Raw genomic sequence first — 144179 nt, forward strand, 5'->3', positions numbered from 1 at the left:
AAGATTTAATGTCATCTAATCTTTAAGTCTTTTTTTAGTTTTCTAGATTGCTTTCTCATGGTTGGTTAACACCGTCATGAATTCGTTTTTTATGCCATGCCTTCCCCTGTTACTACTTCTCAGTCCTAGATTCCCTCTCACACAGAATTGTATTTACTCTTCAAGATTCAGCTCAAATTAATTAAACTCAAATGTAGTTACTTATCTTACCAGACGAATTTGTTCAAATTCTACATTCTTCATGTTTTCCTTGATTAGCTCAGCTAAATGTTAACCCTGATTTCCAGGGTTCAGTACAATGCTTGGCACATACACTTTACATACACTTTTCAGTTAAACCCTCTCTTAGTACTTACTTTACAATACAGGATAATACATTTCTGGTCTATCTCAAAGAGTGGCTTTGAGGTTGAAATGTTTGAGGCTAGTAATTTGCATTGTATATGTTTGGAAAGGTATCTGTAAACCATAATGCCCCATAGTATTATTTTTTTCAATTTTTGCTTTCCTTTGAGGCAACACATGGAACATATAACAACTTCCAAAGGCCTAAGGCCGTGGATATAATACCTGGGTACTCAGTGTCTATGAAGAGACTATTTTAATGCAAGCTGTTCTCAGATCCTCACTTCTCCCTGGTGGCTGTTCCTAAAAGTGATATGCCTGAAGATACGCCTCTGGGGTCAGAGTGTAAAGTTCTTTCCAGCCTTCCTTATCCAAATTGCCCCTCCCCTGCTTTACAAAAGAAAACCAGAATTCTTCCCCACCCCAGCTCTTAGGAGGAGATGGGGGAAAGCAAAAATCTCCAGGTTGGGGATGCCTTGGTGCTTAGTCTGTTGTCTGCCTTCAGCTCAGGTCATCATCCCATCCTTCTGGGATGGAGTCCCTTGTGGGGCTCCTTGCTCAGCCACGCTCAGCCTTGCTCAGCAGGGAGCCTGCTTCTCCTCTTGCCTATACTCTCTTTCTCTGACAAATAAATAAATAAAATCTTTTTTTTAAATAAATAAAATCTTAAAAATAAAAAATCTCCAGGATGCCAAAAATGGAACAATTGACTGGTGAATGAGAATGGTAACACATCCTTTAGAAGTCAGGTGGTTCTGTTACTTGCTTTCAGCAAAGTTGAAAGAGAACCTAATCAGAATCGTCAGGTGATAGATCATTAAAAGTATTTTTTGTTGTTGTTAGATCTTTATGTGATTTTTTTTTTTTGGCATATAATTTGGAAGGAGTTCAAAGAACCAATTGGCATTACTAAAAACTCTATTCATTTTCATCTACTTATTTATGCAAACAAATTTCCTCATGCATACATTCATAAAATCGAAAACTTGGAAGAGAATTGATGCTGAAGTTGTTCTCTTTCTAGTAATACTCATCCACTAATAAAATAACTAGTTGGGGGCATCTAGGTAGCTCAGTTGGTTAAAGGTCCAACTCTTGATCTCAGTTCAGGTCTTGATCTCAGGGTGATGAGTTCAAGTTCTGCCTTGCACTCCATGCTGAGTGTGGAGCCTACTTGAAAAACAAAAAGACTGGTTGGCACTAGCAGTTCCATCTCTGTAAGATGCATTTCCAACAGAATTTTACTTTTGTGTTTAATACTTACACAAGTGTTTAAAGATTTATTATTTTGGAGAGAGACAGAGAGAGGGGAAGTGTTCATGCAGGGCTGGGGAGGGGCAGAGGGAAAGGGAGAGAGAGAATCTCAAGCATATTCTCTGCTGAGCGCTCTTGGCCCTGCTTGGGGCTCAGTCTGAGGACCTGAGCCCTGGGGGATCATGACTTCAGCAGAAAACAAGAGTTAGAGGCTTAAGGGACAGAGCCACCCAGGCGCCCCACTTATATAAGTATTTAAAATATGTGTTTTGAGCAATTGAAAGAGTAAGACATCGAGTTTTCCTGTGATCACAGGAAATTAAAAAAACGACCCTTAAATTCCAATTCATTTTATTACAAAGAGATAGGAGACGATCAATAAAACAGTTCAAATGTAAAATCTATTGTTAAGATAAAATTCTGGAGGGGGTGTGGAATGTAAGCATGAGTTCCAGAAGATAAAGGAAGGATGGAAATTGCCTTAAAAAAACCCTGTATTTTAAAAAAAGTGGATATTGGTGGGTATAAAGTTCCTACCGCATTTAGAGTTCATTGGCTATCTTAAAAGTGTGACAATGGTAAAACCTTGATAACAAGCTGGAGAAAAATGTAGCTGTCTTTTTAAGCTGTACAAGGATGTACAGTTATTTGGAGGACTCATGAGCTAAAAAGTTTGAAGATTTTGAACCTAAGACGTGTTTGCTGAGAATGACTTAACCATTTCTTGGGGTATTCAAGCGAAGGTTGGACTGAAACCTGTGGCTCTAAGCTGTGTGTACGGATTTAGTCCCTTGCGTTGTATTCTTCATTTTTATTCCTTTTAACCGTCTCTCCTCGTAGACTCAAGCTCTCGGAAGACCAGGGACTTGTCGGATTCCTGGCTCATTGCCTGTCCACGGGGGACACTCCCCAAACATCCCCGGAATGAATGACTTTATCGTGAGAACTCGGAGGACTGCTAAAATCCCCGTCCAGCACCCAGGCTTTCGTTCTGCGTGTCCCGGCGGCGGCGAGGCTGGGGAAGGCGTGGGCAGGCCCTAAGGAAACTCTGAGCCCTCGGCGGGTCGGGGCGGGGGCCGGGCGGGGACACGGGTGGGGGCGCGCGCGCGGACTTCGCGGCCCGGGGGAGGTGCCAGCTCGCGCCGCCGCGCAGGCGCGCAACCGTCTCCGCGTGAGTGCGCGCAGTGGCGCGCCTGTCCCCGCGCGGGCTCCGTAGCGCGTGTGCAGGCTGACGCAGCTCGCGGGCCCTCCTCCTGCTCTGCGGCGGCGGCGGCGGAATTTTGGGCGTTTGGGAGGGGGCGAGGGAGCTAGAGTCAGGCGAGGGAGGCGGCGGCGGGGAGGAGGAGGAGGAGGTGGAGCAGGCGCCGCCATGGCCGCCGCTATCACCGACATGGCCGACCTGGAGGAGCTCTCTCGCCTGAGCCCTCTGCCCCCCGGCAGCCCGGGCCCGGCGGCGCGGGGCCGGGTTGAGCCCCCCGAGGAGGATGAGGACGAGGAGGAGGAGGAAGAGGAGGCCGAGGCCGAGGCGGTGGCAGCGCTGCTGCTGAACGGCGGCAGCGGTGGGGGCGGAGGCGGCGGCGGAGTGGGGGGCGGCGAGGCGGAGACGATGTCGGAGCCGAGCCCCGAGAGCGCCAGCCAGGCCGGGGAGGACGAGGACGAAGAAGAGGACGAGGAGGAGGAGGACGAGAGCAGCAGCAGCGGCGGGGGCGAGGAGGAGAGTAGCGCCGAGAGCCTGGTGGGCAGCAGCGGCGGGAGCAGCAGCGACGAGACGCGCTCGCTGAGCCCCGGCGCCGCCAGCAGCAGCAGCGGGGATGGGGACGGCAAGGAGGGCCTGGAGGAGCCCAAGGGACCGCGGGGCAGCCAGGGCGGCGGCGGGGGCGGCAGCAGCAGCAGCAGCGTCGTCTCTAGTGGCGGCGACGAGGGATACGGGACCGGGGGCGGCGGAAGCAGCGCGACCTCCGGGGGCCGGCGAGGCAGCTTGGAGATGTCGTCGGACGGGGAACCCCTGAGCCGCATGGACTCGGAGGACAGGTCAGTGCACGGAAGCGTTTCCCCTCCCCTCCTTCCTTTTACACTTGTGGGCCCCTCGGAGGGGGCCAGGGGGACTTTTCGCTGCGATCCCCGTGCTCCCCGAATCTGTGGCCCCTCCCCCAGGCTCTCAACTCGGCAATGTGTCGCGGTCGCCGCGCCCCTCTCGCTGCGGAGAGCCGCTTCCAACTCACAGCAGTTCCCCCCCAACTCTCCTCTCCCCGCCCTCTTTCCCCTCGGCTGGGCGCTCTCCGCGGACCTGCGGACTGCTCGAACTCAGAAACAGTCTGCAAAGTAGGCCCGGATTCCCTGGCGGGGCGTGGGGGGGGGCCTGATGGACACACCGCGGTACGCAAGGTCAGCTTCGTCCAGCCGTGTTCGCGAACACTTGTCACAACTGTAAGTGACAAGTGTGCTCCAACATGGCTGGTCTCGCCTGCATTGACCTGAACTTCCTTGTGCAGGGAGGAGACCCCCCAACTATCACTTTTCACTACTTGAGGAAAACACCAGACTTTTATACTTAATCAGGGCGTCTAAAAGTCCTCGTGGGTAATCATCCGGATACTCTCCAACGTGATTTTAGTAACTTCTGTTTTTTTTTGTTGTTGTTGTTGTGATCAAATCTGGGAGAAAGTTTAAAACACGTATAAATTACTGAAGAAAAGAATAATGAATTGATGTCCTTTAAAATAATTTTACGGGATTAAAGAATTGGAATCATAATAAAATAACAGCTTGGAAGGTACATCATGATAGCATGTGGTTTATGATCTTTATGTAATAAGGCTTTAGCATGAATGTCATGATTTTAGATGATAATATTTAAAGTCATGTATTGGAGAGATCTCTGAAGAAATTAGTAGCTTTTTTCTAAAGCTTGTTAGAAATAACGTGGATACTGACAAAAAAGGGCTTCATTCTTTCAAGACATTAAAATTTTATTGCATTAGTATGTTTCATTATTATCATTACTTCTGATTACTTTGGAAGACTTCGTATTTTAACTGATTGGTTTTTAATGTACTTTTTAAAACACAGAACCGCATCATGAATGTTATACTGCTTCTAGCATTTATTTTGATTGTCAATGTTTTGATGAACGGGTTTTTAGCCATCGATAATGACTTGGCTTTAAAAGTTTAAGCATGCTAAAGTTCTAGGAATTCTGATTGGTAACTTACAAAAGAAAACTTCGGTTTCTGTTTAATATAAGGAATACAAAGCTCTAAATATTATGAAAATACAGCATTGGATTTATTGTTTCATGTTTACTTTAATATTTAGTGAAGAAAATATCTTCAGTGGGATAAAATAGACTGTACAAACCCTAGAGAAATTGTGCAGAACTACATAGGCATGGCAGGAAGGAGAGTCTTCAAGACAATTAAAAGTTGATGGGAACCATACAATGAAGCATATGTTATTTACATTTTATTATATCCTCCTTCATGGGTACCAGTAGATATTTGAAAGTTGACATCAGTTTATACAGTTAGCATCTTCCACATTCTACATTTATCTAGCGCATGTGGGCATACAGACGCACGCTTAGCACTACACAATTTAAATGTCTATCCCATTCTCACAACTCTGGTACAAGATAGGAATTATTTTGACTTCATTTAACAGGTGAAGAAGCAAGTTGGGTGTCTTACTCAAAACTGTAAGTCTAGAATGGAAGTGGTGGTAGAGCTGGATCTGAACAAAGGTTTTCAAGCCCTCTGCTATTTCCACTTTACAAGAGTTAGAACACTTCACGTTAAATAAGCTGTAAGTGTCAGGAATTTTTTTTATTTTTTTAAGTTAATATCTATCTGCTACATCCCTTTAGGAGATGATGAACTATTGGGCAAGTAATAGTTCAGGAAGTGGAGTTTTGGCTTCATTTCATATTTATAAGAGTCATTGCAATATCTAATTTTTACATATTTCAGAGTAAGGAGTAAGATTATTAGTGCCACAAGTCCGGATAAGGTTAAAACCTGATAATCAAAAATACTTGTTTTTCTTAATGCTTAAACATTAGAGACTATATAAAATACTGTGTAATCATTTTGCTGTTTCAAAGTAATAGATTTATCACTTGTGTGAAAAAGCTTTACTAGTGGAACTGGATATGGTGATCTTAACAGTCTTCATTTTTAATTGCCCCTTTGTTGCCTTTAAGTTCTGTTTTTTTTTAAAGACTCCTTTTAAATTTGGAAAGGATTCATAGTTTTATGAACTGTCCTGCAGATTACACTAAACTGTGTGGATTTTATAAATTGATTTCATGGTAGGGGGGCTTTATTTTTGTGACTGATGGAGGGATAGCATGGTTTTAAAGTGCATTTAAAAAACTTGGGGCATTCCTATCAAATTGGTTTTATTAGAATTTACTGATTTTTTTAGAACGCCTATTCAGTTTTTCTCTTACTTTGAAAGTAGATCATACTTTTGAGTTAATGTACTTTAAAATTTGTTGGAATGTCTTAACTGTAAGTGCTTCTTTTTAAGAAACATTTAGATGTAAAAACTTAGATATTAAAGCTCATGATCCAAGGTGTCAATTTGCAAACATGTACTGGAAGTGTTGTGTGGTGAAAGGTGACTAATTTATAAAATGAATAAATGACACTTGGTACAAAAACATTGATTATTTTCCCCATGAGAAAGTTATTCAAAACCAGAGTAAGGGTTTTAGTGTGTTTATTTTGGTAAAGTTAGAAAACCTTGATGTTGATGTGTAATTTATTTTCTTTAGGGGAGTATTTAGCTATTTGAGACCATTATAAACTAGCTTTTTTTTTTTTTTTACTTCAAAAGTAAACTTAAGTACTTTTTTTTTTTTTTAAAGATTTTATTTATCTGACAGAGAGAGATCACACGTAGGCAGAGGCAGGCAGAGAGAGAGTGGGAAGCAGGCTCCCTGCTGAGCAGAGAGCAGGATGCCGGGCTCAACCTGAGGATCCTGAGATCGTGACCACAGCTGAAGACTGAGACTTAACCCACTGAGCTACCCAGGCACCCCAGCTTAAGTACTTTTTAAAAAATTACCACCTTTTAAAAAATAATTACCACTTTTTAAAGTTAATTTCAGAGACTAATTAAATTTTAAATAGAATTTTAGAATTTAAAATACTTCTGGAATTTTTTTTAGTTTACAAATTAGTTCTAGCTGTTGAATCAGACTATACATTGAAAGTATTACTTTTTCTGTATAAGTGAATTGATAATAACTTCTTTTGTGGTTGTCTCATACACACACACACACACACTCTCACACATATATTCTTTCTCCAGCATCTCCCCACCCCCACACAACTAGACTAGAAACCAAGACTTGTTTTGAAAAGCCAAGACCACTTTTAGCCACTTCTGTCAGCCTTTCTGGTTAAATTCGAATGTCAAGTGAAAAGTGCATGTGTAAGGATGTGGTGATAGGTAAAGGCTTATAGTATGAAACTTAATGATCAGGAAAGGCGACAGGCCCTTAGCATTTTGTGGATCAAAATTTGGAATTCCAGTCTTAGGAGTTGCAAACTGAGGTGTAACTGGCATTGCCCTGATGCTGGGACAACAGGTTTATGTTGCCCATTTTCTTAGTTGTACGATTGTGAAGATAAAATACGGAGGCTAAATTTCTAAATCCTATTGATACCAGAAGGCTGCTTGCTGAAGTTATCAGGATTTATTAAGGATCTTTATGGTTGAGGCAATACAATACTTTAATGTAAAGTAATTGTTGCTCATACTTCATGATGAACTTCTTTAAGTACTTACCTCTTTAACTCTGAAGCAGCTTAGGGAAAAGAGCTTTTAGTATTCTCAATTTTCATTGATGACTCCCAGTTAAGGAAGGCATGGCTGTGTGCCCAAAATAAAATCATGAAAAAACTACAGACTTCAGGATTGAATTTATGGAGAGATTCTAGGGAGTCATTTTACTTTTGAGAAAAATTAAGAAAAAAAAATTTTTTTTTTAAAAGATTTTATTTATTTGACAGAGAGAAATCACAAGTAGGCAGAGAGGCAGGCAGAGAGAGAGGGGAGGAAGCAGGCTCTCCCTGTGGAGCAGAGAGCCTGACGTGGGGCTCGATCCCAGAACCCTGGGATCATGACCTGAGCTGAAGGCAGAGGCTTTAAACCACTGAGCCACCCAGGTGCCCCAAAATTAAGAAAAATTTTAAGAAAAATTAAGACTACTATGTTGAGTCAATTAGAACATCCTGTGTATAAGCTGATTTGCTAACCAAACTCAGGTATTTACTGTGTGCTGGACTCTTCACTGAGTATTGTGGAAGATGGAAAGAAGCGGTGCTTCCCACTTCATCCATCTTGCATAGTGCTGTGAGGGTTTTAATTCTAAGGTGTAGGGTTTGCCCTAGTTCTAGGAAAAAACTGTTTTGACTCTAATGTTAACTCTAATGTAAACAAAGTCAAATTTCACGCTTTGCCAATTGTATTAGCTGTTTATTGCTGTGTAGTAAGTTTCTTTCAAATTCAGCAACTTTAAGGAACAGACATTTATTACCGCCAGAAGTTTCTGAGGGGCAGGAGTGGATAGGCCTTAGCTGGGTGGTTCTGGCTCAGGGTTTCATGAGGCTGCAGTGAAAAGGTTGGCCAGCACTGCATTCATCTGAAGACTTCACTGGGGCTAGAAGTGTGTTTCCAAGATGGCTCACTTTTTGTAGTTCTTGGCAGGACGCTTCAGTTACTCACCAAGTCAATTATCTGTTTGTGTGCCCTCATAACATAGCAGCTATTTCCCCTCAGAGCAAGTGATCTGAGAGAGCAAGGAAGAAGCCACAAAGACTTTTTTTTTTTTTTTTAAAGATTTTATTTATTTATTTGATAGAGATCACAGGTAGGCAGAGAGGCAGGCAGAGAGGGAGGGGGGGAAGCAGGCTCCCTGCTGAGCAGAGAGCCCACTGCAGGGCTCAATCCCAGGACCCTGGGATCATGACGTGAGCCAAAGGCAGAGGCTTTAACCCACTGAGCCACCCAGGCACCCCAACAGAGTCTTTTTATGACCTAAAATACTTGCTTATTTTTTATTCTTCCTATGTTTTCGTTTAGCAGATGAGTTTTTCCTAGTTTTTTGTTGTTGTTGTTCATACCCTGTTACACAGTAATTCCTTCATATTTTGTTCACTAAGACCACCTTTCAAAACCCATCAAAATGCCACAGTAAATCTTGGCTTTTAATTTCTTTTTCCTTTTAATTCCCATAGATGTGTTTTTTATCTTTTTCCTCCCTGCTTATGGCTCTATTCTGTAGGTGGTGGGATGTAGAATATCTCTGCATCTGTATACAGAGCATGTAATCTGAGTCCGTCTGAATTCAGATCTTTGTATTGCTGCCTGTATTATGATTTTAAGTTAAATGTTTGAGGCTTAGTTCTTTAACTGCTAAAAAGAGTTAGGTTTTACCATGAAGGGATTGTATTCTAAGTCCAGATGAATTCCTTTTAGAGTCCTATGAACTTTTCTGAAGAATCCACATTATTTGAATGCTTGCTTCATCCTTTTTGTTGTAAGGTAGTATTTTTGAGAGCAGGGACAGTTTACCTCTTTAGATCCAAACATGGTATCTTGGATATGGTGAGTACTTAATTAATTATTAGAATTAAATTGAAATAGCAACAATAGAATTTATATAGATAAAGGAGACTATAAACTGAGGGCCAGGAATTGGTGCCTTTGGTTGGATCATTGTATTTGGTATTGATAAGTTTAAAGTTATTAGGTCAGTGTACTCCAATAAAGCCTGTGAGATCTGATGCAAAATTTCATGTGATTTCTCTGAGAAGATGTCAGCAACTTCTGTCAGATTTTCAAGAGGTTGATTTAAGTTAAGAACTACAAATTTAGGTGTGCCTGGCTGGCTCAGGTGGTAGAGCTTATGACTTGATCTCGGGCTTATGAGTTCACGCCCTATGATGGGAGTAGCATTTACATAAAAAACAAGGGGCACCTGGGTGGCTCAGTCGGTTAAGTGTTTGACTCTTGACTCCCCGTTTCTGCCTAGGTTACGATCTCAGGGTTGTGGGATCCAGCTCTGTGTGGAGCTCTGCACTGAGTATGTAGTCTGCTTGAGATTTTCTCTCTTCCCTCTGCCCCTCCCCCTGCTCACGTGCACGTGCCCCCCTCAAATAAATAAATAGAATCTTAGAACAAGACTAAAACAATTTACCAATTTAGAGGCAATCCAGAGGTGCATAATAAATGTTGATTAAATGGTTGTGGACAAGTCTATCAAAAAAAAAAGGACATTTCTGAAATTGTGGATTTCTATAAAGGTATTTTTATAAATGAGTTTGAGTGTAGAAAATCTGAAATGGATAGTCACCACAGGGCTTTTTTTCCTAAATAATTGTTTGTTTTTAAAAAATGATTACTGGGGCGCCTGGGTGGCTCAGTGGGTTAAGCCATTGCCTTCGGCTCAGGTCATAATCTCAGGGTCCTGGGATTGAGCCCCGCGTTGGGCTCTCTTCCCAGCGGGGAGTCTTCGTCCCCTTCTCTCTCTGCCTGCCTCTCTGCCTGCTTGTGATCTCTCTCTGTCAAATAAATAAATAAAATCTTAAAAAAAATAAAATATGATTACTTATTTGACAGAAAGTGAGTGAGAGAGCAGGAGAAAGCACAAGCAAGGGAGCAGCAGAGGGAGAAAGAGAGGGAGAAGCAGGCTCCCCACTGAGCAGGGAGCCCAGTGCCAGGCTCAATCACAGGACCTTGGGATCAGGACCTGAGCTGAAAGCAGAGGGCAGACGCTTAACTGACTGAACCACCCAGGTGCCCCTCCTAAATCATTGTTAAGAAACATTTACTGTATAAAAATGCATAACATTTTACCAAGGTTAAGTGGAAGTTTTTGAAGTTAAGGAGGGAGAAAGTGTAGAGAGAGCGGTGGTTTAAGACTGTGATTGAGGGGCGCCTGGGTGCCTCAGTTGGTTAAGAGGCTGCCTTTGGCTCAGGTCATGATTCCAGGGTCCTGGGATGGAGCCCCGCATCAGGCTCCCTGCTCAGCAGAGAGCTTGCTTCTCTCTCTCCCTCTGCCTGCTGCTCTGTTTACTTGTGTTCTCTCTCTCTCTGTCAAATAAATAAATAAAATCTTAAAAAAAAAATGTGATTTGAGTCAGAATGTGTGGTTTGAGTTCTGGCTTTCACTTAAATGGGGGGTGACTATGGGACACTTATTTAGGTTATTTACAATCTTACTGTTCAGGTTTCCCATCTGTGAAAGGGGGACAGTAATAGTTAACTATCCTGTAAGAGTGTTATGGGGATTAAATGTAGAATATTTGGCACACAATCTATTTTATTAAAGATTTTATTTATTTGTTTATTTGTCGCGGGGTGGGGTGGGCACAAGCAGGCAGAGGGAGAAGCAGGCTCCCTGCCAAGCAAGGATGTGGGACTGATGCTGGGCTCCGTCCCAGGACCCTGGCATCAGGACCTGAGGCCTGAAGGGAGAGGCCTAACCGACTGAGCCACCCAGGTGATGGGAGGAGAAGTTTTCAGAAAGCCTAAATGAAACATAGGAAAAAAAGAGCCCAGGGTATTCAGACTTCCTGCCTAGGTCAGAGGATTCACATTAGAACTGGGAAATAAGAATGGCTAAAGTGGGATTTTTCATGCTAATAACGGATGTAGGCAGTTTTTCAGTGTATGTTTGTAGATAGATCAGTTTCTATTACCTCTCCCCACCTTCTCTTTGTAACTCCTAATCCCATTCAGGTTTTATCTCAAACATTTTCTTTAGGCAGACTATCCCTGATTTCTTTGTTAGGCACTATGCTAGCACTCCCAAATTCTTCAGTTGCCCTTGTTACAATTTGAGTGTTGTTTACTGTTTATCTCTACTGCTAGAGTTTATGCTTCCTGAGGATAGGAATCGGGTCTCTGATCTTTGTTCTATTCACCGCACCTGGCACAGTGCCTGATGCTTATTGTAGGTGTGTTTTTTTTTTAATATTTTATTTGTAAGTAATACCTCCACCCAGTGTGGGGCTCAAATTTAGAACCCCAGGATCAGGAGTTGTATGCCCTACCGACAGAGCCAGCCAGGCACCCCTTAGGTATTCTTAAATGTATTTTGAATGAATGATTAAACTTCTGTGTTACAGGAAAATGTGGCAAAGGTAGAGAGGAAATTTTGGGATCTGGGAGACCAATTAGGAAGTGGTAGGAATAGTACAGGTCTGAAATGAAGAGACTTGAACTAGAGAACAAATTAGGAAAAAAGTCATGCTTAGGAAACTAAAGAAAGGAAACTAAAGAAAAACTAATTTCCTGAGGGGCTTATAAGAAAAATATTATGTTATTATTTCTGAGTAAAATGTTTTTTTCTTGAGGATTTCATTGGAACAATAGCTTGCTTATTTTTCCAGCCACATCCATAACTAAAATAATTCAAGGACAAGTTAACCTGAACTTAGAAGGAATTATAATGTAACTTCTCAGAAGTTGTTTACGTACCTGTAAAATAGAATATCTTAGTGTGATTAAAGGAGATGGAATATGTAAAGGGCCTAGGGCTGTATTTAATTTGTAGAGTCATTTATGCTTCCATTTCTTATGCAGATGTGGAAAGAAAGCTTCCGGTGAGAATCAGTAATTGATATTACAGTACTAGTTTTACTAGAGACTGCTTGCAAATCATTTCATTTCTCTGAACTTCAGATTGATTCTTTTCCTTAAAAGTGAGGGTTTTAAACAATATAAAATAATTTGGAGTTCAAATGTGGTGATTCTGATGTAGATTGGCAAATGCTGTATTTTATCCTTTCGATAATTCAGAATATCCCAAGCCTGGCTTTGCTATATCCAGAATCTCAAAGATACTCTTTACATACTTTCTTCTGGGTTCAAAAATCACCATAACTTATGGTGTCGTGTTGAAATATCCATTTGTGTTTGCCTTTTTTAGGCTATAACATTTTTAAGAATTAAAATCTGGTTCTGTTTATTTTTATACTCCCATTACTTACCAGCTGTACTCAACTATTGCACTGCCTGTATTCAGAACTCAGTAATTGGTTGGATTAGACTGAATGAATGAACCTGATACATATTTCTTCTTTTTCACTGTCATGACTCTATGAAAACAGGAAGGAGAACCATTCTGTGCCTTATATCTTCCCCATTTTTTTTTTTTTAAGTTGGTTTACTTACTTAAGAATCTCTGCACCCAGTGTGGCACTCCAAACTCACAATCCCAAGATCAAAAGTCTCCTGCTCTTGTGACTGAGCCACCAGGCACCGCTTCTCCCATTTCTTTTTAACAGCGTTTGTAGAAACAGTATTTGAAGAAAGTTGTGATTTTTGAAAAATTTAAAAAGCAGACTTCCCCAACTGATATTTTGTTTCCCAACAAAAAAATAAATTTAGATACTATCTTAGGAGAAAACTCCTATTCTGTACTTTGTTTATGAATCTGAGCCTTTTGAGCTTACTGGAAGGATTTTATGAAGTTCAGTTCATTGCATCCTCACAAACAACTAATGAGGCGAGGAAGTGCAGACATTAGAGCATGCCCAGAGTTACAGAGGTCCTTGAGAATGTAGGCAGTCTAGGTGTGCTCGTAGCTACCATACTGCCTAGGTGATTCTTGTAACCAACTTTGACTGGGGAAGTTTAGTTAAAACACTATTAAGTCAGTGGCTAGTTTAATTTCAACTCTTTTGCAAAGTGTAACTTAGGAGCTTGAATTCATTTGCATATCTGGGCCTCATTTTCATTGGTAATTATAATATACATGGCCTAGATCCCTTTTAAGACTCTGAAGTTTAAAAGTTGATTTTTAAGTGTTGTAGTTACTCAGTCTCTAGGGGAATAGAGTGTCTTTATTGGCATTTTATTTAAGTTTAATGCTTTTCGAAGTCCCTGTCTTGCTTTCTGGTTTTCATTTATGTTTCAAATTTTTAGAAAGATGAAGTGTTACTAATTAGAGAAAATATAGAGACTTTAGAAGGGTATTTGTATTTCTCAGTAAATACATTTACTATATTATTGCTAAATTATAAAATTTTTGTCATTACTTTTTATAAATATTTGTAAGAGTACCGAGAGTGGATGAATCAGCAGTAGCTGGAGATTTTTTTAGTTCTTTATGTTCATGTTGGCAGTGATTTGAACATGTCTTTTGAGGTGTTGAGAACTCCTGTAGACATTTTTGCCAGAAATGTATGTACTGAAATCATCTGTTAAGTAATTTTTGTGATTTAATACTAACTTTAAAAAAAAAAAAACAAGTAAATGTGATTGCTTCTTACAAAATGGGTGTTAGTCTTCATAGCAGATTTTTTTACATATTGTCTTTACATACAAGCATTTCCCTAGAAATCTTTTTGAAGGTAAAAGACTAAAAAAGAAGGTAAAAGGTAACTCCTTATAATGTAATTACATTGAAATAGAATGTTTCTAGTATTACAGTCTTTGTGAAGGTAATTGCTTGCTGATCTGGTCTTAAACTGTGTGAGAAATGTGGGTGGAGTAATCTTAAAGAGCAATAGACTAGAAATGAGAAGCAAATTTAAAATGATGTGCACAGTGGTAATATAAGAATGTAGCCTACTTGTTTTCCATAGGCTATATTTCGTCATTGTTGCATAAAGTCCCTTTTGACCAATTTAGTGAATGCTGCTGGGTCTTGGGGAAAAAATCTTTTGTTTTTATTCAGAGAAATAATTGTAGGGATGGAGAGTAGTCTTTTTCTTGATTAGAAAAACCCATTTTAGCTTTTTAAATTACAGTGATAATAGCTTGTAATTACAGTAACAATAGTAATAATAATATCTTGGTTTTGGCTAATGATTTTTAGTGTGCCTCCAATTAATTTTTATGATTATCTCAGTATGACAAAGCCATGTATTTTACTTGCCTTAAAAATCCTGCTTAAATTTATCACTAAAAGTATGAGCATTTACTGTGTGCAAGGCTACACTACATAGGCTTAGGAGTTTACCCTAAATGAGAGACTTTTAGGTGATTCTAGTACAAATTACGCAGATCAGAAGGAACCAAAATAGGGCCTTACAGAAATGTGACTTGAGCATATGTAACGCATGTGATAGAACAAGCACTTATCTTTACTTTCTTTGTTCTTTTTTACTTCTTTTCCCCCTATTTTAAAAGGTTCTATTTATTTGTGTGTGAGAGAGCGAGCTGGTGCAGAAGCAAGGGGAGCCTGCAGTGGCAGAGGGAGAAGCAGGATGCCTGCTGAGCAAGGGTCAGATGCTGAAGATCCCAGGACCTTGGGATCATGAGGATCATGACCTGAGCCAAAGCAGGCGCTTAACTGACTGAGCCACACAGGCCTCCCTTTACTTATTTTTTCTGATTGCTTCTGAGTTTAAAGGTTTAAAAGCCCCCAGCACCATAGCTGTTTGGAAGGCAAAACCAGGTGACCTTACAGAAATCTGATGTTACCTAAATTCCTTTATCCCATTTATTTATTTATTTTTAAAAGATTTTATTTATTTATTTGTCAGAGAGAGAGCGAGCGAGAGCGAGCACAGGCAGACAGAGTGGAAGGCAGAGTCAGAGGGACAAGCAGGCTCCCTGCGGAGCAAGGAGCCCGATGCGGGACTCGATCCCAGGACGCTGGGATCATGACCTGAGCTGAAGGCAGTCTTCCAACCAACTGAGCCACCCAGGCGCCCTGAATTAAGTTTTTTATGAAGCTAATTGACTTGGAGGAATCTTTTTTGGTTGTTGTTGTTGAGAGAGAGAGAACCCACCGAGGCAGAAGGAGAGGGAGAGAATCTTAAGCAGGCTCTTTGCCCAGCTCAAAGCCAGATGCGGGACTCTATCTCACAATCCTGAGATCTTGACCTGAGCCAAAATCACGAGTGCGACGTTTAACCGACTGAGCCACCCAGGTGCCCCAGGAATCAAATTTAATATCTTGTTAGCAAAACTATCTACCTCAAAGAATCAAATTATATATAAACGTTAAATATCTTTTGTGTTGTGTGTATTTTAGATGTACAAAAGCAAAGAAACAACTTTTTGTATGGGCACACCAAGTGAAACTTATTTTGACATACGATAAGGGCTGCATTCCATCCAGTATTTCTCAAATCTGTGGTTTCTCATGTTTTGCCTTTGTTATAAATGTGGCAACTGAGTTGTTTGACGTTAGTGTTTTGAATTTGTATGACTTTGGGCAAGTCACGTAATTTCTATGTTTCAATCTCTTATCTGTTAAGTTGAGGATACTAATGTACCTGTCTCATGTGGTTGTTGTAAATATTAAATGAGTTAATACATGTCAAGCATTCTTCCACTTACTATGGCTGCATGACAGCCAACACCAACATTTAGTGATTAAAAACATTTTTATTTTGCTTACAAATCAGATCTGGGTAGGTTTAGATCTAAGGGCTGGGTAGGTTTAGATCACATCATCATCATACTTGGTATCAATTTAGAACAACGGCATAAAGGCTGGGAAGTGAAATCAGAAAACTCACTTACGCACTCACCTATTTGTCACATATGTGGTGCCTGGGCTGAGAAGACTGAAATATCTGGGACTCCCTGGCATCTCTCTCTAGCTCTGTGTACTTTTTTCAGGAGGTCTCTTGATCATGGTGGTTTCAGGGGAGCCAGATTTCTAAATGTGGTAGTTCTGGTCTCCCAAGCTGTGTGTCCCAAGAGTGAGTCAGGCTGAAGCTGTAGTATTGCCTTTTATGACCTCGCCTTGTAAGTCTTGAAGTATCACTTTTTAAAAATTTATTTTATTTTTTTTAAGATTTTATTTATTTATTTGACAGACAGAGATCACAAGTAGGCAGAGAAGCAGGCAGAGAGAGAGGAGGAAGGAGGTTCCCCGCCGAGCAGAGAGCCCGATGCGGGGCTCGATCCCAGGACTCTGGGATCATGACCTGAGCTGAAGGCAGAGGCTTTAACCATCTGAGCCACCCAGGCGCCCCTTGAAGTATCACTTTTGTAGTAGTCTCAGGTTTGTTCACGTTCAAGGGGAGGTAATAATGGCCCCTCAGCACCCTGATGCCATATTGTAAGAAAAGGATGTGGGAAAGTGTATATATGGTGTGGCCATCTTCGGGAAATATACTCAGTAAGTGTTAGCTGTTATAGTAAAGAATAGGAGCTCAGATTTAAATAAAATACCTTACTTTTGTGATGTAAATTTTGATTCAGTAAGTTCTATGATTTTTTTTTTTTAAGAGTCATAAAATGTAATGGCCAGACAGTTCATAATTTTCTTGAAGTGCCTGTTTCCTTTAACTTGCTTAGTTTAATGACTTTCAGTCCCATTGTCAATGTCTAGAATAAGGAGCAGGGCACAAAATTATAGTCCATTCCAACAAATGGAGTTGAGAAATAGTAGAATTTTACTCTTAAAGTTGTATATTATCCATATAATGTCAGGTATACAGCTTCACACTTTTCAAGAATACAGGTTTGTCCTAAATGGTTGCCACTCTTTTGAATTTTAGCCTTTAATAATTTTGATTATAAGCATGGGAGAAACATAGAGTAATCATTCTAGTAATGAGTAGCAATTTCATAGATGACAGGAACATAACCTGTTAGTCAAGTAACAGCTTACCTAGTTGGGTGATTAGATTACGGATCCCTGGTGTGTGGATATAAAGCTGTTTACCTACAGTTTGATAAATACCTTGAAAATTATGTATAGTATATGTATTTCTGTGTAAAGCTCTTACCAGTTAGAATTAAGCTAAGTTTATAATGCTTGCTGTGATCCTGTTAAATGTAAGTTACAAATCAGAATTTTTATTTCCTTTTATCTCATGCCATTTTCTTCAGTCCATATGCAAGACAGTGTTTCATTCTTTTTAAAGTAAAAATTATAGAATATTTGTTTTATAGCAAGATAGGAGCTTATAAACCTAAGACTTTCTAAAGATTGTATGGTTTTCATTGAAGAACAAAAATAAAACAGCCTTGATTCTTTAGAGATTAGGAAAGTTCCTTTGTGGAATCTCAATAACTTCCAAATATAGAAGGAAGTAGTTAGATGCCTTGATCATCCTGTTTTCCTACTATATTTTTATTATCATTTTTTAAGATTTTATTTTTAAGTAATCTCTACACCCAGTGTGGAGCTTGAATTCACAATCCCCAGATCAAGAGTTGCATGTTCCACTGACTGAGGCAGTCCGATACCCCTTCCTATTACATTCTTTAAGTTTATGGCACTTTTTTATCCTCTCTTTCACTTATTCTGTGTATGATACAGCTCCATGTTTTCTGTTTCTGTTGTTGTTTCTAACTTTTTTTTTTTTAAACATTTTATTTATTTATTTGACACAGAGAGAGAGAGATCACAAGTAGTCAGATGTAGGCAGAGAGAGAGGTGGAAGCAGGCTCCCTGCTGAGCAGAGAGTCTGATGTGGGGCTCCATCCCAGGACTCCGGGATCATGACCTGAGCCGAAGGCAGAGGCTTTAACCCACTGAGCCACCCAGGCGCCCCTGTTTCTAACTTTTTAATGTAAGAGTACTATCCATTTCATAGCTTGTAGTTTGACAGTTTTAGGACTATTGTTTAGAAAATAAACAATCTAAAAACAATTTACAGACTGAGTAGTGGATGAAATTTTTTTCCCCCAAATGATTTTTTTTTTTTTAAAGATTTTATTTATTTATTTGACAGAGAGGGATCACAAATAGGCAGAGAGGCAGGCAGAGCGAGAGGGGGAAGCAGGCTCCCTGCTGAGCAGAGAGCCTGATTCGGGGCTCGATCCCAGGACCCTGGGATCATGACCCGAGCCGAAGGCAGAGATTTAGCCCACTGTGCCACCCAGGTGCCCCCCCCCCATGAATTTTTTGTGTGGAACCCCAATGTCCAAGACATAGTGAAATGATATTTTATTAGTATTATTTTTTAGAAGTTCAAAAATTTTACATTAATTTATAAAGTAAGTCAGAACAGTAAAACTTAAGTGAATTTAAATTCAAAGTGCAGTTTAAAAATGAATGTTACAAGTTTGTCAGTTTTAGTATTTAAACAAAATTTTCCTCATTCTGTTTCCTTTTTTTTTTTAAAGATTTTATTTATTTATATGACAGAGAAAGATCACAAGTAGGCAAAGAGGCAGGCAGAGAGAGAGAGAGGAGGAAGCAGGCTCCCCGCCGAGCAGAGAGACTGATGCGGGATTCGATCCCAGGACCCTGAGATCATGACCTGAGCTGAAGGCAGTGGCTTAACCCACTGAGCCACCCAGGCGCCCCCCCCCCTTTTTTTTTTTTAAGATTTTATTTATTTGGCAGACAGAGATCACAAGTAGGCATAGAGGCAGGCAGGGGGGTGGGGGGTGGGAAGCAGGCTACCCGCTGAGCAGAGAGCCCCATGCGGGGCTCAATCTCAGGACGCTGGGATCATGACCGGAGCCGAAGGCAGAGGCTTTAACCCACTGAGCCACCCAGGAGCCCCTCCTTATTTTGTTTCTTTAATTCTTTTTTTTTTTTTTTTTGGCAGTCTCACCAAATGTTTTAAGCTTTTTTTTTTTTTTTAAGATTTCATTTATTTGTCAGAGAGAGTGAGCACAAGCAGCAGGTAGAGCAGGTTGAGGGAGAAGCAGACTCTCTCTGAGCAAGGAGCCTGATTCAGGACTCCATCCCAGGACCCTGGGATCATGACCTGAGCTTAACCCAGTTAGCCGACTGAGCCACCCAGGTGTCCTCAACAATTTTTTTTTTTTTTTTTTTTTAAAGATTTTGTTTATTTGAGAGAGAGAGAGGCAGAGATAGCCAGAGAGAGCACAGTGAGAGAAAGCATGAGCGAGGAGCCACACAGGTGCCCCTCTTTGTTTTATTTTGGCTGCTTAGTCTTGAAAATTTGATTTGCAGATATGGGCAACTTGTCTTTCAGTCTCCAGATACTGCACTTCGTTCTACTGATCAAGAACTATGAAAGGGGATTACTAGTAGGGAAATTCTGTTTGAAAAATATCATTACTTAATGATCTGAACTGTCTTTATATCAGAAATGCAAAAGTGACTGGAACCTCAAAGTTAAGCAGTAAAACTTTTTTTTTTTTTAAAGATTTTATTTATTTATTTGACAGAGATCACAAGTAGGCAGAGAGGCAGGCAGAGAGAGATGGGGGAAGCAGACTCCCCGCTGAGCAGAGAGCCTGATGTGGGGCTCTATCGTAGGACCCTGAGATCATGACCTGAGCCGAAAGGCAGAGGCTTAACCCACTGAGCCACCCAGGCACCCCAAGCAGTAAAACTCTTAGTATTGTTCTATGTCAGCCCTTTAATTTGTTATTAGTTCCCTAGGAGGGGAGAGCATGTAGCAAATAACTGAGTCTTCTTGGAAAGTGTTTAATTGGGTAAGGCGTAAGGGTGTGATTTGCAGATCTAATTTTATGTAAATGGATATGTGGAGGCCTAAATTAGATATGCAGTACAGATCTCCAACTTTCCTAATCAATCACATGTATATATAGGAAATTATGATATTTAAAGTTTTATGAGTGACAAGAGTAAATTATACTTGTATTCAAATTATACATCCATGTACCTTCAGGCCCCTGTTTTCAACCCTCCTTTCAAGTTAGACATTTCAGGGGCATTTGGTGTCTCATTTGGTTAAGTTCTGCCTTTGGCTCAGGTCTTAATCCTAAGGTCTTGGGATCAAACCTTTTATTGGTCTCCCTGCTCATTGGGCAGCCTGTTTCTCTCTCCCTCTGCCTGCTGTTCCCTGCTCATGCTCTCCCTGTCAAATAAATCTTAAAAAAAAAAAAAAGTTAGACATTTAAGTAACTTAGAAATTATGAGCAGGCAGAAGAAAAGAACCCAAAGATACCAAGGAAAATCCACAATATAAATGACTTTCCTCATAGGTAACTGAAAAGAAGACTCCTGATAAGGCTTCTACCCATTGGACCTCAGATTCAATTTCAAATTCAGCAGTTACACTCAGAATAAAATAAAAATATTCCATCTCAGGAACATAATCTTTCCAGTCTGTTTTAGAGAGTCATTTAAGCTTTGATCCAGAACAGTGGTTCTCAGACCTTTTGCTTTTAAAAATCCATTTGTTTTCTTAAATGTTGAGGAATATAACTTAGATCTCAGTAAAGTTATTAAAGTTACTGAAAAAATAAAAAACTTTTGTTTATGTGGGTTATATTTATCACTATTACAGGAACAGAAATTAAGACCAAGAACTTTAGAAACATTAATTTAAAAATGAACCAATTATATGTAACAAACAGTATTTTCTTTCTTTTTTAAGGAGATTCCCTGCCCGGTGTGGGGCTTGAACTCATTACCCTTAGATCAAGAGTTGCATGCTCTACCACCTGAGCCAGCCAGGCACCCCTAAACAGTATTTTCTTTCTTTTCTTTTTTTTTTTTTTTTTTAAAGATTTTATTTATTTATTTGACAGAGAGATCACAAGTCGGCGGAGATTCAGGCAGAGAGAGAGAGAGAGAGAAGCAGGCTCCCGCTGAGCAAAGAGCCCGATGCGGGGCTCGATCCCAGGACACTGAGATCATGACCTGAGCCGAAGGCAGCGGCTTAATCCACTGAGCCACCCAGGCGCCCCTCTTTCCTTTTTTTAAAAAAATATTTTATTTATTTATCTGACAGAGATTACGAGTAGGCAGAGAGGCAGGCAGAGAGAGAGGAGGAAGCAGGCTCCCCGCCTGAGCAGAGAGCCCGATGCGAGGCTCGATCCCAGGACCTTGGGATCATGACCTGAGCCGAAGATAGAGACTTAACCCACTGAGCCGCCCAGGCACCGCCTAAACAGTATTTTCTTACCATAGAATAACTTTTCCAGTTTACGAAAAATTGAAGAATGATGATTTATATCTAATGTCTTTAATACCTGGTGTAACAGCTAGTTTTCATATCAACTTCTGCATTCAGTCTGTTGCAATGAATTGTTTGGTTGAACTATTTGAAGGCTATCTGGCCTCATGCAGATATTTAGTTGGAAAAGGAAGGCTATTTTTAATAGGCTTTTAAGGTTAATTTTATGTCTATTTGAGAAAAGGGATAGTGTTTTTTTTTGTTTGTTTGTTTTGCAGTGTTTGCAATGTGGAATCTGAAACCAAATCAGTGAACTTATTCTGTTACATGAAGAGCCTGATCTGTCTTCCATGATGACAATATAACATCCATGTATTGCTTCCTCTTTTCTTGTATCTTGTCATTCAGCAAGCTTTACTTTTCAGTGTTGGCAGCCCTTTCAGCTGTGGTCATATCCACCACACAGATGTTTTGCTCGACAGTAATTTGAGTTCTCAAAGAAGGGTCTGTTATATGTATGAGTGACTTGGCCCTTGAATTCTCAGAGGAAGTCATTTTCATAAAATCTGTGTACTTTAGATGTTGGGGTAAAAACGTCTGGTGTGCCAGGTAGTTTCTTAACAAGAGGAAAAGAGCCCATGGAAAAGAGGGAAAAGGGAATGTTGTTAGGTTGAAAATGTCTCATGTCCTTCTCTAAATATTGCATTTGAATTTCTAACAGCATGTGCTTTTTGAAACTTAGGGATTATCTGTTGTCACAGGGTGTGCATGTATGTCTGTGAGTGTGTTTTTGTGTATGCTTTAGTTTATCATTTTCCAATGGGAGACACTTCCTTGCATAGTCTGATCGGTCTTACTTGGGTAATAATGGTAAAAGATCTTTTAGAATTTTACTACTTACACTGTGGTAGCAGGAGTATCAACAAGTACCTGCTTGTTAAAAATACAGTATCTCAGGTCCTACCCCCAAATCTACAAAATCAGTATCTGCATTTGCTAAGATGCCAGGTAATACATAGAATACTGAGAAACACTGCTTTAGAATTATTGTAATTACCTGAATAAGAGTGCTTTTTCTGGCTTTGGTTTTTGTCCAAATACTTTTGTTTTACAGAATCAATAGGTATTCATTGGGAAGGAGAACTGAATGAAAAATTTTAATGTATTTACTATCCTAGGAATATTACAGAATAAGTGGAAGGAATGTGCCCTTCTAGTTCAGATCATCTTTTTTTTTTTAATTTTTTATTTTTTATAAACATATATTTTTATACCCAGGGGTACAGGTTTGTGAATCACCAGGTTTACACACTTCACAGCACTCACCAAAGCACATACCCTCCCCAATGTCCATAATCCCACCCCCTTCTCCCAACCCCCCTCCCCCCAGCAACCCTCAGTTTGTTTTGTGAGATTAAGAGTCACTTATGGTTTGTCTCCCTCCCAATTCCATCTTGTTTCATTGATTCTTCTTCTACCCACTTAAGCCCCCATGTTGCATCACCACTTCCTCATATCAGGGAGATCATATGATAGTTGTCTTTCTCTGCTTGACTTATTTCGCTAAGCATGATACGCTCTAGTTCCATCCATGTTGTCGCAAATGGCAAGATTTCATTTCTTTTGATGGCTGCATAGTATTCCATTGTGTATATATACCACATCTTCTTGATCCATTCATCTGTTGATGGACATCTAGGTTCTTTCCATAGTTTGGCTATTGTGGACATTGCTGCTATAAACATTCGGGTGCACGTGCCCCTTTGGATCACTACGTTTGTATCTTTAGGGTAAATACCCAGTAGTGCAATTGCTGGGTCATAGGGCAGTTCTATTTTCAACATTTTGAGGAACCTCCATGCTGTTTTCCAGAGTGGCTGCACCAGCTTACATTCCCACCAGCAGTGTAGGAGGGTTCCCCTTTCTCCGCATCCTCGCCAGCATCTGTCATTTCCTGACTTGTTGATTTTAGCCATTCTGACTGGTGTGAGGTGATACCTCATTGTGGTTTTGATTTGTATTTCCCTGATGCCGAGTGATATGGAGCACTTTTTCATGTGTCTGTTGGCCATCTGGATGTCTTCTTTGCAGAAATGTCTGTTCATGTCCTCTGCCCATTTCTTGATTGGATTATTTGTTCTTTGGGTGTTGAGTTTGCTAAGTTCTTTATAGATTTTGGACACTAGTCCTTTATCTGATATGTCATTTGCAAATATCTTCTCCCATTCTGTCAGTTGTCTTTTGATTTTGTTAACTGTTTCCTTTGCTGTGCAAAAACTTTTTTTTTTTTAAAGATTTTATTTATTTATTTATTTATTTGACAGAGAGAAATCACAAGTAGATGGAGAGGCAGGCAGAGAAAGAGAGAGGGAAGCAGGCTCCCTGCCGAGCAGAGAGCCCAATGTGGGACTCGATCCCAGGACCCTGAGATCATGACCTGAGCCAAAGGCAGCGGCTTAACCCACTGAGCCACCCAGGAGCCCCTGCTGTGCAAAAACTTTTGATCTTGATGAAATCCCAATAGTTTATTTTTGCCTAGTTCAGATCATCTTGATATCTTACTGTTACAGGAAGGAGGAGAACATTTTTCTGTGACATCTGTGTCTAGCTCAGTATCCTGTCAAAATTGAAATTAACTGTACCTTATCTCCTGTGCTTTTCTGCCTCAGGACTGTTGCCTTTATCAGTCTTAGGAGTGGAGAGAACCGCTGATTCCAGCATGGGTCTGGGGCCAAAAGGGAGCCTGGAGGCTTAGGATTTGGGCACTTCCTAGAAGTTGGAGAAAACCTAAGAGGGACTATATGGCAGGACTCCATTTGGCTCTGCTACGGAATGGGAGACTCTGGGTATGCTGCACATGTGTGACGGTCTCTCTCTCTTTTTTTTTTTTTTTAAAGATTTTATTTATTTGTCAGAGAGAGAGAGGGAGAGAGAGCGAACACAGGCAGACAGAATGGCAGGCAGAGGCAGAGGGAGAAGCATACTCCCTGCCGAGCAAGGAGCCGGATGTGGGACTCGATCCCAGGACGCTGGGGTCATGATCTGTGCCGAAGGCAGCTGCTCAACCAACTGAGCCACCCAGGCCTCCCTGTGTGACAGTCTCTTGATCAAGTCTTCTAGGGCCTGGGACCTGTCTCTTACTTCCTCTGCCGTTGCATTTGCAGCTTAGTTGACATTGATGGACACAATTCATGCTCTTAACATCAGCATTATGCCATCTTTTTATGAGGATCTGTATCTACATGAAGTACTGTGTTTCAAGTGAAAGATACTGCACATAGACTAATTACCTAGTGCTTAGTGTTTGTGGATATTTGGACTTACAAGGTTCCCCTTCTATGGTAAAATTAATAAGCAAAAAAAAAAGTACACTAAGCACTTTCTTAAAATATATAAGACTGTAAGATAGTCTTATATTGCTAGTTGGATATATTAAGTAATATATAATATATATTATAGTAAGTGGAGTCTCTTGACCTTTACTTTATCTAATTTAAGGAGAAAATTGGTTTCATTTTCTTTTTTTCTTTTATTTTATTAAGATTTTGGTTGATAGAATGATTGATTTGACACACAGGGAGAGATCACACATAGGCAAAGAGGCAGGCAGAGAGAGAGGGAAGCAGGCTCCCTGATGAGCAGAGAGCCCGATGTAGGGCTCGATCCCAGGACACTGAGATCATGACCTGAGCCGATGGCAAGGCTTAATCTACTGAGCTACCTAGGCGCCCCAAAGATTTTTTTTTATTTATTTGAGAGAGAGCATGAGAGGGGGAAGGACAGAGGGAGAAGCAGACCCCTGCTGAACAGGGAGCCCTATTCGGGGCTTGATTCTGGAACTCCAGTGTCATGACCTGAGCTGAAGATAGTCGCTCTGGTTTCATTTTCAACTAATTTTGGACTTTTACTTAAAAGCAGTACAGGTATGCGATTAACAATTATTCAGAAGGTGTATATAGTGAAAGTTCTCTCCTACTGACCCTCCCTTCCCTCCTCCAAAAAAACATGGACAGTGTTTGTGTATCCTTTAAAAGAAGTTTTGCCTTTAGAAGATAGCTGTGTCTATATCTCCCTCCCTGATTTAGGTATGGAAATTAGAGCATTACTACCCTACATTTGTGTGTGTGTGTGTTTATACTTTGCTATACTTTAGAGATTATATCAGAAGAGGTCACAGATATTTATTTCTTTCCCTAAGATTGTTTATAAATTGAGTGGTTTGGTTGTTCACTTAAAACTATTAATATTTTATTTGCCTTTGGTTTACAGAAGTATTGAGTTTTATAGTCAAAATGTTTTAAAATACATGAAACAAACAGTAAGAAAAATATTAAGGGCCTCAGGAAAATTGAAATTTCTAAGGCTTGTGCTCGCTTCGGCAGCACATACACTGAAATCTCTACGGCTCAAATTAAAATACACATTTCAGTGTAGAAAAACTGACATACAGTTTTATGCAAAAAACAAAAAATATGAATAAATGTTCAGGTATTCAAGAGGTGATTTGCATTTGAGAGTTTAATAGAGATTATAAAGGGGAAATAAAAAACCCTAATCTCTACACCCAGTGTGGGGCTGAAATTTACAACCCTGAGATCAAGAGTCACATGCTCTACTGATTGAACCAGCCAGGTACCCCAAGATTACAGAGTTTTAAAATAAGTTTTAGAGTTTACATTTGGAATATATATATTGACTGGTAGGTAGCCAGATGAACTTATGTGAACATTCTTGAAAGTAAAATCTGAGATATTTTTCATGTCTGAAGCAACCTGCAGAAACATTTTTGGTAGTTACTTTATTTTATTTATTTTTTTTAAAGATTTTATTTATTTGAGAGAGAGAGTGTGCACATGAGGCAGGCGGGGGGAGCAGAGGGAGAAGCAGACTCCTTGCTAAGTAGGGAGCTGGATGCTGGGACTTGATCCTCCAGGGACTCCAGGATCATGACCTGAGCTGAAGGCAGTCATTTAACCAGCTGAGCCACCCAGGTGCCCTTGCTAGTTTTTTTTTAAATGGGTGCATAGGGTGTAGATACAAATCATTACTAAGCTTCCTTAATGAGGAGGTGGGGGGAAACAAAAGAGAAGCTTACTTAATAAGTTAAAATTTATTTTGACTTTTACATATCAGCAAATAAGTTTGGTTGTAGGTGAATGTTCTTATTTTTAGAAGGTGTATGCTGAAATAATTGTGGCTGAAGTATCATGTTGCAACCTGCAGATGATTGAGGGGGGAAAATACAGCAAATAGGACAAAATGAAAATTGTCAAGTTCAGATTTAGATATACTTTTCTGTGTCATTGAAATTTTCTGTAATAACTTTGGAGTAGGGAAGCATACCCCTTAAAAGTTAATAGAACTTTCATAATTTTTGTTACTTAAATTGTAAGTAGATACATAGCTTTTGATGGATTTTAACCTGCAAACATTCTTACTGTTGACCCTTCTGTGGTTGAAACTATTTTCCTATAGTTTCTGTATTGGGAAGATACTAAAATGAAAAAATTTTTCAATGAATTGCTTTTAATTAAACAAGTATGTTTATGCATTTATGTTAGAAAAAAGAATGAGCACAAGGGAAGGGGCAAAGGGAGAGAACCCCAAGCAGGCTCTGCATAGCATGGAGCCTGATGTGGGGTTTGCTCTCATAGCCCTGAGATCATGACATCTGAGCCAAGTTGGATGCTTAACCGACTGAGCCACCGGGACCTCTAAAGATTCCTTTTTTTAAGATTTTATTTACTTATTTGATGAGTCACATACTCTATTGACTGAGCCAGCGAGCTTCCCCTAAACTGATTGCTTTTAAAAGGGAGGCAAAAGTGTGTTACATTTTATTAAGATACGGAATTTTGGGCATTCAGAATTACTTCTATTACTCTATTTCTACTAATATGTGATTTTCTTTTAAAAAAAAAAAATGAGGGCCAGGCAAAGACATTTTATTTGGACTTCAGTAAAATCAGGGAAACTTCGCTTGGACCCAGTTTTCTCTCTTCTTCTCGTTTATTTATTTATTTATTTAAAAGATTTTATTTATTTGTCAGAGAGAGAGAGTACAAGCAGGGGGAATGGCAAGCAGAAGTAGGCTGAGGGAAAAGCAGGCTCCCTGCTGTTGATCAAGGAGCCTAGTGGGGGACTTGATCCCAGGAGTCTGGGATCATGACCTGAGTGGAAGGCGGATGCTTAACTGACCGAGCCGCCCAGGTGTCCCTGGTTTTTTTATTTAAAAGAGAAAATACAGCACAGTTTCCCAAACTTCTTTGAGATGGAGAGAGGTGGGCTGTGACAAGCAGTTGAATCCTCAGATTAGTGAATAGAGGAAAAGGTTTTGGATTAACAAGTGATTTACAGAACTGTAAAGATACTCTTGGTTCTCAGTTATTTATAGCTGGAAACTATTACTTGATTTGTACTTTATTGCCAACTAAATAATTTCAAATCAGTGTTGTTTTCTAATAGAAAATATGGTTAGTATGCTTTGTATGGAGCAGAATGTTAAGTAGTAATCTTAATCAAGTATTTATAAGATCATATTCATGTTAGTGAATTTCTAGGAATAACACAGCCTTTTTTCTTCTTTTGTAGCATAAGCAGTACTATAATGGATGTAGACAGCACAATATCCAGTGGGCGTTCAACTCCAGCAATGATGAATGGACAAGGAAGCACTACTTCTTCAAGCAAAAATATTGCCTATAATTGTTGTTGGGACCAGTGCCAGGCTTGCTTCAACTCTAGTCCAGATCTGGCAGATCACATCCGTTCCATACATGTAGATGGTCAGCGAGGAGGGGTTGGTTTTGTCATTTCTTTTTTTCACTCCCTGTTTTCATTAGTTTTATTAATTTATAATTGCTAGTTAGGCTTTTTTTCTCAAAGTAATTTTGGATTGTTTTTACACAGGCTTTATTTTTTCACAACTTTTTTCTTTTATTTCCCACATACTTGATGGAATCAAATAGAGAACATATGTGTTGGATTTTAATTTGCCTTTAGACAAAATTAGACTTTCTAAAATATAGTGGGAAGAAATTCTATTTTCTAAAATATAGTGGTAATATTAGACTTTCTAATATATAGTGGGAATATAATAAACGAATGCCACCTATTCCAAGTTACTGATGTTTTAAGTTGAGGACATTTAGGAGTTGGCACTGTCTAGGATTTCTTTTGTTAGAGTGGTCCTAAATGATCTCTGATGCTGAAATTAACTGGAGAGATTATTGGTACCAGGATTAATGTATACAGTTCTGTTAAATGACACCTTGCATTCGTATTTGTGAATGAGAACTGATCATCTTTTCCCAGGTTTTAACAGAGCTGACTTAGATAGAAATGATTAGTGAGAATTGACCTATTCCCTTTTAGGAATGCATTTAATTGTGTCCGTTTATATAATTTTTATTGGATAGTGAATTAAGAGCTAAGTAAATTAGGTAAGTGAAAGTATAATGGATCAAAGTATTATAATGTTCCTTAAAATTATTTTCAACTTTACTAGGTTTGTCTTGAATAGTTACCACACTTTTAAGTGCATTTTCCAGAAATTAATGCCACATTGTAAGTACAGATAAGCTTTAGGCCACATAATTTCCTATCAGCCTGCCACCACTATTGAGATAATACTGATATTAAAATGGTTAAGATCATTATGGTTTAAGAAAGTGGGTAACTATTTCCAAGGTTGCATTGATTGATCTTTTTTTAAAAAAACATGCAACCATATAAGCATGTCTTCAACATTTTAACAGGTGATATTTGTGCGTTGGAATTTCTTTTAAGAAATCTTTGCCTTTTTCACTATATGTTGTGTCAGCAGTCTTTTGACTACATGAATTTGATAAGTAAAGATTTGTCTTAGTAGATTTGATTTTGATGACAGATGGTATATTAATGAACTTTGCCCATCATATGGTATTTTCACTTTCTAACACAGCCCAGCTCAATGGTTAGGTTACTTTTCTAATAATCTTTTCCCTTCTCTCATATTTCAGATTTTTAGGTTGAACTGTCAACCAAGTTGGTTTCCTAGTTATTACAGAGTTGCCTTTTGTGAGTCAGTGCTTGATGTCACTTGGAATATATCAGTAAGATAGCCTTTTGAGCCATAGCATGATGCTTTTTTAGTTACTCGACTTAGCAACTATATATAGGATCATCAGAGTGTAGATTACTGGGCTTCTCTTAGTAGGTGTGGGAGAATTTCACATTTATAATTATTGGATCCTACATGTTGAGGAGTGGTGTACAGCCTTATGAGAAAGTTTTTTAGCCTTTTAAGGATCTGTAGAAAAAATAGAGGTGCAGACTTTATCATGTAATCACTGCAGGTGTATTTACTTAATTGATATCAAAGAGCTAGGCATGAAGTCTTGGTATTTCTATTAGTATAAACTTGCTGAAATGAATCTCCCCGCCCCCCATGTCATTTCTTGAATGCATATTCATAAAATTACTTTATTGTAAGATTGGCTAATTTTAGGATTAATGCTGTTTTGACCACAGAAAGGAGCCCTGATCCTTGAAGGACATTAATTGCTGAACTACAAATGTTAAAGAATCAGAGGAATGGAGAAAATATGTTGAAATCACTTTTTACATACCACTCACTGGTACATAGACTAAGCTTTCAGAATGAAAGTATGAATGAAACTTTGAAATCTATATACAACTATGTAACAGGAAATCTTGATCTGGTTTTGTGCTTAAAATAGAGTGGGTGTCAGTTGGGACTTTTTTTTTTTGAATGGCCTCTTTGAAGGGAACTTTAAAAGAGGCGTTAAGTACGTTCATATTGTTGTACAACCATTGTCACTATCCATTTCCAGAATTTTTTCAGTATCTCAAAACTGAAATCTGTACCCATTTAACAAGAGCTCCCTAATCCTTTCTTTCCCCAGCAACTAGTAACCACTATTCTACTTTCTGTCTTCATAACTTTGGCTGTTCTAGATATCTTATATATGTGTAATTCAGCTGATTTTCATGACACAATTTTAGTTTTTTAGATTTCTTATTTCTCTTCTTTCTACCCCAAGTGTTAAACTGTCTTGATGGAACAGAAACAAATGAGGAAAAAATTGGTACCTCTAGAGGATTTTATGCTTCTAATTATTAAGATGAGTTTTATTGGAGCAGTAAGTTAGCAAGATCTAAATACTATATTATTCCTGTTCTTTTTCTCATCCCATTCTAATTGTCACCCTGGGAAAATAAAACCATTAAGTAACAGCTTAGAAACTTCTTTCCCTCCCTTTAAGCTTTTTATGTTGCCATGTCACATGATTGTAATGATATTTGGAGGCTGAAATTGGATAGAGTTTAGCTTTTCCTGATCTTTTCATATATCAAAGTGAGTATATTCTATTTCAAAAGTTAAACTAACCCTTTAAATACCAAATTATGAATGTAACTTTTATTTATTTATTTTTTTAAGATTATTTATTTGGTGGTGGGGGCACGGGGAGCAGGAGAGAGAGTCTCAGACTCTGTGCTGAGCACAGAGCCCGACCAGGGCCTCAATCTCAAAACCCTGAGATCACTACCTGAGCCAAAACCAAGAGTCGGATACCTGACTTACTGAGCCCTTCAAGCACCCCAGATGTACCTTTTCATAAGAACACTTAAAGTGTGTGTGGGGGGAAGAACGCTTAAAAGTGTTTGTTCCTATTTAAAATACAAAAAGAAAGAAGCAAAGGAAAAAACACCCTTTTTTTCTTAGGTATAGTAGAATTGTGTTCTTGGGTCCATACTTCTATGCATGACTGGATTTCAAAGACTAGACTGAGCTATTTTACTAACCAGTATTCCTAATTCTAGTGTCCTCTTAATATCCACTGAAGTCTTGGTATGGGGGAAACTTCATCTTGTAGGATTTCAGTGGTTCATTAACATCCATTAGTGTTCTGTTCTTTCTGTTTTAACTGTTTCTCACTTTAAAAGAGTTGCCAGAAAGAAATCTGTTTGTTTCTTGATGCAGGAGTTATTTTACATGTGTCATTTGATTAAGTTCATGTTTGTATATGTTCTTGGGTATTTGAGGGCAGAGGGCCCAAGGGAGATTTGGGGGGAAGGGATGATATTCAAAGACTTGAATAAGGTCATTTACCTCTGTATGCTATGTAAAAATGACATTTGTAGACACTCATGGTTAAATTGGAATGTCCTAGGAAGTGAAATCATTAGGAGGTCACTTTGAGTTTTGATTGCCTATCTGGTATCTTCGAACAACATGAAATTGGTCATATATTTTGTAATAAAGGAGAAATACTTAATTCTTATAATTTGAGTGTTCTATTAAACATTATTGTCCTCGTTTTATTAAATATCTTTTAACGGAGAAAATTGAAAATGTTCATTTAGTGTAGCTAAAAATAATGGGATACAAAATTATAGCTGTCATTTTAGTTCTTGAAAGAGCAAACTGATTTGAGACAAAATAATTATATATAAAAATACCTTATTTCTCTTGTTTTTTTCACATCTTATAAAAGAGTAAGCTGGTTTTTTTTTTTCTCAGAAATATTAAAGTTTAAGGGATCCATGAAATCATCCAACCCCTTCCTGACTTTAGATGGTATATCTTGTGCTTTATATAAAATCTTCTGTATCATCTTACTGCAAAAGGAATCTAATTCCTTGGTAAACCATCCCCTTTCCCCACCCCTGCATATAAATTATATTGCCTTCTGGCTCTGATTTTAATTTACCTTACTACTAACTGAATTTTCCTTATGCATACTTGGATACAATGAAATGTGCCAGAATCTTTTTTACAGTAGATTTTACAATTAAAGAAGATTTTGTTGAATTCATTTGTACACTTCCAGGTGTGAAATGTTAGTGGCCAGAGAGGATTAAGGGCATGTATCTTTATACTGTCACACAAGCTGTCAAAGGTATAAGCCATGAGTAGTCAGAAAAATACTCTGGTACGTTGGGTTAAAGCAAGTGATGAAAGTGAAGGAGATTTATACTACCCTAGGTTCCCAGGTTTGTACCATTCTTTTTCATTTGGGGCATTTTGGAGGAGTTCCCTTAAGGTAAAATTGACCTATTCTGACAGTAAAGGAAGGTTTTCCACAGGACTTCTCAGCAGAAAGCCCAGACGTCTCTGTAACATTGAAATTTTAGACCTCTGTATCTTTGAGCTAGGTCATTATAAATTTGAAGATTCTTTGGTAGTCCAGGAATATTTTTTTATTAACTGTGTGGTGTTTCTTTTCTTTTCTTTCTTTTTTATTTAAGATAGTCTGGCAGAAAAATTTGGTGGCAGTTATTTTGAGAAAGGACTGCCAGTGTCTAATATAAACCCAATTTTTTCTGTTAAATAGTCCTTCTGAGAGAATATATAATATATAATCTTGCATTTTCATCGTATTTTGGAGTAGCAAATGTGTGCTCATAGTGTTGGATGAAAAAGGAAATAGAGGTTTAGTTAACTTTTCTTCTAACATTATATTGCTGCAAAGTGTGAAAGCTCTAAGTAGAATTCAGGTCATTTACTTTTGTGCTGTTTCTATTTTTTAAAAGATTTTACTTACATATTTAATTTTAGTATATGTGCTGCCGAAGCGAGCACTTACTTACATATTTAAGAGAGGGAGAGAGAGTGCACGGTGGGGTGGGGGGAGCAGAGGGAGAAGGAGAGAGAATCTCAAGCATACTCCATGCTGAGCACAGAGCCTGACACCCACTCTGCATCCCCACCCCCCCACCCCCGCCGCAGCTTAATCTCACCACCCTGAAATCATGACCTGAGCCAAAATCAAGAATCAGACGCTTAACCAGCTGATCCACCCAGGCTCCCCTATTTCTGTTGAGTCTAATAATAAACTTTATATAAGTCTATCATGAGAGACTACAGTATGAACATCTGTGCCTCAGCATTCTATTAATATAGCTAGATCTTAATTCATTTTAAGATGGTATAGAGGAACTATGACAGTTTTTTTTTTTTTTTTTTTTTTAAAGACTTTATTTATTTATCAGAGAGAGAGGGGGAGAGAGCGAGCACAGGCAGACAGAATGGCAGGCAGAGGCAGAGGGAGAAGCAGGCTCCCTGCCGAGCAAGGAGCCCGATGTGGGACTCGATCCCAGGACGCTGGGATCATGACCCGAGCCGAAGGCAGCTGCTTAACCAACTGAGCCACCCAGGTGTCCCGGAACTATGACAGTTTTTATTCTTGAATAATTTCTTTTACATTTGGTTTGGATTCCTGTGGCGTTTGGTTCGTTTTACAATGAGAAAGTTTCTAAAAATGGGGTATGAAAACATTTTTCAAATACTATGCATCTAAAAACTCTCAAGTTTGAAGAAAGACCCTTTTGTCAGATTTTTAAACTCTTTTTTACCAAAGTGTCTTACTAACATAGATTAGGGAAAGAAATTCAGCTTTTCAACAGTTTTGTGTTTTTTATGGACCCTTGGTGTGGAGTTCTGGTACCTCTTTAGTTGTGCAACTTTAGTGCTTCCTCTTCCCCTACCCCCACCCCCGGGAATTATTTTCCAAATATTTCACCGTATTATATTTAAGCATAGTTAGCTTTGGTCTCTTTACACTTACTTCATTTCCTGTAAAATTCATTAGGTTGAAGGTTATGGTTTTTCTTTGAATCTGAAGGTGTTGCTCTAACAATGTTAATAGACATTATTCCATCTAGAGTCTAGACCATACCTACTCATAGTGAAGGCTATTATCTAGTGGAAGTACAGTCTGCTATTGTCTCCATATTTATGTTTATTACTATGAACAGAAATTAGAAGTCACATTGTTGTTGCTCTCAAATGTAGTGGTTGGCTAATGTTAGGTAGGGGCAGTGTTTGAGTATTTACCTTAGTTGTTTGAGAGTAACTCAGCACAGAGGTTACTTAAGAGTTAAGACAGCAGAATTCTTCACTGTTATAAAAATTACTGCATAAATGATGTTAATTTTGTTACCAGGTACTTGCTTTAAGGCTTTTTTCTTATGTGGTATGACTTGTGAGAGAATTTTAAACCAACCTCAGATTCCTGTTTATTGCTTGAATTGAATATTTAAGACTTAGAATCTAGTAGTCTTGAGTCAGGAAATGGATAGATGGCCCTGGTCATCTGCATGTGATTATTAAACATTAATGAATTAATTTCCACAACATAAATACATGTAGTTTCAAGAAATTTTTTCTTTTTTTGACATATATTTAAAAAGTAGCTTTTAATTGTGGGAATTTCAGGAATCATTTTATAAACATACACTACGGTCAGGTATTTGAAGTATGAAGGAGGAAATGTTATGATTTCTGTATCTGTTCAACTGAAAGAAATTAGCCAGTCTCTACAGGAGTCAGGATATGTGATAACGGTCATGTCAAAGAGCAAAAGCATATTGCTTTGTTAGACCTATCTGTTATAAAAAAGGTTTTGGTTTTCAGTAAAAATTCAGTTATTTTAGACTGTTGATTTTTTAGGCTTAAAAAAAAGTTTAACTATTTGATGATTGTTTCTTCAGTTCTGTATGTAAATTTATTCTGTTCTACATGCAGTAAGTCTTCAAAGTGTCACTCTATTTATAATTGCTCTTACCTTAGAAAAGAGCAGAGCCTATTATTCTTTGAAGGTTATGATTATAGTGGATTCATACTTTTACTGATGTTGGGGGACAGTTTTCAGTGTTCATTTTGATGGAAATAAAATGTTAGAAAACGGATATCTCATTAATAGGAAGATGATAAAGATTAGATTGTTAGCTGTTAGATTAATACTTTCCAAACCTAGTTACACTCAGTTATATGAATCCAAGATTATGGATCTATCATGATAGAGCAGTTTATGCCCATTGCTTTGCAACTGAATTAATTTAACATTTTATATTAGATTTTGCTTCATAAGATAATTGGAAATAATTTTTAATGAATAGAGTGATGTAAAAATGAGTACTAGTATGGATGTAAGAATAAGGGATCAAGAGCAGAAAATTTAATTTGGTAATTACTCATTTTTTGAAGTTCATCTTCAAAAATTAATATTTGATTATTTTGATTTTATTGTTTCTTTATACTCTTATATTTTCCTGATGTTTGTAATTAATACATGCTTGTTCCCTCATGTAGTAAATATAAAAATAATGGTGTGTAGTCCTGATTCCTTAGGGATATATTGTTAATATTTTGTATATTTCCTTTTCAATGACACTTTGGAATTGGTTTGTCATTCCCCAATGAAGGAATTGCACGGCAGCCTTATGGGGAAAAAAGGGTTAAAACCATGCCCCTCATACTGGAAGTTCAGAAGTTTAACTAAGCATTTTGCTTATTTCATACATTAATAGCTTTTTTTGTCAGTTAAAGACTTGCAACGTGTTCATTTGAATTTACAAGGAATAAAACTGTTGAAATAAGTGATGAAAATTATTATGGCTCTTCTTTTAACAGGTATTTGTTTGCTTATGGAAAGGTTGTAAAGTATATAACACTCCGTCAACCAGTCAGAGTTGGTTACAGAGGCACATGCTGACGCACAGTGGAGACAAACCTTTTAAGGTAAGTAAGCATATGTAAGTTGCTTTAACTTTTAGTTAATGTATTTCTTAATAGGCATACTTTCGCCCTTCTTTTTTTTTTTTTTTTTAAGATTTTATTTATTTATTCGACAGAGAGATCACAAGTAGGCAGAGAGGCAGGCAGAGAGAGAGAGAGGAAGGGAAGCAAGGCTCCCGGCTGAGCAGAGAGCCCGACGCGGGACTCGATCCCAGGACCCTGCCTGAGATCATGACCCGAGCTAAAGGCAGCGACTTCACCCACTGAGCCACCCAGGCGCCCCTACTTTCGCCCTTCTTAAAATGTTTAAAAGAAACACTTGTGTAGACATTCCTGTGGATACATGGAATTTAAAAAATAGATGGAGATAAAAAGAATTTAATCCAATTCTTAAAATTTGGAGAACAACAAAAAAAAAAACCGAGTTTAGGGTCTTCAAAATACCTAGTGAGCATACCAGTTTGAATACCTGTCTTTATTTTATTTATTATTTTTTTTTAAGATTTTATTTATTTGACAGAGAGAAATCACAAGTAGATGGAGAGGCAGGCAGAGAGAGAGAGGGAAGCAGGCTCCCTGCTGAGCAGAGAGCCCGATGCGGGGCTCGATCCCAGGACCGTGAGATCATGACCTGAGCTGAAGGCAGAGGCTTAACCCACTGAGCCACCCAGGCGCCCCTGAATACCTGTCTTTAAAATTGATGGCTTTTAATATCTTGTGCTGTGTGTCTTCTCACTGCCATAGTTTTAGGCTTTTTATCGATTATTATACAAAAAAGTGAAATTGTACAACATTGAAGAGTTTGATTGTTTTCACTCACTTTTGAGGTCACATTACTGAGCTTTTTTGTAAATTACTGTGTCAAATAGATGTATTTTGAGAAATTGTATGAAGAGCTAGTGTCTATAAGAATCACTTTTCTGTTTATCTTCATTAAAAGCTAAAATCTTTTTTTATATCATAGAGGTAGAAGTTTGTGTTTAGAGAAGTTTAACAGTTGTTAAACTCATAATCTATTGGCATGCAACTATTGTGTCAGAAACTTCCCTTGGGTTTCATTAGAGAAGGAGGTAATTCTTGTGGAACTGCTTTTTAAAAATATTCCCCTTTTTTGGAAAGACAGTCTTTAACAAGTTAAAAAAAATAGTAGCTTACATTGAGAAATATTGCCCCCTTTTTTCTTGTTCCTTCTTCAAGTATGCATCACTATTGACTAGTCTAGTGAATTCTTCTAGTATTTCTTCATGAAAGTATAAGCAGGCAAATATGTAGTTTCATTCTCCTTTCTTAAACATAATCCAGGAAACTCTATACTGTCTATGCCTTATTTTTTAATTTTAATTTTAATTTTTTAGAAAGATTTTATTTATTTATTTGACAGACAGAGATCACAAGTAGGCAGAGAGGCTGGCAGAGAGAGAGGAAGGGAAGCAGGCTCCCTGCTGAGCAGAGAGCTCAATGCAGGGCTCCATCCCAGGGCAGGAGCGGAAGGCAGAGGCTTTAACCTATTGAACCACCCAGGCGTCCCTGCTTTATTTTTTAAAATATAAATATTTTTATATTTTTATAAAATATAAATGAGCTTTTTATTTTATTTTAAAGATTTTATTTATTTATTTGTGAGAGAGGGAGTAGAGGGAAAGGGAGAAGCAGACTCCCCGCTGAGCAGGCACTCAGATGCAGGGCTCAGTCCCGTGACCCCAGGATCATGACCTGAGCCAAAGGCAGAGCCACCAAGGTGCCCCTGAGCTTTTCATTTTAAAGCAGTTCTAGATTTACAGTATTATTACAAAGATTACAGAGCTCCCTTGTACCCTATACCAAGTTTCCCCACTGTTAATATCTTTATTGCATATATGTGTACCTTTTTTTTTTTTTAACTTATTTTATGCTAGAGAGCTTTCTATATTCATAGAGAATGTTCTTTCAGTTTATTTTCTAAACTGAACCTAGACGCTTGGGTTATTTCTAGTCTTTGGCTATTTTAAATAGTGTTGCAGTGATAAATCTTTGACTGTAATGCCATATCATTATTAGAGCATCTGCCTTTTCAGTAGCCTTGCTAAGAAGGTGTTGTCAAACTTCTGGAATTTTGCCAGTCTAATACATGAGAATTTCATCCTAATGGTAGTTTATTTGTTTTTCTTTCATTATGAGGAAATTTGGGGATCTTATGTTTAATAATTTGGGTTTCTTTTTCTTTTAAATCTCATTTCTTTTTAAGATTTCTTTCTCTTTGTTTTTTTATTTATATTTAGCAAGCTATGTGCCCAGTGTGGGCCTTGAACTCATGATACTGAGGTCAAGATTTGCATGCTCTACTGACTGAGCCAGCTGGGCATCCCTCTTTATTCTTTTTTAAATAAATGGTCTCACTGAGCTTTGTGTTGGCATGAGGATCTTAATGTAACTTTAACACCGTAGTCTTTCCTGTGGTCATACTTTAGCTCCTTGCCCTGGTAGGTACTAGAAGTGTATGATCTGGGACAGTTTTTATTTTTATTTATCTTTATTTATTTATTTATTTTTAAGATTTATTTATTTATCTATTTGATGGACAGAGATCACAAGTAGACAGAGAGGCAGGTAGAGAGGAGGAAGCACTGGGACAGTTTTTAAACTTCCCATCTAAGATGTAGCTGGTGAGAATTGTTACCTCATAGTGCTGTACAGTATGTATCCAGTAAATGTAAGCTTATTGTTGTGAAAGTAAGAATCATTTCCTTTCTCATTGTGTGTATTTTCATACATTTTTCTTTAGGGCAGCAAACCTTCTGGTTGATTATGATGTGCAGATTCATTTCAAAGCCTCTCAGATGCATTTTTCTCCCAAATCCTCCTTTTAGAAACTATAGATGATTGCCATTGGAGAAGGGGAAACATTTTCTTTAAAAGACAGAAGTTAAGGGAATGATTGAATGAGGCGTTGTTTTCTAAGTCATAGGAATCATTTTATTTATTGATTGATTTGCTTTAAAAAAAAAAAAGATCTTATTTATTTATTTATTTGTCAGAGAATGTCTAAAAGCAGGGGGGGCAGCAAGTAGAGGGAGAAGCAGGCTCCTCATGGAGCAAGGAGCCCAGTGTGGAACTCCATCACAGAACCCTGGCATCATGACCTGAGCTGGAGGCAGACACTTAACCAGCTAAGCCACCTGGGTGCCCCTCCTAATGGGATCTTTTGAAGAATAGTTTTTAATTTCAGTGAAATCTAATTTACCAACCTTTTTTTTTTAAATAGTTAGTGCTCTTTGTATTCTGTTGTAAGAAATTTTGGCCTACCCTTAGTAAATGAAGATGAGGGTTGGGCGCCTGGGTGGCTCAGTTGGTTAAGTGTCTGCCTTCAGCTCAGATCATGATCCAGGGTCCTGGGATTGAGTCTCATACCTGGCTTCCTGCTTAGTAGGGAGCCTGCTTCTCCCTGTCCCTCTGCCCCTCCCCTTGCTTGTACTTTCTCTCTCTTTTTCAAATAAGTAAAATCTTAAATAAAAGATGAGGGTCTTATAGAAGAGCTAGGAATTTTGTCTTACGGTTGTAGAGAAACCATTTCTAGGCTTATATTTAGATACAGTTTATGTACTATGAGGTTTACCAAGTGTACAATTCAGTAGTTTTTTAGTGTATTCATAGTGTCCTGCAACTGTCACCACTATTTACTTACAGAATTAGTGCTTTTGAGAGAAAGAAAAAGGCATAAAAGAAATGAATGGATGATTTAGGGAGTAGCATTTCTTTTTTCTTTAGAGATTTACTTATTTGAGAGAGAGCAATAGCGTGTGGGGAAGAGGGGCAGAGGAGAGAGGAGAGAGAGAGTCTCAAGCAGTCTCCCCACTGAACATGGAGTACTCCCCAGGGAGATCATGACCGGAGCCAAAATCAATATAAGTATTGGTGATTTTGATAAGTATTGCCTGACCTGAGCAGAAATTAAGATTCAGAGGCTTAACCGACTGAGTGACCCAGGTGCCCTTAATTAGTCTTTTCTTCTTTCTTTCTTTCTTTTTCTTCTTTTTTTTTTTTAAAGATTTTATTTATTCATTTCACAGAGAGAGACAGCGAGAGAGGGAGCACAAGCAGGGGGAGTGGGAGAGGGAGTAGCAGGCACTCCACTGAGCAGGGACCCTGATGGCAGGGCTCGATCCCAGGACCCTGATATCATGACCCGATCAGAAGGCAGATACTTAACCATTGAGCCACCCAGGTGTCCCTAATGAGTCCTTTCTTGATGGGTTTTTTGGGTCCAGTTTTCCCAATATAAAGAACAATGTACTCAATGAACATGTTTTTATAAACTGCTTTGGGGAGCTAATGGAAATTCCTAGAAGCTATTTCACTAGTTCAAAGAGTAGATGTACAGGCTTGCTTTTTGATAGGTATTATTAAATCCCTCTCCAGAAAACCTGGTGTTTCTCCAGGCTTCCTGAAGCTTGACAATAATTACTGACACTAATAATTGGCATTGTTTTATCTTTGCCCATTTGCCAAGCACATTTTTTTGATTACTAGCAAGATTTGAATATCTTTACGTGTTCTGGCTATTGGTATTTTTTTCTCTAAATTTATTATTTGGTTGATTTTCCCTTTCTTCTATTGGATTTTTTTTTTCCCCTGAATTATATAAACCTTAATATTAAGGGTACATATTTCCTGCATGTAATAGATATTTTGTCTGGCTTGTCATTTCTCATAAACTTTTGTTTGTTCTGCCATCAAGAAGTTTCTGTGTAGTGATATTACCATATATTTCTACATATATACATGTAGACATGTGCAGTGTAAACATAATGTAAATATATATATTTTATGAATATATTTATATATTTGCATTATTCTTTTTCCTGTATTTTTGTTTCTTAAAATATATTTATTTACTTATTTAGAGAGTACGAGCAGGAGGAGGGGCACAGGGAGAGGGAGAGAGAGAATCCCAAGCAGACCCCATACTGAGCATGGAGTTTGTTTTGGGGCTCCATCTCATGACCCTGGAATCATGACCTGAGCCGAAATGAAGTCAGATGCTAACTGACTGAACCACTCAGGCACCCCGATTTTGTTATTTTTAGAGTGGAAATCTTGTTAACATGCTTATCTTTTTTTTTTAAAGAATTTATTTATTTATTTGACAGAGAGAGATCACAAGTAGGCAGAGAGAGAGAGAGGAGGAAGCAGGCTCCCTGCTGAGCAGAGAGCCTGATGCGGGACTCGATCCCAGGACCCTGAGATCATGACCCGAGCCGAAGGCAGCGGCTTAACCCACTGAGCTACCCAGGCGCCCAACATGCTCATCTTTATTAAGTAGAGTAAATATCATTTTGCTGCTGTGATAGGAGTTAAATATTTCCCCCATTTTAACATGTTTTTCTTGACTTTTTGTGGTGTTATTTGAAAGGCAGAATTTTTATTTATTTATTTACTTATTTATTTTTAAAAGATTTTATTTATTTTTTTGACAGACAGAGATCACAGCTAGGCAGAGAGGCAGGCAGAGAGAGAGGAAGGGAAGCAGGCCCCTTGCTGAGCAGAGAGCCCAATGTGTGGGACTTGATCCCAGGACCCTGAGATCATGACCTGAGCTGAAGGCAGAGGCTTTAACCCACTGAGCCACTCAGGCGCCCTGAAAGGCAGAATTTTTAAACTTAATTTTGAAGTAATTTCAACTTCCAAAGATGGAAAACTCATATATTTTCTGTGTTACACACAAATGTATAAATTCCATGTACCCTAAACCCAATTCACTGATTATCATTTTGCTACATTTGCATTTGCTCGGATCCATCTATCCGTCCATTATTTGTCTCTCCATCTGTCTTCCTACCTCAATCTCTCCCTCTTTTTCCTTCCCTACCTACCTACACACACACACACATGTACACCCATTTTTGGGAAAACATTGGAGAGGAACAGAATCCCTAAGTACTTCAGTGTGAAATTCCTAAGAACAAGGATATTCATTTACATAACCTTAGCATCATTATCAAGACCCAGAAATTTAACACTGATGCTAGTAGCTATTGAAGTTGGCACTAAGTCCTAGTAATGTCCTTTTGTAGTAGTGTATTTTTGCTTAGAATCCAGTCGGGGATCGTGCTTTGCATTTAGTTTTCATGACTCCTTTAATCTTAATGTCACTTTAAAATTTTTTTTTTAACTTTTTAAAAAAATCCTTTATGTCACTGATAGTTTTGAAGAATATAAACCTTTTTTTTTTTTTTTTTAATTTTGTATATTCCCTATTTTGGGTTTGTTTGGTGTTTTTGTAATGATCACATTCAGTTTATGCATTTTGGAGAAAATAGAACAAAATTCTCACTGTATCACTTCAAGGAATACCTGATGAGAATTTGTTCCATCATAGATAATGTTAACCTAGATCACTTGATGAAGGTGGAATTTGCTTTCATATGTATCATATGAAAATAATTGATCATATTAGCTCATTATGAAATTTTAGATTCATAAAATCAGCATACTCCTAAAATGTAAATATAGCTTCTTTGCCAAGGGTTTTTGTTTTATCTTTGATAAAGTGCAAAGATTATTCCTAGATAAGATTTCCCCATCCCTATGTTTACTTTGTCAGGTATATATACCTCTGCTTTATATATACATTTAGGGCTTGTGGGAAGGGGAGTTGCTGCCATTTTGTTAAATGTAGTTAAACATTTAATTGTTAAGGATTTGGAAAACATTACATGTTTTGGGATGCATGGCTGGCTCAGTTGGTAGAAGGGGTAGGACTCTTGATCTTGGGGTTGTAAATTGGAACTCCACATTGGGTGTAGAGATTACTTAAAATCTTTAAGAGAGAAAAAATTACATGTGTTTACAGTAGTAGGGCATGAGAATATTTTAAACTATTCTTGGTCTTTTTTTTTTTTCCCTTTTCAGTTTTCATTCTTGTTAGTGTCTGAGCTTTGTGATAGCTAAGTCCTTTAACCCTACCATCCTTAGGAATACATATGTTACTTAACTGAGGAAAAGAAAAAGTAGTTATACCATGTCTTTGGTGATTGTTTTGATTTCCTTACTTTATTGCTAATGAGACATTGATTTGTCTTGGTAGATTTGTATATGTTAGAAATTACACAGTTGTGCTTTTTAGTAGGTAAGCTTATTAATATGTACTTTACTTTGCACACACATTTCTCCCCTACTCCAGTATTTCTCTTTACTTTGAACATAGTACAGTTATCTACTTGTCTTGGGTTAATTTATTTATTGTAACTTTTCCTCAGCAGTTAGTCTGTAGCTCAGCGTGATTGATTCCGTTCATGATACTGACATACTTGAATAACTTCTGTTGTGTTGGAGTAGTGCTTGAAAAACTCAGACTTTCAAGATTGATACATTAAATATATATATATATAGATATATATAAATATAGATATAAATAAAGATAGGCTTATCTTTTTAGGTGTTTTTGGAATCAAGATCCTGGCCTAAACTGTTGATAAAGAAAAAAGAGATTTTATCAAACCAGACTTAAGCTATGATATCCTTATAGTTGTACAAACAGGCTAATTCTGGTAATTTGTTATGTAGTGAATGATACTGTTATTGCATCATTCACTGTGATGGATGATGAAATAATTTCCTTCTCTTATTCCTTTATGACCTGTTTTGTAGTAGTAGTTGATGCTGGTAATTTTATTTATTTATTTATTTTTGTTTGTTTATTATAGTGCCTGAGGGGGCCCCCTTCCCCCACCAGCTCCGATGCTGATTATTTTTAAGTCATTTGCATTCCCCCACCCCTGCCCAACTTTTTGGGCTAAATTGACAAATAAAATCTTTTGATTCTCAACAGATCTTCTGTGTAGTAACACAAAGCTTTAAATACTCTTGGTGCTATCAGTCTTTAATTTGTCTTTGACATTTTGTATGTTTGTGTGTCTGTGTTATTTGAAGCTCTCCTATTCCCTAGCCTTGGCAGCCAGTGTTTATTAGAATGTTCCTGCTGACCAAACATGGTAATATTTGACTATAAATAAGAATAATAACTGCAGTGATCATCATGATTATAAAAGACAAAAACTGATTCCCTTTCTTCCCCCAAAAGAAAAACAAATTGGTGGCTAATAAATACTACCCTATCTTCTGTGAAGCTGATGTTTTCTGCTCTGTTTCAGTAGTAGTGCCTTCTAGATTTTCATATTACTTATGGGACTATCTGAATAAGACAATACTAGCAAAGATAGTCTCAGCATTATTATAGTCGAATACATTTGGGGAAAAAAAACCCCAAAAAACAAAACAGCGATTCCATGTTTCACATTTTAGAACAGCTACTTGATCACAACCGTAGCCAACATACATAGAGTATTTCAGTGGATTTGGGGGATAGATCATTTAAAACATTTGGTGTCCAGCAACCAGATTTTTCCCCTGTTGTTGAAATCAGAACCTCAGAGTGGTGGCTTGAATTCAGGGGTCATTGTATGTGTTGGTGAAAACATGAATATTGGAATATTAAAATCACACTCCACATCATGAGATCCTCATGTTGAGAGGGATGAAAGGCCATTTGAGGCAATAGCTCAAATGTCTCTACCTTGTTCTTTTTGATATATACCTAATGAGTGGAATATTCATTAAATAGTGCTTAAAATTATTTTCTCTTCTAGGGGAAAAGAATTTGTATTTAAGTGAAATGTGTGTAATTCTCTCTTTTTTTCTTTTTTTAATTAAGATTTTATTTATTTATTTGACAGAGAGATTACAAATAGAGAGGCAGGTGGGGGCAGGAGGAGGGGAGCAGGTTCCCTGCTGAGCAGAGAGCCTGATTTGGGGCTTGATCCCAGGACCCTGGGATCATGACCTGAACCGGAGGCAGAGGCTTAACCAACTGAGCCACACAGGCGCCCCTAAAACTGTTTTCTATTAGAATTCTCAATATTAATTTCCAGAACATTGAAGCATCACTGATTAAAATATACTTGTGATATTTACTCAGTTCTAGATGCTATCGGGGCTATTCGTTGAAGTATTAAAGGATTCTGGAATAAAATGAATCTCCTAGCCTACTGGGACTCTTACAATTAAGGGTATTCTGGGTGGAGTTATGTCACAGAGTCCTTCTGAATTTAAAACTGAGGCTTGGATCTGAACTGTCATCTCTGCCTTAATTGTGGTTAAATAGCTAGTCTAAAGTTTTAAATATGGAGTTTTTGTTTGAATAACTAATATTCAACTGGCAGTTCCAGGGCAAAGACTGTCTTAAGTTCTTGTAATCCTTAAATCATCTGACACAAGGGCCCAAAGGACTATATATATATATATATATATATATATATATATATATATATGTATATATATGTATGATTATTTATTTATTTATTTCACAGAGATCACAAGTAGCCAGAGAGGCACACAGAGAGGGGGAAGCAGGCTCCCCGCTGAGCAGAGAGCCCGATGTGGGGCTCGATCCCAGGACCCTGGGATCATGACTGGAGCTGAAGGCAGAAGCTTAACCCACTGAGCCACCCAGGCGCCCCCAATATATGTGTTTTAAATAGGTGTTAGGAAATACAGGGAATACCTTTTAAAATTGAAAAGTAAGAATAATAAATACCGTATAGTTCATTTAAAATTTTTCAGTGCTTCACTAAAATAATTGAAATAGATGAAAATTATTTACATAGTACATTTGACTTAACCCATTATATTATTATTTTTAACATCTTAGCAGTTTACAAAGTTAATGAAATTTTTTTTTTTACTTTTTTGGGTACTGAATCTTCAAAATTCAGTGTGTATTTTATTATTTTATATATTTTTAAAATTATTTTATATTTTAAAAATATTTTATTTATTTATTTTGAAAGAGAATATGCACAAGTGAGGGGTAGGGGCAGAGGAAGAGGAAGAAGAAGACTCCCCTACAGAGCAGGGAGTTGAACTCAGGGCCCCAGGATCATGACCTGAGCCAAAGGCGGACGCTTAACTGACAAGCCACCCAGGTGCCCCCATTGTATATTTGATACTTAAAAATCTTTACAGTTTGGAATAGCCACATTTCAAGTGCTCAACAAGTATATGTGTCCAGTGCCTAAAATTTATTGAACAGTGTAAAGCTAACCCATTAGGGTGATTTTACTTAAGTATTCTCCATTCAGATGTTAAACATTTCATATTTATTTAGATTTCACAAAATTTGCAATTGGAGAGATAGATTCACATACCAGGCTGTTCCTGATATACTTAAAAGTTTTTCAGTAGTGAAATTAAGAAACAGGTTCTGCTTGAAAATTAAAATGGAGGGGCTGGTCCTACTGTTGTAGTAAAAAAACATTTCTTTAAAAAAAATTAAATGGTTATTAAGGAAATACAAATAAAAACCGCAGTGACTTACTACTACTTCATACTCAATAGGATGATTTTAATAAAATAAACTGAAAATAACAAGTGTTGGCAAGGATGAGGAGCTAGCTGGATGGTTATATAACATTGTGAATGCACTAAAGGCCACTGAGTTACATGAATTTCACCTCAATTAATAAAATTTAAATAAAATTAAAGTTTTGTTTCTTGGTTACAGTAGTCTTAAAGTGTTAAGTGGCAGCATTTGGCTAGTGGCTTTTTTAGTGGATAGTGTTCTATTGGTAGTCTATAGGAGATGGAATTTTTTTTTTTAAATTTTATTTATTTATTTGACAGAGATCACAAGCAGGCAGAGAGGCAGGCAGAGAGAAAGGGGGGGCAGGCCCCCTGCTGAGCAGAGAGCCTGATGCGGGGCTCGATCCCAGGACCCCGAGATCATGCCCTGAGCCGAAGGCAGGGGCTTAACCCATGAGCCACCCAGGCGCCCCGGAGATGGAAATTTTTAAAGCACTGTTTCTTTCTTGGAACTCAAAATATACATAGTAAATTTTTAAATTCTGAGAATTCAGTAACCATTAGGTGCTAAACTTCTCATTTCAAAATCTGTGGCTGAACATTCTTGATGCAGGCTCTTTGAGGACCGTACTTTTTATAGGGTCATTGTAAGAATTAAATGAAATACTGATTTTAAAGCACTGGACGTGGCTGGTTGCTCCTTTTCAGGCTTCCCATAGCTTTCTGTCCCTTACCCCTGAATGAAGTTTTTTGAAGTTGTCATTTCATATGTCTACTGACCAGATGAAAGCTCTTTAAGGGTGGGAACTTAATTGTAAGTTATCCTTATACTTGCAGCATCTTACAGAACACATAGAATAGATGAATGAACTAAAACCCTGACTCATTCTGCCTCTTCGTGTGCCCCTTAGAATGGTTAAAGATTTTTATTAGTAATGCTGAGTACCATTAGAGCCCATAAAATGTCTCTTGTCTATCAAAATAAATAGAGTAATTATGAATGGCACTGTATAAGGATCTTGCTGCGAAATGTTTCAGCCAGCATCAGTTTTATCAGAATCTGTTAAGTGGTTTAGTTCTTCAGATATATTTAGAAATAGCTCTGATTCATAAGGTGCTTTCTGGATATATGTACACACACACACACACACACACACACACACACACACACGTATATTCTTGCCTTCAGAATGCATGGAGAAAGGTTGAATTGGGTAGATTCGAGGGACTCAGTTGGTTGAGCCTCTATCATTGGCTCAGGTTATGATCCCAGGGTCCTGGGTTTGAGTGTTGCATAGGGCTCCTTGTTCAGTGTGGAGCCTGTTCCTCCCTCCCTCCCTCCCTCTCTCTCTGACAAATAAATAAAATCATTAAAAAAACATAAACTTACTCTTAGGAAATTGATAAATTGAAAATCAGATTTTTCCTGGGAAGAATATCTCACTACTTTTGTCTTGTGTAGAGGAGGAAGAGCAGTAAACTGGAGAGTTGTGAGACTATAGAGTTTTCTTTTCCAGCCCTGGTACTGCCTGGTGTGTGTATTATTTTGGGCATTTATAAAAAGAAAGGATGTAGTAGTCTCTCATGATTCCTATCTGGAATAGTTCTGTAGTGTTATGGATTTACCTCTGAAAATACAGAGTACTCATTCATATTATACTTCTCCCCTACATGGCATTCCTGACATCCTTTTTTATTTTTATTTAGTGTGTTGTTGGTGGCTGCAATGCCAGCTTTGCTTCTCAGGGAGGGCTAGCTCGCCATGTACCCACACACTTCAGTCAGCAGAACTCCTCAAAAGTTTCTAGCCAGCCAAAGGCCAAAGAAGAATCTCCTTCTAAAGCTGGGATGAACAAAAGGAGAAAATTAAAGAACAAAAGAAGACGCTCATTACGTAAGTGTTTCACTAAAAATCCGTGTGTATATTAGATAGGTTTTGTTTATATCTTGGGCATTCATGCAATTTGAGTTTTACTGTTATTTAACTCTGCTTGTGTATTTTTGTTAACAGTAATAAACAGATAGGATCCCTTGAGTGTCAGTGTGAGAATTCAGTGTGATAGATGTTTTATTTTAGTGGTTAAGGGAGGGTAAGTGTTTGTGGCCTTAGAATATAAAATCTGTATAGAATTCCATTTTGAGAGCCCCTTTGATTCTGTTCTAAAATAAGAAAATTTAAAATATGGCAATGTTGGTATTTTAGGAAAATTTGAACATGTTAAAAGTAATAATGAAGTAAAGGTAATTGGTCTACTCCAAACTGATATGTGTGAATAGCAAACTATTTATAGCGTGTGTCTTAGGACTTAAGTCTCTCTCTTATGTGCTCAATTACCAGGTTATGAAGTGTATCCTCAATATTTAGGATAGAACACAAGATGATAATCTAGACTTGCCAAATGTGGGGAGTAGGAATTGACTTAGAACCTCCCAGAGCCTAGCACTAGCCCTGGTTCTTAATGTTAGCTGGCTAACTAAATATGTCCTAAATAAAGAACTATGATAGACTCCAGCTGTCATTGAAAGGGAGTCCACTTGAGGGATGAACTAGAAAGAAAAAAACAGATTGCGCCATATTCTCCTTTCTGTTGGAATTTGATTAGCGTATAGAAGAAACTCCAGACATTAATACAGATTAGGAGATATGTCTCTAAAATGTTAACATTTTTTTGTTACTACAGAGCTACAGTGGACAAATGAACAAATCATTGGTGACAAACTTCCAAACTCTTTTTTTTTTTTTTTAAGATTTTATTTATTTATTTGACAGAGATTACATGTAGGCAGAGAGGCAGGCAGAGAGAGAGGAGGAAGCAGGCTCCCTGCTGAGCAGAGAGCCCGATGCGGGGCTCTATCCCAGAACCCTGGGATTATGACCTGAGCCGAAGGCAGAGGCTTTAACCCACTGAGCCACCCAGGCACCCCCAAACTTCCAAACTCTTAAGTTTCTTGTTGAAATAAACATGTATTTTTCAAAGTTGGCTGTTGAATTTAGGTTATGGATCATTTTCCTTTCGCCTTCCATTGATAAAAACAGCAATGACATTTGTTTATTTTACTTGACTATTGCTTTGGGTAGCTGGTAATCACATACAGCAAATTGCTAAATATATATTACAGTATTTAAAACTGAGAATAACTTTTCTACCTATTCCACTTAATAGCCTCATTATTTTCTTCTCAGTGTATACATAGTAATCATTTAAACTTACTGACTTTTTCACAACATTTGCTTGGTAATATCTATACAATTTGCTAGTTTTCTTAAAAAGAATGGTTCAGTTAAATATCTAATCTTCACTTAGAAATGGAGGGACCGATGGCTTACAAGTCTATAGCCTCTTTTGAGAATGTTTTTTCAATATTAATAAAACGGGCTATGTGGTAGGGAGAGTTGTGGAGAGGAAGGTCTTGCGGTGGGTGAAAAAAAACTTTGTTTCCTGTTTTTTTTTTAAATTTATTTTTTAATTTTTAAATTTTTTATAAACATATAATATATTTTTATCCCCATGGGTACAGGTCTGTGAATCGCCAGGTTTACACACTTCACAGCACTCACCATAGCACATACCCTCCCCAGTGTCCATAACCCCACCCCCCTTCTTGCAACCCCCTTCCCACCAGCAGCCCTCAGTTTGTTTTATGGAGGAGAATGAGGATGATCCTGAATGTATGAACTTTAAAAGATCCAAGGTCTTTCACTGTGAGCAGCCACTATTAAGTCCTGTGATTTTAATGGCAGAGCTGCTGCCATTGTAGCCCATTCCTTCCTTAAAAATACACAAGTCTATAGCAGTGTACTAAAATCACTTTGATAGTACCTTCTTCCTGTAATTCAGAGAGGTCATTTTCACTGAACTGGGTGAAAAATGCATTAACGAATAGAACTGTAGCTTAAGTCATTTTCTGTTTGGTAGAATTTTTAAAATTTATTTTAAAGCTTTTCTCTTTTGACATACTTGAAAGTAAAGTGGAAAGAATAATACAATAAATACTTGTATATCTTTCATTTAGAAAATATGCCATATCTGGTTTATCTTCCTACATATATACCTTTTTTTGGTCCTGATTCCAACATACAAGATTGCGTCTCCTATGATTAATACCGTTCTTGGGGAGTTACCCATAATACCATACCAAAAGGTTAAAAAGAAATAAAGTAATATGTATAATCTTGAGCCAGTCTCTGTTTTTGTGGTCTCCAAAGGTTTTTGATTGTATAGCTCATCAGTTAAAAAAAAGTACTTGAGCACACAGTCCCAACATCTGTGCTTATATAGTGCACACAGGTAATGCTACTGATACACATTATAAGGCAGTTACCAAGAAGGGTATATTGAAAAACACTGAGATGAAAAACAAAAGTAGTGAGATAGTATTTTCTTCCCTCACCCTAATGGATCATGACACAGACGTGCTTTGGAGACTGTTGTTCTAGTTACTCTGTTTTCTATAAGTGCTTATGCTGCTCGGGAAAAAGCGTATTTGGAGAACATGGACGGAGTAAATAGAGTATACTTTTTTCCCCCCAGTAGGCACAAATCTGGTAGGAAGGGGGTTTGTTTTTCCTTATGATTTTTTTTCTTCCCCATAAATGTCAAATATTTTTTTTTTTTCTGATTTACCGTTGCATTCCTTGTCTGTGGGTTCTGCTAGTTTATTACTTGCTGTTTTGCTTACTACTTTTGAAGAAAAGTCCAGTGAAAAAATAACTATTTACTGAGTATGCCATCTGGTGAAAACAGTTCCCACCAAAGCGCTGGTGGATTTGTGTAGATGTTCTGAGAACTCCATGATTAGTAGAGGCAAATGCACTTTACACAGTAGTAAATCAGAGTACTGTGATAAATCAGCATATATGTAGTTCAGAAAATACTGTACTAGGAAATCAGGCCATTTCATTTATTGTCAATAAAATTTAATTCTTAATTACAGATGATCTTGAAAATTTTCATGTATTAGTAAGCTCCACAGTTGTAAAATAAGAAAATTTTCATTTTCCCTATTTTGAGCAACATTCTTTTTAAAAACATTTTTAGTTTTTAAAGATTTTATTTATTTATTTGACAGACAGAGATCATAAGTAGGCAGAGAGGCAGACGGAGAGAGAAGGGGAGGCAGGCTTCCTGCTGAGCAGGGAGCCCAATGAGGGGCTCCATCCCAGGACCCTGAGTTCATGACCTGAGCCAAAGGCAGAGGCTTAACCCACTGAGCCACCCAGGTGCCCCTTGAGCAACATTCTTATTAGGAATAAAAGTGGCACAATTTATAATACTTGTGGGATGAAAATAGAAATTTAAAAAATGTTCTTACCAAATTAAATCTTTAATGTATAGTTTTGTTGTGGTTAACACTAAGAGATTGCTTACTCCAGGTTTGTGAGCTTATTATTTTATTTTATTATTAAAAAAACATTTTATTTATTTACTTGACACAGAGAGAGAGACATTGAGAGAGGAAATACAAGCAGAGGTAGTGAGAGAGGGAGAAGCAGGCCTTCTGTTGAGCAGGGAGCCTGATGCAGGGCACAATCCCAGGACCCTGGGATCATGACCTGAGCTGAAGGCGGACACTTAATGGCTAAGCCACCCAGGCACCCCTTGAGCTTATTTTAAAAAGTAGTATAAGGTTATTAATATAAACTACTTTGAGATTTAAAGCATTTTTTTATATGCATTTGTTTTACTTAATCATAGTCTATAGCTGTTGTGTCTCCATTTCACAAGGAAGTAGGCTAAGCAGATTGTAAGCAGTTTGCCTGAAGTCACACAGTTAGTAACTGGTGGAGCTGGGAGTTAGGATTTTGGCAGAATCGTTGGCACTGAAAACTATATTTATAATTTCCCTGGATTGTTGTTAGAATAATTTTTTTTCTTTAAATATTCATTTATTTATTTGAGAGAGATGAAGGGAGAGCGAATCCCAAACAGACTCCCTGCTAAGTGTGGAGCTGATGTGGGGCTTGATCTTAGGACACTGAGATCAGGACCTGAGCCAAAACTGAGTCGGACACTCAGCCATCTGTACCATCTAGGCGCCCCAGAAGAGTTACTTATAATCAAGAAAATACTTGTCCAAAACTCCAAAATAACATTACAGGTTTGCCAAGTTTGGGGAACAAAATTTTTTTTTAATCTCTATACCCAACATGGGGTTCAAACTCACAGCCCTGATATCAAGAGCCCTATGCTCCTCCAACTGAGGCAGTCAAGTGCCACAGGTTTGGAACATTTTTGATTTTGTGTTAATACAGAATATTCATGACGTGTATTTTAGATGCTTGGCTGTGATGCATTGGATCTCAGTATAGTGATAGATGAGGAACTCATCAGATTGTTGAAAATACAGGACTGGTGCTCAAGAGAGGCACTGAAGTAAAACCTAAAATTGTTTGGAAAAGATAGTAACCGCAGTGTGGAATCATGGGGCCTAATGTTAGAACTTCACACACCAATGGGCATAGTTAATCCACATTCACTCATTAGTTGGACGTCTGCTTTTGTGTATGATGCTTGTCAACCAGACCCCAGGTTCCGAAAGCAAAATGAATTTTTTTATTTAAGCACCAGATAGATATTTATGTTAATTGTTTCAGTCCTTCTTACTTACTACATATTTTCGTGGCAAATGGATTATTTGGCTGCTTGGCATATTGTTATATTTTTCTAAATATTCTTTATATTTTTGTATTGACTTTTAGCACGACCACATGATTTCTTCGATGCACAAACACTGGATGCGATAAGACATCGAGCCATATGCTTTAACCTCTCAGCTCACATAGAAAGTTTAGGGAAGGGACACAGTGTTGTTTTTCATAGTACTGTAAGTATTTGTTACTGTTTTTTAAAATTATTTATGTAGGTTTGCAAGAACATGTATTTTGACTTTCACAACCATTTCTGAACTGCTCAAAATCTAATAATTATATTTTAACAAAATCATAAAAAGTTCTGCTTTATCAGTATTTTGAAAATTACATGTATTGTTGGTTATAAAGCAAATTTAGTTAACTCTTAAGCAACATGGGTTTGAACTGCAGGCGTCCACTTAACAGATTTTTAAAAATAAATATATTAAAGTAATGTAAATGTATTTTATTCCATATGATTTTCTTAATTTTTTTCCTGGTTTATTGTAAGAATATAGTATATAACAATTTGTATATAATACATAGTATATAATACATATAATGTATAAAATATATGTTAATTATATTATCAGTAAGGCTTCTGATCAGCGGTAGACTGTTGTAAAGTTTTTGGGAGTCAAAAGTTAAATGTGGGTTTTTGATAGTGTGGGTGGTTGGCAGTCCTAACCTCTGCATTGTTCAAGAGTCAACTGTATTTCCCACAATTCAAGATTTTTTTTTTTTTAAGATTATTTATTTATTTGACACAAAGAGAAAGATCACAAGTAAGCAGAGACACAGGCAGAGAGAGAGGAGGAAGGGAAGCAGGCTCCCCGCTGAGTAGAGAGCCCGTCGCGGGGCTCCATCCCAGGACCCTGGGATCATGACCTGAGTCGAAGGCAGAGGCTTTAACCCACTGAGCCACCCAGGCGCCCCGCCACAATTCAACATTTTGATGGTTAAATGGAATATTTTGGCCTTTAATTTGAGCTATTTAGGAGTATTGGGGCAACATTTGGGCTTCTCGGCATTTGAAGATCAGGCTCTAACCTCAAACTAGCTGTCTTTTCTGGTTTCATTTCTAAAATTAGAATATTAGACTCTTTAGCTCATAGCCATAAGTGCTTCCCTGCTCCTCCCTCACCTGCCAAAACACTTCTAAACTTGGAATTAAACAGAAGTAAGATAATGGCCATCAAATTAAAGATTTGTGAAGGAGCGAGTTTTTAATTTGTTTATTTTGCTGATACGTGCCAAGTTTCTGTCATTGTGCCTTGACACATAGTAGGCAGTCTGTATATTTATTTGAATGACAGTGTTCTGTAAATGAAAGGTGTCAAATTTGAAAAACAATAAATACTTTATTTTTGGTTAGCAAAGAGGTAACAAAGAGTTGTTCTTTATTCCCATGCCTCTTGCCATTTTATTATCTAGTCATCCTTAAATTGAAGTATTTTGGTGTAGGTAAGTTAGTAGAGGTAAATTTTAGAACAGACCTTGGTGATTTGAATCCCTAGAGAAAGGGATTGTTTAATTTTGACTGTTGAAATATAAAATATACTAAATTTAGGTTTAATATTTTTATATCAATCAGAATCACAGAATTAAATACAAAAGATCAGTTATTATTATTGGTGCAAAAACATGGTTTTATTATAGCAGGGACAGGATCTGTGGGCAGAAAGAGCTGCGTAAAAAATCAGTATTGACATCAGTTTCCCTACTGGTTTGAATATTTATTTTTCCATCTCCTATAACATTGAGGTTCTGTTGCTTTGCATTTTCACTTTTTCTTCTATTTATACTTCCAGTGAAAAATTTCCAATTTTGGTTATAATTGCCAGAATTAAGGACAAGAAATATAAAGATTAGAAAGCAAGGGAACCTTTTCTGAGTTTGCATTTGAGGAAAAGTATACCATATTTATTCTCTTTTAAAGAACATTGGATTAAGAAAAATCAACATTGGAAATATAGTTATCTAAATAAGAATGAAAGGGTTGAAAGGAAAATTAGAGTTTGAGAAGACAAAGTTAAAATGGCTCTGTTGGGAATTCTAATGGGATTCAGCAAGATCAAGGGCTTGTTCAGCAGTAATGGTTCAAGTCCTCCTTTGCTGTTGTTTTTGTTTTGTTTTAAAGATTTTATTTATTTATTTGAGAAAGGGAGAGAGAGAGTACAAGTGGGCAGAGAGGGAGAGGGAGAAACACATTCCTTGCTGAACAGGGAGTGGGACACAGGCCTCCATCCCAGAACCCTGAAGGCAGATGCTTAACCATCCAAACCCCCAGGTGCCCCTGAAATCCTCTGAAATTTGATAACATAGGTTTATAATTGTTCTTTTCTTCAAAGGTCTGTAAGATTGGTCACCAGACCCAAAGTGTGGCATTAGTACTCACTCGTTCATTCACTTAAATATTGAGCACCTACTGTGTACTTATGAGATACAACAGTGAACAAAACCATTAATGAATGATGAGACACGATAAACAAGATGAAATAGTAAAATTGTAAAAACTTACAGGAAGTAGGGGTATGAGCCATTCAGTTATTAGGGGGATGAACATCATTGGTAGAGGGAAAAATTAAATATAAATTGAAAAGTAAGAATATCCCAAGTATGTTTGAAAGTATGCCAAGTACGCAAGAAGGCAGAGAGTCGGAGTTAAGTCAGATAATAGGGGGAGAATCTTGTTGGACTAAGACTTTGGTTTTTATTCTTTGTGATGGGAAACTGTTGAAGTTTGAGTAGCCATGGTCTGATGTAATTTTTTTCATAATTTTTACTGAGGTGTAATAAATATAAATGCACCCATTTAAAGTATAGTTTTATATGAGCTTTGACAATTCATCTATGAATCCACCACTGCTGCCACAGTTAAGATCTAGAACATTCCCATTACTCAGAAGTTTTCTAGTGTCAACTCATTGATCTCTTCCCTCTTGGGTGGGTTTTAATGTGCTTGGGTTTCTGTCTTGAAGACAGAGTGTAGGTCAGGATGGGGAAAAGAGGATCAGTCTTTTTTTAGTATCTGAGGTGAGAAAAGGCCAGAATAGTTACAGTGGAGATGCTAAGAATTGTTAGATTCTAAATATCTTTTCAAAGTACTACTGACCAGAATTATGGGTGGATCATATGTCAGTTTGATAATGAAAGTAAAGGATGACTCCAGTGTTTTTGGCCTGGGCAATTGGGCAAAAGAATGGAGTTGCCATTTATAGAAAATTTGAAGAGTAGATTGGGGGAGAGGGAAGTGTCAAGATGTTACTTTTTCACACATTCAATAGAGAATCCATTGCATCTTTTACTTAGATTGATTTAAGAGTTTGAGCCCAGAGGAGAGGTGTGGCTACATATACAAATAATACATTTTCAGCATATTAGTGGTATTTAAAGGAATCAGACTAGATATGATCATCTAGGAATTAAATACAAGTAGAGAAGAAGTGTAAAGAGTGAGGTTTGGGGCTTATCACCGATTTTATTATTTATTTATTTATTAAAGATTTTATTTATTTAACAGAGAGAGAGATCACAAGTAGGCAGAGAGGCAGGCAGAGAGAGAGGAGGAAGCAGGCTCCCCGCTGAGCAGAGAGCCCGATGTGGGGCTCGATCCCAGAACCCTGAGATCATGACCTGAGCCGAAGGCAGAGGCTTAACCCACTGAGCCACCCAGGTGCCCCAACAAGGAAGGTTTTGATGGAAGTGGTATATGTTACACAGAATCACTTCTTTTAGTAGGCAGACTATGCACTGATAACTGTACATTAAGTTTCCTTGAAACCAAATAAGCAATTATAGGAAATAACCATACAGTTTGCAGAAAAATATGTTGTGAGGTACATACTGTGCAGTTGACCTCATTTGTCTTACTTTAATTGAAACGTTTTCTTTCGAGCCTTCTCCAGAAGAGGTCAGCAGAATCCTAGTTACCAGTCAGTTGGCTTGCTGTGGTTGGTTGGTTTGCATTGTTTTCAGGTCTTATTTTTTTGTTAGAGGTATTTTGTTTCAGCATCTTCAGATCTGTTGTTGGGTTCTTAAGTTAATCTCATTGTTCCAGGTCTAGAATTAGAGTACTTAACTATTGGTTTGAAATAATGAGAATAGAAGGTATTTTTATTTTTGTATAAAGTGCTATTTTTGCTTAGTTCTTAATACATTTTGAGGTGTGTGGCTGTTTGCAGCTTAGATTAGATAATGAGATTTAGATTATGAAAACAGTAAGATGCTAATTTTGTTAACATAGAAGTTACAAGAGTTATAAAATACAATTTCGGTCAGTTATTTAAGCATTTCCTTGAATTTTCAGAATCTCTTAATGAATAACAAGTATGTTGCCCTTTCTACGTTTTATGTAGGTCTTTTTATTCAGGTTGATCCACTATTTAACTTTGATCTGTAGACGCAGATTGGCTCACGTTTCATTTAAAATAACACAAGCCAACCAGCAAACAGAAACATGCAAGCAAACAACAAATATCTTAGTCATAAATTAAAGACTTTTCCTATCTCAGCTGTTATTTTTTCTTTACTTTTCTATTTGTTCTTTAAAAATATTTCAACCAATAATAAATTTTTCGTTGGCAATCTAGCTAATGTTCAGACTTTAATAGATAGTAAAGTAAATAGCATTTTCAGGCCCTTAATAAAGTTAACATTGTGTTAGTATTTGCAATGCAAAACTTCCTCAACTCCTTTTTTCTCTTTTTCTTTTGTGAAAGTACATTATCAAAGGTGAAGGGTCTCAAAGCAGGTCAGAACAAAATACTGTAGTAATATCTGGTCTAGGATATGAACTTAGAAAAATCTTAATTAGAATCAGAAGTGCTTTTTTTATTGATATATTAAAACAATGTTCTACAAATCATTTTTATGATCTCTTTTATATCATTACTAGGTAATAGCTAAGAGAAAAGAGGATTCTGGAAAGATAAAACTTTTGCTTCATTGGATGCCTGAAGACATGTAAGTATTTGGAATACTATGTATAATGAATAGACTCTCTTATTTTTATTAACCTCTTTTTTTTTTTTTTTTTAAAGATTTTATTTATTTATTTGACAGAGAGAAATCACAAGTAGTTGGAGAGGCAGGCAGAGAGAGAGAGAGGGAAGCAGGCTCCCTGCTGCGCAGAGAGCCCAATGCGGGACTCGATCCCAGGTCCCTGAGATCATGACCTGAGCCGAAGGCAGCGGCTTAACCCACTGAGCCACCCAGGCGCCCCTTTATTAACCTCTTATACTAAAAAATTTGGATTTGAATATTATAAAAGTACAGAAATTAAACTGCAAAACATTTTGACTTGTCCGTATTAAAAAAATAATCTGTGAAATCTCTTACAGTACCTGCGTCAAGGTATAACTTTACAACTAGCTTTTTTACTATTTTTAATAAAAGTTGTTATAGCAGTTTTTAGTCATTTTTAGGATGTAATCATTTTTAGCATTTTTCAGTGACCCTTAGGTATTATGCAAGCAGCCTTAATTGTGGTTTTGTTTGAATCATTTATTTAAAAAATTTCTGAGTAATTTCTAGCACACAATGATATTTTATAGAAAAATCACTTGGCTAGTTTTCTAGCAGCACTGTGTTTTTCTGACCCAGGTGCTCCTTAATTAGACTTTTCTTTCCCTCTCTCCCTTTCTTCTTCTTTCTCTTACTCCTCTTTTCTTTTCTTTTCTTTCCTTCCTTCCTTCCTTCCTTCCTTCCTTCCTTTCTTTCTTTCTTTCTTTCTTTCTTTCTTTCTCTTTCTGATTTTATTTATTTAACAGAGAACACAAGGAGGGGGAGGGGCAGAGGGCAAGAGAGAAGGAGGCTCCCTACTGAGCAGAGAGCCTGATGGTGGGGCTCCATCCCAGGGTCCTGAGATCATGACCTGAGCTGAAGACAGACGCTTAACCAACTGAGCCACCCAGGCGCCCCTTAATTAGACATTTCATACTTAATTTTCCTTTTATCTTTTCATTAATTTTTTTTCTTGTTAGAAAAGGTAATGAAAGTGTATCTTAGAAATTTTGGATAAAATAAAAATTTCCAAGAATAGAATAATTTTTTAAATTAACATATAATGTATTATTAGCCCCGGGGTATAGGTCTGTGACTCACCAGGTTTACACAGTTCACAGCATTCACCATAGCACATATCTTCCCCAATGTCCATAACCCCACCACCCTCTCCCTAGCCGCCCCCAGCCCTCAGTTTGTTTTGTGAGATTAAGAGTCTCTCATGGTTTGTCTCCCTCCCGATCCCATCTTGTTTCATTTATTCTTTTCCTACCCCCGTAACCCCCCACGTTGCATCTCCACTTCCTCATATCTGGGAGATCGTATGATAGTTGTCTTTCTCTGATTGACTTATTTCACTAAGCGTGATACCTTCTAGTTCCATCCACATTGTCGCAAATGGCAAGATTTCATTTTTTTGGATGGCTGCATAGTAAGGATAGAATAAATTTAAGAGGATGGAATCTCATGGTGTGTACTTGGTTTTTCATAAATCTTTAGTATGTGGTTAACATTCGTCTTTGTTATTAAATATTTTTCTATAATGTTTCTCATTCTAAGGAGATGTTAATGTGCTGTGAATTAGGAGTTTTTTTTTTTTAAGATTTTATTTATTTGTTTGACAGATCACAAGTAGGCAGAGAAGCAGGCAGAAGGGGGGGGGATGCTTACTGTTTCTTTAATCATTTTTCTTTTTTTTTTTTTAAGATTTTATTTATTTATTTGACAGAGAGAGATCACAAGTAGGCAGAGAGGCAGGCAGAGAGAGAGAGGAGGAAGCAGACTCCCTGCTGAGCAGAGAGTCCGATGCGGGACTCGATCTCAGGACCCTGAGATCATGACCTGAGCCGAAGGCAGCGGCCCAACCCACTGATCCACCCAGGCACCCAATCATTTTTCTTAATGTTATGTTAGTCACCATACGTACATCATTGGTTTTTGATGTAGTGTTCCAAGATTCATTGTTTGCATATAATCCAGTGCTTTATGCAGTCTGTGCCCTCCTTAATACCCATTGCCCTCTTTTTTTTTTTTTTTTAAAGAGGAGGGAGAGAGACTGGGGTTAGGAGGAGGAGCAGAGGGAGAGAGAGAATGGAGCCCATCGTGGGGCTTGATCTCACAAAACTGAGATCATGACCTGAGCCGAAATCAAGAGTCAGATGAATTAAGAGTTCTTAAATAGATTTTGGAGTTTACAATACATGCTAGCATATTGGTAAAGAAATCTGGCTTTTAAAAAAATCCTGTGCCTAGGGGTGCCTGGGTGGCTCAGTGGGTTGGGTCTCTGCCTTCGGCTCAGGTCGCTCAGGTCGCTCAGGTCGCTCAGGTCGGCTCAGGTCGGCTCAGGTCATGATCGCATCGGGCTCTCTGCTCAGCGGGGAGCCTGCTTTCTCCTCTCTCTCTGCCTGCCTCTCTGCCTACTTGTGATCTCTCTGTCTAATAAATAAATAAAAATCTTAAAAAAAAAAAAATCCTGTGCCTATTAACTGCCATTAATGTAGAACATATTTTCCACCACCTTCCCCTGGCTCCATCCAGGTTTTGTGGAAATGCTACTATAAAATATTTTTGAAATGGCTTTGTAAAATTTATTTAATGGGCTCTTTTTTAGCTGAAACATTGAAAGTTGTCCATTCTTCTCCACTATTAAAAGCTATTAAAATCAGTACACAAACTGCAAAATGTTACAGTTTTTGATACTCATTGCCTTTCTGAAAGTTTGTGCCAATTATTTGCACATTATTTGTGCCAATTATTTACATTAGAGAACTTATTTCTCTGGCTTACTATTAATACGTCAATTATTATCCTTTTACATTTTGTATTTCTATAATTACATGTAAGATCATTTTTAAACTTTTTAATCTTTGGTGAATTGTTGGTTTGTGTCCTTTGTCTCCCCTGTTCCTTTTCCCCCAGTAAATATTTACCTGTTTCATACTGATTTGTAAGAGCTCTTTTTATATTAAGGTTATAAACATAGTTGAAGATAAATTGGAATATATGTGTATTCTTAGTATTCTGGAAATTGATCAGTCCAAGTATCTGAATGCTTTTATTTGAACTTCCTGGTAGGATTAGATTTCTTTGAATTCAGGATTTGATCACATGCGCATTTTTTTCCATGGGGTTTATCTAGTGGAGTGTTTACTTATTTAGTCATTAAAAAACTTGGTGTCACCATGAGGAATATAGTCAATAATAGTGTAATGTGATACGGTAACAGAGTAATGTCTAAAATTGTTGAATTACTATGTTTTGGAAGTCACCTGTACCTCAGTAAAAAAAAAACAACTCATTGTCAAAATGTCATCAAGTCAAGCTCAAATATGAATTTAGTTAGTAAATTAAAAGACTGTTTTATAATGCATGATTCTGAGTTTGATGTGGCTTTGCCACCAAAAATTCCTAACTCATTCTCAAATTCACGCCTGAAATTTCACTGCCACTTTTTAGCTGAGACTCTGCATCCTTGCTGTTCCTTGGCTCCTGAAAAGCTTGTTAACCTAGGTGACTCAGTCACACTTGCAGAAAAGTCTGGGTAGTGTAAGGTTATACGAAGAGTACGCTGAGCCTCTCTCTTCGGCTCAGGTCATGGTCTCAGCGTCCTGGGATGGAGCCCCGTATTGGACTTTCTGCTCAGCAGGGAGCCTGCTTCCTCCTTTCTCTCTGCCTGCCTCTCTGCCTACTTGTGATCTCTCTCTCTGTGTCAAATAAATAAATAAAATCTTAAAAAAAAAAAAAGGGAAACCCCTGGTTTCCCGGGGTGGAGGGAAGAATAAGCTTTAAGATTAATGTTATTTCATTTATGCTTGTTTTTTTAATTCGTAGTCTGCCTGATGTGTGGGTGAATGAAAGTGAACGACATCAGTTAAAAACTAAAGTAGTTCATTTATCAAAGCTACCCAAAGATACTGCCTTGCTTTTGGATCCAAACATATACAGGTAATTTATTTCTTGATTTGATGTTTTACTTTTGAATTGTAATCTTAAATCTCTCTAAATTTTGGATATAAGGTTAAGACTTATTTTTAAGCACTAAATTTCAGTACCAAGCATAGTTTGCTTTCTGGAGCTTTGTATATGGAAATTCCATTATATAAACATTTATAAATTTTAGGATCCAGAAAGATAATATTTTGGTAAAGTTTATATGCCAGTTTAATTCCAGATTTATCTTACGTAGCTTAGATTGTAATATATATAGTATTTCAAAAATAAGTGCCTCTTATTTAAGTATGTAATTCTTTTTATGATACCAATCTTTTGTGGGTCTGGGAATATATTCCATGTGGCCTAAAATACCATAAATGGTTGAATTTTTAAACTTATACTCCACCCAAACTTTTTAGGAGAACAGTTTAAATATTGTTGTGTTTGTTTTTAAGAGGTAGCTCAGTGTTCACATTGCTAATAATTTTCTGATCTGACCTTTGTTTTAGTGTGCTGTGCTTATGAAGGTATAGGGGGGGAAGGAGAAGAGACCAACATTTCTGACTATGTGCTGAGTCACTTTGCTAGGTGCTTTACATACACTTCATCCTCACAGCAGCCTGTGAAGTAGGTGTTACTATCTCTGTTTTACAGATTGGAAAACTGAGGCAAGAGTTTAAATAGCTTGCCCAAGGTTACACAGATAGTATGTGACTGAACTCTCCTTACTGCCTCCATCCAAATGACATATACTAGGGTAATTCAGAAAGTGGTGAAAATGCTTAAGAAGCACTCTTCATGTGCAAACTTGTGTGTTTTTAAAATCACTTTTAATTTGATATGTATTTTGCATAGAAATAGGTTGAATAAATAGCATATAATAATTGATCATACCAAATGTGAATTTTAGTTATCATAAGGAGACTGTGTCCTATGCCAAATTCTGAAGCAGTTAAACACTTTGAAGGTTCTGTTTATTCTATGACTCAATTTTTTGGAATGTAATTCAGTATAATAAGATTTCTTATAATTGGAGATACCTTTGGAGAATGAAATTCTAACATAATGGGCCTTGCCATGTGGAAACACTGAGATCTAGAGTTTTCCCTACTCCCACCAAATTTATTTTAAACATCTGATGAAGGTGCTAATAATAAGTACCATCAAAACTTGTTTTTTTGTGGGACGCCTCAGTTGGTTAAGCAGCTGCCTTCGGCTCAGGTCATGATCCCAGTGTCCTGGGATCGAGTCTCACATCGGGCTCCTAGGTTGGCAGGAAGCCTGCTTCTCCCTCTACCTCTGCTGCCACTCTGTCTGCCTGTGCTCACTCTCTCTGACAAATAAATAAATAAAATCTTTAAAAAAAGAAAAAACAAAATTGTTTTTTTGTGATGAACTGTGTTAGAGATTAGCGTAATAAATAGTGAAATTACCTTAAAGGAGAAGACTGAAGGAAATCCACTACCAAAAATATGGGAAAGTCACGATTTACCTTTCTCTTTATAAGAAAAATAATTGAATATTCTTTATTTACTGGTACTTAATTTAGGGTTTATTTCTGCTTACTCTTTGAAGGGAGTAATTAAAATTAGCATTCTAAAAGAGTGATATTTTGGGAAAGCCACCCTGCTATTAGAACTGGTTGTAAACATCCCTTATGCAGAGGGTTGGCAAAGGGGCATGAATCTTAATTACAAGATTCAGACTAACTTCTGTGTTTCTGCCCTATGTTCTACTTGCCCCTCTCTAAGGGTCTTCCTTTTTCACAGATCAGCTTATTTTTGTAATTCTTGTGTATACTGTAAGCAAATTAGATATTTTAGTGAATATTTTTAGGGACCTAAAAAATTCAGGTGCAGAACTACTGTCCAAAAGAGCATAGGAAGTGCATTTCATGTTTTCAAAAGTGTACATCTGCAGTTCTTATTGATTTCATTTTTGGGTAATGAACATGTTTTTAAGACATATTAAATGCATCTGTGGAGTTATTTTTCTTTAACTGTATTTTACCCCCCACCCCTACCTGTTCTTACATTTAATTTTGAGTCTAAACCTTTATGCTTCTCCTGTTCTGGAAATTAGCATTAAGTCTTTCCTAAAGTGGTACAGATTAATAGAACTGGCTACATCTGCTGTGATGTAACATGTGAGCAAGGGCTGGATATTTACTTAAGATTTAAGCATCAGTTTTAAAGTTCTCTTTGGTTAACATGCATGTGTTAAGCATGAGAATCTCTTTTAGAATCAGATTACTTAAAAAAAATTTATTAAAAAGCTGTATTATGTAACCGAGTTTGCAATTATTAAAGTATGAAGGCTTTGGAAATAAATTTTAATGATCAATGATTATCACATTGCCTATATCTTATTTAATGTTTTTAATGTCTCTTTTGAAATACTTAATGTGTTCTTGATTCAGTCGAATAAAATAATATTCTTTTTTCTCTTTTTCTAGAACAATGCCGCAGAAGAGGTTGAAGAGGTAAAAAATAAATAAATACATAAAAAGCAAACAAGCGGGGACACCTGCAGTCTTAGTCACTGACAATGGGTTTAGTAAAAGTTGCACATTAGAGTCAACCCCTTTCCTTTTTTTTTTCTTAAATCCAGTATTTAGAATAATATTTATGCTTAGTGTAAACATTCTGTGAATGAAGTAGGCTCTTCTGTGGAATATATTAATATATTACTGTATATCCACATTTTCATGGAATGGTACTGTGGGAGACTGAGCAAACACTCTTCTGGCAACTTAGTGGAACAGCTTCTTAAAGGCTTTGCATGCTTGCTGCTTTAAGCTGCTTTTTCCCCCCTTTTAGCGATTACAGTAGTTTATATTGGAAAGAAAACAATTACAACATGTGCCCTTAAAAATACCAAAAGCACTGTAAGGATGTTTGTCTTGACAGTGTCTATTGATTTGAAGTCATATTAGGAAATATTTTGACAATGAAAATTATCAAGAGATAATTTACCTTTCGATTATGATAAATAGATGTGATTGGTTGCCATTTGTGTTCTTTTGCAGAACTCTGATAAGAAAAGTGTTCAATTTGTATTTAAGCAAACAGTGAACGACATTTGCAATCAACTAAAAATTCGTCTATCGAATTAGGGCTGAAAATTTCTGTTAAAGAGTGTTGCAGTATGTCTGGTGGCTCCCTTTTCAGGACTAGGGTTTTCTCATGGAGTACAGTATGTTAATATTTACCTTATATAACTAATCTGTTAACGGTTTTTGAAAAACCTCTATTTCCAATTATTTGAATAATCCTCATATTTTCATTTTAACCTATATAAGCCTCTAATTTTTTTTTTTTTGAGGAAAGCATTTGGTTTATGAGTTGTTTTTTCTTAACATAAGAAAAAAAAATTTTTTTTTTTAAAGTATTTCAAACTGAATCCTTTATGCACCAAAGTTGGTTTTGAAAGGAAAATAAAATCACTTTCTTGCTTGGTAAGCAAGAAGCCATATGGATTTTTTTTAACTTACAGAAATGGAAATATGTGTAACTTGTTAGTATTGTATCAAACAAATGTTGCATAGAGATAATAGAACATTGCTTGTAAATAATTCAGCAGATTTGTAATATATTTTTATATTATGAAATGTACTGTAGATGTTTTTCTAGAGGCATGAAAGTTAAATGTATATATTATGGGTAGAAATAATATTGAAGGATATTGTAATTCACTAGTGCTGCCAGAGGAATTGTTAATAAAGCACCTTCTTTAACAATAAATGTCTTTGCAGACTTAAGGGACTATGTACTACTGTTAATATCTATAAGAACAAAACACATTGAACATCCTTCCAGAAAGTCTTTTGAGGGAGGACCTATACCCATAATAGAATTATGGCACTCATTTCTGACAGTGACCGTGAAATCAATTATTTCCTTACTGTTGGAAGGACATATTGTAAAGTATATGTGGTTTTATGCAGTCAAACTGCAGAAAATACTCCTGATTGAGGAGTTTTCACTTTACTACAGTGATATAAAAACCAGCAGTTTTTACACTAAATTTTTTAAAGAAAAGAATAGACAAAAATATAGAATTAAGCCTTTGGTTCCAAAATGGGAAAGGTTCCATGATACATAAATCATTTCTCATTTACTTTAAAAAAATTTTAAAAATAATAAAAATTATGGGAGACTTTATTCGTTAACAGTGGGGTAAAGAGCTATATACATGAAATGAGTCATATAAAATTAAATGAAGTGCAAATAAAAGCACTGCTACTATAAGACGTTCTGGAATGGTTGTTTAATAAGGGTATTATCCGTTTGATCTGTAGCAAATGTGATTTTATTTTTGAAGAGAAAAGCAGTGTGTTTTACTTTTTTTTTTGTTTTCTTTTGCTTAAGCACTTCATCATTTGCTTTATTCTGTATCTACGAAGTAATCTGCAATCTTCTTTGTTATTTTAAAATTTTGATTTGTTATAAAATTGCCAAATAGAAGTGTTTCAGATATATAGTTTGTACCTGTATTTTTTATTTTATTGCCTCATGTTCTTGTAAGTCATTCTTAATTGACCGATGATTGTAGACCTTGCCTGAGTATTTTTTCTAATAAAACAAAAGCAAATCACATTTAGCTTCAAAATTGTAACAATTCAATTAAATTTTAAAACGACATCTGAAATATACATCTCATATTTTCTTGAAGGGCACAACAAATAAGTTTTTTCATTGTTTGGAAATATTTAGATGTCAAAACCAAATTTCATGGTTATGGATTAGCTAGCCTCTGAGTACTTAATTATTCATGGTACTTTGCTGCTTCTTTGACTTTGGTCCGATACTTATCTATACTAAAACACCAAAAGGAATATGGAATTAAAATGAAATAGTTTTATAACTTGTATATATACATGTATACACATGCAATTAAGATTGGGAAAGAAGTGTGAACATTTTAACCAAAAATAGTTTATTTAGTGATGTTTACCATTTATATTGTTTCTCCTAACCCCCATATCTGACATATTTGGAATATGGCACCTGAAATTATCAGAATCCATTGTATGGTTCAGCAGCAGGCAAACTGGCACCCACAGGCGTGTATCCGTTCATGTATGTATTGTCTGTGACTGGTTTCTCCCTGTAGTGGCAGAGTCGAGGAGTGAGAACGTAAGGCCTTTAAAGCCAAAATACTTAATCTCTGACCTTTTAAGGAAAAATTTGCCAGTTCCTGATATAGTCGATAAAATTTTGGAAAATAAACATAGGCCACACAAATTAATCTACATTTTAATCTGATAGTATTAATTTTGGTACCAAACCAGTACAGTAACTTTTCAGTAAATATTGTTATATATTAGGTACCTGCAACAAATGGTGTTTTTTAAAAAAAATTATACATTGAAATTCTTAATAGTTACCAACATTTCACCATTTGTGTTTTTGTCTCCTTAGGACTAAATGAAAATTGTAAATCAGATTATGTTTAAGCCATAAGGCACACCTGCTCTATATAAAAGAATTTTGGAAGTGGAAAATATTGTAAAATTTTAAGTTCTTTATTTTTCTAATAAACTTTTTCCTACATAAATTTTCCCTAAAGTGGACACACATGAATTCTGAATTTCAGATGGAAGGAAATTAAGTTGAAGAGTAATTACATATTTTAAGATTTGTTTTACTCTGATTGAAAGCATTGATAATTATGTCAGTAAATCTTTGACTGTAAAACTTCTTTCCCTTTCACACCTTAATAAAATGTTTTAAATACATAAGTATTCTTAAAAGGATAGAATTTGCTAGTTATTTAAAAAATCTTTTATTGTTTGTTATTTGAATTCTTGTTTTAATAATATATGATTAACAGAAATGTTAGATACTCTGAAAAAATTTAAAATGGGAAAATATGGTTGAAGTCTATAAAATAGTTGGTGGGGGCTTTCTATATACTTATTATTATTTTAAGTCTTTTTAATATGTCTGGGTAGTTCTCTAAAAGGCAAACACAAATTCTCAGTTTAGGTAGCTTTCAGTATGATAAACTGTTATTTATCTGTCAAACAGGGCCTAGGGTTACAGACCTACAAGGAGATGCTAATAAACATAACAGTCTTTCTTAAGAAAGGTAGTTAAATCCTGTATGTCATTTGAATGTTTCGGAGTTTTGTTTTAAGACTTAGGCAATCTCTATACCCTGGGGCTTGAACTCAATCCTGAGATCAAAGTTGCATGTTGCACTCATCAAGCTAGTGAGGCACCCTGAATGTTTTGGGTTTTTGGGGAACCGTAATGGATTAAATTTTGAAAATGAAAAATACTCTTCTAGAAAATGTAGACTATTTCTTAGAAGGATAAAGTTTCTTAGAAAATTTCATGCATACTTTTCTTTTTTTAATTTAATTCTTAGAGAATGTGACATCGTGGAGGACTTTATAATTCCAGCACTACAGCTTTATATTTTTTTAAAAAAAGAGTTATTTATTTATTTATTTGTTGGGGGTTGGGGAGGGGTAGGGAGCAGGAGGGAGAGTCTGAAATAGACTCTGCTGAACGCAGAACCAGATGCGGGGCTCAATCTCCTGACCCTCATCACCACCCAGATCACATCTTGAGTCGAAACCGAGTCAGACGCCTAACCAACTGTACCAATCAGGCGCCCCAGTAGTTTTAATATAAATAAGGGTCTGCAGCATTCTTTTTTTAACTTTTAGGTTAGAGTATTTTGTCATTTCTAATGGTTATGAACCTCAAGAGCCTTAAAAATGTAATGAAATGCTGTATTTTTATTTTTAATTAAAAAAGACTTAAAATATTGACATAGTCCAATTTATTTTCTGAATCAGGTTTGGATGGTATATAATACATGGTTCTATTACTCTGAAAATTAAAAAGGAGTTGTACGTGGCTACAGCAGGAGTTACAAAGCACATTTTCCCCCCCCCTCGGTCAGTATTATTTTCACTATACCAAACTGCTTTTTGCAATGTGTGAGAGGAAATAAATGTACATTGTAATACCACTGTTAAGTTGTTTTCAGTGTTTCTGCCACAGCCAGTCCCTAGCATGATACATGGCATGAAATAGTCTGTAAGACAGTCTGTTTGTTGAAAGGGTGTTACAGGTGAGTACTTGTTGCAGGAACATATTTTGGAGAATTATGTCCATAAAACACTAATAGGATAGAACAACCTGGCTTAAACCACTCTGTGATAATATTTATGTACCTTTATTTATGAGCCTATAAAGGGAGATACACTTCAGTTTGTCTGAACATTCTCAATATAAAGGATTATTGATGTTACTATATTTTTACATATTCAGTTGTAATGTAACCATTTGGGGTTTATTTTTATTAATAGGCTCAAATTTAGTTTTCCATTTTTTATAATACCTCAATTTATGATATGAATAACATTTTTTTTCATTTAAGCCAACATATAGTAGATACTTAGTTTCAGATGTTATGTTCAATAATTTATCAGTTGCATATAACACTCACTGCTTTGATTTAAATTTTTAAGTAATAACACTACTTTGAAGGAGTTACCCAGTATTTGATTTCTTTATTTAAATGTTTTGTCATGGTCCCAGAACATTGCCCCCCAAAGAACCTGTTTTCCTTTTCAGTATTTATATGCTTCTGCTAAAGAAAAATCTACGTGTTACAAATCTTAGGAATTTACTAAGAAATTGCCAAGGACTTACGTCTTCCTATTAAAACCATTTCAGGAATTTATTTATGCATAATGCACCTTGCGTAAGATTATTAAATTTGGGGCCTTTTTCTGTTTAGTAAAACAGTTTTCTTAGAGACTGTGTAGCAAGGGAATAATAATAGATTGTAAAATGTGGGCATTTACTCTTTGATAGCTAGGCCCAGTGTAAGTAGTTTAGTATAAACATCATCGAGCATTGCAGAAGAAAAGGTGTAGGTCAGAAGATTCCTAGGGTAGGTCTTTGAATTTCGTAAATTAAGGAAACCTAACAGGTTTCTTCTTAGTACTTGAATATTTTCTTAATACCTGCTTAATAGCTTTAAAAGAGTGTAGCAAATGTAATAAATGTCATTCTTTATAGAAGTTAAGAAAGCTTATTTAAGGGGCGCCTGGGTGGCCCAGTGGGTTAAAACCTCTGCCTTCGGCTCAGGTCATGATCCCAGGTCCTGGGATCGAGCCCCGCATCTCGCATCGGGCTCTCTGCTCAGCAGGGAGCCTGCTTCCTCTCTCTGCCTGCCTCTCTGCCTACTTGTGTCTGTCTAAATAAATAAAAAAGATCTTTAAAAAAAAAAACTTATTTAAGTTTCTGTGTATCTCCCTGTATGTTCTTCCCTAAATCAACCAAAATACCTAGTTTTCTATTTAAATGCCATTCATTTTCTATTTATTTATTTATTTTTTATATATTTTTTATTTTTTTTAAATTTTATTTATTTGTCAGAGAGAGGGAGAGAGAGCGAGCACAGGCAGACAGAATGGCAGGCAGAGGTAGAGGGAGAAGCAGGCTCCCTGCCGAGCAAGGAGCCCGATGTGGGACTCGATCCCAGGACACTGGGATCATGACCTGAGCCGAAGGCAGCTGCTTAACCAACTGAGCCACCCAGGCATCCCTCATTTTCTATTTAAATGCCATTTTCTATTTAAATGCCAATCAGCACTTCATTCAAACTTTGTCTTCAACATCGGTAGTATTTAAAAAATACTAATTTTAGTTTCTCTCATTAAAATTATTGCCGAAATGAAGAAATTAATATGTAGGAAATAGCGATAAAAGTGAAAATCCTCACTTTCAACTGACCACACATTTTTGGTCTCCAGATAAATCTTTTGTTGAGTCCTTCCCTGACTATTTCTGTGCTTGCTTCTTAAATTGTTAAACATTCAGTTAGGATTTGGCTTTTACTCAAGACCTCTGTTCTTTATTCTTTTTTATGGCCAGGTACGATGTGCCATAAATTATCTAGTCATTCCTACTGGTTGACATTGAAATTGTTTACAGATTTGGTGTCATATAATAAATACAGTAGCATCCTTGAAAATATAGTTGGAGCGATTTCTGTAGTGTAGTCTCCTGGGAGAGATGATTAGCTGACTTAAAGAGTTAGTGAGTTGGGTCTTTTTTTTTTAAGTTTTGGGTTGCCAAAGTTTTGGTGTGCTGTAAACATAAACTATCAACTGAATGTGTTTTTCCCTGCACTGTACCAGTACTTAAATATCAACCTTTAAATTTTAATCAGTCGAAGTGGAAAAGTGGGTTATGAGAATTGCCCGGGTTGATTCTCAGTTCAATTGAAAACTAGCTTTGTGGTTTGGGGAAGTTGAACTTTTGTCTTTTTTTTTTTTTTTTAAAGATTATTTGACAGAGACAGCAAGAGAGGGAACACAGCAGGGGGAGTGGGAGAGGGAGAAGCAGGCTTCTCGCCAAGCAGGGAACCTCATGTGGGACTCCATCCCAGGACCCTGGGATCATGACCCAGGCCAAAGGCAGAAGCTTAATGACTGAGCCACCCAGGTGCCCCATGATTTTTCATTTGTAAAATGGCATGCTATGGTTACTTAGTTGATACAAGTTGTATAGTCCTTGTTTTGATCATGGTTTGAAAGAGTACAGTCTTAATCTTTGTTTTCTTACTCCTTTTTCAAAAAAAGATTTAATTATTTTAGAGCATGTGAGCGAGTGGGGGGAGGGGCAGAAAGTGGGGGTGGGGGGATATAAGCTGACTCCCTGCTGAGTGCAGAGCCCAACGTGGGTTTCCATCCCATGCCCCTGAGATCTTGACCTGAGCCAAAATCAAGTCAGAGGCTTAACTGACTCAGCCACCCAGGTACCCCTGGATCTTCTAATCCCTTTAAACTCATTCTAGACTGGTCTTTTATCATTGGAAGAAATCTCATGTAAGTTCCTTCATCTTTCTGATTATTCTTGGGGTATAAGAAGCTCTCCAATCACATGTAATCACAAAAATAATCTCATTTTCATCTTGACTTCAGTATTTTATTTCTGAGTCAGTTTTAATGGTACAATTAGATGAGTTTTGACAGATGCACATAACCATGAAATCAACAATTACACAACATTTCCGTTGGCCTCCCAAAGTTTCCTCATGCTTGTCTGTATTGCGTCCTCCGCCCCCCAGGCCAGCCAAACACTGAGCTATAGTCTCTTAATGTAGATGGGTTTCCATTTTCTAAAAATTTTTTTTTTTAAAGATTTTATTTATTTATTTGGCAGAGAGAAATCACAAGTAGTTGGAGAGGCAGGCAGAGAGAGAGAGAGAGGGAAGCAGGCTCCCTGCTGAGCAGAGAGCCCCATGCGGGACTCAATCCCAGGACCCTGAGATCATGACCTGAGCCGAAGGCAGCGGCTTAACCCACTGAGCCACCCAGGCGCCCCCATTTTCTAAAATTTAAATGAATCATATAGAGTGTACTCTATGGTGTTTGGCTTTCACGTAGCATGATGATTTTGAAATGAAACAACAAATATGCTAAATATTTACATTTCCTACTTATCTAGTGATCACATTTTATCTGTTTTCTATTTATATATTAAGTAGGTAGTGGGAGCACAAAATTACCTGAACTCTTCTGACTTCAGGTTATTATTCCAGATCATCACTTCAGATTTATTAAGTATGAAAGACTTCTGGGATGTGATTAGGCAGTGTTTAAAGAAACCTTTAAGGCAGTTTTTTAAAAAGCAGTTATCTGTTTAATTGTAACTTATTATCAGTTTTTAAGATAGTTGTGTGGCCTAAGATGGAAGTCTTTGGGTGTTTATACTGAAGATGTTAGAGCAAGTATTTCTACCAAAGAAATTTGTTGTGCCGTACTAGGGATGTCCTGAAGTTAACTGTTAGTGTTTGAATTTAATAAACTATTAATGAAACACAGAATCTTAGCGCCTCTGCGAAGTTCAAGGGTCTCTGCCCTGGATGCTAGGGGTTCGGCGATGAACAAAATAAATATTCTTGATCTCATGGAACTTAAAAGTGTGTGGATGGGAGATGACAGACAATATGTAAATGAGTAATATGTACAGAGGGTTGAGGTGGTATAAGTTCTATGGAAGAAAAGAAAATGGAGGGAAGGATAGAATTTGTCATGCACGTTAAGTAGGGTAGCTCATAAGGCCTTACTGAAAGGTTATACTTGAGCAAAGCCTTGTAGGAGCTTTAGTGGGAAGTCATGTAATATCTGGGGAATAAGCATTCCTGGCACAGAGAACAGCAAGTATAAAAACCCTCGAGGCAAGATCATTTATTCAAATGTACATTTCGCTTACATTGCTTAGCATGACTCCAGGCATTGGTGATGCTGTGTTTAACAAGACATTAAAAAACATTAAAAAGTAATTTTACGTTGGAAGGATTTGAGCAGAGAAAAGTGATGTTCTGAATTGTTTTTAAAGAGTCATTCTAATGACTGAAGAATTGACTATAAGGGAGCAAAGGCAGAGGCTGGATGAGCATTTAAAAGACTGTAAGTATAATCTGGAACCAGAATGTGTGGTGGTAACAAGTTGGAACTTGGAAATTCATTGGAGGTAGATTTGCTGAGAGTTCAGATGTGGTATGAGAGTTAAGAATGAGTCCAGGTTATTTTGGCACGATACTGGTTAAAATAGAACTGCTAGCCTCAGTAGTTATGGGAACGACTGCAAGATGGACAGGAGAGAGCTGAATTAAGCTTTGAATGGTTTATATTGGGATGCTTATTAGACAGCCAAGGTGGAGCTATCATGAGTTAGGGGAATTTATTTTTTCCTTAAAAAAAAAAAAAAGGATTTTATTTATTTATGAGAGTGTGTGTGCAGGGGGAGGAGCAGAGGAAGAGGGACAAGGAGACTCAGTGCTGAGGGTCGAGCCCAAAACAGGGCTTGATCTCTGGACCCTGGCATCATGATCTGAGCTGAAACCAAGAGTCCTAAGCTTGACCACCTGAGTCACCCAGGCGCCCCAATTTAGAGGAATTTATAGTAGAATTGATTTAAGGTAGAAGACCAGTGAATACAATTTACATACTTTCTTTGAAAATCTAGGTGAGGTTGTTAAATTTCACCTCCAGTGAAGAGTTTATAAATTCCTTGAGAGTTGGCTTGAGCAAGAGCAGGACCTGGGTACTTTCCAAACAAGCAGCAAGCTGCATTAATTCAACCTAAGACCTCGTTAGAAACAGATACTTGATATGCTTAACAGCTGCCAAATGATGGTAAACAATGATCAATGGTTCAAGTTGATTGTGATAAAAAATTTAGGTATAGTAAGAACTGCTTATCCTTACATCCCGTGTACCAAAGGGATGTACCAAAGGTAACCCAAACCCAATTAAATCACTTATTTTTAACGAACATGGAAATAAATACTTCATTTCATTTATTTCATTTCATTTCATTTTTTAAGATTTTATTTATTTGAGAGACCAGGAGAGAGAGCATGAGTGGGAGTGGGCAGAGGGAGAAGGAAAAGCAGACTCCCCCCTGAGCAGGGAGCCCAACTCTGGGCTCCATCCCAGGACCCTGGGATCATACCTTAGCTGAAGGCAGACACTTTACTGACTGAGCCACCGAGGCGCCCCTATTTTATTTTAAAGATTGATTTATTTTAGAGAGAGAGAGAGAAGCAGTCTCCTTGCCACGTGTGGAGCTGGACTTGGGGCTGAATCTTACTGCCCTGAAATTGTGACCTGAGCTGAAATTGAGCTGGAGGCTCAGCTGGCAGAGCCATGCAAGCACCCTGGGAACATCTCAGGTTTTATTTTGTATTTCAGCCAGAAATTTTTTAGAATTGAAATTTAGTTGATACTACAATGTTACATTAGTTTCAGGTATACAACCTAATAATTCAACAGTTCTGTACATTATAAAATGCTCTATTGTCTAAGCTGTGCTTTTCATCCCTGTGACTTTTTCTTAGACATATTTCACTTAGTGTAATATTAAGTCGATCCATCTTGCAAAGGACAAGATTTCTTTTTTATGGCTGAGTAATATTCCATTATTATTACATATAGTGTGTGTATATATATATGAGATACATGTACGTATACACACCATAGCTTCATTGATCTACTGATGGACAATTAGGTTGCCTCCATATCTTAGTTATTATAAATAATTCTACAAGAATTATTTGAATTATTATTTGAATTACCTTGGGTTAAATGCCTAGCGTGGGGATGTACTGGGTCATAGGGTAGTTCTTTTCTTAATTTTTTGAGGAACTTCCATGCCGTTTTCCAGAGTGGCTGCACTGTCCCACCAGCAGTGCACAAGTGTTCCCCTTTCTCTACATCTTCACCAACGCTTGTTAATGTTTTGTCTTTTTGATACTAGCCATTGTGACTGATGTGAGCTGATAGCTCATTGTGGTTTTGATATGCGTTTCCCTGGTAATTAGTGATACATGAGCACCTTTTCACGTGTCTGCTAGTCATCTGTGTATCTTTGGGAAAATTTCTATTCAGATCGTCTGCCATTTTTTTTTTTTTAAAGATTTTATTTATTTATCAGAGAGAGAGGGGGGCAGAGAGCAAGCACAGGCAGACAGAATGGCAGGCAGAGGCAGAGGGAGAAGCAGGCTCCCTGCCGAGCAAGGAGCCCAATGTGGGACTCAATCCCAGGACGCTGGGATCATGACCTGAGCCGAAGGCAGCTGCTTAACCAACTGAGCCACCCAGGCGTCCCTGCCATTTTTTTTTTTTAAAGATTTTATTTATTTATTTATTTGACAGACAGAGATCACAAGTAGGCAGAGAGGCAGGCAGAGGTAGAGGAAAGGAAGCAGGCTCAAGAGAGCCCGATGCGGGGCTCGATCCCAGGACCCCGAGATCACAACCGGAGCTGAAGGCAGAGGCTTTAACCCACTGAGCCACCCAGGTGCCCCCATCTGCCATTTTTTAATTGGATAATTATTTTTTTAGTTTTGTGAGTTCTTTATATATTTTGGGTATTAATTCCTTATTGGATATATCATTTGCAATTAAGTGAATTCTCTAAATCTTTTCCTTAATATGGGTTAAGTGGGCATTAATACTACCATTTGGAATAATGGGAATATTGAACATTTATCAAACACCAAGTGCCAGACTCTCTTCTAAATATTTCAGATATACTGACTCATTTAATCCTTAAAATAACTCTGCGAAGTTGGTATCACTCCATTTTATGGTGCGGGAAACAAGTGCAGAGAGGTTAAATGGTATTTTTAAAATCACATAAATAGTAAATATTTGGAGAAATTTCTTGAAGAATTTGTGAATGGTATCCCAGAGGAAGTGACTTTCAAACTGGACATAGGATTTGCCAGAGGAAATGTCGTGTTCAAAGAAGACAGAAAACTTAGTACAGTCGTGTAAATACTTAATATCCAACACCTACTTAAAGTACTTTGAGCAGAAATGAATATTTTCTGTTTACACTTCAAGGACTGGAGAGTATGAAGAGAACGGCAGTAACAATTTCTGTGCGGTGTGAGGTGCCATGTTGGAGCTAGGCCTGGGGTACTGTGGAGGCCCAGCGAGCATTTGGCTAGTCCTGGAGCATGAGGGCAGGCAGCAGTCAGGTACCTTTTAGAGCTGATGACCAAGTTAGGCTGGGAATGGAGGGGGAGATGGAGTGGTTTAACCTGGGAGGATCTCCATGTGCCACAGCGAGGAACTGCCTGGGGTCAGGGGTCGGGGCTGGTGGTAGTGGTGGGTGGGTGGGTGGGTGGGGTAGGGAGGACCCCATGCTGAAGATCTTATCTCCATGCACCACAGGCTGGGCTCTCTGAAAGACTGATGGGAGAAATTTAAGGTTACAGAAAGGGAACTGTTGGTCAGATTTGTTTTGGCCACCATGCCTCCTAGTAGATAAGCTGGGCCTGGTGGAGTGGCGATGGGAAGACTTGGCCAGAGTTTATTACTGGGAAAGTTAATATCAGGTTTTAGTCAAATTCACTATCCAGTTCCAACTTGTTTTGGAGTGAGGTGAGGGAGTAGGACAAGTGTCCTTTTAAGGGTGCCTGGGTGACTCAGTCAGTTAAGCATCTGTCTTCAGTTCAGGTCATGATCTGGGACTGAGCCCCGTGTCGGGCTCCCTGCTGAATCTGCTTCTCTTTCCCCGCTGCCCCCTCTCTCTCATAAACTCGAGCTCTGTCTCTCTTGCTGTCACTCACACTCTATCAAATAAATAAAATGTTAAAAAACAAAGCAAGTGTCCTTTTTACTCTGTGATGATCTGTACCAATGCATGTTTTCTTTTGAAATGGGATGTAGAAATGTAATGGAGTAATACAGAATACAGTCCATTACTTATTTTATCTTTTTGAGAAATAAAACACCAAAAATGCCCTTAAAGTCCTTAGAAGTGGTCTTGCCTTATGGTGCCTGGGTGGCTCAGTCTGTTGGTGTTCAACTATTGATTTTTTTTTTTTAAAGATTTTATTTATTTATTTGACAGAGATCACAAGTAGGCAGAGAGGCAGGCAGAGGGAGAGAGAGGAGGAAGCAGGCTCCCCGCTGAGCAGAGAGCCCGATGTGGGGCTCGATCCCAGAACCCTGGGATCATGACCTGAGCTGAAGGCAGAGGCTTTAACCCACTGAGCCACCTAGGCGCCCCTCAACTATTGATTTTGGCTCAAGTCATGATCCCAGGGTTGTGAAATCAAGTCCCGTGTCAGGATTTGCACTCAGTGGGGAGTCTGCTTGAGATTCTCTCCCTCTCTCCCTCTGCCCCACTCCTGCCCTAGTGCATGCTCTCACTCTCTTTCTCAAATAAATAAATAAATCTTTTAAAAATAAGTGGCCTTGGGGCACCTGGGTGGCTCAGTGGGTTAAAGCCTCTGCCTTTGGCTCAGTTCATGATCCCAGGGTCCTGGAATCAAGCCCCGAATCAGGCTCTGCTCAGCAGGGTGCCTGCTTCCTCCTCTCTCTCTCTCTCAGATCTCTGCCTACTTGTGATCTCTGTCTGTCAAATAAATAAATAAAATCTTAAAAAAAAAAAGTGGTCTTGCCTTTATGATATGTCATATTCAAACCAGCAGACAAGTCCCATCTGGATAGATTTCCAAATAGGGAAAAATATAACCTCATTACCATGAAACTGAGCCAAAAATTATTTGTTTTTTGTGTTCAGCATTAAGGCTTATTTTGTGACATTGTGCAAATCCCTTAGGAATTTAGCAACATAGGGAATATTTCCTAAAATAGAGAATAATATTTAGTATGGAAAAGGTAGTTGACATTTATAGTTATAAGGAAATTTGAATGTGAAATGGAAATTCAAAGCAAATTTAGTTAATATCAGATAGTTAAAATTTTATCCTTTTTGCTAGAAAAAAAGGGAAAAAGAAAATGCAGAAGTGAATCATAGCAACAGAGATGTGTGTAGTGTGCATTTCCTGTGGGTGGGAATATGGGCCAGTGGGTCAGCCCAGGTGCCATACTATGAAGATTGAAGGTTGAGATACTTTGAAGATGCTCTTCTAGGATCGTTTCATCCATTCCGTGGAGAAAACAGAAAACAAATAGTTTGTTCTTTACATTTTTATTTCACTTCTTGTTTTGTTTTTTACTTTATTTAATTTTTTTTTTTTTTTTGAGAGAGAGAGCACGTGTGGGTGTGTGCATACAAGCAGGGGAGCAGGCAGAGGGAGAGGGCGAAAGGAATATTAAGTGGTCTCCATGCCGTCTTGAGCCCGACTCAGAGCTCAATCTCATCACCTGGAGATCACGACCTGAGCTGAAATCAAGAGTCGGACGCCTAACTGACTGAGCCACCCAGGTGCCCCTTCCCCTCTTGTTTTAAAGATTTCATACTATTATGATGAAGCAAGGTATTATTTAAAAAACTAGGGTGGCTCAGTCAGTTAAGCATCTGCCTTCGGCTCAGGTCATGATCCAAGGGCCCTGGGATGGAGCCCTGCACTGGACTCCCGGCTCAGTGGGGAGACTGCTTCTTCCTCCACATCTGCTTCCCAGTGCCCCTGCTTTGCACCCTTTCTTCTCTCTCTGACAAATAAATACATAAAATCTTCAAAAAAAAAAAAGATAATAAATGTAAGATACAGGGGATTTTTAAAAAAGATTTTATTTATTTATTTGTGAGAGAGCACAAGCAGGGGGAGTGGCAGGTAGAGGGAGAAGCAGGCTCCCCTCCAAGCAAGAAGCCTGATGCGGGACTGACGTGGGACTCGATCCCAGGAACATGGGATCATGAGCTGAGCAGAAGGCAGACGCTTAATCGACTGAGTCACCCAGGCGCCCCAAGATATAGGGAAGTAAGGTACAGCTGGGGAGATGTCCGCAAAATGCATGCTCTGGAATTGTATATATTTACTTAAGATTAGCTATAGACTTTTAGCTTTAAGCTAATTATGAAGCTAGTGTAAAGAGAAAGTTACAAGATGCATAGTGTTTATACTCAGTCATTAAGCATTAGAATTGACTGGACAGAGAGTGAGACAAATTTGCATACCTTCATATTTAATACTGACAATTAGCATATAAAATACAGGCTTCACTATTTTTGTTTTATAGATGAGTTACTAAGGTAACTTTCCCAGTACTATACAGCCAGCAAGTTGCTGAGCCTGATTCAAAACCCAGAGACCTTAGTACTACGTCTTTTTTAAAGTGTGTGTGGCAGAGGAAGAGAGAGAATCCTAAGCAGGCTCCACACCCAACACTGAGCGCCATCTCATGACCTTGAGGTCATGACCTGAGCCGAAATTGGGAGTCAGATGCTTAAGTGACAGAGTCACTCTGGTGCCCAACTACTGTGCCTTTTTGATAAGAGGTTAATAAGTTGAAAGTATTTGTCAAGGCTGTGTTAAAAGCTTTAGGTCAGCATCTCAGAAAGAAAACAATTAGTGTCAAGGATTTTTTTTTTTTCTGATGGGCTCTCTGGTATTTTATGGAATTCCTTGTTACCTTCAGAAGATTTCTTTCTTTTTTATTTATTTGACAGAGTGTGCACAAGCAGGGGGAGCCGCAAAGGGAGCGGGAGAAGGAGGCTCCCTGCAGGTCTCTATGCGGGACTCCATCCCAAGACCCGACCCAAGTCGAAGACAGATGGTTACCGACTGAGCCACCTAGCTGCCCCGGGTCAAGGAAGTCTTAACCAAGTTTTCTTGATCATTTCCTTGCCTGCTTCCAAACTATTTGCACTTCTTAACACAAATCTGATTGCCTAGGGATTGAAATTACTTAATATTTTTTTGAAATCACTTCTAATTTATGACACATAAAGTAAATATGACAAAAAAAAAAAAAGGGCAGCAGTGGAAGTATTTATCTTCACTTATTTCTTCTCTAATGTTCTTCCTCTTTGCAGATCTGAGTTTCTGACCAATATTTCCTTCTCTCTGAAGAGCTTTTCTTTTTTAAATATTTTATTAATTTTTAAATAGTCTCCACACCTAACATGGGGCTTGAACTCATGACCCAGAGATCAAAAGTCAGATGCTCTATTGACTGAGCCAGCCAGGTGCCCATGAACAACTTCTTTGAATATTTCTTGCAAGACAGGTTACTGGCTACAAATTCCATTCTTGTTTGCCTGAGAAAGCATTTCTCCTTTACTTTTTTTTTTAATTGAAGTGTCATTGACTATAATATCATATTAATATCAGGTATGTAACACAGTGTTCAACACACACACACACACACACACACACACACATTATGAAGTGATCACTGTGATAAATCAAGCCACCATATGTCACCACACAAAATTGTTACCGTATTGTTAACCATGTTCTCTATGCTGGACATTGCACCCCTGTCACTTATTTTATAACTAGACATTTGCAATTTTTAATCCCCTCCATTTTGCCCCTCTTCCCACCCCATCTGCCTTGTGGCAACCGGATTGTTCTCTGTATCTATGAGTCTGTTTCTGTTCATTTATTTTGTTTTTTAGATTTCACATATAAAGTGAAATCATATGGTATTTATCTCTCTCCTTCACTTTTGAAGGATAATTTCACAGGATACAGAATTTTAGCCTTTTTTTTTCTCTCAACACTTTATAATTTTTTTTTCTTTCAACACTTTAAATATTTCATTCCACTTTCCTTAATTGTGTGGTTTCTGAGAAGATGTCTGATGTTATTCTTATCCATGCTGCTCTATAGAGATGGTATTTTTTTGCCTCTGGCTTCTTTCCACAATTTCTCTTTATCTTTGATTTTCTGCAATTTGAATATGATGTGCCTAGTTGTAGATTTTTTTGGCATTTTATCTTGCTAGTTCTTTGAGCTTCCTGTACCTGTGGTTTGCTGTGTGACATTAATTTTAGGAAATTCTCTGTCTCTATGCTTTAAATATTTCTTCTCTTCATTTCTCTCTCTCCTTGGCTTCCCATTGCACATAGCTATCCCACTGTCCTTGGATATTCTGTTCCCTTTTTCTTTTCTTTTCTTTTTTCCCTTGCTTTTCTAGTTTTGGAAGTTGTTACTGATAGATCCCCAATCTCACAGATGCTTTCCGCAACTGTGTCCAGTCTACTCATGAGCCAATCAAAGTCATTCTGCCTTTCTTTCACAGTATTTTTGAAATCTCGCATTTCTTTTTGATTCTGTTAATTTCTGTCTCCACTTACCCATCTGTCCTTGAGTGCTGCCTACTTATTTTCATTAGTATTTTAGTACTTCTCTTACCATATTCATTTAAAATTTCTCAGTCTGATAATTCCAACAGGCTTGCTCGTCTGAGGCTGGTTCTGATGCTTGCTCTTTCTCTTTACAATGTGCTTTTTGCCTTTTAGCCCCCACGTAATTGCTGAAAGCTGGACGTGATGTGTCCGGTACAAAGAACTGTGTTATTTGGCATGAGCACAGTAGTGGTGAGGTAGGCAGAGAGGGAAGTGTGTTACAGTCCAGCCGTTGGTGGACTGTGACCTTCACCAGTGTCTCATGTGTCTCCCTCCTCAGATGGCTAGAGGAGACTAGAGTTGGATATTGACCTTATCCCACCTGGAAGACGTCTCCCAGATAAGTTAGTCTCTCATTAAACTGTGTACGTTTAGGCTCTGGTAAAACAGTTTCCCTTGAAGAATGCATTGGGTGTTTTTCAAAATGTCTACTTTCCCCCTCTTCTGGCAAAAGCAGGAGAGGACTTTTTTCTGTCTTCACTCTGAGAATCTTAGAAATCCTGGAGGTAAATGTTAGAAAACTGTAGGAGGACCTTCCCTAAGAAATGGGTCCCCTTGAGTTTTTAACCTCTCAGACTTGTCCACACTGAGCCTTAGCAGTTTGCCAATTATGGTTTAGGTTTTTCTAACCCAGTGCTAGCTCCCATGGCAGTTTCTGCTCCAGTGAAGTTTTATCCACCCGTCTGTCTCTCCAGTTTTGGGAGCAGTGGCTTGCCCTGTGATCTCAATTCTCTGATGGACCTAAGAAGAGCTGCTGATTTATAATTCAGCTTTTCACTTGTTAGGACAGAGTGATGACTTCCAAACTCCTTCCATGCCTGAATAGAAACCAGCAGTTCACACTGCTAGAAATAAATAGTAACCTGCTGTTGATTTATGTCCATGGCTCTGGCGTCATTACTGTAAATGAGAATAAGTATATACAAGGGTCAGGGATGTGTTTTCAGATTGCATACTATGTAATTTATATCAACTTACATTAAGTATTCTCATGCAAAATTACAGTACAGTATTCTCATTTTTTCTTCTACAATCTATTATTCAAAGCAGAGCAACTCAAGGAAAAAAGAAGGAATCACATGAGCAACAAGGATGGCTCAAATCAGGATTGAGAAAGTCCAGTTGTTCAGTACTTCCTGAATTCCTACTCTGTGCAGTGTTCTGGAGATGCAGGAGTGAATAGAACAAAAGGCCTGCCCTCGTGGAACTTAATGTTCTCTGGAGAAGTAAGGGATCAGACAATATTTGAGGTCGATGATGAGGGCCATGAAGAGAAGTGAAGCAGCATGAGGAACTAAAAAGCTAGGTGCTGCTTTAGTGAGCAGAGTCAAGGAAGTTCTCTTTGTGGTGGTGATGTTTGAGCAGAGAGGCCTGGCTAACATGGGATGTGTGGGAGAAGCGTGTTCTGGGCAGAGGCTGTAGTTTCCCAGGCCTGAGGTAGGAGTGGGCTCAGCCTGCTGCATGAAGAGAAAGCCAGCCAGTGTGGCTGGAACACAGCAGGTGAAGGGAGACCAGAGACATGTCAAACTTTGTTCTGTAAAAAGTGCCTGGGTGCTTTCAGGTGTCTATCCTAGCTGCCAGTCTTTGACACTGTAGCAGGAAAGCCCCCAGAGGTGTTACATAGGCAAATGGGCATGCCTGTGTTCCAGAAAAGCCTTTTTTTTTTTTTTTTTTTAAATAAATAAAAACATGCCATGGGCCAGATTTTACATGTTGGCCCTAGTTTGCTAACTGGTAATTAAGGGTCTTAGAGGCCATTAGAGAGAGTGCTCTGAGTTTTATTCTAAATATGACCAGAGTCACTGGAGGGTGTTGAGCAGGTGAATAAAGTGATAGGACTAACCTTAAAAGGATTACTAGTTACTTCTCAGAGAACAGAGTGTATTGTTCACACATGGAAGCAGGGAAAGCTGTTGGGGGTTCTATGTGAGTCAAGGGAAGAAATAGTGGCTTCACCTGAGGTAGAAGAGAGATTGGCAAGATGGGGTATGAGGTGAGTGTGTGTGTGTGTGTGTGTGTGTGTGTGTGTCTGTAGCGGGTGACTCTGAAGGGTATTTGAGCAGTTGAGTTAAGCTTTGGGGAAGAGTTAACAAGCATGAGATTTGGTAGAGAAATTGAGTTTGGTTAAATGTGAGATGCTATTAGACATGTCAGTGCCAGAAGTGAATAGGCAGTTGGGTGTATTCCATTCTTCTCTCTTCCAGGAGGATAAGTGAAGGTGTGAAAATTATCTGGAAGAGTGAATGGAATAAGGAAATGTGATAGAAATACTAGACAGCACTGAAATAACATGAGGTTTATTGTCCTAACTTTCAAGTGAGAACAGATATCACTACTGTGTATATTTTCCCCCAGCCCTGTTGAGCTCTGTGGGTGCACGTGTGGAATTAGGGGAGGGTTGGTTTTAACTAGAGCTTGATTTTATTAGGCAGGTAGAATGGAGGAAAAGATTCCTTGGAAAATATGTGGTCTATGGAATGCAATTTGGGTGGGGAGTGAAAAATCAAGGGATCATAGGTTCTGGTGGACTCATTGTCTCTAGTGGGAATGAACTAGAAAAGCAGGAGTTTAGTTGGAGTGGAATGCTTGAGATTAAGACTTTGCTCACAATACATTAATTGCTATGTTAAATATCCGGCAGATCGCTCTGAGAGTGGGTGATCAAGGTGGGAGTGAGGATGTGATCACTGGATATAAGGAAGTTGAGTCACTGAGAGGCTAGCGTGTGCCACTAATCCCTTACATGCATTTTGGAATCTGAATGATCATTGGAGCAGTAGTGGAGATCAAGACTATGCTTAGAGGAAAGTGCAGACTCTAGTGAAGGTGATTGATGGGGAGTGAGCTGAGATAGTTGTAACTGCTAATTCCCATCAGCTTTGTGACTTTGCACCATCAGGTAGCCCCTTGATGTCTGTCTCTTTCTCTTTGTAGTGATGGGTCTGCGAACTGCATGATTAAAGGCTGGGAAGGGAAAAATAGAAGTTTCTTCCTAGTATAGTGATTATCACTGAGGATAACTCACTTCATGTCTGAGTTTAATGAATCCATCAATCCAGAATGTTTTTCAGTGACACAGTCACAAAGTTGTCAACCAAGTCAGAAGGCCAAAATCATAAATGCTCGTTATTAACTGACTGACTTTTGTATCTTGTGTTACAGTTGTCTGTATTTTTCAGTTTCTACCATAATGTTTTATATTTTAAAAGATGTTCAATAAATTGTTATTAAATGAATGGAAAAGACTTCCTAAAATTAACTTTTTAAGAAACAATTTTTCACCCTTTATGTAATTATAACATGATGAAAATAGAAAATGGTGGTTATAATTCTGTATATTTTGCTTAAAGTGTATGGCATTTACTAATTTTTAAAAAAGATTTTATTTATTTATTGGAAAGTGGGAGAGCAAGTACATGTGGTGGGAAGGGCAAAGAGAGAGAACCTTAAAGCAAACTCCTCTGCTAATTGTAGACCCTGAGGTGGGGCTCAAACTCACGACCCATGGGATGATGAGTTTGACCTGAGCCAAACCAAGAGTTGGACACTTAACCAACTGGACACCCAGGTACCCATTGTTGTTGTTGTTGTTGTTGTTTTAACATGTGAATGACTCTAAAGGGTATACATTCTTTCTGTTAATAAGAATTTTGTAATCTGTAGTACTGAATAGCCAGTGTATGTTATAGGTAACACACACGGTTTTTGTTTTTTAGAGAAAGAGACCATGAGTGGGGCAGAAGGGATAGAGAGAGAGGGAGAGAAAATCTTAAGCAGCCTCCACACTTGGCATGGAACCCAACTCAGGGCTCAATCTTGTAGCCTTCAGATCATGGCCTGAGCCAAAATCAAGAGTCAGATGCTTAACTGACTGAGCCATGCAGGTGCCCCAGCTAAGGTATGTTTAAAATAAGAAATTATCAGGCTTATTCAAACTCAATTAGGTCAGAAGGAAGCAGGAAAATGATTCATTTCTGATTAAGTTTGCAATCTGATCTTATCTCAAGGATTTCATATTTCATAGTAGGTATTTTATTAACAAGGATTTCATAACAGGTGTTTCTTGTTTTCCTTTAAGTAGCTCATAAAAAGTGATCTGTAAAGGAGTACTCTTAAATTGTGATGCTCACTTTTCATTAAAAATGTAGAGGTATCTCGGGGCGCCTGGGTGGCTCAGTGGGTTAAGCCGCTGCCTTCGGCTCAGGTCATGATCTCAGAGTCCTGGGATCGAGTCCTGCATCGGGTTCTCTGCTCAGCGGAGAGCCTGCTTCCCTCTCTCTCTCTCTCTCTGCCTGCCTCTCCATCTACTTGTGATTTCTCTCTGTCAAATAAATAAATAAAATCTTTAAAAAAAAAAATGTAGAGGTATCTCCTAGGAATAAATCTAACCAAAGAGGCAAAGAACCTATACTCAGAAAACTATAGAACACTCATGAAAGAAACTGAGGAAGACACAAAGAAATGGAAAAATGTTCCATGCCCATAATTGGGAAAATAAATATTGTTAAAATGTCTATACTAACTAGAGCAATCTACACATTTAATGCAATCCCTATCAAAATCCCATCCTTTTTTTTTTTCAAAGAAATGGAACAAATAATCCTAAAATTTATATGGAACCAGAAAAGACCTCAAATAGCCAGAGGAATGTTGAAAAAAAACCAAAGCTGGTGGCATCACAATTCCAGACTTCAAGCTCTATTACAAAGACTTCAAGCTCTATACAAAGCTGTCATCATCAAGACAGTATGGTACTGGCACAAAAACAGACACATAGATCCATGGAACAGAATAGAGAGCCCAGAAATAGACCCTCAACTCTATGGTCAACTAATCTTCGACAAAGCAGGAAAGAATGCCCAGTGGAAAAAAGACAGTCGCTTCAACAAATCGTGTTGGGACAATTGGACACCCACGTGCAGAAGAATGAAACTGGACCATTTCCACACACCACACACAAAAATAGACTCAAAATGGTTGAAAGACCTAGATGTGAGGCATGAATCCATCAAAGTTGTTGAGGAGAACCCAGGCACCGACCTCTTTGACCTCAATTGCAGCAACTTCTTCCTAGACACATTGCCAAAGCAAGGGAAGCAAAGGCAAAAATGAACTGTTGGGACTTCATCAAGATCCAAAGCTTTTGCACAGCAAAGGAAATAGTCAACAAAACCAAAAGACAACTGACAGAATGGGAGAAGATATTTACAAATGACATATCAGATAAAGGGCTAGTATCCAAAATCTATAAAGAACTTATCAAACTCAACACCCAAAGAACGAATAATCCAGTCAAGAAATGGGCAGGAGCCATGAAAAGACATTTTGGCAAAGGCATCCAAATGGCCAACAGACACATGAAAAAGTGCTCCACATCACTCAGCATCAGGGAAATACAAATAAAAACCACAATGAGATATCACCTCACACCAGTCAGAATGGCTGAAATTAACAAGTCAGAAAATGACACGTGTTAGGGAGGATGCAGAGAAAGGGGAACACTTTCACACTGTTGGTGGGAATGCAAGCTGGTGTAGCCACTCTGGAAAACAGCATGGAGTTTCCTCAGAAAGTTGAAAATAGAGCTACCCTACAACCGAGCAATTGCACTACTGGGTATTTACCCTAAAGATACAAACGTGGTGATCCAAAGGGGCACATGCACCCCAATGGTTATAGCAGCAATGTCCACAATAGCCAAACTATGGAAACAACCTAGATGTCCATCAACAGATGAATGGATAAAGAAGATATGGTATATGTATACAATGGAATATATTTGTAGCCATCAAAAGAAATGAAATCTTGCCATTTGTAACAATATGGATGAAACTAGAGGGTATTACGCTAAGTGAAATAAGTCAACCAGAGAAACATAATTATCATATGATCTCCCTGATACGAGAAATTTGAGAGGCAAAGTGGGGGGTTGGATGTAGGGAAGGAAAAAATGAAACACAATGGGATGAGGAGGGAGACAAACCATAAGAGACTCATCTCACAAAACAAACTGAGGGTTGCCAGGGGGAGTGGGGTATGGAGAGAGTGGTGAGGTTATGGACATTGGAGGAGGGTATGTGCTATGGTTAGAGCTGTGAAGTGTGTAAGCCGGATGATCCACAGACCTGTACCCCTGGGGCAAATAATACATTGTATGTTAATTAAAAAAAAACTATAAAGCTCATTAGGACAACTAGGGGAAATAGAACACAATTAGATAATAGTGTTGCATTAATATTAAATGATTTTCAGATGTCTGAAATCTGCTTCAACATGTGTCAAGATGGTCTGGAGGCAGACACAGATGGAATAAGTTTGGTCACATATTGATATATCCTAAAACTGAGGGTTGGGTGTCACACATTCATTATCCTTCTATGTGTACTCTTAAGTATGCTTGAAATTTTACACAATTTTAAAAAAATGAAACCCAAAAAAGAAACAAATTACTCTGATATTGGATGGGAAAGGACATTCTACACATTAACAAGAAAAAGTCCCTAATTTAAAAAAAAAATTGAGATTTGATAAAAAATCTGCATAAAAATAACGAAAGTTAGACAAACACTGCCTGCAACATACAAGAGAAAAGGATGACTATTCTTACATGAATGAATAATAAATGGGGTGTCTGGGTGGCTCATTTGATTAAGCATCTGCTTTCAGCTCAGATCATGAGTCTGGGGATCCTGGGATCAAGTCCCATACTGGGTTCCGTGCTCAGCAGGGAGCCTCCTTCTCCCTTTCCCTCTGACCCTACTTCCTACCCGCACTCCCAACCCCTGTAAAATCTTTTTTAAAAATAAAAGGAATGAATAATAAAATAATAAATAAATAAACCAATAAAATAATAAATAATAAAACCAACCAAATAATAATAAAACCAATCAACAAGCACAATAATATACCAGGCTTTATTGGAGTAAAATAAATATAAATTAAAACAATGAGCTGCCCTTTATACTTAATTATTTTTATTTTAATGATACTATTCAGGATTAGAAGGGCACTTTAAAAACAATGCCACAGGGGCTCCTGGGTGGCTCAGTTGGTTAAAGCATCTGCCTTCGGCTCAGGTCATGATCCCAGAGTCCTGGGATCAAGCCCCGCATCAGGCTCTCTGCTCAGCCGGGAGCCTGCTTCCTCCTCTCTCTTTGTCTGCCTCTCTGCCTACTTGTGATCTCTCTCTGTCAAATAAATAAATAAAATCTTTAAAAAAAAAAAAAGGTTAAAAAACAAAACAACAACAACAAAAAAAACAATGCCACATACCATTTCTAGAATGCAAATAACAAAAGACACCAGAACGAAAAAAAAAATGTGTCTACTCTTTGAGAAAATAATTCCCATTGTAGGATTTTAATTTAGGGAATAACCAAATACACACTCAAATTTTTCAGTTCAAGAATGTTTATGAAAGCATTATTTATACTGGTGAGACACTGAAAACTAGAACACTCAACAACAGGTGACCTGCTAACTGAACTACAGGATGCATTTCCAATGGGGTATTGCATCAGTACTAGGAGTCCAGTGATGTGAAGATGCTCAACATAGCCAGGATCATTTGTTAACCTAATATGAAAAAAAAAAAAATCTTTGTACACAGGAACTCATTCGGTTAAGCGCCTGCCTTCAGTTCAGGTATTGATGAAAACATCCTCCTATATTGATACCTAATATATTAACAAAACATTATTAGGGGGATCCTGGTTGGCTCAGTCTGAGTCGGGATTTTGGCTGTCATGATCTCAGGATTCTTAGATCAAGCCCTGTGTTGGACTCCACGCTGAGCATGAAGCCTGATTAAGATTCTCTCTCCCTCTCTCTGTCCCTCCCCCCACTTACATTCATACTCTCTTAAAAATTTTTAATTTAATTTTAAAGACGTTATTAAATTATAATTTTTTGCCTACTTATCTGCGTTTTATGTTACTTTCATATTGAGAAAATTTTCAAGGAAATTATTTCATACTTTGGAAAATGTCCTTTTTGGCTAAGAATTACTTTTTTTTTTTTTTAAATATTTAATTTATTTATTTGTCAGAGAGAAGGAGAGCGAGAGAGAGCACACAAGCAGGCAGAGAGGCAGGCAGAGGCGGAGAGAGAAGCAGGCTCCCTGCCGAGCAAGGAGCCCATGCGGGACTCGATCCCAGGACTCTGGGATCATGACCCGAGCCGAAGGCAGCGGCTCAACCCACTGAGCCACGCAGGTGTCCCTTGGCTAGGAATTACTTTAAAAAGAAATAGAAGTGAATGCTACTGAAAGTGAAGTCACCATTTTTCCTTGTATGTTATCCAGTTGCTACTTTAAGTAAAAATTTAACTATTTGTAGTGTTAGAGTTTTTTGAAATGCAGATCTGTTTTCTTTCCCCAAAGCAAGGCCTACACAATCTAAATCCAGATTCGATACATATTTCTTCTTTATGAATTAGGTAAGCATGTAAACCAAAAAGGGAATCTTCCTTCACACATGATATACTGTTTCCTGCGGGATCCAACAGTCTGGCTGAGTCTTGTCCCTGAAACAATAATTGATTTAGGACCAAAACCTTCCTCTTCGATATTCTGTATATATGACTGCAAACAAGAGGTTTCTTCAATTTTCCAAATATTATCCTAAATTTTCTTCTTACTTCTCTCTGGCTGTACATGGGTGGAAAACACAAGCTATTCCTACGTCTCCTCTTAATCATGGCAATGGAACATTTCTCAGCTAGTTGTATGGCACTTAGTAAAAATTAGTTCAGATAGTTTTCATTAGAAAAAGAGTGAAAATCTTCAACCACCAAATCAATGTAGTTTGCACAAACTGTGACTGTAAATGAAAGTTGTTTAAGCCAAGTAGGCAAGTAAAATTTGTCAAAAACATTAGCTTTACCAAAGCCAGCTACAGTCCAGTGTTAATTTCACAGATAAATTGTTTCCACACTTGATCACTAATGCCCTTAATGGATTCTTAGGAGATTTATAAATTTTAAAAGAACTCTGGCAACTAGAAACAAAGTCTAACATTATCACAGCACCAGAATTCACTTAACAAATATTTCTTGAGCATTTGCTATGGGTCACACTATCAGGAGAAAGAGTACTTGTAGATAAAGGATTTTTTTTTTTCCTAGCTGCCTTCTAAATATAAACTCAATATACCTCTATATACTCTAGGCCTTCACCTCTTTCTGGATTCATATTTTTATGGGAATAAATAGAAACCTCTACATTTTTTATTTATCTGTATTACTAACATAATGTATTATTTGCTTCAGGGTACAAGTCTGAGATTCATCAGTCTTACACAATTCACAGCACTCATACCCTCCCCATAGCACATACCTTCCCCAATGTCCATCACCCAACCACCCCATCCCTCACACCCCTCCCCTCCAGCAACCCTCAGTCTGTTTCCTGAAATTAAGAGTCTCTTAGGGTTTGTCTCCCTCTCGGGTTTCATCTTGTTTCATTTTTCCTCTCTTGCCCTATGATCCTCTGTCTTGTTTCTCAAATTCCACATATCAGTGAAATCTTATGATAATTGTCTTTCTCTGATTGACTTATTTCACTTAGCTTAATACCCTCTAGTTCCATCCATGTCATTGCAAATGGTAATATTTCATTTTTATGGCTGCATAATATTCCATTACATATATATACACACCACATCTTCTTTATCCATTCATCTATTGATGGACATCTAGGTTGTTTCCATAGTTAGGCTATTGTGGACATTGCTGCTCTAAACATTGGAGTTCATGTGCCCCTTCAGATCACTACATTTGTATCTTTAGGGTAAATACCTAGTAGTGCAATTGCTGGGTCGTAGGGTAGCTGTTTTCAACTTTCTGAAAAGCCTCCATACTGTTTTCCAGAGTGGCTGCACCAGTTTGCATTCCCACCAACAGTGTGAAAGTGTTCCCCTTTCTCTGCATCCTCCTCAACACATGTCATTTCCTGACTTGTTAATTTTAGCCATTCTGACTGGTGTGAGGTGGTATCTCACTGTGGTTTTGTTTTGTATTTCCCTGATGCTGAGTGATGTGGAGCACTTTTTCATGTGTCTTTTGGCCATTTGGATGCCTTTGCCAAAATGTCTTTTCATGTCTCCTGCCCATTTCTTGACTGGATTATTCGTTCTTTGGGTGTTGAGTTTGATAAGTTCTTTATAGATTTTGGATACTAGCCCTTTATCTGATATGTCATTTGTAAATATCTTCTCCCATTCTGTCAGTTGTCTTTTGGTTTTGTTGACTATTTCCTTTGCTGTGCAAAAGCTTTGGATCTTGATGAAGTCCCAACAGTTCATTTTTGCCTTTGCTTCCCTTGCTTTGGCAATGTGTCTAGGAAGAAGTTGCTGCAATTGAGGTCAAAGAGGTCGGTGCCTGGGTTCTCCTCAACAACTTTGATGGATTCATGCCTCACATCTAGGTCTTTCAACCATTTTGAGTCTATTTTTGTGTGTGGTGTGTGGAAATGGTCCAGTTTCATTCTTCTGCACGTGGGTGTCCAATTGTCCCAACACGATTTGTTGAAGCGACTGTCTTTTTTCCACTGGGCATTCTTTCCTGCTTTGTCGAAGATTAGTTGACCATAGAGTTGAGGGTCTATTTCTGGGCTCTCTATTCTGTTCCATGGATCTATGTGTCTGTTTTTGTGCCAGTACCATACTGTCTTGATGATGATAGCTTTGTAATCGAGCTTGAAATCTGGAATTGGGATGCCACCAACTTTGGTTTTCCTTTTCAACATTCCTTTGGCTATTTGAGATCCCCATATAAATTTTAGGATTATTTGTTCCATTTCTTTGAAAAAAAAAAAGAAGGATGGGATTTTGATAGGGATTGCATTAAATGTGTAGATTGCTTTAGGTAGCATAGACATTTTTATAATATTTGTTTGCCAATCCAAGAACATGGAACATTTTTACATTTCTTTGTGTCTTCCTCAATTTCTTTCATGATTACTTTATAGTTTTCTGAGTACAGATTCTTTGCCTCTTTGGTTAGGTTTATTCCTAGGTATCTTATGGTTTTGGGTGCAATTGTAAATGGGATCGACTCCTTAATTTCTCTTTCTTCTCTCTTGTTTTTGGTATATAGAAATGCAACTGATTTCTGTGCATTGATTTTATATCCTGACACTTTACTGAATTCCTTTACAAGTTCTAGCAAATTTGGAGTGGAGTCTTTTAGGTTTTCCACATAAAGTATCATATCTGCAAAGAGTGATAGTTTGACTTCTTTTTTGCCGATTTGGATGCCTTTAATTTCTTTTTGTTGTCTGATTGCTGAGGCTAGAAATTCTAGTACTTTGTTGAATAGCAGTGGTGATAGTAGACAGCCCTGCCATGTTCCTGACCTTCACGAAAAAGCTCTCAATTTGTCTCCATTGAGAATTATATTCGCTGTGGTTTTTCATAGATGGCTTTGATGATATTGTGGTATATTCTCTCTATCCCTACACTTTGAAGAGTTTTGATCAAGAAAGGATGCTGTACTTTGTCAAATGCTTTTCAGCATCTATTGAGAGTATCATATGGTTCTTGTTCTTTCTTTTATTAATGTATTATATCACATTGATTGATTTGTGGATGTTGAACCAATCTTGCAGCCCTCGAAATAAGTTCCACTTGGTCGTGGTGAATAATCCTTTTAATGTACTGTTGGATCCTACTGGCTAGTATTTTGGTGAGAATTTTTGCATTTGTGTTCATCAAGGATATTGGTCTGTAATTTTTTTTTTTTTTTTGATGGGGTCTTTGACTGTTTTTTGGATCAAGGTAATGCTGGCCTCATAAAATGAGTTTGGAAGTTTTGATTCTATTTCTCTTTTTGGAACAGTTTCAGGAGAATAGGAATTCCTCTTTAAATGTTTGATAGAATTCCCCTGGGAAGCTGTCTGGCCCTGGGCTTTTGTTTTGGGAGGTTTTTGATGACTGCTTCAATCTCCTTCCTGGTTATGGGTCTGTCTAGGTTTTCTATTTCTTCCTGGTTCAGTTGTGGTAGTTTATATGTCTCTAGGAATATATCCATTTTTTCCAGATTGTCAAACTTGCTGGCGTATAGTTGCTCATAATATGTTCTTATAATTGTTTGTATTTCTTTGGTGTTGGTTGTAATCGCTCCTCTTTCATTCATGATTTTATTTCTTTGGGTCCTTTCTCTTTTCTTTTTTATAAGTCTGGCAAGGGGCTTATCAATATTATTAATTCTTTCAAAGCTCCTAGTTTCATTGATTTGTTCTATTGTTTTTTTAGTTTCTATTTCATTGATTTCTTCTCTGATCTTTATTATTTCTCTTCTCCCTCTGGGTGTAGGCTTTCTTTTTCCAGCTCCTTTAGGTGTAGGGTTAGGTTGTGCGCTTGAGACCTTTCTTGTTTCTTGAGAAAGGCTTGGATCACTATATATTTTCCTCTCAGGACTGTCTTTGCTGTGTCCCACAGATTTTGAACCATTGTGTTTTCATTATCATTTGTTTCCATGAATTTTTTCAATTCTTTTTCAATTTCCTGGTTGACCGATTCATTCTTTAGAAGGATGCTCTTCGATCTCCATGTATTTGGGTTCGTTCCAAATTTCCTCTTGTGTTGAGTTCTAGCTTCAGAGCACTGTGGTCTGAAAATATGCAGGGAATGATCCCAATCTTTTGATACTGGTTGAGACCTGATTTATGACCCAGGATGTGATGTATTCTAGAGAATGTTCTGTGTGCACTAGAGAAGAACGTGTATTCTGTGGCTTTGGGATGGAAAGTTCTGAATATATCTGTGATGTCCTTCTGGTCCAGTGTGTCATTTAAGGCCTTTATTTCCTTGCTGATCTTTTGCTTGGATGATCTGTCCATTTCAGTGAGGGGATGTTAAAGTCCCCTACTATTATTGTATTATCATTGATGTGTTTCTTTGATTTTGTTATTAATTGGTTTTATATAGTTGGCTGCTCCCATGTTAGGGGCATAAATATTTAAAATTGTTAGATCTTCTTGTTGGACAGACCCTTTGAGTATGATATAGTGTCCTTCCTTATCTCTTATCACAGTCTTTGGCTTAAAATCTAATTGATCTGATAGAAGGATTGCCATCCCAGTTTTCTTTTGATGGCCATTAGCAAGGTAAATTGTTTTCTACCCCCTCACTTTTTTTTTTAAAAGAGTTTATTTATTTATTTGACTTACAGAGATCACAAGTAGGCAGAGAGTCAGACAAAGAGAGAGGAAAGGAAGCAGGCTTCCTGCCGAGCAGAGAGCCTGACGCAGGGCTTGATGCCAGGACCCTGAGATCATGACCTGAGCCAGAGGCAGAGGCCTTAACCCACTGAGCCACCCAGGTGCCCCCACCCCCTCACTTTAAATCTGGAGATGTCTTTGGGTCTAAAATGAGTTTCTTGTAGACAGCATATTGATGGGTTTTGTTTTTTTTTTTATCTATTCTGATATCTTGTATCTTTTGATTGGGGCATTTAGCCCATTTACATTCAGGGTAACTATTGAAAGATATGAATTTGGGGCCATTGTTATGGCTGTATGGTGACTATTAATGTATTGTCTCTTTTCCTTTCTGGTCTACTACTTTTAGGCTCTCTTTGCTTAAAGGACCCCTTTCAATATTTCCTATAGGGCTGGTTTGGTGTTTGCAAATTCTTTTAGTTTTTGTTTGTCCCAGAAGCTTTTTATCTCTTCTTCTATTTTCAATGATAGCCTAGTTGGATATAGTACTCTTGGCTGCATGTTTTTCTCATTTAGTGCTCTGAATATATCATGCCAGTTATTTCTGGCCTGCCAGGTCTCTGTGGATATGTCTGCCAGTCCAATATTTTTACCATTTTGTGTTACTTCTTTGCCGAGCTGCTTTCAGATTTTCTCCTTGTCACTAAGACTTGTAAGTTTTACTATTAGATGATGGAGTGTGGACCTATTCTTATTGATTTTGAGGGGGATTCTCTGTGCCTCCTGGATTTTGATGCTTGTTCCCTTGGCCATATTAGGAAAATTCTGTACTCTAATTCACTCCAATATACCTTCTGCCCCCCTCTCTCTTTCTTCTCTTGCTGGAATCCCAATTATTCTAATATTGTTTCATCTATGGTATCACTTATGTCTCGAATTCTCCCCTGGTGGTCCAGTAGTTGTTTGTCTCTCTTTTGCTCCCCTTCTTTATTCTCCATCATTTGGTCTTCTATATCACTAATTCTCTCTTCTGCCTTATTTATCCTAGCAGTAAGAGCCTTCATTTTTTATTGTCCCTCATTAATAGATTTTTTGATTTCAGCTTGGTTAGATTTTAGTTCTTTTCTTTCTCCAGAAGGGGCTTTTATATCTCCCAAAAAGGCTTTTATTTCTCAGACAGAATTTCTCTAATATCTTCCATGTCTTTTTCAAGCCCAGCTAGCACCTTGAGAAATGTCATTCTGAAGCCAAATCTGATATATTACCAATGTCTGTGTTGATTAGGTTCCCTAGCCCTCGGTATAGCCTCTAGTTTTTTTTTTTTTTTTTTTTTTTTTTTTTTTGTGGTGAGTTTTTCCACCTTGTCATTTTATCCAGATAAGAATATATGAACAAGGGACGCCTGGGTGGCTCAGTTGGTTGGACGACTGCCTTCAGCTCAGGTCATGATCCTGGAGTCCCGGGATCGAGTCCCGCATCGGACTCCCAGCTCCATGGGGAGTCTGCTTCTCCCTCTGACCTTCTCCTTGTTCATGCTATCTCTCACTGTCTCTCTCTCAAGTAAATAAATAAAATCTTAAAAAAAAAAAAAAAAAGAATATATGAACAAGAGAATAAAATACTAAAAGGGTGGCAAAGACTACACAAAAATGTAAGCTAACCAAATCAGAAGAGACCCCAAATCAGGGGGAGAAGAAGAGAGGTAAAAAAATTAAAGAAAAAAAAATATATTTTAAAGTTTATATATATATATAAATATTAGACTAGTGAATACAACAGAACCACCCACTTGATTTAGGGTGTATTTTTCTTCTCTTAGAAGAAACTATCTCCCAAAATTTTAAAGAAAGAAAAACTTATATATATATACAAAAATAAGGGTAAACACAATGAAATGATGGAATATGACTGTAAAGATGAAAATTAAAACAAATTCTAAAATGGAATTGGTAAGATAAGTTGGTTGGAAAAGAAAGAAAAAAAAAGTGAAGAGAATTTGCTCAAGCTGGAGGCTAAAACAAAGCCTTGTGCTAGATATAGGGTATATTTTGATCTTTAAGAAGAAATTGTACCCCCAAATTTTTTAGAAGTAAAAAACCTATATATACACAAAAAATAAAGTTAGATACAATGAAGGATAAAATATGACTATAATAATGAAGGTTTAAAAAGATTTTTTAAAAGAAGGGTATTATTAAAATAAACTAGTTTACAAACATTAAAAGGGGAAAGAGGAAAATTAGAAAAAAATCAGAATAAGAAAAAAAAGTAAAAAAAATTAACTAACTTTGCAAGACTAAAGAATCATGGGGAGGAAGCCATGAAATCTATGGTTGCTTTGCTTTCCCCTCCTCTGGAATCCTCTGCTCTCCTTGATCAGTGACCTTTGTCTTGGCCGGATGTTCTTGCTGATTTTCTAGGGGAAGGGCCTGTTGCAGTGATTTTCAATTGTCTTTGCCTAAGGTGGAATTGGACCACCATTGCCAGGGGCCAGGATAAGTAATCTGCTCGAGTTCGCTCTAGGGAGGTTTTGTTCCCTGAACACTTTCTGTAGAGCTCTGGAGGATGGAAAGGAAAATAGCGGCCTCCCAGTCTCCAACCTGGAGGAGCTGAGAGCTTGTGGCCCCACTCCTCAGTGTCCTCTTGGAGAAAAGCAGTTAATCCCTCCGTCTCCCCGGTTTCTGGCCATGCTCTGAGCTTACCTAGCCTGTGACCGAGCATTTCTGTCTCTGGAGCACAGCCCTGATTGGAGTCTCCAAACCCAGCAGATTCCTGCTGCATTGCTCTTCTGGCAGAGGAAGGTGAGTCTCCCCAGATCTGCCACTTGTGGGGTCCCTGCTCGAAGAGCAGTGGTATGACTGTGCCGTGGATACAGTTTAAGGTAAAGGAGTGAGGCTCTATCTCCTTGGGTCTGTTTCTGTAGTCAGTTTACCTGAGAGCTCTGCCACACTCAGACACCTCCAATCTTTCAGTGACCCCATGGGACCTGTGACCACACTGTCCCCATGAGGGCTCCACCCTTCCTTAGCCTCTGGAGTGATGTCCCTCAGTGGAGCAGACTTCTAAAAGTTCAGAGTTTGTGCTCTGTTGCTCCACCACTTGCTAGGAGCCGGCCCCTCCCTCCATGGTCTATCTTCCCGTTGCTTCAGATTCACTTCTCTGCCTGTCCTACCTTTCAGAAAGTCGTCAATTTTCTGTTTCTAGAATTGCTGCTCTTCTTCTGTTCAATCTCCTGCTGGGTTTGTAGGTGTTTGGAATGGTTTGATAACTATATAGCTGACGTCCTGTGACCTGATGTCCTCTCAGTCTGCTACTCCTCCACCATCTTGACTCTTCTCCCTTTATAGCTGTTTTTAAAACAAGGACTCAACCGAGGAGCAAGCAGTGCATTTACTGGTTATGTCTCCTTGTTTTTATTTATATTTATTTATTTATTTATTTATTTTTAAAAGATTTTATTTTTATTTATTTGACAGAGAGAGAAAATCACAAGTAGGCAGAGAGGCAGGCAGAGAGAGGGGGAAGCAGGCTCCCTGCTGAGCAGAGAGCTGGATGCGGGGCTCGATTCCAGGACCCTGAGATCATGACCTGATATGAAGACAGAGGCTTAACCCACTGAGCCACCCAGGTGCCCTATTTATTTATTTTTGAAGATTTATTTATTTATTTGAGAGAGAGAGAGTGCACACAAACAGAGGGAGTAACAGAGGGAGAGGGAGCGAATATCCCAAATAGACTCTGCCCCAGCACAGAACCTGACTCTGGGCTTGATCCTGCGACACCTAAATTATGATCTAAGCTGAAATGAAGAGTTAGGTGCATATCTGACTGAGCCACCCAGGTGCCCTTTGTTATATCTCTTTAAATCTCCTTTAGGCTAGCCAGTATAGTTTAGCTTAATTATTATTATTTTGTCCTTCACAACACTGACAGTTTTTGAAGTGTCCAGGTCACTTATTTTACAGAATATCCCTCAATTTAGATTTGTTCAACAGCTTTCTTGAGATTCAGCTGGAACGTTTGCCTACAGCAATATATGCAGTAATACTTTCATGATGTTTTGGCCATTCAGTGTGATACACAAAAGGGCACATGATAGTGGTTTGTCCAGTTATTACTGAAGTTTAATCATCTGGCAATCTGTTGTCTGCTGTGTCTCAGTAAATTCTGTTTTCCACTAGTCTTTCATCCAGAGGTTTTAATATCCATTCATAATTATGGCCCGAGTCAGTTCTGACTGTGGTAGTTATAAAATGATAGTACTCAATATTCATCATCTTTATATATTTATTTGTTGACATTCTTCTGTCCTCTCTCTTCCCTTTCTTGTTTGACATGTCCCCATTTAGTGAGCACTTCATTTTTGGCACAAGGAGTTGTTCAAAATTCAGCTTACACTTTCTTTATTCACTTCATACTTTCCCTGAACATTTTCCCAGGGAGTCCTAGTTCCTTTTAAGGGACAGAGTATTTAGAAACCAAGATCTAGGCCTGGGTGTAGAATATTTCCATCATCCTGAGAAGTTTTCTTGTGTCTCATTCAAGTCTAGTCCCTTACCCTCACCTCAGTCCCAACCAAATTCTTCTTACCTTTCTGTCACCATAGATTAGGTCGAATTCTTCCCCAAGGTTTCATATAATTGAAATCATGTTGTATGTTCTCTTTTGTGTCCACCTTCTTTTGCTCAGCCTGTTAATATTTTGCCCTTGTGTATTGTTTATAGTGTTCCATTGCATGGATATACCAGTGGTATAACCCTTGGATTGCTTCCATTTTTTGGCTACTATGAATAAAACTGCCATGGACATTAGTGTCAAAGTCCTGTGAGGACATAGCTTTTCATTTCTCTAGGGTAAATACAACGTGTGGAATTACTGGGTCATATGGTTAGTGTAAATATGTTCAATTTTGTAAAAAGAAGAAATAGCCAAACTGTTCTCCAAAGTGGTTGCACCATGTCTACCATAAGTGAAAGAAAGTTTGGATGTTCCATATCTTCATCAACACTTGTTATTGTTGGCATTTTTAATTTAACTATTCTAAATGGTGTCTGGTGTGTAGTGTTGTGTGAAATATGCTTTTATTTTGTATTTCTCTGATGACTAATGATGTGGAGCATCTTTTCATATATGTATTGGCATTTGTATATTTCTTTGAAGTTTGTGTACATATCTTTTGCTTATTTTTAAATTAACTTTTTTGGCTCTTTCTTAATTATTGTATTGTAAGAGTTTACTATATAACCTGGATATACTTTCTTTTTGTTCTCATAGATGTATATATACGTAATACAGTTTGCTTTTTAACTTTAAATAATATCTCTTGAAAAATAGAAGTTCTTCATTTTTTGAAGTCCAAAGTATTCGGATTGGTTTTTGCTTTTGTTTTGTTTTGTTTTGATGGTTTGTGTTTTGTGTCCTAGCCAAAAATATTTTTGCCTACCTCAGGTTAATAAAGATTTTCTCATATATTTTCTTCTACAGTTTTATAGTTTTAGCTTTTACATTTAGTTCTATGTGCCACTTCAAGTTAAATTTTGTTTATGGCATGAAGTCAGTACATTTATTCTATTTAATACCCAGTTGTTCCAGCACCATTTGTTGCAAACACTATTTCCTCCCATTGGATTACCTACCCTTTGTCAAATATCAGTTGATCATGTATGAGTGAATCTATTACTGTACTCTTTATTCTATTCCATTGATCTCCATGTTTATCCCCATCTCAATACCTCATATTCTTGATCACAGTAATCTTATTTTTTTTAAGGATTTCACTTATTTATTTTTGTGAAAAAAAGAGAGAGAGAGAGAGTATGGGGGGAGGGGCAGAGAGAGAAGCAGGCTCCTGCTGATCAGGGGGACCAAGGCAGGACTTGATCCAAGGACCTTGGGATCATGACCTAAGCTGAAGGCAGACACTTAACTGACTGAGCCATCTAGGTGCCCTGATCATCGTAACTTTAAATTAAATTCTGAAATCAGGTGGTGGAAGTCTTCCAACTTTGTTCCTCTTTTTCAAGATTGTTTTCGGCTGGTTTTCTTTTTTCTTTTTTCCTTTGTGTGTGTGTGTTTGTGTGTGTGGAGTTTTTTGTTTGTTTGTTTGTTTTTGCTTTTCCATCTACATTTTAGAATCAGCTTGTTAGTTTCTACAAATAGACTTGCTAAGATTTTGATTGGTTTGATTGGGACTGTCTTGAAAGTATAGATCAGTTTGAGGAAAATGACAGTTAACAATATTAGCTTCCAACTGGTGCATATAAGGAACTCTCCTTTTTGTTTTAGGTGTTTTTAAAATTTGTTTTGTTTCTATTTTATGGTTTTCTTTGGCTAAGTTATGTAAATATTTAAATTTATCATTAAGTATTTCATATTTTTGGTACTAATGTAAATGATGTTTTTAAAAGATTACTATTTCCAGTTGTTTTTTTTACCTTCTCATTTTTTTATTATTTTGAATTTATTATTTTCAATATATAAATATATATTTATCTTATATTTAAAATATATATTATATGTTACATATAATATATATAAGATATAAATAAGTATATATTATTTTGAATATATTGAGAAAAACACCATTCAAAGGTTAAAAACTAGGTATTTTAAAGGTGTGCTTAGCAGTCCTGTTCTATCTCCTGCCCTTCCTGCTCTTTCTCATCCACTGCCTATATGCAAAAATTTTATTAGTTTTTGTTTCACTCTTTGAAGGTAGAATTGCTCTAAAAGTCCAAACACTCTAGAAACTATGATCTGGCATAGCTCATTTGGTTTTGGAGGGGGCCACATTTTAGACTCAACATAGAGCTTTTTAGAAAATGGGGAGGGGTTCTGACACCTTTCATTTTTCCTTGGAGGTAGAGGTGAGGACCCACCGTGGCTGGCTCAAAGAACAGGCTTTTCCTGAAACATATATTACATAATTGGTGAACTTAATTTCTGGCAAGAGAGTTGTCCTATAGGACTTTTGGAATTATTTTATATTTTCATGCTTGTTGCAAAATGTAAATACGGTAGTCCCTTCTTATCCATGGTTTTATTTTCCAAGGGTTCAGTTAGCAATGGTCAACTGGTATCTGGAAGCAGATGATCCTGCTTCTGATGTAAGGTTGGAAGGTCAGCGGGAGTTTAACGCTACGTCACAGAGCCTATTTCATTTACCTCATTTCCTCTCATCATGTAGGCATTTTATCATCTAACATCATCCCAAGAAAGGTAAGTACAGTTCAGTAATAAATTTGGAAGGAGACCACATTCACAGAACTTTTATTATTGAATATTATAATTGTTCTACTTTATCATTACTGTTTTTAATCTCTTACTGTGCCTACCTAACTTGTAATTAAACTAGATCATAGGTACTTATGTATAGGACAAAACATAGTTATGTATAAGGTTTGCTACTATATATGATTTCAGCCATTCACTGGAGGTCTTGGAAGGTATTCCCTGTGAGTATAATGTATATATAATCCATCTTTTAGGAAAATAATAAAAATTGGATAAGGTCAAAACACAAGAGCAATAGTTTATTCATCTTGTTTGTTAGCCACAAGGAGATGTAGTAGACACGAGAGGGACTCATCATTTCTGATTTTATAGACATATGGGCTACTTGGCACTGTTTCTCCTGTCCTCCTGAGTACATAGTGGATTACATCTCATCTCCTTGAATTGCAGCCATGTGAAATATGAGTGGAAATAACATATACTTTCAAGTAAACATTTAAGGAGATGTTTCAAGGAAACATTTAAGGGCTGGAGCAAATTGTTCCTTTTTATCTCCTTCCCCCTGTTGCTCTGAATAATGTGTTTCAGATGGTGGAGTCTCTGTGTCAGCCTGGGTCCCTGATCAAGGGAGCTTAGAGCAGCCACCTCTCTGACATGCAACAGGTGTATAATTTGAGTAAGAAATAAACCTCAGTCATTTTAAGCTACTGACAGGAGGGGTTATTTTATGCTGCAGTGTAACCTACTTTTCCCTAATACAGGAGAAGTTTATTAATTTTATGGTGGATATTGGAGGCTGGGGGCTTTAGAGAAACTGAACCAAGGGTCTCCAAAAACAGATAGATGTGGAGATCATGAGTTCAGTTTGGATCCAGACCTAGTAATTAGCAACAATCCATCTAAAAAGTGAAAAAGGCATTATAATATGGATTTACTGCTGTGGAAATGTAAATGAATTAAAAGTTTAGTTTCTTGTGATGGGAAGGAGCCTATGGAGAGGACATAGTTAAAGATACAGAAATGAGGGAAAATAATTGCTAATATTTCCTGCAGATGGCTGGAAAGATGGGATCTCCAGAGCATAAGGGGCTTAGATAGGAGGAGGAATGTTACCTTTCTTGGAGCAGGAGGAGGAAAGATAGGTGCAGACATAGGTGGGTTTATAGATCTGCTGGGGGGAGCTTGAGGGATAATAACTGCTTCAGTGGGAACATAAGGCTTCCCACCCCGGCTGCTGATCTAAGTGCTTTGCAAATTATAACTTGTTCAGTCCTCCTCACAACACTGTTATGTGATAATCTTTTATTTTTATTTATTTATTTTTTAAAGATTTTTATTTATTTATTTGAGAGAGAGAAGGTGAGAAAGAGATCATGAGCAGTGGGGAGGGATAAAAGGAGAAGCAGACTCCCCCCTGAGCAGGGAGCCTGATACAGGACTTGATTCCAGGACCCTGGGATCATGACCTGAGCTGGACAGATGCTTGATGACTGAGCCACCCAGATGCCCTGTGAGAGATATTCTTATCCCCATTTTACAGTTGAGGAAACTAAAGAAGTTCTTGATAGGTGAACTCACTTTGTCTTAAAAGCTCAAGGTCATCTGCTGAGGTTGAAGGTAGAGGTACAACAGGAACAGCTTTTTCAAGAATCCATCCACCCTCACCCCTAAAACTACTTCACATTTTAAAAAAAAACACATATTTGACTAGGATGATGAATATATTTTGTAACTTATGTATATTATAAATTAAAATACTTTTAAAAAGCTTTGTCACTTTAGTCGACATGTAACCTACAACCTAAGTATGAATTGTGAGATTCTATGCAAATTCAAGCTCCAAATCGTTCTTTTAGATTCTTTACCCATCACATTGCTGCTCCTAAATCTCTCCTACAACTCCTGAGCTGCTACTGATGGTGGAAGTGTGGAACATTGGAGAGATTGAGCGTGAGAGCGAGCCAGGAAAAACCAGTGTTCTCTCACACTGGCCAGGACCACCCAGTCCCTGTCTTTAAAGCTGTCTGCCCCGTCTGAAGCTTTTGTAAAACTGCCCATCTGTGTCAGAGAGGCCACTCTCTTCTCAGAAATCTTTTTATTCCTGTTTAGTTAAAGCTCCCCTCTCTCTTTTTTTTTTTTTTTTTTAAAGATTTTATTTATTTATTTGACAGAGAGAGATCACAAGTAGGCAGAGAGGCAGGCAGAGAGAGAGAGAGGAGGAAGCAGGCTCCCCGCTGAGCAGAGAGCCCGATGCGGGACTCGATCCCAGGACCCTGAGATCATGACCTGAGCCGAAGGCAGCGGCTTAACCCACTGAGCCACCCAGGCGCCCCAAAGCTCCCCTCTCTTGACATCAAACTTTTTAATGGTTTTTAAGTGCCCGTGCTTTCTTCTTTTATTTCTTCTCCTTTCACAATCATAAGGATTTCATCAGAATTTTGGGTTTTGATCTCCTGCCTGAGTGGTGATTTCTTAAGAAATATGGGCGGTCCCACTTTCCTCCCGCTAAATGGGTCTCATGTATCCGTTAAGGGAGTAAACAGAGAAAGTGAATATTGGTTCCAGAATTATAAGAATTTAGACTGATCTGAATATCCTTCTTAGCATAAGTTGATACTGCTCTGGAGGGAGATTGTAGTGGTGGTTTCTGTTGTACATAGGCGTAGGGATGGGATGTGAATCGCTCTTGCTGATGTAGACAAGACACTTGAGTTCTTCCATCCATGGAGGGTTCGTGAGATGAAGACTAGCCTAGGTGAGTCAGGGAGTTAGAAATGAGATCCCTGCATAAAAGCAGGACTCCTGGAGACAACTGGAGGGAAGTCTCAAAGGATTAATGAAATCTGCCCAAATGAGACGTCAATGGGAAGAATTGAGTACAACAGCCATGGTAGGTGAGACAGAGAGGGAAAGAAAACGAGTTACTGTTTCTGTTGAAGTAACATGTGACTGTACACTTGTGGAAATAGATTTTGGCTTGTAGAGAAATTATTTGGTGGAATTTTGTAAATGCTTCTATCACAGTTGTGAATTATTAAGGAAAAAGTAACTGATGCCCTGGGTTTTAATTTTGCTGCCAGAAGCATAAAGTATCTTTGATGACCGCTCCTACTCAGAAGACGAGCTTAGCATTGTTCCTTAAAGGTCTGAGTGGTTCTGCAATTTGCTTTTACCTTGCAACCCTGTAGGGAAAGTGTTGGGTTTATATATATATATATTTTAAAGGTTATTTATTCGAGAGACAGAGAGAGAGAGAGCATGGGCACGCAGGGGAGGTGGGAGGGAGGGGTGGGGGGAAAGGGATGGAGAATCTCAAGCAGACTCCCCACTGAGTGTAGGCCTGGCCTCAGGGCTCAATCTCATGACCCTGAGATCACATCCTGAGGCAAAACCAAGAGTGGGGCACTCAACTGACTGTGCTGCCCAGGCACCTCAGGTTTTTGTATTTCAGGGTCATTGACAGTGAACAAACTGGATGGCTCAGAGGATAAGAGGAGGGTGGCAGGGCAGGTTGAAGGCTGATTCAGGAAAAAACGCCCTTGACTTTGGGAAGAGTCAGCCTGCAGCACCCGAGACTGTGTGTGGAGACTGGACAGTGAGGCTCTGGGTTTTGAGAGTGTCACTGAGTATCTCTCCAGGTGAGCCTGAGGTAAGCACAAAGGCAGCTGGGACTGCATCTCAGAGCTTCCTGGAGGTGATGGTGACCAGTCTGTCAGCCTGTCAGCATTTTCACTGCAGAAGGAACATGGTTATCACGACAACCACTAAAACCCCTCCCCTCATTTTCCAAGCCCCGTATCATCTCCAGGAATTCTTGTATGATCTTAGGGAAATAGATGGGAAGACTTTCCCCTGAATACCCACCATCCTTCTAAACCATTTACACTGAATTTTCCATTAATCCTACTAGGTAAAGGTAGGTTGGGACTAAGACTGAAATTAATTTGATTTATAAAAATTAAAAAAAAAGAAACTTTAAGTCTTATTACTGAGCCTCATGAAGCAAATTCATACCTACTCACTTCTTTATAATTAAAACCTGTGGGAGTCAAATGAAAAGCTACTTGGCAAACAATGTTTTACAAAGCACTTTGCTTCTGAAGTATTGTTTTTCAATGATTAATTACTTTCTCTTACTCTCTGTAAGAAAAAAAAAATCCCAATCCCAAATATATAATGTATTCATTCAGTAATTTCCAGCCTTATAGTGAAACCAGATTATTCTGTTCTCTTTATTTTTTCCCTCTATCTTTGGACAGAGCGGTCTCTCTGTCATGTTCATTTGTTAGGTGATCTCAAGTATCCCAGCCAAGTGAGAGCCTACCAGCAATGCATTCATATGTTTAGGTATTCATTTATTTGCACTTTCATAGCACTTATTATAGGCCATATAAAGCTGGTAAGCACTTACAAATAACAGCTTATTAAACAGCTGGGCAGGTCTTGGCATATGGGTTATGCGGACACCCTGGCTTCGCTTCACTTTCATCCTCCCTGTGTGAATATTTAGCTGCTGGAGAGAAGCCATCAGTTTGGCTCTGATGTCTATTCGTCCAGGATTCCCTGACCTCCTGTGCTTTGGTGTCTTTAAACATGCTGTCCCTTCGACCTGGAGCACCGTCCACACCTTTCTTCTTGAATACCCAGCTTTGATCATTCATCCTTCTGATTTTGGCTTGAGCAACAGCCTTCCTTGGGTGCCTCTTCATCTCACTTAGGATTCCCTGTTTTAGCTGAGGGTCCTCCAGGGATTTTTCAGACTTGGTGGTTTGAAATTAGCTTCACTCCTCCACAAAAGACTGTGAGGCAAATGGGTATGTTATACCATTTATTGTATCTGGTATGGACAGAAAAGTGGAACACTTTTATTTAGGAACTTCTGCTTTCTCCTCTCTACATGCTTTTTCCAGCAAAAGGCTTAGCAAATCAAGTACCCAAGTAACCAGATCATGTTTCACTTTTCATTATGTCCATCCAAATGAGCTGTAAGCTTATCAAGGACTTCAACATAGAAGATCTTGTGCCCTCTGTTTTTAGGACAAAAGAGATGGAAAAATAGGGGATTTGTCAGATGGGGCGGGAATCAAATCAGGGCTCACTCACAGACTTGCTGAGCTATCATGGACATGCAACCCAAACTCCAGCAACTTGTCTTGTCTGTAAGATGGATCTGATGCAACCTTCCTTTCAAGGTCATTGCGAGAATTAGAGATAATGCATTATGTAAAGTACCTATCACATAATTCTTGTCATTATTGCCCAAGCTACTAATGCCTAATAAAAATTATGTGCTTAAAATATATGTCTTGTGGATGAGTGAATAAATGAATATTTACAAATGGTTATTTCATAAGCAGAGAGCAAGCAAATCAATCAATCAATAAATATCTTTTTAAAAAATATTTTATTTATTTATTTGACAGAGATCACAAGCAGGCAGAGAGGCAGGCAAAGAGAGAGAGGAAGGGAAGCAGGGTCCTGGGGCATCAAAGGACTGATCATATTTGTGTCCATCTGTGTCATTGTGTCTTTTCCCTTAGACTGTTGGCTCCATGGAACCAGGAACCTTATTTCTTATTTCTCTCATCCTCGCCTTCCCATGTTCTGGAGTTTATGTTGCCTGGCACGTAATGGACACAAAATAAAATGATGTGGAATTACAAATAAATGTTATTCTCACATTAGATTTGTTATGGAGACATCCAAAACTCAGTGTCTGGTTACCATGAAAAATAGCAGATGTTTTCTGACTTCTAAGACAAAGCTGGGGGTAGGTGTGACCCAACTCTTATTAAGAAGGATGGGCTGCAATTTGTTTCTTAGCTCATCGCATGTGCTAAGTTCATAGATGAGAGAACGGGCATTGAACTCCTTGATCACTTGAGCCAAGAGAATATACTGTTGAGAATCCATCCTTAGTTGCCCTGGTGGGGAACTGGAGAGCTGCATTGCTCATATTCTGTGTCAAATCTTCAGTTTGTCCTCAAAAGCCCACTGACGATTTCAGGTCAACAAACAAACAAACAAAGGGATGGGTCTGTGTGGCTGTGAGCTGACTGCTGATTTCCCTGGATCTCAGGGCACATCATTAAGTAGGTGAGTAGACAGGGAACTTGGCCTGCGGTGCGGGGGCAAGATAGCAATTTTTGTTCCCACTCACAAATCAACCCGCTTTGCTTCAACAGAATGCTGCCTGAGGTCCTGCTCTGCGTCTCCACCTTCTTGTTTGCCTGGAGAGAGACTCCAGCTGCAGGCAGCGGATGCCATGAAGGGCCTTTGATTTCTTCTCCAGAGTACTGGGGCGCATGTATTTGCTGGGGAGTCAACAGAGTTCTTAGTGTTGTAGTCATATTTTCCTACGCAGTAAGATAGCCCATGTATGATTTTAGCACCAAGAAACAAAGAAAAGTGTTTCCTTTTTTGCCACAAAGAAGAGGGAGGAGGAGGAAGAGGAGAGGGAGGAAAAGGAGGAGAAGGAGAAGAAGAGGAAGAGGAAGAGGAAGAAGGAAAAAGTACCATTACAAAATCCTGACGGGTTCAGGCCGAGCAAGGAAGATACAGCTCAGGCCGTGTGGTAGGTACACTGCAGGCTTTCCTAAGGCTCAGGGACTGGAATACTGAAATGTAGCTTTGTTTAGGACTGCGAAAGGTTCCATGAGCTTGCTCTCTGCTTGTGAAAGGAAAACTTGCCTTTTGAAGGAATGTGGTGCACAGGCTCTTAACATAACATGAAAGGAAAGGTTCTTCGAGCCAAGAAATCACTCACGTGAGATGAAATCCTTTTAAACAAATCTGGTGGCAAGCTTTTCCTGGAAGCTTGAAAGAAGAATGAAGTGGCTTAAACTTGTATTCGTGGCAGTCCCCGTCAACCTTTGGTAAGGGGTTCGCAAAGCCCGGGTGAAAACGCAACCCCAGCCCTTGCGGCTCTTGTGTCCTGCAGCCAGAACGGTGTGCCAAACCCTCTCCGGCCTAATTCGGAAAGCTTTCCGGTGGTGGTGATGATTTTTAGATTTATGGCAAATTCTACCTCTGACCAGAGACACAGCACATTTGGAAAAACAAGATGTGGGTCCTCCTGGGCTGGAAGCAACCCACCCATGCCTCCCAGTCATGATGTTGGAGTTCAGAACTACAGGGGCAGGCAGTGCAGCATTGAGGGAAACAGGACCCTTTGGAGGGTTTTGTTCTCTCTGCAACCAAGGACTGAATCTCTTTTCTTCATGACATTTAGCTCCCACCTTTTTCTTTGCCAGTGGCCCCATTCACAAGTCATGTTTTGCTGAGGACATCTCGATACTTCTGGAAGCGCCTGAACTTGCAGCCTTCCGTTCCCAAGCTTCGGTACAAGTCTACTGTCTTCTTATTTTCAAGTTTTTCCCATCCCGTGAACATTCCTCTTTTAACATGGAAACACACTGTTTCCATCTCAGCCCTGCTCGCTTGACCTTCTGTATCACTGATGATTTGTGGACACCAAGAAGGCACCACTGCCTGGGCCTTCTTTTTCCCAGTGTGGGTCTTTTCTTCTTATGGAGAGATGGCGGCCTGTTGTTTGGGAGGCCCCTCTGACCGCAGCCTTTGGAGAGAATTCGACCAAGGCCAAGAACTCAGCCAAGAAGTTAAACTGAATCAAACTTCTGAAAAGTGTACAAAACACAACATGGGGGCCTCCATCTTCTAGAATAAGGACCCAAATAACCCCTAAAAGTTACTTCCCTCAGCAGCACAAGCATGGTAGGCAATATGGGGATGTTATTACTTTTTTACTTTTCTCTTTCATCAGGAATCTCCTAAGACAGAAAAGAAGTAATTGTTCACATTGGGAGTGGTAGCCGTCTTACGTCCCACTTTCGCTTGTTCTTTTTTCTTTCTCTGACTCAACAGAACACAATTGTTTGAAGTTTGTTTGCTTCTGCCATCAGAAAGGGGAGCATTCAGCCCTCTACCCAAACGCAGGAGAACTGTTTGTAGATTTATGACAAACGCTAGACCTGCCTATGGTAAAGAATGTGTATTTATTTCAATATGAAAGGCAATCCTCTGAGAGCACTGTGTGGGAACCGTGCTGTTTAAATATTTTTGTGCTGGAAAGACTGTCTTTTTCAAATCATTCTTGGCTTCCAGCCCTGGAGAGTGAAGGCTCATCCCAAGGGGCAGGAGAAAATTCCTGGGTTAGAAATCAAGAGATGTAGAAGCCCTGGCTGGTTCTCTGCTGCGAATTTGCTTTGTCGCCTTGAGCATCCCATTTCCCTCCCTCTAGACCTTGGTGGACTGATGAGTGGAATGAGGTGGTTGAACTGAGGCACTGAAATTGGACTTTCTTCTTTTAGTTTATGTTTTTCACAACAGTGTCCTCTTTTTAAATGTCATCTTGCGTAAACTCTAGTACATGACATAGATAAAAGCTATATTTAGTTAGATCATTTGTGAATTCTAAATTACAACCTTTATTAAAGAGTCAGGCAACAAGGATGCCATTTGGGTGTTCCTAGACAACTGAAATGGGAGTTGTAGGAGTTTCCTGGGGCTACTGTCACAAACTACCACAAACCAGTGGCTTCGACCAACAGAAATTTATTCTCACTCAGTTCTGGCGCCTAGACATCCAGAAATCAAGGTGCTGGCAGGGCAGTGCTCCCAGTGAAGCCTCCAGGGCAAGACCCTTCCTAGCCTCTTGCAGTGTCTGGCAGCCCCTTGACCCTGCTTGGCTTGAGGTAGGCTAACTCCCGCCTGCCTCATCTTCCCATGACTGCCTTCCCTCTGCGTGAGGCTCTGTCTTCACGTGGTAATCTCCTCTCTTGTATCTGTTTTCTCCTTATAAGGACACCAATATTTGGGTTAAGAGAGTAGAACCTTAAATTGATTACATCTGCAAAACCATATATATTTTTTATTTTTGAAGATTTTATTTATTTATTTAAGAGAGAGTGACCGATCGAGAGAGAGCATGAGCAGGGGGGAGGGGCGGGGGAGAGAGAGACACAGACACTCCCCTGCTCAGGGAGCTCAATGTGGGGCTCGATCCCAAGACCCTGGGATCATGACCTGAGCTGAAGGCACACGCTTAACTGATAGAGCCACCCAGGTGCCCATGCAAAACCATATATATTTTTTTTAAGTCAGGTCACATTCACAGGTACTAGGGGTTAGAATTCCAACATATCATTTTGGGGAAGAATTATAGAATATAGTATATAGTTATATTAACAAGTATTTATTTTGTTTAGTAGTACAGTATTGAGAAAGATACTGGTCCACCCTAATTGTAATTATTTTAACATGTCATTTTGCAATCCCAATCTCCCTCTCTTAAACTGATCCAGAGATCTCAAAGAGCCATATTAGGAAATTTACATATCAACATTAAATTACTGACAATATCCTAAAAAGGTTTAACCTTCCTTAACTAACAAGCGTTCACTTTTTAAAAGGAATTGATGATTAGATTCCTGAGATCGCCTAAATCATCACTGCATTTGGCTGACACTTTGTTTTCAAATGTCATAGAACCCTGAGTTATTCAGTGGTGCCATTTCAAAAACATCTCGTTAGTGGCATATTCTGTCTGACATTCTCTTAAAATTGCAAAAGAGTAAAAATAGTATTACTTTGTATTGAGTCTAAACTTGGTTTCAGTTTTGTTGCTGACACTTTTTCTGCTGTTGTGAGCACAAACACAGGGAGCAGGGACAGTGACTACAAGAATGAACCCATTTAGCTGGTGAAAATTAGCATTTAGATACTCCAGCTGGTTACAACTAAATCACACTTAAGACATTTTTAATTGACAAAGTTTTTTTTTAAAAGCACAGAAGTTATTTACATTTTAATTTGAAATATCTGTAGCAAAGCCTTATCTTGGAACTCCTAACAACTTTAATGTAAAACCATGCATTCTGGAATTTACCACCCTTATCATTAAAATAACTGAAAAGTCCCCAGTTTAAAGTCTAACGCCTTAATAAATTTGACAGTTTTCACGGCTTATTCAACTTCTTTCACAATGCTGAGCAGACATTTCTTCGGCACAATTCTTTGGTACAATAACCACAAGCATATTTCAGCCACTGCTTTTATCTGAGCAACACTTTTTATATCATCAGAGTAGAAATGATGTGTTTTTTGACAAGTTATTCAATGATATAATCAAATCTAAAAACCTAATTTTTTCTCCAGGTGTATTATCTAGAAAGCCTTCCTTGTGTTCATTTTTTTAAAAAAAAGTAATCTCTCCTTCCAACATGGGGCCCGAACTCACAACCCCAAGATCAAGAGTTACATTTGGGCTCCACTGACTGAGCCAGCCAGGTGCCCCCTGTTTTTGTTGTAGTTGTTGTTTTAATTTTATTTATTTACTTCTTTGAGAGAGTGACAGAGAGAGATCACTAGCAGGGGGAAGTGGGAGAGGGAAAAGAAGACTCCCCGCTGAGCAGGGAGCCTATGCAGGGCTCAATCCCAATACCCCAGGATCAGGACCTAAGCTGAAGGCAGATGCTTACCCGACTGAGCCACCCGGGTGCCCCCTTGTTTTTAGAGTATTCCTTGTGTTCATTTGTGTGACTCTGTATAAAAACAAGCAAAATATAGACAACTGAAAATCCATGTTTTCATTTATCTGAATCTTAAAACCTGAACTTTGAAAGAATCCATCAGATATGCACTTTGAATGTGCATTTGGGGGTTAGATCAGTGATGGGAACCAGCATGGGTATAGGCTCTCAAAGGTATTTGGAAATATGTGGGGGCAGTTTTGGTTCTCAATACCTAAGGCCACACCTGACCCTTGATTTCCTTGAGCCAAAGAAGCTAAGTGACTCAGACTTGTCTCAATAGAAATGTCAGCAGAAAAGAAGAGGGATTATCTTTTTGTAAGTATCTGCTTATTTAATATAACTCGGACTTTAACAGGCTCTTTTTGGTACAGTTTGGCTTTTCCTCACTTGTAACTTTGAATGGGTCTGTTGAGGATCTTTCATTGTCAGATTTCAATTTTGTTCATATAAAATTTTAGTTGATGACACTAAGTAGGTCCAGTAGGCAGGAATATTGGAGTTGCTTATTTTTCTGGAACTTTTGTGTTTTGTTGCAAAATCATATAATTTAGCCGGACTAAAGATCGGAAAATTTCACTGCATGAATTTTAAGAAGTTAAGCAATTTTTGTCTCACTGAAATGAGACTGGATGACCACTCTCATTGAACTTCCTTGCCTTCACAAGATTTCACGTGAAACATATATAGGCACTTGGTTTCATTTCACTGACCGTTAGTTAAATATCACTTAGTGTCAAATTGGCCCTTCTCACAATGAGATGCAATCTTATTTATTTATCATATTTTCTCATTAAACTTAATCTTTTAACTAATGACTCATTTCTATTTTTAAAGGTAGTTGATCTCACTAGAAATTTTTAAAAAGAATTTAAACAAAAAGTAGCTAAAATAATTATCATGACATGTGTTACTTGTTTGCTGCACAGCTTTCTGCGGCTTTCTGACAAGAGCAAACACAGGGCAGAAGCATCTGAGCCTTGCCAGGCATTTGATGAATTTGATTAATGTGTGCTGAGGTAAGTCTACGCCCCTGTGTAATTGTATGGGAGAGACTATGTGCAAGTATGAATTTAAAAACAAAAAAAAGACTGTTGCAGAATTACTAGCTATTCAGGGCATTATATGTGTCCCAAAGATAGCTTAAAGAAAAAGGTATAGTTCAAGGTCTGCATAAAGATGAGGAAACCTGAGTAAAAGTTAATATGATGGTGGTCTCCAGTGTTTTCAAAGACACTTTAAAAATAGTTCCAATGTAAAAAATAGTTACAATATGTAATGACTGATTTATACCAGCTGGCCTAATGGTCTTGCTTGGTCTAGTCCAAGCTAGTTCCATGCTTTTCTTTTTCCTCAGTCTGATCTCATCACGTCTATGTCAGCTTCAGTTTAAATAATTCTGGAGAAAACAGGGACCCTTCTCAAGATCTCCTTTCCCCTCTTCCAGTTCCTGATTCTGAACTCCCAGGGGCTGACATAATCACTGTTTGACTTCGTGGAGGAGGGAACCCTTCATTTCTTGGTCTTTCCTTGGCTTGTTTTACTGGGGAGTGAATGGCAAGTTTGCCTGTATTTATTTAATTTGTACCAAACAACTTGTCAAAAGTGATAGCTCTCAAATTTAGCTACATTCTCTTTTACTTATGTCAGGAGGTCCATGCCCTACTTTTTTTTTTTTTTTTAAGTTTTATTTATTTAAGTAATTTCGACATGCAACATGGGGCTTGAAGTCATGAGCCCAAGATCAAGAGTTGCAAGCTCATACAACTGAGCCAGCCAGGTGCCCCGTGTCTTACCTTTGTCATGTGTGGACCTTTGCCTTGCAGACGGCCTCCAGGCAGGTGGCCATCCATGTCTACCCACATAAGACCCATGGAAACGTCTGGATTTCCTCCATTCCCTTAGGAGCTGTAGGAAAACCCAGGGGTTTGTTTCTATCTCCTCTTTGATATAGATATGCCTTGTTGTCCTCTCTACCCTCTTGTTCCCTTAGAACCCAGAGTGCTCTATATGCTGTGACTTTCAAAATACTCCATACTTGGAGCTGAACACATGTTCTGTTTACTTTGGGATTTCCCAATTAAATGTTGGAGGATCAGAGGGAGAAGAAGACTACCTGCTGAGAAGGGAGCCCGATGTGGGACTTGATCCTGGGACTCCAGGATCATAACCTGAGCCAAAGGCAGTTGCTTAAACAACTGAGCCACTCAGATGCCCTGAGATTTTTTTTTTTTTTTAATTTGTGGCAAAAGGTGGAGGGTCTGGTGAAAAATCCATTCTCCCACTTTGAATCTACTTCTTGTAATATTTTGTGGTCTTATCTGGGCAAAGGTAAGGGAGGCAATTTCCTTGTGACCTTAGAGATGAAAAATGTGGTATCTTTTTCTCTCCCTGTTTTATAACAAAAGATTCTGCTGTGGGAGGATCAGCTATTTTACTGGGCAGCTGGGAAAGAGTGCACCACTAATGCTTTGAAATCTCACCATGCCACACAAATTAAACACAATGACCTGAAAATTAGCACCTTAAGAATCAACCATTTCTTCTTCCCTGAAATTTATTTGAAAGCAGTTTAGTTAGAAGATGTGTAAAGTTCCTTCAAAGATTCTTCAGTTTTCTGACTGCTGAGTGATGATGACAATTATACTTTGATTTCTCAAGGATTAACACAAGCAGGATGGAGGCACTCGTCATCTGCTTAAACACTGTTAACAGTGGGAAGATATCCTTTGTAAAGAAAATGTGAATTGGTGGTCTGAAGGTTGGAAGGCAGGAGAAGAGAAGGGATACATAGGGGAAAGTCTAGAAGGGTCCTGAGCATGAGGGATTTTTTTCCCCTTGGAGATGGGGGAATGCACCACCTTCCTGGCACACAAATGTATTCATTAACTCAGAAGTTCTCTGAGCCCTGTAGTTTTGGGATTTTTTTTTTTTTTAAACTAGGTTCCATGCCTAATGTGGAACACAATGTGGGGCCCAAACTTATGACCCTGAGATCAAGATCTGAGCTAAGATCAAGAGTCAGACACTTAGCCGATTGAGCCACCCAGGCATCCCTGCAGTTTTTGGGATTTTTATGGATGTTTCGTCATGTAGGCATGATCAGTTATTAACTCAATCTCCAGCTCCTCTCCCCTCTCCAGAGGATGGGAGTGGACCTGAAAATCCAAGTCTGCTAATCATGGCCTGCTCTTTCTGCGCTTGATCTTAGCCAAAAGGCAGAGAAGTGATGGCCTGCTCTTTCTGGCAACTAGCTCCCATCCTGAATTTATCCATGAGCCCATGAGTCCACCAAACATTACCTCAATAAGACAAAAGACACTCCTATTACTCAATAAATTCCAAAGTTTTAGGAGCTCTGAGTCAAGAACTGGCAACAGAGATCAAATGTATGTTTTTCACTATATCTGTTTAGGTGAGATGAACTTGACCTGATGGCTATAACATTCAATATAACTTAGAGGGTAAAGGCCATGGCCAGTAGGATCTAGGGAAGTTTAAAGAAACATCTACATAGACTTTTTCTTAAATAGGCAACAAGGAAAAGCCACTCTGGCTGATGATTCAGATAAAGTTTGCTACATAGGTGAGTCTCAATCTCTGACTCAAAGAAAAATTGGGGTATCTGTAAAAAGGAAAAAGTTCCTGATAGGAGAAGATGTTCCACAGTAAAAAATATCTATATCAGGACGCCTGTGGCTCAGTTATGCATCTGTTTTCAGCTCAGGTCATGCATGATACCTGGGTCTTGGGATTGAGTCTTGCATCAGACTCCTTGCTCAGCAGGGAGCCTGCTTCTCCTTCTGCCTTCTGCTCCCCCTGCTTGTGCTCTCTCTCTCTAACAAATAAATAAAATCAAAGCAAACAAAACAAAACAAAACAAAACTTCTATGTCCATTTGTGCTGTTTTTGAAGACCCAGAGCCAGGTTCACATTCAGATGGGTTTGGATACTCTTCCTCCATTCTCAGAAGTGAGGAAATGTCTCTTATGATACCATCAATTTCAACTAGTTGAAGTTTCAAATAAGAGAGAAATATTCTTGGGGAACCCCCTGAGGAACTCCTTCCTCTTCCTACCTTTGTTCAAATCAACCAGCTAACCTCCATCTGTGCCCACACTCTCTGACTTTGCTAGCTTTTTAATGTCCCTGCTTCTGTCACAGCCAAATCCTCCACCCGTTTTCTTCATGCGCATCCCTCTCATCTTCTCATGGACTCTCCTGTGTCATCATGTCCCTGTTCTTCCAGGACCATTTTTTTGTGAATGAGTGGGGACAGGGGAGGGGTGGAGGGAGAGGGAGAGAGAAAATCTTAAGCAGGCTTCATACTTAGTGTGGAGCCCAATTCAGGGCTCCATCTCATAACCCGGAGATCATGACCTGAGGTGAAATCAAGAGTCAGCAGCTTAACTGACTGAGCCACCCAGGTGCCTTATGTTTCTTATCTTTATAAAAGTTTAGTTACCCATGTCCTGAGCTCTTTTATACTCTTCATGGCCAATGTTCATAAAATAGTTAAGAGTTAACTTCATTCATTGTTTGCACATACTCTTTCACCTCTTCACCAGATTCTAGTTTAACTTTAGCCAACCAGTGCACTAAATCCGTTCTACCAGTGAACTCCCTGTTCTAAATCCAAAAATGTATCAATCTTTATTGGTAGACTCTTCGTTGGTATTTGACACCATTAACTACTTTCTTCTTCAAATGCTTCCTTCTATTGTTTTTATGACCCTCTCCTCTTGAAGGTTTCCTCCTGTCTTTCTGGCCCACCTATCTTAGCCTTGTGGGCTTGTCTTTCTTTATCCTTTGACTATTGGTAAATTTTAGGACTATTTTTGGACTAATTTTTAGGACTATTATCAATTAATTGGTAATTACCAAGTAATTACCAATTACTATTGGTAATTGGTAATTCTATCTGGGGCTTTCTCTTGACACACTTCACATGTTTCCCCTCAGTAATTTCATCCACTTGCATAGTTTCAAGTATTATCCTTATGTCGACAATTTCATCCCTTTTTCTCCTGACATTTAGGCTTATATATCCACCAAATCTCTTAATATTTCCATTTGGTTATCCAGTACAGATGTAAACCCAGTGTCTTCCCCACTACATCTTCACTTTCCTCTGGGTTCCCATCTTCATGAATAAGTATTTTGTCCATCCAAAGCCAAGCTTGAATTCTAGGTAAGTTTTATTTCCTAATATCTTGAAGAATACCAAGATTTACTAACACCCATACTGTGTTTTAGCCATGCACATTTTCTCCAATCAAGTGAGGAAGACTAGAGGAACATGTCTACTAATTTATAATTACAATCTCAAGTTAAATATTTTAAGATTCAGATGTTAACCTAACATGGATAAAGGAAGATCAGCAGGACTATTTTACCAAAAATTGAGTTAATGTATTCTTTATGGCCAGAATTCTATTGTCTATAGATTGTTCAGAAAATTGTTAATCCATCTTTCAATAGATTTCAAGAGATGTGGTCTAAAGATTAATTGTGGTGGTTCAGCAGGTTAAGCCTCTGCCTTCAGCTCAGGTCATGGTCTCAGGGTCCTGGGATCGAGCCCCACATCGGGCTCTCTGCTCGGCAGGGAGCCTGCTTCCTCCTCTCTTTTTGTCTGCCTCTCTGCCTATTTGTGATCGCTCTGTCAAATAAATAAATAAATAAATGAAATCTTTAAAAAAAAAAAAAGATTAATTGTGGTGATTTCTGGGAAGATTTTGAATCTAAACCCAAGGTACCCATGCTACAGTTAGGTCCACTAAAATTCCAGTGAAATATTCTCTAAGAAAGAAGAGTTTTTATGCTAGAGTAAAATGATGTTAAATGGCACTTTTTCTTTTGTCTTTGGTTTTGGCTGATGTTCCAGAGCTGGGTATTATGGCAATTAAAATCCCACATTAAAGAGATATGCTGGATTCATTTATCAAGATTTGTTGGAGAGAGAAAGGTTATTCAAAGGATTTTGTAGTAGACTTTTGTGGAATTTTATTTCCCTGGCCCTTAAAGAAGAAGAGTCTTTATTGATGGGTCTCTTAAGTCATGTGATGGGAGATTTGGAACCACTGCCACAGGGACTGAACCAAAATGCAAACACACCACACTGGCATGATTTCCCTGGAGTCCTCCTCCCTGGAGGAGAGAGACTGGTATGTGGGATTGGGAAGTTGGGTTGGATGAATACATTTTAAATTGGATATATAGAGAGTTATAAATAATAAACATTTTATTTTAGAATAGTTTTAGATTTAGCAAAATAATTGTGAAAGGCATTCAGAGAGTTCCCATATATCCCATACTCAATTTCCTCTTATCAACACCTTATATTAGTATGGTAGAGTTGTCACAAACAATGAACCAGTTTTTTCAGTTTTTCCCTGAACTATTCAGAAATATGTATAGGAAAAAATAAAATATAAGAAAAATGTATGTAATAGAACAAAAGATACATAAGAAATCCAGTAAGCATATAACATGAGTATTTCTTTTTCTTTTCTATCCCACTATTATACAGTTTGTCCTGGAACTTATATAAGTTCCAGGACACAAATATTGTAGAATACTTCTCTAACATAGTTGACAGAGTTGTTGGTGAGAACAATTTGTTACATGTATGTTAAATCATTGTTTAATAGGTCACCTATTAATTAGAGTGCTAACTAAAGAAAATTCATAAAAAATTACAAATGGTGTATTTACCTAAATATGAGATTCTTTTTGTTTTTAAGGATACAAATAAAACTTTTATACAATGAAAGTAAAAGAAACAAAATAGCAAATATGTATGGTAAATGATTGATTGAAGCTTAATATAAAAATATTTTTATATTTTAAAGATTTTGTTTATTTAGGGAAATAGAGAGAGTGCGTGCACATGCACATGTGTGAATGGGGGAAGGGTTGAGGGAGAGAGAGAGAGAGTCTCAAGAAGAGTCCATGCTGAGCGTGGAGCCTGATGTGGGGCTCAAACCTACAACCTCAAGATCATGACTGGACCTGAAATCAAGAGTCAGATGCTCAACGAACTGATCCACCCAGGTGCCCCTAAAAAAAAATATTTTTAAAGAAATTGTTAAGTTCACCATGGAAAAATGGATGATGGCTATGATAGAGAAAATTGCATAAAATGATATATAAATATTAATTTAACATTTACAAATTGTTGAGAGGAAAGCAAGCTAAGAATAATATAAACAAAAGGTAAAAAACGTATTGCTAATACCTTGGAGAGAGTGACAAATCATCATTTCTGTGGAGCACTATTAATTGATTCACCAGTCTCGAAGAGCAATTTGGCAATCATGAGGGTGATATTTTAGGCTTTTTTTCCCCAGTAATTGTAATTCTGAGGATTTATTCTATAGAAATAATCCTGAAGAATAAATGAACTATGCTTAGAGAGATTACCTTGGTCTCTCTATTTATAATAGAAATAGAAATAGTTAGGGGTGCCTGACTCAGTTGGTAGAGCATACAACTCTGGGTCTCAGGAGCTTGAGTTCTGACCTCATGTTGTGTGTAACAATTACTTAAAAATAAATCTTTTTAGAGAAAGGAAATAAATCTTTAAACAAAATTTTTAAAAGTTAAAAATTAAAAAATCAAAAAATCAAAAAATTAAAAATTAAAAAAATATTTTTTTAAAAAAGGAAATTAAACAATTTACATTCTGATAACTTAATGGGCTATTTTGTAATCATTAGAAATAATAGTTTTGAAGACTATGTATGTATATGTTTGTCATTTTAAAGATTTTATTTTATTTATTTTTTAAAAATTTTTATTTATTTGTTAGAGAGAGAGAGAGAGAGACAGAGCACAAGCACAGGCAGATAGAGTGGCAGGCTAGAGGCAGAGGAAGAAACAGGCTTCCCGCTGAGCAAGAAGCCTGATGTGGGACTCGATCCCAGGACGCTGGGATCATGACCCGAGCTGAAGGCAGCTGCTCAACCAACTGAGCCACTCAGGCGTCCCTAAAGATTTTATTTTTAAGTAATCTCTACACCCAATGGAAAGCTCAAAACGTACAACACTGAAATCAACAGTCACATGCTCCACTGACTGAACCAGCCAGGTACCCCTGTATATGTTTTATGTACAAAGAACAAAAGACTTGTATGTATGTAGCAAACAAATTTTAATTAAAAAAAATTTAAAAGAATTTTTTCTCAATGAAGATTAAGTTTATGTAAAAATAATACATTTCAAAAGGGTCAGTCATAGAAATGTAATCAGTAGGGCTTACATAAATTGGTTATCAGTACAATTTTTTAGAAGAAATTTTATTTATTTATTATTTTTAAAAAATGTGTTTTTTTTTTAAAAGATTTTATTTATTTTATTTGACAGCGATCACAAGTGGGCAGAGGCAGGCAGAGAGAGAGGAAGGGAAGCAGGCTCCCTGTCTAGCAGATAGCCCGACATGGGCTCGATCCCAGCACCCTGGGATCACGACCTGAGCCGAAGGCAGAGGCTGTAACCCCCTGAGCCACCCAGGCACCCTGAAAAAAAAGTTTTATTTATTTATTTGACAGAGAGAGAGCACAAGAGTATGTAGAGTGGCAGGCAGAGGAAGAGGGAGAAGACCTGATCAAGACCTGAGCTGAGATCAAGAGTTGGACGTTTAACCAACTGAAACACCCACGTACCCCAATTACATACTCATTTTAAAAGACAATTCAGTTTAATAGACTGGTTTATGCTTCCAAAGAATAAGATAGTTGCCACAGAAATCGAGATGAGCAGATGATGGCATGTTTGCCCATTTCCTTGAGAATTAATCATCAGAAATCTTCGAGAAAAGGAGTGCCTTCTTCAGGGTCCTTCCAAGGGCAAAGGGATGTTTTCCTAGATTCCCTCCACGTGGGGTGGCTTTAGTTTGGATTGCCATTCAGAGTGTAGCTGTGTTAAGGCTTCACTTTCCATGAGCATTCTCCTCACCTTGAAAAAACATATGGTCTCCAGACCTCTTTTCCACCTGAAAAATAACTCTGAACAACCACCAGATCCTTCCTGTTCTTTATAGAATTTTTTTACATGAACATTTCTTTCTCCTCCACCAGCCCTTTCTCTTGTGAAGTTTTATACGAAGAGAGACATTTTCTCAATCATTTGTCTGAGTCACTTTTATCAAAAATTGCTTCATACATACCACATAGTCATAGGAATGTCTTCTCAGAAACTCTTTATTAACATCTAAGAAATTACTGCCTCCACTCTTTTTCAAAAGAACAAAACAGGAGGGCGCCTGGGGGGCTCAGGCCACTGCCTTCGGCTCAGGTCACGATCTCAGGGTCCTGGGATCGAGTCCCGCATCGGGCTCTCTGCTCAGCGGGGAGCCTGCTTCCTCCTCTCTCTCTGCCTGCCTCTCTGCCTACTTGTGATCTCTCCCTGTCAAATAAATAAATAAAATCTTTAAAAAAAAAAAAGAACAAAACAGGATTTTATATCATGTTCAAGAGTAATTCTGAAATGTAACTGTGATTGGGAGAATATAGGTCTGTTCATCCATTCTGTTGGAAGGCCTCATCAGATTAGGAAGGCAAGAGAGATTGGTTTTAGAATGATCTCTTGATGAACTCCCTGTGTGGCCTACATTTTCTCCCCTGGAGTCCTGATCAGGTCCTTTTTTTTTTTTTAAAGATTTTATTTATTTATTTGAAAGAGAGAGATCACAAGTAGGCAGAGAGGCAGGTAGAGAGAGAGGGGGAAGTAGGCTCCCAGCTGAGCAGAGAGCCCGATGCAGGGCTCAATCCCAGGACCCTGATATCATGACCTGAGCCGAGGGCAGGGGGTAACCCACTGAGCCACCCAGACGCCCACTGATCTGGTCAGGCATCCCTCAAATGTTTCATCTTAACACAGCCTTGGCTCAGATTTCAGTGTTTCTTTATTTGATTAGGTTCAAATATGCTATGGACTGAATGTGTGTCCTCCGAATTCCTATGTTTGAAATTTAGTCCTCAATGGGATGGGATTTTGAGGTGGGGCATTTGGGAGGTAATTAAGTCATGAGGGTGGAGCCCACGTGAATTGGATTAGTGCTTCCATAAGAGGAGGCCAGGGCACTAGCTTGCCCTCATTCTGCCAGGAGAGGATGCAGTGAGAAGCCAGGTATCTGAAACCCAGAAGAGGGTGCTCACCAGGACCTGATGGTGGGCTTCTAGTCTCTGGAGCTGTAAGAAATAAATTTCTGTTGTTGTTAAGCCACCTAGTTTATAGTGCTTTGCAGCCTGAGCTAAGGCGAAGTGTGCCTCGGATTCCTTGGTATAGTTCCTTAGAAGGAAAGCCATGTTAAAAAACCCAAAAAACAAAAACAGAAATAAAAAACCAAGTTGCCTGACACTCATGTATCCAGCGTGTAATAATGACAGAGGGATAGGATAACCACGGAGACAACCCTGTTGAAAAAGGTGGAGAAAGGAGGCAGGTAGCAATTTTGGAACCAAGCTGGGCACATGTCACCATTTCTGCAGACTCAGGGAACAGGAAATACTCTTTAATTAAGATTCATTTCTGCTCCTGGAAAGTTGTGTTCTGTGGCTTTTGGTTCTGCCTTCTGGGTTTTGGGTCAACCCTCTAAGTCACACTTTTTTCCCACAAGAAAGGGCGTAAGCTTTCATCTGAGGAGCACGCTCAGCTTGATTCTGCTCAGAAGCCTCTTCTTATTTTGAGCTGTTTTCGACCCATTTAGCCCAAGCTTTCCAGGACTTTGTATCTTCACAGCTTGTGTTACCAAGTGAGGATGTGCTCCTTTAGACAAAAGCCACACTTGCCAAAACCCTCTAACTTGTGCTGGAACACAGGGTGCTGTGGGAGGAATGCTTTTAAGATTCTTAGTTATCTGGGGCACCTGGGTGGCTCAGTGGGCTAAGACTCAGCCTTTGGCTCAGGTCATGATCTCAGAGTCCTGGGATCGAGCCCCGTGTCGGGCGGGTTCTCTGCTCAGCAGGGAGCCTGCTCCTGCCCCCCACCCCCCACACCGCTATCCTGCCTGCCTTTCTGCCTACTTGTGATTTCTGTCTGTCAAATAAATAAATAAAATCTTAAAAAAAAAAAGATTCTTAGTAATCCTGTGGTCTTTCTGAGAGGAGCTATGAGGCAACAACTTAATATTTCTGAGGTTTAACAAAGGGCTGATCTTGGCTATGTTCACTCCTGTGTCTCCAGTCCCTTGGGAGAGTTGGCTGTCTAGCTGAGGTGACTGGGTCACGTGGCTCTTATCCTTCAGCAAAATAGTCCAGGTTTGTTCTCATGGTAGCAGAGTTCTAAGAGCAGCAGATAACAAACTCCAAAGTGAAAGTAGTTTTTAAGCTGGTGCTTGCATCACATTGGCCAAAGCAAATCATATAACCCACACAGATTCAAGAGGGAAAGTAATAGACTCTACCTTTTGGTTGGAGGAAAAACATTTGAGGTCATTTAGCAATTTATTGCGCCTTTTATCTTGCCTACGAACAAGGCCTTCTAAAATCTCAGTTGAATTACCTGTGTTGAATAGTCGTAGAGCTATGTAAATCCTGTCAAGACTCAGGAGAGCTGCATATAGTTATGAATCTTATGTTAAGCCTATCCTCACATTCCTTTTCACATGTCACCAATGTTGCAAATACTTGATCTTATTTTCTTGTTTGTTCAGGAACTGGTAGGAAGACCTTGAATCAACTTCTGAAGAAAAATTCATTGTTTATTGGTTGTTAATCATGGGAATTAAATGCTAGTTTCACCAGTAAAATGTTAATAGAATCATGAACATTCAGAGACTCCTAGAGCAGATACATTGTCCAGTTTAAGGGACAATAGAGAATGTTCTTTTGACTTTCTTTATTAAGAAGAAAATCAGCTGGTTCTTTTGGCTTCAGTCATTTCAGTATAATACCATAGAGTTCCAGAATGCCATCTTCTCTTGTATTCTGTGGGTGGAGGGTGTGAATGGAATCTCTATCAGGAAATAAGTTCAGTTCCAAGTATCCTTCCAATTCTGGAGTGACCAAGGCCTCTCTGATTATTTGTGAGGCTGACCTGCACTTTTGGGGATATTAAGACCTAGGTAGATTGATTCTAAGTCTGGTACCTTCTCTGACTGTGGATAACAGTCTAAATGTGGTCATAGGGTCACTATACTTGCTGGAATCATTGTATTTTGGATTATATAGTATGTGAGAGAAATTTCTTGATACAAATAGCTTGTAAGCCTTTTTAAAAATTTTCTTCTAAAAGCTTTATTTATTTCTGCATTGCTTGGGAGAGGGCTCCAGGGTGGTTAGAATGCTGCCTAGTCCTAAAACTAACAAATCAGGAAATGATAGATGTTGATGAGGATGTGGAGAAAGGGGAACCCTCCTACACTGTTGGTGGGAATGCAATTTGGTGCAGCCACTCTGGAAAACAGTATGGAGGTTCCTCAGAAATTTGAAAATAGAGCCACTCTATGACCCAGCAATCACACTGCTGGGTATTTACCCTAAAGATACAAATGTAGTGATCCAAAGGGGCTCGCGCACCCAAATGTTTATAGCAGCAATGTCCACAATAGCCAAATTATGGAAAGAGCGCAGATGTCCATCGACAGGTGAATGGATAAAGATATGCTATATATCTACAGTGGAATATTATGCAGCCATCACAAACCCGATGAAATCTCACCATTTGCAACAACATGGATGGACTTAGAGGGTGTTATGCTAAGCAAAGTAAGTCAATCAGAGAAAGACAATTATTGTATGATTTTCCTGATAGGAGGAATTTGAGAAGTAAGACAGAGGATCATAGGGGAAGGGAGGGAAAGATGAAACAAGAAGAAGCCGGAGAGGGCGACAAACAGTAAGAGACTCTTATTTCGGGAAACAAACTGAGGGTTTCTGGAGGGGAGGGTGGGTGGGTGATGGATATTGGGAAGGCCGTGTGCTATGGTGAGTGCCGTGCATTGTGTAAACCTGATGAATCAGACCAGTACCCCTGAAACAAGTAATACATTATATGTTAAAAAAATAAAAAGAAGTGCTGCCTAGTGGCTGCATGCAGGGAGGGGCTCAGCCCCGAGCCCTGGCACAGAGGGATGCCCACGGAGTCCTTCAGAGGCGGCTGGGCTCCGGAGGCTTTCCAAGAGGAAGCGATAGCCGCTCAGCCCGGGCCTGGGGGTGGCCTGCGGAGGGAGGGCAGGTGGTCGCCACCTTGTTGACGGGTTTCCCCTCCTCTCCCAGGAAGTGGTTCTCTGGGAAGTGGCCGAGATCTGCATCTGCGCAGACAGAAGCCCTGTCGCGGAACAGGACGGCCGCCTCGGGGTCTTCGCCAGGACCCTGGCAGGTTCCGTGGACCTCAGGGCTTTACCCCCCCCCCCCCCCCCCGTCCACTTGGGGCCGCTTCTCCACTCGCTGGGAGAAGCCGTGGCCCCTTCTGCGCTGGTTTGGCATCTTCTAGAGAAGGGGGTGCCCTCGAACGTGTCTGCTAATTCGCAGAAGCGGCCTGCGCCCTCTGGAGCCTCACGGTCTCCATGCACCTGGCCTCCCGGAGAGAGGTAAATTCGGTGGGGCGGGGGGCGGGGCAAAGGTGCCGCTAGGTGGTGGCCTCCTCCAGTGGAGTAACTCGGACAACGTGGACAGCCCATGGTGGATTGGCGGTGAGGAGCTAATGGCCGGCCCTGGGGCAGAGGATGGCAGAGGTTAATTCCTTTCCTTCTATCCTTCAGCTGCCATGGAAAATGCAAGAAAGTTGGAGGCCTATTATTTTAGATGGTAAGCTGCCAGAAGCAGGCCCATTTATATATGTAAATTTTATATGTGATATCAACTTTTTAATGAGAAAAAGAATAATAGATGAATGGATACAGATGAGAAAATCATTCACTGTATAGCCAAAAACCAAATCATTTTTCTGGCTCTTAAGATTCCTCTCCCTCATGTCATTGGAGAGAAGAGGGAAAAATAGGGAAAGAGGTGCACTGTACCTTTGAAACGTACCTTGGAGGTTGGGACTGGAAACGAGGTCGGAGGGTGGTCAAAGGCTGCAAGAAGGGGTGACGCTGAATCTCTCTTGTCCACTGTTGAAGCGAGGGGACAGATCTGTGATGCTGGGGGTGGCGGGCACGAGAGCTGAAATCACTCTTGGGAAACTTGCTCAAGAGGGATCTTACTGAAAGAGCTCAGGAAGGATGTATCTATTACATACACAATCATCTGAGCCACCTGGGTGCCCCTAAATTTTTTTTCTTTCTCTAAATGGAGTTTTGAGAGTCAAAAAGAGAGGACCTGGACACAGAATTTATGCTGTTGTACAATTAGCAGGAAACTTGAGGAGTCACGAGATGGCCTCATCTGTATCTCTGAGGAGACCAGTGGAGGACACCTGGGCTGGGAGGGGTGGGGTCTTACTTGTAGGAGATCAGAGTTGGAGGATAAGAGTCTTCATTTGGGGGCTCAGCTTTAGGAACCTGATGAATTTCACTCGTGCATGAGTTGAGGAAGCCAATAGGAACCAAGCTGATTCTTGTAGATCATTTATCCCTGTTCATATGCGCCAGGTGTGAGTTATACGCCAGAAGGGCAGCCCTGCCAGTTTGGAGACTTTGATAAGCTTTGTTGAAATTGTCCAGTCTGTACGTTTCAAAGGTACAGTGCACCTCTTTCCCTATTTTTCCCTCTTCTCTCCAATGACATGAGGGAGAGGAATCTTAAGAGCCAGAAAAATGATTTGGTTTTTGGCTATACAGTGAATGATTTTCTCATCTGTATCCATTCATCTATTATTCTTTTTCTCATTAAAAAGTTGATATCACATATAAAATTTACATATATAAATGGGCCTGCTTCTGGCAGCTTACCATCTAAAATAATAGGCCTCCAACTTTCTTGCATTTTCCATGGCAGCTGAAGGATAGAAGGAAAGGAATTAACTGTGGAACATACCTACACTCTGTCACTGGCCTGAGGTGAGGCAGGCGGGCTGGGAACTGCAAAACTCATCAGCTGAGCCTACACAGGTTTTTAATATATGGTGGGTTGCATAAATGGAACTTTGTAACTTTGAGTGGAAAAGCTTGGAGAATTTGGCAAAGTAGGGTTATATTCATGCTACTCAGTTAAAAAAGAAAAAAAGCTGGGCAAGAATGGGAAGAGATCAGATAGGTTACATAGAAACTTCTGGAATATTCTGAGAACATAATAGATTAAGTAGGATTTTATGAACTGGCCTGAGAAGATGATGATTGTTTCTATGAGAAAATGCATTCCACTTTTCAACTCAGGATATCTGGAACACATCTCCCTTTGTCACAACTCCAGAAAGATTCCCAGGAATTTCACTTTCTCTCTATTCTGATCTCAGAGATGGGAACTGTACTCTTGTTAAGCTGAAACTCCACGGATAGAAGCAGGAACAAGTGGGTGGGACTGTTGATTTTTATCTCCATGGAGAAAGGGAATTTTATAGCAACAAGAGTAGGGTCTCTGATGCCAGGGTCCTATCCATGCATATCTTTATGAAACATAAAACAGCTTGGAGAAATGTGGGAACAGAGCCCAGAACCCAGGACTTGGTGGGAAAGCAGGCCAGAGCTCCATTTCTGCATGTGAACCCTTGACTTCTTCATGTGCTGCTTAGGGCGCAAATGGTTGATAATGTCATTAAAGCCTAGACTATCTTTAAAGCCTGCCTGTCATGCAATGTGATACTGATGGGTATCTCCTTTCCTTTTCATTCTGGGGACAATTGGGATGGACTTGATACTGGGGCATACTCTGAACTCATAACACGAGTTGGATGGAGCTAAAGCTTGGCCAGCACCTGAACCGGTCTGTCTGCAGAGTTAGGGAATTGGTTTTCCCTGATTAAATTAATTGGTTAAAACATGAGACAAAGATAGCATTTGATCTGTCTTCAACAGATTTGATTTTTTTAACAAATCTTAAAAATATACTTGACTCAGCATGAGAGACTATGGACTCTGAAAAACAATCTGAGGGTTTTGAAGGGACGGGGGGTGGGAGGTTGGGGTACCAGGTGGTGGGTATTATAGAGGGCACGGATTGCATGGAGCACGGGGTGTGGTGCAAAAATAATGAATACTGTTACGCTGGAAATAAAAAAAAAATATACTGAAAGTAGCTAAAAATTTTCTGTCTTTGCCTAGATATAATAATTTGTGCTGGAAATACATGCTGACATTGAAGCATAAAGAAATGGAAATATTAAATGTCACAGAAAACCAGATGAATAACTTCTTTCTCTCCTTTTCCTCTACCCCTTTCTCTTCCCCATTTTCTCCTTTTTAAAAGTTAATTTAATACATAAAGGACATCTTCATATGTCTATAAAAATAAAGATGATGTTTAGACAGTTTTCCCAGCTGGAATGCTCTGTTTAAAACACTCTGTTTTCATGGCCTCCACTGTTTATTTTACATTCAGAGATGTGGGCACATGGGAACTGTTTGTAGAATATATCTCTGTTTGCTTCTGCAATTGATATAATACAGAAGCAGAGGGTAGAGGTTCAACCAGCTGTCTTTCTAAAGCCAGATGTACAACCTTTTCTTTTATTACTATTGGCAAGTACTTTTAGAAGGGGAACAAAAAAAAAAAAAAGAAGTCCTGGAACATAATGAAGAGATAAATCCATTCTGACTCTGAAAGTGTAACACCCAAGATTTACAGAAGTAAAGTTCTCAGGGATCGTTTGAGGTCTAATTCTCATGGAAACGCTCAGGATGGTTCCCCTGCTTGCATTGAACAGTAACAGTGATTAGGTAAACATGATGCCTTGAATATCAGCACATCTGTCAGTGATCGATTACAAGGGACTTCAAACTTATCTCTGTATGTTTTTCCAACTTCTCACTCTCCCAATCAGTCCATTCTGGATTCTGCCACCAGGGTCATCTTTAAACCTGTGGCTCTGACCATGGCTCCACCCTGTCTTCAAGTTTTACAGTGGTGGTTTTCTCTTGCTTCTAAGAGGTAAAAACTTGTGGTCTGTTGGCTGAAACTGGCTTTCAAGTATATATACATATAATATGCATATATATAGTATTTCTTGACCACAAACTATGAGCCTGAAAAAAAAAACAAAAACATGTACTAGTTGCCAGCAGTTAAAAAATGGGAGAATTTGACAGAAAATTTGGATATTCTGCTTTTATTAAAACACTGGCAACACTGACCTCATATTTTGAGTAAAAATAATTAAACTGAGCCATTGGGAAGGGCACAGTTTCCTTAGTTTCCCACAGGATTGTACACTTCCTGTCTTTTTTTCTCATTTACATGATTTCATTTTGCTCATTTACACGATCTGTTTGGCATTTATAGACATTTAAATTTTCAGCTCCTGGACTCTGGGCTCAAGGCCAGCTCCTTAGCCTCACATATAAGGACCATCTGACTCTTATTAACTTTTTAAGGCTCATTTCTCACATTTTCTCCTCTGGAACTTTATACTGCAAAAATACAGGTTCCCCTAAGACACTGTGTGATTTTTACCATTTCCAGTCCTTTCCATTTATCTGAAGAGCCTTCCCCACTTACGAAACTATTTTTACCTTCAGGAAAGTGTTTTCTTGATTTCCTTAGAGTTAACCATTCTTCTTAGAGTTTTTCCCTGAGCTTTGAATGTACTTCCATGATTGATTATACTATATATTTTACTAATTAGTGTAAAATAAGGAGAAAATTTCCTTTATAAGCAGCAGGTAACAGATTCCTTGTGGGGAGATCCAAACTTTTGAAGAGGGGTAGCTTTGGTCTTGCTCAGGAGCAGCAGCTGAGCCCCTGGGACTGAGACCTAGACGAGTCTCTGCACTTTTTCCTCTTGGGGGAAGAGAAGCAGGTAAAACTGAGAAGACAGAGGAAGGAGGACAGACATTTCAATTGGAGGACTTTCAAGTAAAATCCACCAGAAGAACTAAATACAGAATTTTTGAAAAGAATGAAAAGAGTTTGGCCTTCTAGAATGGACTGGGAATGGAAAGCAGGTAGGGTGAGGCAGTTGCTTTTTACCACAAGCCTGTAGTGCTTGAACTTTAAAAATCAAATTCATGCAATAGTTTGATACATCTTTAAAAAAATGATATTTAGGAAAACTTCAGTGTAACAATTGATTTTTTGGTGATATGATCCTTTTCCATGACCCTAAAAAATGTCCATAAAGATTTCAAATAATCACCAAATGTGGAGTGATTTTTAAAACATTTTTTAAAATTTAATTTTTTTTTTTTTTTAATGGAAACCAGTGAAGACGCTGTGTTCTAAGTGCTGGCTGGTGTGAGACCAGAAGTGGCACCTTGTAAAGGTCAGAGAACTGCTCATATTTTAACTATATATGTATTTTTTTAAATACAATTTTTTAAAAAGATTTTTTAATTTTGTTTATTTATTTTTTTAAAAGATTTTATTTATTTATTTGTCAGAGAGAGGAGCGAGAGTGAGCACAAGCAGACAGAGTGGTAGGCAGAGGCAGAGGGAGAAGCAGGCTCCCCACTGAGCAGGGAGCCCGATGTGGGACTTGATCCCAGGACGCTGGGATCATGACCTGAGCCGAAGGCAGCCACTTAACCAGCTGAGCCACTCAGGTGTCCCAAGATTTTTTTATTTTTTAAAGTGATTTCTACACCCAACATGGGGCTCAAACTCACAACCTCTGAGATCAGGAATTGTATGCTCTACCAGCTGAGCCATCAGGGGGCCCCTCTGTAACGTTAAAAGAATTTATCAAACTAATAACATGCATTTGATTAAAAAGTATTAGAGAAGATGTAAGGTAAAAGTCATGGTCCCCATCCTACTGTTGATCAGCCCCAGTTCCATCCTCCAGGGTTGATCTCTTTCACTTCTTTTAAACTGGTTCTCTGTTTAGCTCTTTTGGTGGTTATCTTAATATCTCCAAATAATACACTATGGTCACTGTAGCAGATCACATTTTTTAAAGAGAGTGTCTCCTATTCACATACTTGGTTTTAAAAAAATTTATTTCATTATGAAAAGAGCATTTAACCTGAAGTTTCCCCTCTTCCATTTTCAAGTGCACAGTATACTATTGTTGACCTTTGGGTACACATCTCTGGAGCTTATTCATCTTGCTTGACTGAAACTATATGCCCTTTGATTAACAACTCCTCATGTCCTCCTCCTCTCACGCCCTGGCAAAGACACCATTCCAAAGTCTTTGATTCTACAGATTTGACTATCTTCGGTACTTCCTATAAGTGGAATTATGTAGTAGTTGTCTTTCTGTGCCTGGCACATTTTCCTTAGCATTTCCTCAAGTCGTGTAACTTTCTGTAAACTTGCTGTTCTCCTATCAAGAGGTAGAGTTTCTGTCTCCTCTCCTTGAAGTTTGAAGGGCTTTTTTCCTCCAAATCAGAATGTTTTTACTTCTTTACGTTTATAACTGAAATTTCCATCTGGGTATAGGCAAGACTGTTGTGCACACTGGTGTTCTTAAAATTTAATTATGCATATAAGTCCTTTTCAAGTACTAATAGGTTGTGTTACCATTCTTACAGCTTTATAGCTGAGAAAATGAGTAATATCGGGCTTGTAACCAGAGCACCGTTCTCTGCAAGTTCAGACTTGGCTCTGCCTCCCACCCACCCAGCGCTGGGGAGATGCAGCACGCTCTTCCTGCCCCCTTCCAGATGGCAGTTAGATAACTGCCACTCAAGTCAGTGAGTCAATGAGTGTCAATGAGAGTCACTCAAGCTTTGGAACAGGGGTATCCTGGCCCTGAGCAGTGCAGTTATCTCTGGAAATTCAAATATGACACAGAAGAGTTCTCACGAACTGGGAGGTACTAACGTGTCTTCTGCCAATCAAAGTGATTGAACCTCTGGTCTAAGCCTGACTGGGCTCTCCTTGCCTCTCAGAATGGACCTGCAGAGCCTGACCACACTCATTGGCAGTCCTGTCCCTGGAGCTAGTTAGTAAGAATGGGCTCCTTCCAGTGGGGGGCTGCCAACAACGTAGGTAAAAGAAGAGAGAACACAGAGTCCCATAATCTTTAGGTGCTTAACAAATACTTGCTTGTTGATCTACATGTAAAAAAGTACACAGTAAACTCAGTAAATCACCCCAGAGCAACTACATCTTTGTTGCCACAATTCAGACCAAGAGAACATTATCAGTAACCCAGAGGCCTCCCCAGAGCTTCCTGTAGTCAATACCCGCTCTTCTCCCCAAAGGTAAACACTATCCTAATTTCTAACACCAGAGTTTATTCTGTTTTATAGTCATGGCACCTTACACCCAGGAAACAATAAAATACAGTCATCTAGAGCTTTCTGGTTTTGAACTTGACAGAAATGCAGTTGTACAGTGTGTATGTTTGTGAGATTGACCCAGGTGGATGCATATAGTTGCATCTGACTTATTTTTTACTTCTTTTTTTTCTAAAACATTAAAAAAAAAGATTTTATTTACTTATTTGACAGAGATCACAAGTAAGCAGAGTGTTAGAGAGAGAGAGAGAGAGAGAGAGAGAGAGGAGGAGGAGGAAGCAGGCTCCCTGCCAAGCAGAGAGCCTGACACGGGACTTGATCCCAGGACCCTGAGATCATGACCCAAGCCGAAGGCAGAGGCTTAACCCACTGAGCCACCCAGGCGCCCCTCATTTTTTGCTTCTGTATTTGATTGGCTTCATCTCTCAGGATACATACATGCACCTTTTCTAATGTTAATGAATAGCTGGATGGTTTCCAGCTTTGGACTATTACAAATAATGAAGCAGTGAGCATTCTTCGGCATGTCTTTGGGGCCGTATGCATGCATTTCTGTTGGGTATATATCTGGGAGCGAATTGCTAGGTCTTAGGGTATAGATAAGACTTTCTCTTTTCCAGTTTTACTGTGCAAAACATAGCATTGGATACGTTTAAGGTGTACAGGGTGGTGATTTGATACACGTAGATATTGCAAAATGATCACCACAGTAGGATTAGCTACCACCTCCCTCATATCACATAATTACCTTTTTTTTTTTTTTTGTAGAAAAAAAACTTAAAATCTGTTCTCTTGGCAACTTTCTAGTATATAGACAGTATTAACCCATTAGTCACCATGTTGTATATTAGATCCACAGAACATATTCATCTTAAAACTGAAGCTTGATGGCCTTTGACCAGCATCTCCCCATTTCTCCACTCCTGGTTCCCTGGCAACTGTTCTTCTACTTTCGGTTTCTATGAGTTAAAAAATTTTTTTAGATTCCACATATAACTGAGAACATACTGTATTCTGTTTTTCTCTGTCTTACTTACTTCACTTAGCATAATGCCCTCACAGTCCATCCATGCTGTTGCAAATGGCAAGGTTTCATTCTCGTGGCTGAATAAATTCCAGTGTGTGTGTGTGTGTGTGTGTGTGTGTGAGTGTGTGTGTGTAATCTCTTCTTCATTCATCTGTTAACAGCCACTTAAGTTGTTTCCATATCTTGAATATTGTGAATAATGCAGCAATAAACATGGGAGTGCAGCTATCTCTTCAAGATTCTGATTTCATTTCTTTTGGATCTATACCCAGAAGTGGGATTGCTACTATATAGTAGTTCTGTTTCCAGTTTTTTTTTTTTTTTTAAGATTTTATTTATTTATTTGACAGAGATCACAAGTAGGCAGAGAGGCAGGCAGAGAGAGAGGGGGGAAGCAGGCTCCCCGCTGAGCAGGGAGCCTGATGTGGGGCTCGATCCTAGGACCCTGAGATCATGACCTGAGCCAAAGGCAGAGGCTTTAACCCACTGAGCCACCCAGGTGCCCCTGTTTCCAGTTTTTTGAGGAACTTCCATACTGTTGTCCATGGCGGCTGTACCAATTTCTATTCCCACCAGCGGTGCACAACGGGTCCCTCTTCTTCACATCCTTGAGTACTTGTTATCTCTTGTCTTTATCATAATCATACTAACAGGTGTGAGTTGACTTCTCCCTGATGACTGGTGATGATGAGCACTTTTTCATATACCTGCTGGTTATCTGTATGTCTTCTTTGGGGAGGGCCATTTTGACGGCCTTGGCCAGCAGAATATTTTGGAAGTGATACAATGTGATTTATAAGGGTATGTCATAAAATGTCATGAAGTTCTGCTTTGTTCGTTCACATGTGATGGAAGCAGAAGGAAACAGTCAGGAGACACTGCCCACATGCTTTGAAGATGGGGGAAGGGCAAGGAGCCAAGGAATGGTAGGAATGCAGCTTCAGAAGCTGGATAAGGCAAAGAAAGGATTCTCTGCCAAAGCCTCCCAATGGAGCACCGCTCTGCTGAATATGAATTGTGGCTCAGTTATTACTGATTTTGGACTTCTGGCCTCCAGAACCAAGAGAGAATAAAATTCTCTTGTTTTATGTTACCAAGTTTGTGGTTGTGCACAACAGCAGCCTTAAGAGACAGAAACAAATGGCCAAAAGTAGGATGCTCCCCATCACTAGACATGAGAGAAGTGAAACTTAATTCCAGAATGAAATATCACTACATACTTATTAGAATAGCTAATATTGAAAAAAATAACCGACTAGTATGTATTGTATATTAATTTTAATGAGAAATGTAATATACAAATATATTTTCTTGTGTTTAGGTGAAGACCCTAGGAGGATATCCAAGAAATTAATCAGAGAGGTTATCTTCGGAATGGCAGTAGGTAAGACTGAGGTGGGTGGGGAAAAGTGGGAATATTTAAACTGTATTCTTTTTATGTATTATTTGATTCTTGATTCGGAACATGTGACTATTTTCTATTTTTTTAAAATGAAGACTTATGCAATAAAAAATTTGATTTCAGTGGATGTGAGTGAGGCCTCTTTACCGACAGGCTTCATCTTAGGAACCGTGTTGTTAAACTGGGATCACTAAGTTCTGGAAGAACTTGTGGGGCAACAGCATTACCACTGGTTATTGTGGTTCATCCCAGGTGATTAGTCTTATTTCATTGGAGATAAATCATTTTTATATTCCTAGAGGTGGGGGCTGGGGTTTGACTGGCTGCTGAGCATGGAGAGAAAGCCCATCTTTAGGCACATTTAATTCAGCCTGGTCCCTGAGTTTTGCCCTCCCTGTGGAGGGGTGTATCTGGTTTCTATCCCTTCTGGGGCTCTGCTGGGTGGACTATCTGGGTCCGTATTCACAGCCCTTTCTTTTTTTTTTTTTTTTTTTTAAAGATTTTATTTATTTATTTGACAGTAGATGGAGAGGCAGGCAGAGAGAGAGAGAGGGAAGCAGGCTCCTGGCTGAGCAGAGAGCCCGATGCGGGACTCGATCCCAGGACCCTGGGATCATGACCGGGCCGAAGGCAGCGGCTTAAACCACTGAGCCACCCAGGTGCCCCTTCACAGCCCTTTCTATGTGTATTTCAGGCTGTGGTTTTCTCGGCTCTCCTTCATCACTTAAAAGTCTTTTTACCTCCTAACTTTGGGATGAAGAAGAAAGAAAGATGGGCTGTCCCCCATCTTGAAAAGAAATCACTACATTTATTGGTTGATTTCATTTCTGAACTGGTTGGTGAGCTCCTGGAAGGGAGGAACGTTTATGATTTTAATATACCCCAAGTAGGTTAGTCACTGTTCAGTCAGATAATAGAGACCATACTAAAGATTTCAACAGAGAGAATTCAGTATAGGGAATTGTTTCCACAGGTGTTGGAGGATAGAAGAAACAAAATGGGGCACTGAACTAACATGGAGATAATTACCAAAGAAGCTGCTACCAATCCTGGTCTTGGGGAAAAGACAAGGACGAGGTTGGGATTGTTGAAAGCTAGAACTTTCAGAGTAGGGGACCTGCAATGCTGGGGCTCAGGCCTCTGAGGAGTGGTTATGACCAGGTTGCAGCTAGTAACTCTAATGGCTTGAGAGAGGTTGGTTATGGGTGCCAGCAGTACTTCTGGTGGGAACTGGGTGTTGCTGCTGGGACTAAGTGCCGTGACAGGAACACTGACAAAAGGGAAGGAGAAAGTTGTTTGCTTGATCTGCCTTTCAGTTTCTCTCCAGTGCAAGACTTAACAGGAAGCCAGCTGGCAAAGGAGTCTGGGAAATGTATTTTGCAGAATCTTTGTTCCAGCATCACAAAACACAGTACAGAGTTCGATTTAGAGTTGGAGGATAATAGCTAAAAAAATGGCTCAAAGGTACATATAATTTAAAAAAATTTTGTATAAATAAAATATTTAAAAAAATATCTTTATAGCCCAGAATCTTTCTTGAGAGTTCCAGACTTGTACTTCTGTTTATCAGCCATCCCCTTTTGGGTGTCTCTTTGGATATCAAAAGCAAACACAGAAAATTAACTGCTAAGCATAAATTCCTTTCCCCCATACTCACTGTATCTAAAAAGTACTACAAGTCAATTTCGAATCGAATGGAAACAGAAGCAAAACACTGTTTTTCAGATGAAGAATATTTACCAAAACTGAATGAATCATGTTTTCATCAAAACTTGCCCTTCTGAGGCACCTTGGTGGCTTAGTGGGTTGAGCATTTGCTTTCAGCTCAGGTCATGATCTCAGGGTCCTGGGATCAAGTCCCACATTGGGCTCATTGCTCAGTGGGGAACCTGCTTCTTGCTCTCTCTCAGCTGCTCTCCCACAAATAAATAAAATCTTAAAAAAACAAACAAACAAACCTGAACCTTGCCCTTCTTCCTGTAATCTTTCCTCATAAAGGACAACATTGCCCAGCTACTGAAGCCCAACTCTCACAAGTCATTCTCTGTGTCTTCCCACAATCTCCACATCCCAGGCAGAGTCTGGTCAGCTCTGCCTTGAAGGGTCTCTCTACTCCATGTTCTCTATGTTGCTTCAGTCCCTGCCCTGACTAGTCCTGATGATATTTTCTGTGGACTAGTGCAATTACTCCTAATTTGGTCTCCAACTACTATCTTATCTTTCTTTACCCATTCATCTGTTGAGGACCACAGTGATTTAAAAAAAACAAACACAAATGTCAAGTAAGTATTAGGGATGGAATGGACAGCATGATGAGTCTAGTTATCACTGCTGTGTGATATGTATATATAGAGAGAGTGAGTATGTGAGTGAGTGTGATATGTATATATAGAGGGAGTGAGTCCTAGGAGTTCTTATTGCGAGAAGTTTTTTTTTTCCTCTCCTTTCTTTTTATCGTATCTGTATGAGATGATGGATATTAACTTGTTGTGGTAATAATTTTACGAGATATATATATATATTTCAAACTTCTTTGCTATACAGCTGAAACTCATACAGTGATATGCGTCAACTATATCTCAAACTGGAAAAAAAATGAATCTCACCAGATTAATGTCCAGGTTATATCATTCAGTGGAAAAGTTGTTAGTAATGTATAATACTTAAAGACCATTCTAAACTGGGAAGGGGAGAGCACTGCTCCCCAAATGTCACTGACAGAAGGTAGACAGAAGAGAGAGCTGTGCGTGCTCATGACCCTGTTTGAAATTACTGAATTTCTGTTTTGTGCAAGGGTTACAGGGTGGTATGGAGAAATAGAAGAAAAAGATTGATTTTGAGGTTTAGAAATTGAAAAGGTAAGATAAAAGGAACATGAGGTAAAGATTAGAAAGAGAAGAGAGAAAAATAAAATTAGAGTCATAACTTTTGTTTCTGTTGAGTTGGGAAGTAACAGAATTTTTGCATTAATGTGAAGGAAATTATTTTATAGATCCCAGAAGTGTCTCTAACAGTTCCCTAAAAAGATGTAAGGAAAGGAACCCCAATTGATATTGTAAGGGAGAGGAAAAAAACCAGGGAATGATGTGGTTCTTTTTTGAAGTTCAGGGGAAGACCAAAGAAAGTTATAAAAAATTTTTCAGAGTTTTTTTTTTTGGTTGGTTTACTATCAAGAGAGCCACCATCATTTTCCTGAGTCTGGAAAGGCCTTTTCTGACATCTGCTAAATGATCCTGGAACAAGAGCAGTGCAGGCCTGGTGTGGTACAATGTGTGGTTTGTGGACAAGGTTTGCTTTCTAAATGATTAAGTCTGGTATTGTCTCTGTTTGAAAATAGGAGAATTAAAGATATCATAAGAAAAACAATGGAAAATTGACAGCTGATGAAAGACCGTGTACTCACATCTGTGTTCGAGCTCTGGATCAACTTGTTAAAAGACAACAGAGGCAAAGCAGGGAAATCTACCTTTTCAAGTGAGAGGAAGGGAAGACTTAGGGGAAGGAGGCTGTAAGTCTCCTCAGAGTTGTCTTCCACAGTGCTATAAGCATTTGAAGATCATGGTGATAGGAAGGATAAGAAAGTAGCTAATATAAAATCGCTGTTATTGGGGTATGGGTAAAAATATTGCTGCCATCAGAAGCTTCCTCAGTAATGCTGTGAGTTTAAATAGGTTATAAAAGGTTAAAAACAAAGCCAAGAAAAGCATTTTTACAGTATAAATATGTAGTAGAGTTAATAAAAAAGGCCTGTGTGATTTTAGGAAAAATCTAAAGGAATCTCTGAACTTCATTTTTTTAGATGGCTTATACCAAATTGCATTGTACGTTTACCCATGGGGGGACATGCTTCACACAGAATCACCTGACCTCGTCACCTCAGAGGAAAAAGTTTTTGTAATTCGTCCATCCAGAGGGGGTGCTTTTCCCTAATTTATTCAAAGTCCTGCGCAGAGTTAGCATAAAGGAAGACCAGGAGTCATCGTTGGATAGCTGTGATAGAACATGGGTCTAGAAACACATAGAGCCAAGTTTAAGTACTTCCTGCATTACTAACAGTGAGTGTGACCTGCCTTCTCTGCCCTGATTTCCTCATCCACAGAAGCCCCAAGACTACCTCACAGTATTTCTGGGAATACTAAAGATGATAACATGTGAAAGTGTTTTGTAAACTGTAAAAGAGAATTCAGTCTTCATTTGGAGAACACATATTGAGCACTGTGGTATGCAAGGTACTTGGTTAAGTTTTGCAGATACAGTGCTGAAAGACTTTGCCCTTGGGGAGCTAACAACCTATGGGCATAGCAGATGGACCCATACTTATAATGCATTGTGATCTGGAAGGTAAAAATTGCTATGGACTTAGAGGACTGAGGGACCCTCCTAGTGTAAGATCGCTGGACCCCTTGTGCTCCTCATTACAAGTTTACACAATTGGATAACTTCAGCTCTGGACTACTATGTATACCTGAATAGGAAAATGGTTACACAGGTGGAGGACCAACTCCAGCACAAGTTACCTTGTGCAAATTAGAAAGAAAACTCCTCTTGACAGATAACATTGCAAAATGTGCCTCTCCACTCTTCTGCCAAGACCAGTCAAAAAATAAGAGGGCAGGGTTGGAGCAATCTGTCACAGTGGGCCCCACCCTGGGACTCTGGAGCATAGCCGGAATCATTAAACATGGTGGCCTGCTAGGGGTAGGTTTTTGTAAGTCTTGCTTTTGAAGACTATAGTTAAAAAACAAAACAGGATAGAGCACATGCAACCATATGTGCATGCAATTTAGGGGACGGATTTAATTTTGTGAACTTGGCTTCCATAGACAGACAGAAGTGTATCCTGTGAGGGATGGGAGCACTTTGTAGTAACTGGGGTGGCTACTTGCCAGCTTTCCCATGTGATCTTGAACAGATTTTAAAGAGATGGGTCAGACCTTAGCCAGGAAGACAGAAACCTCTCTGAGTAGTTACAGAAGTTGAATGTAGGACATGGTTACATAGGTAATGGAATTACCAAGAAGTCAAATGGGGTGGTGAGCCAATCCTGATATTAGCAATAGTAGCAAGCTAATGTCACTTTTGGGCCAGGGTGACAGAGGAAAGCGTTAGTGTTATTGGAGCCTGGAGACCAGGCACGCTATGGAAAAATGCAGCCATGGTAGCCTGGCTAGACTAAGCTGACACTGTGGAGGGAGAAACTGAGCTCTTGTTGGACATACTGCTGAAGATGGATAAGGAGGGGAAATACCCTATGTTCTCTTTTCCTCTAGGTCTCCAAACTCCCTCCTGTACCCTTTCTTTTTTTTTTTTATAAAGATTTTTATTTATTTATTTGACAGAGAGAGATCACAAGTAGGCAGAGAGGCAGGCAGAGAGAGAGAGGAGGAAGCAGGCTCCCTGCTAAGCAGAGAGCCCGATGCGGGACTCGATCCCAGGACCCTGAGATCATGACCTGAGCCGAAGGCAGCGGCTTAACCCACTGAGCCACCCAGGCGCCCCCCTCCTGTACCCTTTCTGGCTGATTGCAGATCTTCTAACTACAGGGGAATCTTGGAAAGGTAGCCTTGGGAGTGTAGCCTGTGGGCTCAGGCCCCTTGCTGTACAGAGCAGGCTAGGGAACAGGAGAGGAATGGCCTCTCAGAGCTCACAGGTTCCAGCTTGGTATAATGAAGACAAGAAAATATGGGACTGAACTGAATTAACCAAGAACTATACAAAGTTCTTTTTTAAAAAGTTTTTTAGAAAGGAGCATAGAGGAAGAGGGTATAGATTTTCAATTAAAGTATACCGATGAATACACAGTGACCAGTTAAACATCAAAATGTGGAGAATGGCAAGTAAAAGGAATATAAACATGGAAAACATGGAAATTTTAATTTTATATTATTTAGACCTGGGGCTATCTTATATTATTGAATAATACACACTTCTCAGAGGAGAACATTCTTCCCTTCATTTTGTAACAGGTGTCAGCTATATGAGGAACAGCTGGGGTGACAGACTCTGATGGTCCCATTCCATCACAGCCTAGGTCAACCTCGGAAGAGCTGTGACAATAGCACCTGCCCGAGACTCTTCCTCTAGTTCAAGGGAAGGAGGTCCCTGGCATCCCTCAAAAACTGCCTGTCACCCCTGGTACGAGCCCTTCTGGCTTTTAGTTATCCTGGACGTTCAGGTGAAACGAGGTTATTCTAGTTTGTGAATCTGGATACCTGATGCTGACATCAACAATTCCGCTCTTTGGGGATACTCTTTGGAGTATCCTCTTCAGCTCTCTCTTATGTAAGCAGCCTCTAGGCCATGCTGTCCAATCTAATTTTCTGTGAGGGTGGCCATGTTCTATGTCTGTTGTGCAATAGGTAGCCCCTAGCCTACCCGAGTACTTGAAATATGGCTAGTATAACTGTGGAACTGAATTGTGAATTGTTTAATTTTAATTATTCATAATTTAAATGTAATCTTCACATGAGGCTAGTGGCTACCATGTTGGCAGTGTATGTTTATGGAATTGAGACTGAGCTTTTGGATAATCTCATTAGCTTATTCCACAAGAGGGAACAGTCTTTCCTCTGCTTTCCAGGCATTCGGAAGAATTAAGCTACTTAACCCAGACCATCAACATAGACTGAAATTTCTCTGCAGCCCAAGACGTTGTTTGTAGTTCTGATGTTTGTGTCCAGTGTCCCATGCATCCAAAGAGGTTCCAAATCTGTCTTCCTGATAAGTCAGGGGAGACAAAAGCTTGTGGAAAAGTTTCTTGGCCAATGTGAATCTAGGAAGAGAGGGCCTAAGGCAGCAATTCAGTTGTTCATGGCCACAGAGCGCATGAGGGCACTCTGGAGGGCATCTGAGAGCTGCCCCCCACTCCTCCCAAGGAGGCATCTGTGACATCTCCCAGAGGATGCCACCAAAGAACATTGCCAAAACCAAAACTGTGACAAAAAGAACAAAATCGGGATGAACTCTGCCCCAGAGAATGCCAGTGGAAGACCGAGGGTGACTGGACTAGGAGCCTTCTTGCCATACAAAATTATGACTCCTAATGATGGTGCATGGACTAATACCCCCCCTTTTAAAAAAGATTTCATTTATTTATTTGATAGACAGAGATCACAAGTAGGCAGAGAGCCAGGCAGAGAAAGAGGGAGGAAGCAGGCTCCCTGCTGAGCAGAGAGCCCAATGCGGGGTTCGATCTCAGGTCAGATCATGACCTGAGCCGAAGGCAGAGGCTTAACCCACTGAACCACCCAGGCACCCTTAAACTTTACCCATTTAATGAAGAATTCAAGGACAAAAATCCTGACTTGACTGAGTCCAAATCTACTTTGAGAAAACACAAAGTGGCTGAAGTTACTCCCCAGAAAATAAGAGAATTCTATCATATGTGTATCTCAGGTGTAGTCCACATGACATAAAAAGCATTAAAACAACAACAAGGTGAACTCCCATCAGTGCACCATGGCCACAGTGTAGTCTGCAGTGTAGGCTGGTGCCCAGGAAGGAGGTACTGCTCTGTGAGCCAGTGTGGAAGAATTTCCAGACTAATGCACGGAGGAAGCAAGTCACAGAAGGACATATACAAACATTATGTATGATAATAGACTGGCAAAATGGGGTAGTACTTGTCCTAGGGATACATGTGTAAGTGGTAGGAACTGTGTAACACAAGTAGAAGAATACGAAAGTCAAGATAGGAATTACCTCCGGGAGTTGAGGAGGAGGATGGACTTAAGGGGGCGCCTGTGGTAATGGAAATGTTCTTTTCCTCAAGCTGTGTGGGAGGCACAAAGTTGTTTACTTTTGTTATTATTGTTATTATTAAAATCTATAAGGCTAACGGAAAAGTTTATGTACAATGGGATGTTATTTCTATATAGTTTAACATTAGACTGAAGGAGGAAAAAAATCATATAGAACCAGCTATTGTTTCTAGATTCATATCAAAGTTATAAACTGTATCCCAAGGGGCACCTTGCTGACTCAGTCCGTGGAGCATGTGACTCTTGATCTCAAGGTTGTGAGTTCGAGCCCTACACTGGGTGTGGAGCCTACTTCAAAAAAGGTACCCCAAATTCAGGGTAGCGGTTAACTCAGGGAAGAGAAGGAAAAACATTAAGCAGGGCTCTTGGGTGCTTGAGTTTCAGCAGTCGTTTTCATTTTTTACTTCTGTAGCCGAGTGGTGTCTGTTACATTTTTATATGCCTAAGATGTTTCACTAAAACTATAAAAAGCAGAAGCCAGTGTGGCTTCATTAGCCTGCAGGGAATGCAGGCTCCAAAGAACAGACGGACTGGAGAAGAAAGCACATGAGGGGAGACTGAGGCCAGGTTCTCTCTAGCTCTTTACAGCGATTGCTAGAGATGGAAAGAAGTCGGTAGAAAACCTGTGTGCAGAGCAAAGTACACGATAGGGAAGCATTAGGCCTGTTGGGTGAGGATACTCTTAACAGCGGGCTGTGAGAAAGCGGCGGGTCCCAGGATTTCATTCAGTCATTCACTCAGCCCAACTTTATTGACTGTTTCCGTTGGAAGGCTTCATTCTGCTCATCTCCTGTTTTGTGCGCCTTCTTCAACAAGTGGAGAATGAACTGGAAGGGATTGGAAAATTCCCCAAATAATCAGTGTCAAGTAGGTAAGGGGTTAAGAGACTACTTAGCATCTTGCATTTTTGTTTGTTTGCTTATTTTTGAGAGGTAACTTAGGACAGGAGTTAATGTGTTCTGGAACCAAATTACCTCCATTCAGATTCCAGCTCCGTCGATTGTTGGCTGTGTGTTCTAAGCCAACTGCTTGACCTCTCTCTGTCTTAATTCCTTGGTCTGCAAAACATGAATCGCAGTATCTACCTCATGGAGGTATGAGGATTAAATGAATTAATGTATGTAAAGACCTCAGAACACATGCCCTAAAAGGGGTTTCCTAATAATTCTATCCTCATTAAGTTTTTTTTTCCCCAAGTTTCTAGGGCTAAATTAATTACCATCTTAGAAAGTGTCAGAAACTGTCATACTAATTATTTACTCAGAAATGGGTCAAGTGTGGTGGGACTGGGACAGGGCAAGATAATCAGGTGTCCAGGTAGAGGGTTAGACTACAGATAAAAATTTCAGAGCCGTTAGTATGCAGATTTCAGCAGCTGATCATAAACTAGGTCTTAAAATCTGCCAGATGATGCTGGATATCCCTCAT

The 144179-nt window shown here is 38.8% G+C and overlaps 1 protein-coding gene across 1 annotated transcript; it reads left to right on the forward strand.

Annotated features, from left to right (window-relative positions):
* The first annotated feature begins 2753 nt into the window (after nucleotides 1-2753).
* On the forward strand, nucleotides 2754-66412 carry AEBP2 (AE binding protein 2). Its single transcript, XM_032347478.1, has 9 exons — nucleotides 2754-3630; nucleotides 27966-28173; nucleotides 35794-35901; nucleotides 47941-48127; nucleotides 52934-53058; nucleotides 57762-57829; nucleotides 61700-61813; nucleotides 64257-64283; nucleotides 64830-66412. The coding sequence occupies exons 1-9, from the start codon at nucleotides 2969-2971 to the stop codon at nucleotides 64873-64875; spliced, it is 1545 nt and encodes a 514-aa protein (XP_032203369.1). The 5' UTR covers nucleotides 2754-2968; the 3' UTR covers nucleotides 64876-66412.
* The last annotated feature ends 77767 nt before the right edge of the window (nucleotides 66413-144179 follow it).

The sequence above is a fragment of the Mustela erminea genome, chromosome 6 (genome assembly GCF_009829155.1).
Source record: "Mustela erminea isolate mMusErm1 chromosome 6, mMusErm1.Pri, whole genome shotgun sequence".
Classification (NCBI taxonomy): domain Eukaryota; kingdom Metazoa; phylum Chordata; class Mammalia; order Carnivora; family Mustelidae; genus Mustela; species Mustela erminea.

Excerpts from the sequence above, each read along its gene's own strand:
- AEBP2 (XM_032347478.1), top strand. The coding sequence starts at position 2,969 with ATGGCCGCCGCTATCACCGACATGGCCGACCTGGAGGAGCTCTCTCGC. Across the intron at positions 57,830-61,699 it reads CATTGGATGCCTGAAGACAT|TCTGCCTGATGTGTGGGTGA; the intron begins GTAAGTATTTGG and ends TTTAATTCGTAG. Across the intron at positions 61,814-64,256 it reads TTGGATCCAAACATATACAG|AACAATGCCGCAGAAGAGGT; the intron begins GTAATTTATTTC and ends CTCTTTTTCTAG.